Here is a 143,420-nt window from a genome sequence, read left to right as displayed (position 1 = left end):
AATGACACTGGGAGCACTGGGAGAACTGGGAGGGTCACGCCAGGAGGTGGCTCCCAGATTTCAGGAGTGGCTTTTTTGGGAATTGATTTTGGGATCAAATCCAGGAGCTGGGAATGACACTGGGAGCACTGGGAGCACTGGGAGGGTCACACCAGGAGGTGGCTCCCGGATTTCGGGAGTGGCTTTTTTGGGAATTGATTTTGGGATCAAATCCAGGAGCTGGGAATGACACTGGGAGAACTGGGAGCACTGGGAGGGTCACACCAGGAGGTGGCTCCTGGATTTTAGGAGTGGCTTTTTTGGGAATTGATTTTGGGATCAAATTCTGGAGCTGGGAATGACACTGGGAGCACTGGGAGGGTCACACCAGGAGGTGGCTCCCGGATTTCGGGAGTGGCTTTTTTGGGAATTGATTTTGGGATCAAATCCAGGAGCTGGGAATGACACTGGGAGAACTGGGAGGGCCACACCAGGAGGTGGCTCCTGGATTTCAGGAGTGGCTTTTTTGGGAATTGATTTTGGGATCAAATTCTGGAGCTGGGAATGACACTGGGAGCACTGGGAGAACTGGGAGGGTCACACCAGGAGGTGGCTCCCGGATTTCAGGAGTGGCTTTTTTGGGAATTGATTTTGGGATCAAATCCAGGAGCTGGGAATGACACTGGGAGCACTGGGAGCACTGGGAGGGTCACACCAGGAGGTGGCTCCTGGATTTCAGGAGTGGCTTTTTTGGGAATTGATTTTGGGATCAAATCCAGGAGCTGGGAATGACACTGGGAGCACTGGGAGCACTGGGAGAACTGGGAGGGTCACACCAGGAGGTGGCTCCCGGATTTCGGGAGTGGCTTTTTTGGGAATTGATTTTGGGATCAAATCCAGGAGCTGGGAATGACACTGGGAGCACTGGGAGAACTGGGAGGGTCACACCAGGAGGTGGCTCCTGGATTTCAGGAGTGGCTTTTTTGGGAATTGATTTTGGGATCAAATTCTGGAGCTGGGAATGACACTGGGAGCACTGGGAGAACTGGGAGGGTCACACCAGGAGGTGGCTCCCTGATTTCAGGAGTGGCTTTTTTGGGAATTGATTTTGGGATCAAATCCAGGAGCTGGAAATCATTGGAAAGGTCACACCTGGAGGTGGCTCACTGATTTTAGGAATGGCTTTTTTCAGGGATGGATTTTGGGATCAAATCCAGGAGCTGGGAATGACACTGGGAGCACTGGGAGGGTCAAACGTGGAGGTGGCTCCCTGATTTCAGGAGTGGCTTTTTTGGGAATTGATTTTGGGATCAAATCCTGGGTCTGGGAATGGGTGGGAAGGTCATACCTGGAGGTGACTCCCTCATTTCAGGAGGGGTTTTTTAGGGATGGGCTGGAATTCCCAGAGAATCCCTGGATCCCTGGAAGTGTCCAAGGGTGGGTTTGGATCACCCTGGGATCGTGGGAAGTGTCCCTGGGATGGGATTGGAGGTCCACGGATCCCATCCCAAACCATCCCGGGATTCTGGGATCAGGGACACTCAGGATCCATCCCGAGGGATTTTTATGGAATTCGGGGATGGAAAAGGGAAGGGAGACGCTTCCTGGAGTCCCGAATTCCCAGTGAAGTCCCTGGATCCCAAAATTCCTTCTCCAGGAGGAATCAGGATGGATCCAATGCCAGGCTGGGAGAGCCGGGAATGTTCCCCTGGATCAGGGAAGGATCCAGGGAATCCTTGGAGCCGCTTCCCGATCCCCAAGGGGCTCCGGGAGAGCTGGAATTTGGGGAAGGGCTGGAGGGGCAGGAGCCAGGGAATGGAATTCCCAGTGGGAAAGGGGAGCTTGGGATTGTGGGATCTTGGGCAGGAATTCCCGGCTGGGCTGGAATTCCCAGAGAATCCCAGGGAGTGTCCAAGGAAAGGTGGGATCACCCTGGGAGGGCGGGAGGTGCCGGGGTGGGATTTGAGCTCCTTCCCATCCCGAACCTTTCCCTTCCCACGATTCCTGTCCCTGGGAATGCCGGCAGCTCCCAGGATTCCCGGAGAAACCCCAAAAATCCCCTAAAATCCCCCAAAATCCCCCAAAATCCCCCCAAAACCCCCCAAATCCTTGGGATGCTCCGGGTACCGGGAGGGAGGGGAGGGGCGGGGCAAAGGCGCGGTGTCGGGCGCTGATTGGTCAGAAATGACATCATCGGTGAGAGGCAGCCAATGGGGAGGCGCCGTTTGTGGAGGCCCCGCCCCCAATCCTGGGAGGGGTCCAGGGGGATCCCGGGAATGGTGGGAAAAATGGGAAAAATGGGAAAAATGGGAAAAATATGGGGGAAATTAATGCAAAAAAAATAGGAAATAAATTTTAAAATAAATGGCAAAAAATTTGGAATAAATTTAAAATAAATGCAAAAAGAAATAGAGAATAAATTTAAAGTAAATGAAAAAATAAATATAAAATAAATGTTGAATAAATGCAAATATATATATCAAAGAAAATAAATGGAAAAGTAAATATGGAATAAATTTAAAGTAAATACAAAAATAGATGCAGAATAAAGTTAAATGAAAAAAATATATAAAATAAATTTAAAATAATTGCAAAAATGAATATAAAATAAATTTAAAACAAACGCAAAAATAAATATGGAATCAATTTAAAATAAAAACAAAACTGAATATTGAATAAATTTTAAATAAATGCGAAAATAAATAGAAAATAAATTTAAGTTGTATGGAATGAATATGAAATAATATAAATATAAACCCTTGAAAATATGACAGAAAAGAAATATAAAAATAAATACGACCCCCCCAAAAAATACGAAATAAATTCAAAATAATGCCAAAAGAAATGGAAAAATATATGTTAAATAAATAGCTATGATTGAATAGATATAAAATATATCTATGAAATATAAAATGCAAAATATTATATAGAAGGAATATAAAAAAAGAAGAAAATACTTAAGCACAAATTAATTCAGATTTTAAAATTAAGGTAAACATATAAAGAATAATGAATGTAAATGTAAAAATAGGAATAAACAAAAATTTTTTAAAAGTCTAAAAAACAAAAATAGAAAGGGAAAAAAAGCAGTTTTAAAATAAAAGTGAAAATGAAAGTCAATAAAAATAAAAGTTAATTTTAACATTTTAGAAATAGAACAATTTTAATGTTAAAGTTAAAAAAAAGACCAGAGAAGAAAAATAAAAATAAATTTAAAAAAAAATCTACTAAAAACCGAAGATAATTTGAAAATTAGAATTTAAGGCCTAATCTAAAAAATTAATCAAAACCGAAAAAATCAAAACATATTTAAAAAAATTTTTAAAATAAAAATTCTAGTAAAAATAAAAGTAAAAATAAAATAAAAACTCAGAAATAAAAATAAAAATTAAAAATAAAAGTGAAAATAATAATAAACTAAAACTAATACTAAAATGAATCTATACTAAAATAAAATAAAATAAAAATAAAATAAAATTTGAAATTAAAGTTAAAATAAGAAAATAAAATTAAAGATAATATTAAAAATAAAATGGGATGTGATGGAATTGGGATTGGGATTGGGATTGGGGATGGGGTTGGGATGGGATTGGGAATTGGATTGGGATTGGGGTTGGGATGGGATTGGGAATTGGATTGGGATTGGGATTGGGATTGGGAATTGGATTGGGATTGGGGTTGGGATTGGAATGGGAATGGGATTGGGATTGGGATTGGAATTGGGATTGGCATTAGGATTGGGAATGGGATTGGGAATGGGATTGGGATTGGGAATGGGGTGGGTATTCGGATTGGTCTGGGTTGGGATTGGGATTGGGATTGGGGTTGGGATTGGCATTATGATTGGGAATGGGATTGGAATTGGGATTTGCATTAGGATTGGGAATGGGATAGGAATTGGGATTGGCATTAGGATTGGGAATGGGATGGGTATTCGGATTGGTCTGGGTTGGGATTGGGATGGATATTGGGATTGGGATGGGGTTGGGATGGAATTTGGATTGGGATTTGGATTGGGATTGGGAATTGGGGATAAGGATTGGGACTGGGATTGGTTTTTGATTTTGGATGGGATTGGGATTGATACTGGGATTGGGGAGAAATGGGGATTGGGAATTGGGGATTGGGATTGGGATTGCAGTTGGGGTTGGGGATGGGATTGGGACAAAATGGGATGGGATGGGATGGGATAATGGGATGGGATGGGATGGGATGGGATGGGATAATGGGATGGGATAATGGGATGGGATAATGGGATGGGATAATGGGATGGGATAATTGGATGGGATAATGGGATGGGATGATGGGATGGAATGGGATAATGGGATGGGATGGGATGGGATAACGGGATGGGATGGAGGGAGGGCAGATGGGATGCAGGGATTTGGGATGCTGCAAATCCATTTTTTCCTCGGGATAGGCCGTGGGACGATCCCGGGGTCGCCCCCAGCTCCAGCTGTTTTCCCTCCTCCGGCTCTTCCCAAGCAAACGATGGGAAACCATGGAAACCACCCACTCCCGTCGGAATCCAGGCAGGAAAAAAACAGGAAAAAAGCAGGAAAAAGGCAGGAAAAAGGCAGGAAAAGGGCAGGAAAAGGGCGGGAAAAGGGCGGGAATGTCTCTTCCCTTTCCCCATGGAATCACCCGAAATCCCAAGGATTTACCTGGATTTGGGAAAAAACCATTCGGGTGGGATTAACTCCAGGTAAAAACTCCAAACTTCCTCCATTTCCCAACACCAACGAGGCATCTTCACCGGATTCCCAGAGCTGGGAATTCCGGGAAAAAACCCCTCGGAGGGATAAAGCCGTGGGGGAAAGGGTGGATGAGGTGGGATACTCCCAGGGATGTTCCCACCGATGGTTTTCCATGTGGAGGCACCCCTTGTGCTGACAAATCCCACGGGATTTTCCCATTTCCAGGAACCGGGAATAGGGATCGCTGTTCACAGCAGGAATTCCTGGATCCCGGAAAACAGCGGGAAAAGCCCCTCAACGGGTTAATTCCTTGTTTATCAGGGAAATCCCTGCTCCGAGAGGGGCAGGAAAATCCGGGATTCGGGAACAGAACCACAACAGGGGAGCCACGCGGATAATACCCCTAATATTTATTAATATTTCTTTATTAATATTTATTCACGATAAAAACCTGAGACATCGCCAACAAAGAATTATTTTTATCCCTGCTTATATTTCTTTTTTTTTTTTCTTTTTTGAATTTTTTTTCCCCCCCTGGAAAAGCTGGAGAAGCACCTGGGAGAACATCCCGTCAGGTGGGGACATCCTCGAGGACACGGACCCGGAGCGGGCAAATCCGGAGCATCTTGGCCTCGGCGCTCCCCTGGGAATTGCCGACGTAGAAATAGGGGAAGACGGTGCCGCCGAACTTCTCGTGGAAGGTGTAGACGTGCCTCTGGAGGTCGGCGTCGTAGAAGGACAATTCCCCCTCGGTGCAATCCAGCTCCACGCGGATCCGCTGGATGTTCCACCGCGCCGCCTCCGAGCGCAGCGCGTTGGACGCCCGGCACTCGTCCTTGCTGTGCAGGTGGTAGATGTACCAGAAGCCGGTGCGGGAATCGTGGTGGAAACTCCCGTGGGAGCTGGTGTAGGGCCTGGAGACGCCCACCCTCCAGCTGGTCAGCCCGCCCAAATCCACCTCCCAGGTGTGGAAGCCTTCGGAGAAGCCGCGGGATCCCAGGACGCAGGGGGCGGAGGTGAAGCGCTCCGGGTTTTCCACGGAGGTTTTGTAGCTGCAGACGGAGACGCTGGAGAGGTCCTCGGACACGGAGAGCCAGCCGGCGGCAGAGTTGGGATCCAGGCAGAAGGGGACTGGCCGGGAAGGGGAATGTTTTACGGGAAGTTGGAAGCTCGGGAGGGATGCGTCCGTCCCCCCGTGGAGCCCTCCATGGATCCGTCCATCCATCCATCCTTGGATTCATTCATGGATCTGTCCATCCCTCCACCCATGGATCCATCCCTCCATTCATCCTTAGATTCATTCATGGATCTGTCCATCCCTCCACCCATGGATCCATCCCTCCATTCATCCATGGATCCTTCCATGGATCTGTCCATCCCTCCACCCATGGATCCATCCCTCCATTCATCCTTGGATCCTTCCATGGATCTGTCCATCCCTCCACACACAGATCCATCCCTCCATTCATCCATGGATCCTTCCATGGATCTGTCCATCCATCCATGGAGCCCTCCATGGATCCATCCCTCCATTCATCCATGGATTCATTCATGGATCCATCCATCCCTCCACACATGGATCCATCCCTCCATTCATCCTTGGATCCTTCCATGGATCTGTCCATCCCTCCACCCATGGATCCATCCCTCCATTCATCCATGGATCCTTCCATGGATCTGTCCATCCCTCCATGGAGCCCTCCATGGATCCACACACGGATCCATCCCTCCATTCATCCTTGGATTCTTCCATGGATCTGTCCATCCCTCCATGGAGCCCTCCATGGACCCATCCCTCCATTCATCCTTGGATTCATTAATGGATCCATCCATCCCTCCACCCATGGATCCATCCCTCCATTCATCCATGGATCCTTCCATGGATTCATTAATCTCTCCATGGATCCATCCCTCCATTCATCCATGGATCCTTCCATGGATCTGTCCATCCCTCCACACACGGATCCATCCCTCCATCCATCCATGGAGCCCTCCATGGATCCATCCCTCCATTCACCCATGGATTCTTTTATGGATCCATCCATCCCTCCACCCATGGATCCATCCCTCCATTCATCCATGGATTAATTTATGGATCCATCCATCCCTCCAGCCCTCTATGGATCCTTTCATGGATTCATTCATCTCTCCATGGATCCATCCCTCCATCAATCCACACATCCTTCCATGGATCTGTCCATCTGTCCCTCCATCCATGGATCCATCCATCCATCCATCCTTGAATCCTTCCATGGATCCATCCATCCATGGATCCATCTATTCATCCATCCATCCATGGATCCATCCCTCCATCCATCCTTGGATCCTTCCATGGATCCATCCATGTGCCCCTCCATCCATGGGTCCATCCCACCATGGATCCTTCCATGGATTCATCCCTCCATGAATCCATCCATGGATCCATCCATCCATCATCCATCCATCCATCCCTCCATCCATCCATCATCCATCCATCCATCATCCATCCATCCATCATCCATCCATCCATCCATCATCCATCCATCATCCATCCATCCATCCCTATCCACGGATTTGTCTCTAACCCACACCACCCCTGGGAATTGCACATTCCCAAATTTCCCTTTTGGGACAAAAGCTCCTCCTTTGACTTCTCCAATCCCCCAATCCCATCTCCACCTTTCCCATCTTTCCAGACCCCAAACCCACAATTTTTAGGGAAGAATCCATCCCCACCTTTCCCATCTTTCCAGACCCCAAACCCACAATTTTTAGGGAAGAATCCATCCCCACATTTCCCATCTTTCCACCCCGCTCCGGACATTCCCGGCTCCTCACCGGCGGTGATGGTGTCCAGCATCTTCTTCCACACGTTGTACTGGAGCGATCCCAGATACTTGGCCACGTCCAGGAGCATTCCCGAGGGAACGGCGTCCGGCTCCTCGGCCGTGCAGGCGATCCTAGGGCAGACCATGGAGGAAGGATTGGGATAACGCTCCCGACATCCCGTGGTTCAGCATCTCCCAAGCTTGTTCTCCCTCGATTCCCGCAAAATCTGGGATTTAATGCTTCCCACAAACCCTGACGTTCCGCTTTGTGTCCCTTCCATCCAGCCTGGAGCACCCAGGTGACGTCCTGTATTCGGAGGGGACACCGGAATTTTCTCGGAGCAGGGACAGCAGGAAACGCCATCCGGCCAGCAGGAAGCCATTCCCAAATTCCCATGGATTGACGGAACCAGGACCTACCTCCGCTTGCGATTCTTGTGGGTCTGGAAAAGAGGGAGACACCGGGAATGAGATCCCGGCTGCCACCGGAATTCCGGCAGCCGACGGATCACGCAGGGGAGGCGGGATCTGGGCCGGGAGCGGGATCCCGGTGGGAATTACCATCAGGAACGTGACGTCGTCCTGCTTGAGATCCGCCTGGAGATGGGCGGCCTCGTTGAGCAGGGCCTGGCTGGCCTCCGCCAGCTGCCCCATTTTTCCGTGGATCAGGTCCTGCTTCTGCCCCGTCTCCTCCCGGATCTGCGCCAGCAACGCCTGCTCCTCGTCCCACAGGAACTTGTGCAGCTTCTCGAATTCCCACTTCACCTGCCGCTCCAGGCGCTCCGATTCCACCTGGGAATGCCGGCACCTTGCTCCAGGCGGGAATGCCGGCGGCACCCGAATTCCCCGGAGTCCCCGTCCAGGCAGCTCCAGGGCTCGGGGATTCAATGGGATCACGCTGCTCTTCCCAAATTCCCATCCCCAATTCCCAAATTCCCAATGCTCTTCTTTCCCGGGATAGGATCAGTGCTCCACCCCCAGCTGCATGTGCAGGATTGGGATTGGGATCAACCCCACCTCTGGAGCACCCAAATTCCCAGGGTTCCCCTTTCCCAGAGATCAGGAATTCAATGGGATCACGCTGCCCTTCCCAAATTCCCATCCCCACTTCCCAAAGAACCACAACCCTCCTTTTCCGTGATAGGATCAGGGTTTCCCTCCAGTTGCATTCCCAATCAGGATCAGGATTGATCCCACCTCTGGAGCACCCCAATTCCCTGGATTCCCCTTTCCCAGTGCTCAGGAATTCAATGGGATCACGCTGCACTTCCCAAATTCCCATCCCCACTTCCCAAATCCCCATTGCTCTCATTTCCCGGGATGGGATCAGGGCTGTGCTCCAGCTGCATGTGCAAGATTGGAAATTGGGATCAGGATCAATCCCACCTCTGGAGCGCCCAGATTCCCTGGATTCCCCTTTTCCAAACTTCAGGGACTCACTGGGATCACGCTGCCCTTCCCAAATTCCCATCCCCAATTCCCAAATACCCACAACCCTCCTTTTCCATGGTAGGATCAGGATTTCACTCCAGCTGAATTCCCAGTCAGGATCAGGATCAATCCCACCTCTGGAGTGCCCAAATTCCCTGGATTTCCCCTTCCCAGAGCTCAGGGATTTCCCTGGGATCACTGGGATCACGCTGCCCTTTCCAAATTCACATCCTCACTTCCCAAATTCCCATTGCTCTCCTTTCCTGGGATGGGATCAGTGCTCCACCCCTGGCTGCAAGTGTAGGATTGGAATTGGGATCAATCCCACCTCTGGAGCAGCCAAATTCCCTGGATTCCCCTTTCCCAGTCCTCAGGAATTCCCTGGGATCACGCTGCCCTTCCCAAATTCCCATCCCCTCTTCCCAAATCCCCACCGCTCTCCTTTTCCAGGATAGGATCAAGGCTTCACTCCAGCTGCATTCCCAATCAGGATCAGGATCAATCCCACCTCTGGAGCAGCCAAATTCCCTGGATTCCCCCTTCCCAGAGCTGAGGGATTCCCTAGGATCACTGGGATCATACTGCTCTTCCTAAATTCCCATCCCCAATTCCCAAATCCCCATCGCTCTTCTTTTCTGGGATGGGATCAGAGCTCCACCCCCGTGCACATGCATGATTGGGATCAGGATTGGGATCGGGATTGGGATCGGGATTGGGATCGGGATTGATCCCAGCTCTGGGCAGGAACACGCACCTCGTTGTGCCGGGAGATGGATTCGTAGGATCTGCGCATGGTCCCGAAATCCTTGGCCTTATCCCGCAGGGAAGATTCCATGTTCGCCAGCTTGGCCTGCGGGGAGGAGACACCCTCAGGATTCCCCCATTCCCGGGATTTTCCAGGATTTTTCCGGGATAAACGCTCCCGGAGCCGGATCCTTGCTCCATCCAACCCTTCCCCTCGGGCAGCCGGGAGGAAGAGGAGCTTTGCTCCACAGGGAATCCTCCTTCCTGCTTTTTAGGGATATCCCAAAAAATATCTGTCTGTCCTGGTGCTGTGAGCAGCCCCATTCCCATTCCCATCCCCATTCCCATTCCCATTCCCATTCCCATTCCCATTCCCATTCCCATTCCCATTCCCATCCCCATTCCCATTCCCATTCCCATTCCCATTCCCGTCCCCATTCCCATTCCCATTCCCATTCCCATTCCCATCCCCATCCCCATTCCCATCCCCATTCCCATTCCCATCCCATCCCCAATCCCATTCCCATTCCCATTCCCATTCCCATTCCCATTCCCATTCCCATCCCCATTCCCATTCCCATTCCCATTCCCATCCCCATTCCCATTCCCATTCCCATTCCCATTCCCATTCCCATTCCCATCCCCATTCCCATTCCCATTCCCATTCCCATCCCCATTCCCATTCCCATCCCATCCCCAATCCCATTCCCATTCCCATTCCCATTCCCATTCCCATTCCCATCCCATCCCCATCCCCATTCCCATTCCCATTCCCATTCCCATCCCCATCCCCATTCCCAGGAACGCCGGCCAAGCTTTTCCCGCCCCATTTGAAATCCAGCGGGATGAGTCAGGGCGGTGCCGGCTGTTTTCCGGCGTGTCCTGGCGGCATTCCCGGCTCCTGGCGGTATTCCCGGCTCCTGGCGGCATTCCCGGCTCCTGGCGGCATTCCCGGCTCCTGGCTGCGTCCCACCTCCTCCTCCTCCCCCTCGGGCACCCACAGCCCATCCCTCCTTTCTGCTGGAATTGCGCAACTCCCAAAAATCCCAGCCCCGCTCCCAAAGCCGGGAAGAACCAGCGTGGCCGGATCCAAGCTGGGATCAAGGGAATCACCAAACCGCTGGGATTATTATCCGGGATTCCGCCGGATAATTAAAAGGCAGGAGAGCATCCAGCAGCTGCCACATTCCCGCAGGGAAGCGTGGCTGCCTCATCCCAAATTCCTGGCAAATATGGGACACCTCCAGCTTTTAGGGATGTCTCTCCCTGCCATCCATTCATCCATCCATGGGTCCATCCCTCATCCATCTGTGGATCCATCCTTCCACATCCATCCATCATCCATGTCTCCATGCCTCCATCCATCCCTCTCCAAACATCATTGGATCCATCAATCCATCCATGAATCCATGGATCCATCCTTCCACATCCATGCATCTATCCATGGATCCATGCCTCCTTTCTTCCATCCATCCATTCATCCATCATCCATCATCCATCCATCATCCATCCACCCATCCATCCATCCATCATCCATCCATCATCCATCCATCATCCATCCACCCATCCATCCATCCATCATCCATCCATCATCCATCCATCCATCCATCCATCCATCCATCATCCATTCATCATCCATCCATCCACCCATCCATCCATCCATCATCCATCCATCATCCATCCATCCATCCATCCATCCATCATCCATCCATCATCCATCCATCATCCATCCATCATCCATCCACCCATCCATCCATCCATCATCCATCCATCATCCATCCATCCATCCATCCATCCATCCATCATCCATCCATCATCCATCCATCATCCATCCATCATCCATCCATCATCCATCCATCCATCCATCATCCATCCATCCATCCATCCATCCATCCATCCATCATCCATCCATCATCCATCCATCATCCATTCATCATCCATCCATCCACCCATCCATCCATCCATCATCCATCCATCATCCATCCATCCATCCATCCATCCATCATCCATCCATCATCCATCCATCATCCATCCATCCATCATCCATCCATCATCCATCCATCATCCATCATCCATCCATCCATCCATCCATCATCCATCATCCATCATCCATCCATCATCCATCCACCCATCCATCCATCCATCATCCATCCATCATCCATCCATCCATCCATCCATCCATCCATCATCCATCCATCATCCATCCATCATCCATCCATCCATCCATCCATCATCCATCCATCATCCATCCATCCATCCATCCATCCATCATCCATCCATCATCCATCCATCATCCATCCATCACCCATCATCCATCCATCCATCCATCCATCATCCATCCATCCATCATCCATCCATCATCCATCCATCATCCATCATCCATCATCCATCCATCATCCATCATCCATCATCCATCCATCCATCCATCCATCCATCCATCATCCATCATCCATCCATCATCCATCATCCATCATCCATCCATCCATCCATCCATCCATCATCCATCCATCATCCATCCATCACCCATCATCCATCCATCCATCCATCCATCATCCATCATCCATCATCCATCATCCATCCATCCATCCATCCATCCATCCATCATCCATCCATCATCCATCCATCATCCATCATCCATCATCCATCATCCATCATCCATCATCCATCCATCATCCATCCATCACCCATCATCCATCCATCCATCCATCCATCATCCATCCATCCATCATCCATCCATCATCCATCCATCCATCACCCATCATCCATCCATCCATCCATCCATCATCCATCCATCCATCATCCATCCATCATCCATCCATCCATCCATCCATCATCCATCCATCCATCCATCATCCATCCATCATCCATCCATCATCCATCCATCCATCCATCATCCATCCATCATCCATCCATCATCCATCCATCACCCATCATCCATCCGTCCATCCATCCATCATCCATCCATCCATCATCCATCCATCATCCATCCATCATCCATCATCCATCATCCATCCATCATCCATCCATCCATCCATCATCCATCCATCATCCATCTATCCATCATCCATCCATCATCCATCATCCATCCATCCATCATCCATCCATCATCCATCATCCATCCATCATCCATCATCCACCCATCCATCCATCCATCATCCATCATCCATCATCCATCATCCATCCATCCATCCATCCATCCATCCATCCATCCATCATCCATCCATCATCCATCCATCATCCATCCATCCATCATCCATCCATCATCCATCCATCATCCATCATCCATCCATCATCCATCCATCATCCATCCATCATCCATCATCCACCCATGGATCCATCCCCCCATCCCCACCCCTCCCACCTCTTCCCCTCACCCTAAAATCCACCGCCGCCTCCTGCACCGTCTTCATCTTGTGCCCCTCGTGCTGCTTGGAGTTCTGGCAGGAGAAGCACGCCAGCTCCTTCTCCTCCAGGCAGAAGAACTTGGGCTCCTCGCCGTGCAGCGGGCACAGCGCCGCGCCCCGGCCCTGCTGGCTTCCCTCCTCCTTCAGGATCAGCTCCACCAGGTTCTTCAGCGTGCGGTTGACGCGCAGGTCCTCCAGCGAGGAGCTCTCCTTGCAGAGCGGGCACGCCTGCCGCTGGTTCTCCCAGGAGCGGCTGATGCAGCCCTTGCAGAAGTTGTGGCCGCAGGGCAGCGTCACGGCCTCGCGGAAGGGCTCGTAGCAGATGGGGCACATCAGCTCCTCCTTGACGCCCGGCCGGCTGGGCGCGGCTGCCGCCGAGCTGCCGGGGCCGGGCTCGGCCTCCGCTTCCATGGCGCTGCGGGGACGGAGTTTGGAAATGACATCTTTGCCCTGGCAATGCCATTTTTGCCATTGGCAATGCCATTTTTACCCATGGGAATGCCATTTTCCTCTTGGGAATAGGATTTTGCCATTGGCAATGCCATTTTTCCCTTGGCAACGCCATTTTGCCCTTAGGAATGCCATTTTTGCCCATGGCAATGCCATTTTCCTCTTGGGAATAGGATTTTGCCATTGGCAATGCCATATTTCCCTTGGGAATAGGATTTTGCCATTGGCAATGCCATTTTTCCCTTGGCAATGCCATTTTTCCCTTGGCAATGTGATTTTGCCCATGGGAATGCCATATTTCCCTTGGGAATAGGATTTTGCCATTGGCAATGCCATTTTTCCCTTGGCAATGCCATTTTTCCCCATGGGAATGCCACTTTCCTCTTGGGAATAGGATTTTGCCATTGGCAATGCCATTTTTCCCTTGGCAACGCCATTTTGCCCTTAGGAATGCCATTTTTGCCCTTGGCAATGCCATTTTTGCCATTGGCAATGCGATATTTACCCTTGGGAATAGGATTTTGCCCTTGGCAATGCCATTTTTCCCTTGGGAATAAGATTTTGCCCTTGGCAATGCCATTTTTGCCCATGGGAATGCCACTTTCCTCTTGGGAATAGGATTTTTCCCTTGGCAATGCCATTTTTCCCTTGGCAATGCCATTTTCCCTTGGCAATGCCATTTTTGCCCCTGCCAATGCGATTTTTGCCCATGGGAATGTGATTTTTCCCTCGGGAATAGGATTTTGCCCTTGGCAGTGCCATTTTCCCCTTGGCAATGCCATTTTTACCCATGGGAATGCCATTTTCCTCTTGGGAATAGGATTTTGCCATTGGCAATGCCATTTTTGCCATTGGCAATGCCATTTTTCCCTTGGGAATAGGATTTTTCCCTTGGCAACGCCATTTTTCCCTTGGCAATGCCATTTTCCCTTGGCAATGCCATTTTCCCTTGGCAATGCCATTTTTTCCCTTGGCAATGCCATTTTCCCTTGGCAATGCCATTTTCCCTTGGCAATGCCATTTTTTCCCTTGGCAATGCCATTTTCCCCTTGGCAATGTGATTTTTGCCCTTGGCAATGCAATTTTTGACTTGGAATGCCATTTTCCCCTTGGCAATGCCGTTTTGCTCTTAAGAATGCCATTTTTGCCAATGGCAATGCCATTTTTGCCATTGGCAATGCCATTTTTGCCCATGGCAATGCCATTTTCCCCTTGGGAATAGGATTTTGCCATTGGCAATGCCATTTTCCCCTTGGCAATGCCATTTTTCCCTTGGGAATAGGATTCTTCCCTTGGCAATGCCATTTTTCCCTTGTCAATGCCATTTTTTCCCTTGGGAATAGGATTTTTCCCTTGGCAATGCCATTTTCCCTTGGCAATGCCATTTTCCCTTGGCAATGCCATTTTTTCCCTTGGCAATGCCATTTTCCCTTGGCAATGCCATTTTTCCCTGGCAATGCCATTTCTCCTTTGGGAACGCGATTTTCCCAGCTGTACCTCCCCCGCCCCGACCGGAGCGGCGGCTCCCGGTTTCTGACGCAAGCGCTCCGTTTCCTGCCGGTGACTCAGCCGGGCCCGCCCCGCTGCCGCCGCCCCGGGGCCGCTGCCGGGGCGGGCTCGGCCCGCGGGGACCGGCCGAAGAGCGGCCGGGATCGCCCCGGACCCGCGGCCGCACCGGGAGCCTCGCCCGGGGCTGCCCCGGTGCCCGGTCCTGGGTCCCCGGTCCCGGTTTCGGTCTCCCAAACTCAGACCAGCCCCCGGATCCCCAGATCCCGGTCCCCCAAACTCGGGGTAGCTCCGGTGCCCGGTTCTGGGTCCCCGGTCCCGGTCCCCATCTCCGGTTCTGGGTCCCCAGGTCCCGGTTTCGGTCCCCCAGACTCGGGGCAGCCCCGGTGCCCGGTTCTGGGTCCCCAGGTCCCGGTCCCCATCTCCGGTTCTGGGTTCCCAGGTCCCGGTTTCGGTCCCCCAAACCCAGACCAGCCCCGGTGCCCGGTTCTGGGTCCCCGGTCCCGGTCCCCATCTCCGGTTCTGGGTCCCCAGGTCCCGGTTTCGGCCCCCCAAACTCAGACCAGCCCCGGTGCCCGGTTCTGGGTCCCCGGTCCCGGTTTCGGTCCCCCAGACTCAGACCAGCCCCGGTGCCCGGTTCTGGGTCCCTGGTCCCGGTTTTGGTCCCCCAAACCCAGACCAAGCCCCGGTTCCCGGTTCTGGGTCCCCAGGTCTCGGTTTCCGTCCCCCAAACTCGGGGCTGCTTCAATGCCCGGTTCTGGATCCCCACGTCCCCCAGACTCAGACCAAGTCCCGGTGCCCGGTTCTGGGTCCCCAGGTCCCGGTTTCGGTCCCCCAGACTCAGACCAAGTCCCGGTGCCCGGTTCTGGGTCCCCAGGTCCCGGTTTCGGTCCCCCAAACTCAGACCAGCCCCCGGATCCCCAGATCCCGGTCCCCACCGGGGCTGCTCCGGTTCTCGACCTCCGCCCCGGGACCGCCTCGGTCTCCCCGGCTCGGAGCTCCCCCGGTGCCCGGATCCGGCTCCCCCGCCTCTCCCGGGGCAGCTCCGGCGCCCGGTTCCGGCCCACAAGACCCGGTCCCGGTCCCCACCTCCGCGGCTGCTCCGGTGACCGGATCCCCCCACTTTTCTCCCCCGAGACATCCCCGGTGACCGGAGCTGGACCCTGTGACCGGGACCTGCATTTGGACGCTCACCCCGGGGTTCTCCCCGGTGCCCAGGGCAGCCCCGGTTCCCCAAATTCGGGCCTGGACCGGTGTCCCCCAAACCCGGGCAGCCCCGGGTGTGCGGACCGCTCCTGGTCCCGCAGCCCCTATCCCCCATCCCGGGACCACTCCGGTTCCCGGTGTCCCACCCCCGGTGCCCGCTCCCGGTCCCCCACACCCGGCCCAGCTCGGTCCCGCACCCCGGGGCCATTCCGGTGCCCGGTCCCCCAAATCCGGGGCCACTCCGGTTCCCGGTTCCCCACTCCCGCTGCCCGCTCCCGGTTCCCCACGCCCGGCCCAGCTCGGTCCCCCCATCCCGGGGCCGCTCCGGTTCCCGGTCCCTCTCACCAATCCCCGGTCCCGAGTCCCGGGGCCGCTCCGGTTCCCGGTCCCCCACTCCCGGTGCCCGCTCCCGGTCCCCCACGCCCAGCCCAGCTCGGTCCCGCACCCCGGGACCGCTCCGTTTCCCGGTTCCTCACTCCCGGTGCCCGCTCCCGGTCCCCCACACCCGGCCTAGCTCCCTGCCCGCATCCCGGGACCGCTCCGTTTCCCGGTCCCTCTCCCCAATCACCGGTCCCCAGTCCCGGGGCCGCTCCGCTTCCCGGTCCCGCACCCCGGGACCGCTCCGGTTCCCGGTCCCCAGTCCCGGGGCCGCTCCGCTTCCCGGTCCCTCTCCCCTATCCCCGGTCCCCAGTCCCGGGGCCGCTCCGGTTCCTGGTTCCCCACTCCCGGCCCAGCTCGGTCCCGCATCCCTGGACCGCTCCGGTTGCCGGTTCCTCACTCCCGGTGCCCGCTGCCGGTCCCCCACACCCGGCCTAGCTCCCTCCCCGCATCCCGGGGCCGCTCCGCTTCCCGGTCCTGCACCCCAATCCCCGGTCCCGAGTCCCGGGGCCGCTCCGTTTCCCGGTTCCCCACTCCCGGTGCCGCTCCGGTTGCCGGTCCCTCTCCCCAGTCTCCGTTTCCCGGTTCCCCACTCCCGCTGCCGGTCCCCCACGCCCAGCCCAGCTCTGTCCCGGTCCCCGGCGCCGCTCCACGTGGCGCCGTCTCCCGCGGCCCTTCCCGGCGTTCCGGTGCCGGCGGCCCGGTGCCCGGTACCGGGAGCGGTGCCGAGGGCCGGGCTCGGTCTCACCTGGCCCCGGCTCGGAGCCGGCACCGCGGGCAGCGCTGCTCCCTCCGCTGCCGGCGGCGCGGGGCTCCGCGCTCCACGGCCCGCCACATCCCGCCGCTCCTGATATTCCCGGTGCTCCCGGAGGGCGGAGCGGGACGCGATCCGCTCCGGGCCGCGGCTCCGCCCGCCCCGGGACCCGCCCGCGGGAAATTCGGGATGTCGGGATCCCAAAAATCCCGGCTCCCAGCGCTCCCTCCTCCCCCGGTTTTTTCCCGAAAATTCGGTCCCACCGGGGGTTTCCCGGTTGGTCCTTTCCCTGTTTTTCACCCGCTCTGGAATTCCCGGTTTGTTGGTTTTTTTATTCACGTTGGTATTCCAGGAGTGGAGTGGTGGTGAACAAAATTCCACCGGTCGACCCCCCCCAAAAAAATGAAAATTCCTGGCGTGGGAAGAGGGAGAAATGGAAAAGTTATCCAAGGAAAGACAAAAAATAGGGGGGGAGGAAAAAAAACAAAAAAAACCCAAAAAACCAAAAACAAAACAAAACAAAACAAAACCAAACAAAAAACCCCAAAACAAGACAAAAAATTAAAAAAAAAAACCACAAAAAAAAAGAAAGCAAAGGAAAAAGGGATAAAGGAAGAAAAAAAGGGAAAAAAAAGAAAAAAAAAAGAAAGAGGAAAATAGGAAAAAAGAGAAAATAGACAAAAGAAAAAAGGGAAAAGTTATCCAAGGAAAGACAAAAAATAGGGGGGGAGGAAAAAAAACAAACAAAAAACACAACAAACAAAAAACCAAAACAAGACAGAAAATTAAAAAACAAAACCACAAAAAAAACCCACAAAAAAAAAAAAGCAAAGGAAAAAGGGATAAAGGGAAAAAAAAGGGGAAAAAGAAGAAAAAAAAAAAGAGGAAAATGGGAAAAAAGAGAAAAGAGACAAAAGAAAAAAGGGAAAAGTTATCCAAGGAAAGCCAAAAAATAGGGGGGGAGGAAAAAAAAAACAAAAAAAAAAAAACAAAACAAGACAAAAAATTAAAAAACAAAACCACAAAAAAACCCACAAAAAAAAAAAAGCAAAGGAAAAAGGGATAAAGGAAAAAAAAGGGAAAAAAAAAAGAAAGAGGAAAATAGGAAAAAAAGAGAAAAGAGACAAAAGAAAAAAGAAGAAAAAATGAAACAGAGAAAAAAGGAAAAAAGAGGGAAAAAGGGAACAAAATAAAAAGTAAAAAATCAAAGGAAAAAGGAAAAAAGGAAAAAGGGAAAAGAGGAAAAAGGGAAAAAAAGGGGGGGAAGGGAACAAAATTAAAAAATAAAAGAAAAATGGAAAAAAGAAAAAAGAATTAAGGAAAAAGAGTAAAAAAGGAAGAAAAGGGAGGAAAAGGGAACAAAATAAAAAATAAAAGAATAAAGAAAAAAGGAAAAAAGGAAAATAGGGAAAAAATGGACAAAGTAAAAAAGAAAGGAAAGAATAAAGGAAAAAAGCAAAAAGAAGAAAAAGAAAGGATAAATAAAAGAAAAAAAGAAAATAAAAGAAAGTTGTTTTCTTCCTGTGGAATGCGAAAGTTTGGAGCGTGTTTTCCAAAGTCTGGGAGTCCAAGGTTAAAGATAAAAATGTCTGGGAATTCACGCTGGGAATGAGATTGGGCTGCTGGGAACAGCGAGGGAGGAGGCTGCCAGGGATGGGAAAATCCCGGCTGGGAAAATCCCGGCTGGAAAAATCAAATCCCGGCTGGGAAAATCAAATCCCGGCTGGGAAAATCAAATCCCGGCTGGAAAAATCAAATCCCGGCTGGAAAAATCAAATCCCGGCTGGAAAAATCCCGGCTGGGAAAATCCCGGCTGGAAAAATCCCGGCTGGAAAAATCAAATCCCGGCTGGGAAAATCAAATCCCGGCTGGAAAAATCAAATCCCGGCTGGAAAAATCCCGGCTGGGAAAATCCCGGCTGGAAAAATCCCGGCTGGAAAAATAAAATCCCGGCTGGAAAAATCAAATCCCGGCGGGAAAAATCAAATCCCGGCTGGAAAAATCCCGGCTGGAAAAATCAAATCCCGGCTGGGAAAATCAAATCCCAGCTGGAAAAATCCCGGCTGGAAAAATCAAATCCCGGCTGGAAAAATCAAATCCCGGCTGGAAAAATAAAATCCTGGCGGGAAAAATCCCGGTTGGGAAAATCCCGGTTGGGAAAATCAAATCCCGGCTGGAAAAATCTAATCCCGGCTGGGAAAATCAAATCCCAGCTGGAAAAATCCCAGCTGGAAAAATCCCGGCTGGAAAAATCAAATCCCGGCTGGAAAAATCCTGGTTGGAAAAATCAAATCCCGGCTGGAAAAATCCCGGCTGGAAAAATCCTGGTTGGAAAAATCAAATCCCGGGTGGAAAAATCCCGGCTGGAAAAATCCCGGCTGGAAAAATCCCGGCCTCTGGAGCCATCCCGGCCCGGAATTGTTGGGAATTAGGGACAGGGAAAAGGGAATGGGATGGGATTTAAGCTTCCATCCCAGAATTCCAGGCCTCAAATCCCACGGTTTTGTGGCACTTCCCACAATTCCAGGGATTCCCTGGATTTTCAGAGTTGGAATGGGATGGGATTTAAGCTTCCATCCGGGAATTTGGTGATTCCCCCCTGCAAATCCCACGGTTTTGTGGCACTTCCCACAATTCCAGGAATTCCCTGGATCATGAAAGGTGTCAGGGTTGGAATGGGATGGGATTTAAGCTTCTATCCCGGAATTCCACCCTGAAGATCCCACGGTTTGGTGGCACTTCCCACAATTCCAGGAATTCCCTGGATCATGAAAGGTGTCGGGGTTGGAATGGGATGGGATTTAAGCTTCCATCCGGGAATTTGACGATTCCCCCCTGCAAATCCCACGGTTTGGTGGCACTTCCCACAATTCCAGGAATTCCCTGGATATTGGAAGGTGTCAGAGTTGGAATGGGATGGGATTTAAACTTCCATCCCGGAATTCCACCCTGGAAATCCCACGGTTTGGTGGCACTTCCCAGAATTCCAGGAATTCCCTGGATGGTGAGGACCCCTGGGTGCGCTCCCATTCCCGAGCTGCTCCGCACACGGATCCACCTTTGGGAATCTTTTATTAAACCCCCGCCAGGAATTCCCGGCTCAGATCCGGGGAACTCCACCGCCGGCACTGGCGATCGATCCCGGTGGGATCCGCCTCTGGAATATCTCCGGGAATGCTGAGCTCACCGGCCTTGCGCGGATCCCAAATATTCCTCCAGCAGCATTCCCAGCTCCGAGTTCTGCCGCTGCAGGGTGGTGGCCTCGGAAAAGAGCTCGGATCTCCGGCTCAGGACTTTACTGGGAAAGAGACACCGGGATAACGTGGAAAACCCTCGGGATAACGGGGAAAAATCCCCGGAATTTTCCCCGTCCTCCCCACCCCAGGCACTCACTGGTATTCCAAGAGTGCGGCTCCAAGCGCATCCCAAAGTTTGAGCGTCCGCTCGGGAATGACGCGGGTCAGGGCTTCCCAATATTCCCCGTCCTTGGAATTGTCCCGGATGTCCTGAATTTCCCTGGGGGGTCCTTCATCCCTGCGGATGGAAAAAAAAATTATTTGGGATGGGGATGGAAAGTTTGGGATGGGGAAGAAACCCTTGGGATGTTGAATGAATCCTTGGGATGGAGAACGAATCCCTGGGATGGAGAACGAATCCCTGGGATGGAGAACAAATCCCTGGGATGGAGAACAAATCCCTGGGATGGAGAAAAAACCTTGGGAATATAGAACAGATCTTTGGGATGGAGAACAAATCTTTGGGATCGAGAACAAATCCCTGGGATAGAGAAAAAAATCCTTTGGGATGGAGAACAAATCCTTTGGATAGAGAAAAAAACCTTGGGATGGAGAACAAATATTTGGGAAGAGAGAACAAAATCCTTGGGATGGAGAACAAATCCCTGGGGTGTTGAACGAATCCTTGGGATGGAGAAAAAAATCTTTGGGATGGAGAAAAAATATTTGGGAATAGAGAAGAGATCTCTGGGATGCAGAACAAATCCTTGGGATGTTGAACAAATCCTTGGGATAGAGAAAAAAATCTTTGGGATGGAGAACAAATCCCTGGGATGGAGAACAAATCTTTGGGATAGAGAAAAAATCCTTTGGGATGGAGAACAAATCCTTTGGATAGAGAAAAAAACCTTGGGATGGAGAAAAAATATTTGGGATGGAGAAAAAACCTTGGGAATAGAGAACAGATCTCTGGGATGCAGAACAAATCCTTGGGATGTTGAACGAATCCTTGGGATAGAGAAAAAAATCTTTGGGATGGAGAAAAAACCTTGGGAATACAGATCAGATCTTTGGGATGAAGAACAAATCTTTGGGATAGAAAAAAAATCCTTGGGATAGAGAACAGATCGTTGGGATAGAGAAAAAAAACTTGGGATAGATTAAAAAATCTTTGGGATGGAGAAAAACACTTTGGGAATAGAGAACGGATCTTTGGGATGGAGAACAAATCCTTGGGATGGAGGGCAAATATTTGGGAAGAGAGAACAAAACCCTGGGATGGAGAACAAATCTTTGGGATGTTGAACAAATCCTTGGGATGGAGAACAAATCTTTGGGATGTTGAACAAATCCTTGGGATGGAGAAGAAATCTTTGGGATGTTGAACAAATCCTTGGGATGGAGAACAAATCTTTGGGATGGAGAACAAATCCTTGGGATGGAGAAGAAATCTTTGGGATGTTGAACAAATCCTTGGGATGGAGAACAAATCTTTGGGATGGAGAACAAACCTTAGGGATAGTTGGGAATAGGGAACAAAACTTTGGGATGGAGAACAAATCCCTGGGATGTTGAACGAATCCTTGGGAATAGAGAACAGACCCTTGGGATGGAGAACAAATTTTTGGGATAGAGGAAAAAAAACCTCGGGATGAAATGGAGAGCAAATCCTTGGGATGGAGAACAAATCTTTGGGATGGAGAACAAAACCCTTGGGATGGAGAACAAATCCTTGAGATGTTGAGCGAATCCTTGGGATAGAGAAAAAAATCTGGGATGGAGAAGAAATCCTTTGGATAGAGAAAAAAACTTGGGGAATGGAGAACAGATCCCTGGGATGGAGAACAAATATTTGGGATGGAGAACAAATCCCTGGGATGTTGAACGAATCCTTGGGATGGAGAACAAGTCTTTGGGATGGAGAAGAAAACCCTTGGGATGGAGAACAAATCTTAGGGATAGAGGAAAAAACTTTGGGAATAGAGAACAGATCTTTGGGATGGAGAATTAATTTTTGGGATGGAGAGGAAAAAACTTTGGGAATAGAGAACAAATCCTTGGGATGGAGAACAAATTTTTGGGATGGAGAACAAACTTTTGGGATGGAGAACAAACTTTTGGGATGGAGAACAAATTTTTGGGATGGAGAACAAATCCTTGGGATGGAGAACAAATTTTTGGGATGGAGGGCAAATATTTGGGAATAGAGAACAAAACCCTGGGATGGAGAACAAATCCTTGGGATGGAGAACAAATTTTTGGGATGGAGAACAAACCCTTGGGACGGAGAACAAATTTTTGGGATGGAGAACAAATTTTTGGGATGGAGAACAAATCCTTGGGATGGAGAACAAATTTTTGGGGTGGAGAACAAATCCTTGGGACGGAGAACAAATCCTTGGGATGGAGAACAAATCCTTGGGATGGAGAACAAGTGTTTGGGATGGAAAACAAATTTTTGGGATGGAGAACAAATCCTTGGGATGGAGAACAAGTGTTTGGAATGGAGAACAAATTTTTGGGATGGAGAACAAATCCTTGGGATGGAGAACAAACCCTTGGGATGGAGAACAAATCCTTGGGATGGAGAACAAATGTTTGGGATGGAGAACAAATTTTTGGGATGGAGAACAAATTTTTGGGATGGAGAACAAGTGTTTGGGATGGAGAACAAATCCTTGGGATGGAGAACAAGTGTTTGGGATGGAAAACAAATGTTTGGGATGGAGAACAAATCCTTGGGACGGAGAACAAATCCTTGGGATGGAGAACAAATCCTTGGGATGGAGAACAAATGTTTGGGATGGAGAACAAATCCTTGGGATGGAGAACAAATTTTTGGGATGGAGAACAAATCCTTGGGATGGAGAACAAATTTTTGGGATGGAGAACAAATCCTTGGGACGGAGAACAAATCCTTGGGATGGAGAACAAATCCTTGGGATGGAGAACAAATTTTTGGGATGGAGAACAAATTTTTGGGAACAGAATAAAAACCCTTCGGATAGAGAACAAACCCTTGGGATGGAGAACCAAACTCCAGCTTTCCCTCCCTTCCAGGATCCCGGATCATCTCCTGCCGGTTTTATTCCCAAACTTGGGAATCTCCTGACCCCTCTGTCGTGGAGCAGGGAAGGTTGGGAAGCTCTTTCTCCAAGCAGGAGAACCCAGGAATTCCCAGGACGATCCCGGCTTGGCTCCGTCGCTTCTTCCCACCTGAGCTTGAGGAATTCCCGCAGGAATTCCCGCAGGATTGTCAGGACGTGATCCACTTGGATGGGCGGGAGGCGAGGGGAGCTCCCGGGGGCTTGGTGCCGATCCCTCTGGGAATGGGATCGGCCGATCCCTCGCTCCTCAGCCGGATCCGCGGGATCTTCCCCAGCCCAGGTGACCTGGAGGGAGAAAAGCTGGATTTGGAATTTTTTGGGGCGGGTTTTTTTTTTTTCGGATATGAACACAGCGGTCCTCATTCCCGGAATTCCTGGGATCTGCCGGGTGATCCCACCTGGATCTTGGGCGCGTTCTGGGATTCGTAGTCCAGGAAAAAATCCAGGAGCTCGCGCAGCTCGTCCTCATCCTCGATCCGCAGGGCCTGGAAAAGCGGGAATTGCGTGGGAAGGGAATTTTCCGGGAGCAGAGGAAATGCGGGATAAGGAAGGAATGGTGGGAAGCCAGGAATAGCCATGGATGGGAAAGTCTGGGAACGGGCTGGAGGAGTCCTGGAGGTGCTTAAATCACCGGGATGGGCTGGAGCTGGGAATCTGGGAATCATGGAATGTTCCGGGTGGGAAGGGACCTCAAAGCTCATCCCACTCCATGGGCAGGGACACCTTCCATGATCCCAAAACTTGGACATTCCCAGGGCTCCTGTGGCGGCCACAGATTCTCTGGGAATTCCAGCCCAGCCAGGAATTCCTTCCCAAATTCCTCCCCTTTCCATGGAATTCCCTCCATTCCCAGCTCTACCAGGCCGAAATTGGATCCATTCCCATCCCGATTCCTCTCTGGGAAGGAATTTTGGGATCCAGGGGTTTCACTGGGAATTCGGGACTCCAGGAAGGGTCTCCCTTCCCTTTTCCATCCCCGAATTCCATAAAAATCCCTCGGGATGGATCCTGAGTGTCCTCGATCCCAGAATCCTGGAATGGTTTGGGTGGGATCCATGGACCTCCAATCCCATCCCACGGACACTTCCCACGATCCCGGGGTGATCCAAATCCTCCCTTGGACACTCCCAGGGATTCTCTGGGAATTCCAGCCCAGCCGGGAATTCCTGCCCAAGATCCCAAAATCCCAAGCTCCCCTTTCCCACTGGGAATTCCATTCCCTGGCTCCTGCCCCTCCAGCCCTTCCCCAAATTCCAGCTCTCCTTTCCCTCTGGAAAAGGCTCCAAGGATTCCCTGGATCCTTCCCCGATCCAGGGGAACATTCCCGGCTCTCCCAGCCTGGGATTGGATCCATCCCCATCCCGATTCCTCCTGGAGAAGGAATTTCAGGATCCAGGGGCTTCACTGGAAATTCGGGACTCCAGGAAGGGTCTCCCTTCCCTTTTCCATCCCAGAATTCCATAAAAATCCCTCGGGATGGATCCTGAGTGTCCTCAATCCCAGAATTCCGGACTAGTTTGGGATGGGATCCATGGACCTTCAATCCCAGGGACACTTCCCACGATCCCGGGGTGATCCAAACCCACCCTTGGAAACTCCCAGAGATTCTCTGGGAATTCCAGCCCAGCCGGGAATTCCTGCCCAAGATCCCAAAATCCCAAGCTCCCCTTTCCCACTGGGAATTCCATTCCCTGGCTCCTGCCCCTCCAGCCCTTCCCCAAATTCCAGCTCTCCCGGAGCCCCTTGGGGATCGGGAAAAGGCTCCAAGGATTCCCTGGATCCTTCCCCGATCCAGGAGAACATTCCCGGCTCCACGTCCTCCCGGTGCTGAGCATTCCAAGCCCGATCCCGGGAGATCCAATCCCAGCTCACCTCGAAGATGGACCGGAGCTGCCGGACGTCGTTCCTGGCTCCCACCACCTCCCGCAGCGGCTTTAGGAGTTGGTTTTCCAGCAGGAATCCCTTGGGAAAAAGGCCGGGAAGAGGCGGCAGGGCCACGGTGAGCGTTCCCAGCCCTCATTCCAAAGGGATCCACAAAAAAATAAAAAACCTGGATCCGGGGCCGCTCCCGGATCCCGGGCTCCAGCGCCGCTCACCGACTCCTCGCTCAGGACCTCCAGGATTTTCCGGAGGGTTTTCCTGGGAATTCCTGGCCGGGATGTGGCCGTTTCCTCCACCCTTTCCTGGTTTTCCTTCCCTCCTGCTGCGCTCCGTGTTTTCTTCGGGCTCCTCCTCCCTTCCTGCTCCGCTTTTCCAGACTCGATCCCTGAAAATCAGAGAGGGAAGCTGGGAGCAAAATCCCAAACCTTGGGAGTTACCGGAGGGGGGGAAAAATCCCTGGAAAACAAAGCTCCTGGGATGAGAGCTGCTTGTTGGAACTGGGAAAACCGGGAAAAAAACGGGAAAAAACACAGCGGGAATATCCCTTGGAATGAGCCGGCTCAAGGCTGGAGGCTCCCGGATGATCCCACCTGGAAATCCCAAGGATCGGCGGGACACCGGAGCCTTTCCCCCGGTAAATTCCAAGGAATTTATGGATCCCACCTGGAAATCCCAAGGATCGGCGGGACACCGGAGCCTTTCCCCCGGTAAATTCCAAGGAATTTATGGATCCCACCTGGAAATCCCAAGGATCGGCGGGACACCGGAGCCTTTCCCCCGGTAAATTCCAAGGAATTTATGGATCCCACCTGGAAATCCCAAGGATCGGCGGGACACCGGAGCCTTTCCCCCGGTAAATTCCAAGGAATTTATGGATCCCACCTGGAAATCCCAAGGATCGGCGGGACACCGGAGCCTTTCCCCCCGTAAATTCCAAGGAATTTATGGATCCCACCTGGAAATCCCAAGGATCGGCTGGACACCGGAGCCTTTCCCCCGGTAAATTCCAAGGAATTTACAGATCCCACCTGGAAATCCCAAGGATCGGCGGGACACCGGAGCCTTTCCCCCCGTAAATTCCAAGGAATTGACGGATCCCACCTGGAAATCCCAAGGATCGGCGGGACACCGGAGCCTTTCCCCCCGGTAAATTCCAAGGAATTTATGGATCCCACCTGGAAATCCCAAAGATCGGCGGGACACCAGAGCCTTTCCCCGGTAAATTCCAAGGAATTTATGGATCCCACCTGGAAATCCCAAGGATCGGCGGGACACCGGAGCCTTTCCCCCCGTAAATTCCAAGGAATTTATGGATCCCACCTGGAAATCCCAAGGATCGGCGGGACACCGGAGCCTTTTCCCCGGTAAATTCCAAGGAATTTATGGATCCCACCTTCCAGAAGTTTGGTGGCCACCTGCATGGCATCCCTCTTCTCCTGGCGGCGTCCCAGGGGTCCCACGTTATCCATGAACCAGAGGTGAGGCTCTTCCCACGGCATTCCCAGCTGCTGGACGCGGATGATCCGATCGGCGTCCAGCGCTTCCCGGATCAACGCTTTGGCCTCTTCCTCGTTGACGATCCAAACCCGCCGGAATTTCTCGGCGCTGCTGCGCATCAGCTGCCTGCGGGAAAAAAAGGGATTCCGAAGGGATCGGATCCGCTGCTCCGGAAATTCCCCGCGGCGCTGGAATTCCGACCCCTGGAATTCCCAACCTCATCCGGCTCCGCATCTCCTGGAACTGCCCGGTGACCCGCTCCAGCTCGGATTCCAGGCTCTGCTTTTCCTCTTGGAATTTCATCTCCTGCTTGGTCATTTTGTCCCGCAGGAATTCCAGGGAGGTCCGGAATCTGGGAAGAGGAAAAAAGGGACAAAAATTCCTCTTGGAATTTCATCTCCTGCTTGGCCATTTTGTCCCGCAGGAATTCCAGGGACGTCCGGAATCTGGGAAGGGACAAAAAGGGACAAAAATTCCTCTTGGAATTTCATCTCCTGCTTGGCCATTTTGTCCCGCAGGAATTCCAGGGAGGTCCGGAATCTGGGAAGGGACAAAAAGGGACAAAAATTCCTCTTGGAATTTCATCTCCTGCTTGGCCATTTTGTCCCGCAGGAATTCCAGGGACGTCCGGAATCTGGGAAGGGACAAAAAGGGACAAAAATTCCTCTTGGAATTTCATCTCCTGCTTGGCCATTTTGTCCCGCAGGAATTCCAGGGAGGTCCGGAATCTGGGAAGGGACAAAAAGGGACAAAAATTCCTCTTGGAATTTCATCTCCTGCTTGGCCATTTTGTCCCACAGGAATTCCAGGGAGGTCCGGAATCTGGGAAGGGGCAAAGAGCTGGGATTTGGGAATTTTCCCCAGAGGTGGGGAAAAGCTTTGGAAGGGGAGGGGATTCCCGGGATGGGTTTTACCGGCTGATTTTCCTTTTCTGCTGGGATCGGAGCGTGGAATTTTCCACATCCAGCTGCCGGAGCACGTCCAGGTTGTATTCCAGCTTCACCTGGTTCAGGTGGTAAATTCCCTTCATCTGCTGGAGTTTCCTCTCCAGGTACTGGAATTCCATGGGGGGAAAAAAAAAAAAAAATCACAAAGAATTCCACAGGGGGAAAAAAAAAATATCGGAAAGATGAGCCCGGAATTTAGGGAAACCCCAGGGAAACTCCCGGAAGGGTTTGGATTTCCCAGGAAAAGAAAAGCTGGGATTAAATCCCAGCAGGGCCGAGAGTTTTTCCCTTTCCAGAGGATGGAGGAAAGCCGCGATCCCGGGGGTTAATTCCCAAAAATCCCACCCCAGCCAGAAATCCAAAGGCAAACCCTAAACAACAACCAGGGAAGTCCTTCCCAATCCCAGCCTCTCCAAGCTTGGAATTCCCACAATAAATCCCAGTCCCAGCTGCAATTTTTGCTTCCAGGAATTTTATTTTATTTTTTTTTTTTTCCACCTGCAGTGGGCACAGAGAATTCCCGCTCCTCCTCCTCCTTAGGGAATTCTGCGTTTGTGGGGATTCATATTGGGATATTTTACAGCTATTTGGGGAAGGAAATATTCCCAAAATCCAGTGAAAAACTTTCCCTGAGGAATTTCCCCGTTATTATCCCTGTTCCCAAGGCTGCTCCCAAACCGGGATAAGGCCGTGGAAAACAAAGAGGGAAAATTATCTCCGGAGCCTTCCCCAGACACAGCCCAAGGTTGTTTTTCCAATGTTTTCCCGTTTTCCCAACGGCCCCACATTCCCTGGGAATGCTGAGCTGCAGCACGGAGCTGCTTCCATCCCAAAACTCCTGGGAACATCCCGCGCTTCCAGGATATCGGGAATGGGGGGTGAGGAGCTGCTGGAGCGAGTCCAGGGAATGCCAGGGAGCTGCTCCAGGGCTGGGAGAGCCGGGAATGTTCCCCGGGATCGGGGAAGGATCCAGGGAATCCTTGGAGCCGCTTCCCGATCCCCAAGGGGCTCCGGGAGAGCTGGAATTTGGGGAAGGGCTGGAGGGGCAGGAGCCAGGGAATGGAATTCCCAGTGGGAAAGGGGAGCTTGGGATTTTGGGATCTTGGGCAGGAATTCCCGTCTGGGCTGGAATTCCCAGAGAATCCCTGGATCCCTGGAAGTGTCCCAGGGTGGATTTGGATCTCCCTGGGATCATGGAGGTGTCGGGGCTGGAATGGTTTGGGATTTGAGGTCCCTTCCCACCCAGACCATTCCAGGATTCCCAGAGGTGGTTCCGGGTACCTGCACGTCCCGTTCCAGCTGGAATTTCATGCTGTCGTACTTCTCCAGGCTCTCCTCCTGCAGCTCGCTCAGCTGGTGCTCGAAATCCAGCGCCTTGTCCATCTGCTTCCGCAGGAATTCCAGCTGTGGCAGCAAGGAGAACCTCATCCCACCTCATCCCACCTCCTCCAAAGTCCTCCAACCTCATCCCACCTCCTCCAACCTCATCCTACCTCATCCAACCTCATCCAAAGTCCTCCAACCTCATCCAATGTCCTCCAACCTCATCCAATGTCCTCCAACCTCATCCAAAGTCCTCCAACCCCATCCAATGTCCTCCAACCTCATCCAATGTCCTCCAACCTCATCCCACCTCCTCCAACCTCATCCAAAGTCCTCCAACCTCATCCCACCTCCTCCAATCTCATCCAGTCTCATCCCACCTCCTCCAGACTCATTCCATGTCCTCCAACCCCATCCAATGTCCTCCAACCTCATCCAATGTCCTCCAACCTCATCCAATGTCGTCCAACCTCATCCAATGTCCTCCAACCTCATCCAATGTCCTCCAACCTCATCCAAAGTTCTCCAACCTCATCCAATGTCCTCTAACCTCATCCAAAGTTCTCCAACCTCATCCCACCTCATCCAACCTCATCCAACCCCATCCAAAGTCCTCCAACCTCATCCCACCTCCTCCAACCTCATCCAACATCATCCCACCTCGTTCAACCTCATCCAATCTCATCCCACCTCCTCCAACTCCATCCCAACCTCATCCCACCTCATCCAACCTCATCCAAAGTCCTCCAACCTCATCCCACCTCCTCCAACCTCATCCAAAGTCCTCCAACCTCATCCAATGTCGTCCAACCTCATCCAAAGTCCTCCAACCTCATCCAATGTCCTCCAACCTCATCCAAAGTCCTCCAACCTCATCCAATGTCCTCCAACCCCATCCAAAGTCCTCCAACCTCATCCAATGTCCTCCAACCTCATCCAATGTCTTCCAACCTTATCCCACCTCATCCAGCCCCATCCAACCCCATCCAAAGTCCTCCAACCTCATCCCACCTCATCCATCCTCATCCAACATCATCCCACCTCGTTCAACCTCCTCCAATCTCATCCAATCTCATACAACTTCATCCAACGTCCTCCAACCTCATCCAACTCCATCCCAACCTCCTCCAACCTCATCCAATCTCATCCCACCTCCTCCAACTCCATCCCAACCTCATCCCACCTCATCCAACCTCATCCAACGTCCTCCAACCTCCTCCAACTCCATCCCAACCTCCTCCAACCTCCTCCAACCTCATCCAAAGTCATCCCACCTCCTCCAACTCCATCCCAACCTCCTCCAACCTCCTCCAACCTCATCCAAAGTCATCCCACCTCCTCCAACTCCATCCCAACCTCCTCCAACCTCATCCAAAGTCATCCCACCTCCTCCAACTCCATCCCAACCTCATCCAACCTCATCCAACCCCATTCCACCCCATCCCACCTCCTCCAACTCCATCCCAACCTCATCCCACCCCACCCCACCCCCTCTATCCCGATCCCAGCCTGTTCCCACCCCAATCCCAAAAAACTCCGGCTCCTCCACGGTGTCTTCCAGGGCAGAGCCCATCCCAGCATTCCAAGCGGGACCTGGAGCGTGTCCAGGGAAAAGGAACGGATTGGGAATGGGGCTGGAGCCCCGGGAGCAGCTGAGGGAGCCTGGAGAAAAGGCGGCTCCAGAGGGAACTTTCCAGAATTCCCGGAAAAGCTGAAGCCAGGTGGGATCGGCCTCTACTCCCGCAGGATAAGAGGGAAACTTCCAGGGGAAGGTTTGGTTGGATCTTGGGAACAATTCCCACCTGGAAGACTCCACCCAGAGCAGGGTGGAGTCCCCATTCCCGCTGGGATTGAAATCCATGTGGATTTGGCCCTGTTTGGGGGCGTGGATCCGCTCTGGGAATGGTTGGACTCGGTGATCCCGGAGGGTTTTTCCACCCTCAGCGATTCCCATGGGAAAATGGGAATTTTCTCCCCCCAAAAAAAAGGGAAAAAAGATCTCCCAGGGGATTCACCTGCTGCTCGTTGTGGGCCCGGATGGCCTCGTTCCATCTTTTCCGGTTGCTGGCCAACATTTCCCGACCCTCCTCCTCCAACGTTTTCTGCGGAAGAGACGGAAATTCCATGCCGGGATCTCCGGGAATGGGAAAAACCGAACGGCGACGATTCCGGGTCGTTCCCAAACCCATTCCCAACCCCTCAGAGCTCCGGATTCCGGCTTCACCCGCCCGGATTTCACCCCAGCACCGCCATTCCAAATGGGGTTTTTTTTCCCACAAAAGATTTGGAGGAGCAAAGTGGTTTTTCCCGCTTTTCCTTCCCGGTTTTCCCGGTTTTCCCGGGAATTGGGTACCTCGATGTGCCGGAGGTGGTGCCGGTAGGTTTTGAGCACGTTCCTGGTTTGTTCTTCCATCCTTTCCAGGAGAAGGCGGATGTCACCCGCCTGCTCCTGCAGGGCCTGCTCGTACTGCTCCTCCTTGGCCGCCAGCGCCTGGAAAAACGAGGGAAAGGGAGGCCGGGATCAGCGGGAATCCAGCGGGAATCCAGCGGGAATCCAGCGGGAATCCAGCGGGAATCCGCAGGGAAACGGCCGGACGCGGAATTATCGTTGATTGGGTGGGAAGGATCATCCGATTCCAACCCCACCATCCCCAGGGTGATCCCACCGTTCCTTGGACACTCCCAGGGATTCTCTGGGAATTCCAGCCCAGCCGGGAATTCCTGCCCCAGATCCCAAACTCCCAAGCTCCCCTTTCCCACCGGGAATTCCATTCCCTGGCTCCTGCCCCTCCAGCCCTTCTCCAAATTCCAGCTCTCCCGGAGCCCCTTGGGAATCGGGAAGCGGCTCCAAGGATTCCCGGGATCCTTCCCTGATCCAGGGGAACATTCCCGGCTCTCCCAACCTGGGATTGGATCCATCCCCATCCTGATTCCTCCTGGAGAAGGAATTTTGGGATCCAGGGGCTTCACTGGGAATTCAGGACTCCAAGAAAGGGCCTCCCTTCGTTTTCCATCCCCAAATTCCATAAAAACCCCTCAGGATGGATCCTGAGTGTCCTCGATCCCAGAATCCTGGGATGGTTTGGGATGGGATCCAGGGACCTCCAATCCCATCCCAGGGACACTTCCCACGATCCCGGGGTGATCCAAACCCACCCTTGGACACTCCCAGGGATTCTCTGGGAATTCCAGCCCAGCCGGGAATTCCTGCCCAAGATCCCAAAATCCCAAGCTCCCCTTTCCCACCGGGAATTCCATTCCCTGGCTCCTGCCCCTCCAGCCCCTCCCCAAATTCCAGCTCTCCCGGAGCCCCTTGGGGATCGGGAAGCGGCTCCAAGGATTCCCTGGATCCTCCCCCGATCCGGCTGCACATTCCCGGCTCTCCAGGCCTGGCTCCATGGCCTGGGAGCAGCTCCCGGAATTCCCGGGTACCTCCTGGAGCTCTCGGATGAGCCGGTTCTTCCCGGCCAGGAGCTGCTGGCATTCCTCCTGCTGCTGCTCCAGCAGCTCCCACAATTCCTGCGGGATCTTCACGTCCCCCGCCGAGGCCCACTTGGAGTTGATCTCCGCCAACTTCTCCGTCCCGTGCTTGGCTTCCTCCTCCAGCTTTTCCAACCTGCGGGAAGCCGGGGGATCAGGAGCTGGGAGAGGGCTGGGATGGCTCCAGACCTGGGGCGCTTCCCTTCCCTGAATCCCTTCCCTGAATCCATTCCCTGAATCCCTTCCCTGAATCCATTCCCTGAATCCATTCCCTGAATCCCTTCCCTGAATCCCTTCCCTGAATCCCTTCCCTGAATCCATTCCCTGAATCCATTCCCTGAATCCCTTCCCTGAATCCCTTCCCTGAATCCATTCCCTGAATCCCTTCCCTGAATCCCTTCCCTGAATCCATTCCCTGAATCCCTTCCCTGAATCCATTCCCTGAATCCATTCCCTGAATCCCTTCCCTGAATCCATTCCCTGAATCCCTTCCCTGAATCCCTTCCCTGAATCCATTCCCTGAATCCATTCCCTGAATCCCTTCCCTGAATCCCTTCCCTGAATCCATTCCCTGAATCCCTTCCCTGAATCCCTTCCCTGAATCCATTCCCTGAATCCCTTCCCTGAATCCATTCCCTGAATCCCTTCCCTGAATCCCTTCCCTGAATCCCTTCCCTGAATCCCTTCCCTGAATCCCTTCCCTGAATCCATTCCCTGAATTCCTTCCCTAAATCCCTTCCCTGAATCCCTTCCCTGAATCCCTTCCCTGAATCCCTTCCCTGAATCCATTCCCTGAATTCCTTCCCTAAATCCCTTCCCTGAATCCCTTCCCTGAATCCCTTCCCTGAATCCCTTCCCTGAATTCCTTCCCTGAATCCATTGCAGAAATCCCTTTCCTAAATCCCCGCCCTAAAATCCCTTTCCTTCCCTAAATCTCTTCCCTGAATTCCCTTTCCTTCCCTGAATCCATTTCCTGAATCCCTTCCCTGAATTCCTTCCCTGAATCCATTGCAGAAATCCCTTTCCTAAATCCCCGCCCTAAAATCCCTTTCCTTCCCTAAATCTCTTCCCTGAATTCCCTTTCCTTCCCTGAATCCATTCCCTGAATCCCTTCCCTGAATCCCTTCCCTGAATCCATTCCCTGAATCCCTTCCCTGAATCCATTCCCTGAATTCCTTCCCTAAATCCATTGCAGAAATCCCTTCCCTAAATCCCCGCCCTAAAATTCCTTTCCTTCCCTAAATCTCTTCCCTAAAATCCCTTTCCTTTCCCAAATCCCTTCCCCAAATCCCTATCCTTCCCTAAATCCCTTCCATGAATCCATTCCCTAAATCCCTTCCCTGAATCCCTTTCCTGAATACCTTCCGAAATCCCTTCCCTAAATCCCCACCCTAAAATCCCTTTCCTTCCCTAAATCTCTTCCCTAAAATCCCTTTCCTATCCCAAATACTTTCCCTAAATCCCTTCTATGAATCCATTCCCTAAATCCCTTTTCTGAATCCCTTCCCTAAATCCCTTCCCTAAATACCTAAAATCCCTTTTCTTCCTTAAAATCCCTTCCCTAAATCCCAGGAGCATGGATTTGGTGTTTCCTGGAATTTCCGGGAATGCGGCTGCTGGAAAAGCAGGAGAGGACCGGCCGGGAATGATCCTGGTGGGGATCAGGGAATGCCAGAGGTTGGGAAAGTTTTGGAAAATCCCGGTAGGAAAAATTCCACTGTCAGAGGAGGATGGACACAGCCATTCTGGGAATGTGCTGAGGAATTCCAAGGAGGAATTCCAGGATGCTTTGGATGGGATTCATGGACCTTCCATCCCAAACCGTTCCAACCCCACCATCCCAGGCTGCTCCAACCTTTCCTTGGGCATTCCCAGGGATTCTCTGGGAATTCCAGCCCAGCCGGGAATTCCTGCCCAAGATCCCACAATCCCAAGCTCCTCTTTCCCACTGGGAATTCCATTCCCTGGCTCCTGCCCCTCCAGCCCTTCCCCAAATTCCAGCTCTCCTTTCCCTCTGGAAAAGGCTCCAAGGATTCCCGGGATCCTTCCCCGATCCAGGGGAACATTCCCGGCTCTACCAGCCTGGCATTGGATCCATCCCCACCCCGATTCCTCCTGGAGAAGGAATTTTGGGATCCAGGAGTTCCACTGGGAATTCGGGACTCCAGGAAGGGTCTCCCTTCCCCTTTCCATCCCCGAATTCCATAAAAATCCCTTGGGATGGATCCTGAGTGTCCCTGATCCCAGAATCCCGGGATGGTTTGGGATAGGATCCATGGACCTCCAATCCAATCCCATCGCAGGGACACTTCCCGTGATCCCAGGGTGATCCAAACCCCATCCAAACTTTTCTGGGACACTGCCAGGGATCCAGGGATTCTTTGGGAATTCCAGCCCAGCCGGGAATTCCTTCCCCAGATCCCAAACTCCCAAGCTCCCCTTTCCCACTGGAAGCCATTCCCTGGCTCCCGCCCCTCCAGCCCATTCCCAAATTCCATCTCCAGCTCTCCCGGAAACCTCTGGAAAACTCCAGATTTGATCCAACTTCATTATGAGCCTCAATTTCCCATGGGAATCCGGCGGCATTCCCAAAATTCCCGGCTCCTCCCCGCTCACCTCCTCAGCTTCTCCGGCCTCTCCTTTTCCCGCCTCCGCGATTCCCGGAGATCGGATTCCACCTGGACGTCGGTCAGCAGCTGCGTCCCGTGGAAAAGCAGCTTGGCCAGGGCCTGCCAGGGAAGGGACATTCCCGGGAATTTGGGCTTGGAATGCACCAATCCCGGATCCTCCCCCTCCGTGGGTTCGTTGGGAATCCAATCCCATGGATCCTGGTCGAATTCCCGTGCCTAAAGGATCCCAAAATCCCTTTCCTTGCCTGAATCCCATCCCGGAATCCCATCCTGGAATCCCATCCCAGAATCCCATCCTGGAATCCCATCCCGGAATCCCATCCCAGAATCCCATCCTGGAATCCCACCCCATTCCATAATCCCATCCTGGAATCCCATCCCAGAATCCCATCCTGGAATCCCATCCCGGAATCCCATCCCGGAATCCCATCCTGGAATCCCATCCTGGAATCCCATCTCGAAATCCCACCCCATTCCATAGTCCCATCCTGGAATCCCATCCCAGAATCCCATCCCAGAATCCCACCCCATTCCATAATCCCATCCCGGAATCCCAGAATTCAATCCCGGAATCCCATCCTGGATTCCCATCTCAGAATCCCATCCCGAAATCCCATCCCAGAATCCCAACCCATCCCGGAATCCCATCCTGGAATCCCATCCCGGAATCCCATCCTGGATTCCCATCCCAGAATCCCATCCCAAAATCCCAGAATCCCCAAATCCCAGAATCCCAGAAATGCATCCTGGAATCCCATCCCATAATCCCATCCCATAATCCCATCCCAAAATCCCAGAATCCCATTCCATAATCCCACCCCAGTATCCCCTCCTGGATTTCTATCCTGGAATCCCATCCCAGAATCCCATCCTGGATTCCCATCCCAGAATCCCATCCCAAAATCCCAAAATCCCAAAATCCCATCTCATAATCCCATCCCATAATCCCATCCTGGATTCTCATTCCGCAATCCCATCCCAGAATCCCATCCCAAAATCCCAAAATCCCAAAATCCCACCATAATCCCATCCCAAAATCCCATCCCGGATTCCCATCCCGGAATCCCATCCCAGAATCCCCGTATGGAATTCAGGTTGGAAAAGCCCATGGAATCCAACCATTCCCATCAGATCCCAAGGATCCCACTCCAATCCCGGTCCTTGGGAATTTCTCTCCTGGTTTTTGGCCCAAAAAGGAGGAAAACCAGGGATAAGGATGGATCCAGGAGGAGATTCCCATCGGATCTCAGGGATCTGGCCCAAATTCCCAATCTGGCGTTTCTCTCCCGGTTTTTTGTCCCACCAAGGCGACACCAAGGAGGAAACCATGGAAAAAGGATGGATCCAAGAGGAAATTCCCATTGGATCCCAAATCCCAGTCCTGCGGAGTTTTTCTCCTGGATTTTTGTCCCACCAAGGATCAAAACATGGAACAAGGATGGATCCAAGAGGAAATTCCAATCAGATCCCAAGGATCCAGCCCCAGTCCCAGTCCTTGGGAATTTCTCTCTGGGTTTTGGCCCAAAAAGGTGGAAAACCAGGGATAAGGATGGATCCAAGAGGAAATTCCCATCGGATCCCAACAATCCTGCTCAAATCCCGGTGCTTGGGAATTTCTCTCCTGGTTTTTGGCCCAAAAAGGAGGAAAATGTGGGATAAGGATGGATCCAAGAGGAGATTCCCATTGGATCTGAAGGATCCCTCTCAAATCCCGGTCCTTGGGAATTTCTCTCCTGGTTTTTGGCCCGAAAGGGAGGAAAACGTGGGATAAGGATGGATCCAAGAGGAGATTCCCATCGGATCCGAAGGATCCCTCTCAAATCCCGGTGCTTGGGAATTTCTCTCCTGGTTTTTGGCCCAAAAAGGAGGAAAATGTGGGATAAGGATGGATCCAAGAGGAGATTCCCGATCCTTCCTCACCTTCTCGGTCTCCTCGATCAGCCTCAGGCTCTTCCTCTCCTCTTCCTCCTCCTCCTCCTCCTCCTCCTGCTCCACCTTCTCGCCGAGGGCTTCCCTGGGCGGAAAACAGGGAAAAGTTGGAATATCTCGTTAATATTCAATAATAATATTATTATTTATAACGATTTTATACGTAAAATTAATAAAGAATTAAGAAGCATAGAAATGGAAACATAAAATTTAATAGAAGCATAAAACTTAATAAAATTGATAAATATAAAAGTTGATAGGTTAATAAAAAAACTTAATAAAAAGTTAATTTTAAAAAGTTAATAAAAACCTTAATTGAAGCTGAATGAAAATGAAATTTTAAAATTAATAAAAAGGTGAATTATTAAATATAATCTTTATATAAAAAATCATATATATAATATATATAATATAGTATAGTATAGTATAGTATAGTATAGTATAGTATAATATAATATAATATAATATAATATAATATAATATAATAATATATAATAATATATAATAATATATAATAATATATAATAATATATAATAATATATAATAATATATAGCATAATATAATTCCATCCCACTTGGATATTCCAGTGGGATCAATCCCAGGTGGGATCGGGAAGGGATTTGGGATGATCCCGATGGGATCCTTACCGCTCGGGATATTCCCACAGCCTGGGATTGGGATTGGGATGGATCCTGAGCCTTTGGGATTGGGATGGATCCTGAGCCTTTGGGATTGGGATGGATCCTGAGCCTTTGGGATTGGGATGGATCCTGAGCCTTTGGGATTGGGATTGGGATTGGGATGGATCCCGAGCCCAGGATTGGGATTGGGATGGATCCTGAGCCTTTGGGATTGGGATGGATCCTGAGCCCAGGATTGGGATTGGGATGGGTTTGGAGCTTGGATTTGGGTTTGGAGTGGATCCTGAGCCTTTGGGATGGATCCTGAGCCTTTGGGATGGATCCTCAGCCTGGGATTGGGTTTGGGATTAGGATGGATCCTGAGCCCAGGATTTGGTTTGGGATGGGTTTGGAGCCTGGATTTGGGATTGGGATGGATCCTGAACCTTTGGGATGGATCCTGAGCTCTGGAAATGGATTTGGGATGGATCCTGAGCTCTGGGATTGGGATTGGGATGGATCCTGAGCCTTTGGGATGGATCCTGAGCTCTGGGATTGGGATTGGGATGGATCCTGAGCTTTTGGGTGGATCCTGAGCCTGGGATTGGGTTTGGGATTGGGATGGATCCCGAGCCCAGGATTGGGATTGGGATGGGTTTGGAGCTTGGATTTGGGTTTGGAGTGGATCCTGAGCCTTTGGGATGGATCCTCAGCCTGGGAATGGGTTTGGCATGGATCCTCAGACGGGGATTGGGTTTGGGATGGATCCGGAGCTCTGGGATTGGTTTTGGGATGGATCCTGAGACTTTGGGATGGATCCTGAGCCTTTGGGATTGAGATTGGCATGGATCCTGAACTTTGGGATTGGGTCTGGGATGGATCCTGAACCTTTGGGATGGATCCTGAGCCTGGGATTGGGTTTGGGATAGGTCCTGAACCTTTGGGATGGATCCTGAGCTCTGGGATTGGGATTGGGATGGATCCTGAGCTTTTGGGTGGATCCTGAGCCTGGGATTGGGTTTGGGATGGGTTTGGAGCCTGGATTTGGGTTTGGAGTGGATCCTGAGCCTTTGGGATAGATCCTGAGCCTTTGGGATTGGGTTTGGGATTGGGATGGATCCTGAGCCCAGGATTTGGTTTGGGATGGGTTTGGAGCCTGGATTTGGGATTGGGATGGATCCTGAGCGTTTGGGATGGATCCTGAGCTCTGGGATTGGGATTGGTGTGGATCCTGAGCCTTTGGGATTGGGATTGATGGATCCTGAGCCTGGGATTGGGATGGATCCCGAACCTTTGGGATTGGGATGGATCCTGAGCCTTTGGGATGGATCCTGAGCTCTGGGAATGGATTTGGGATGGATCCTGAGCTCCGGGATTGGGATTGGGGTGGATCCTGAGCTTTTGGGTGGATCCTGAGCCTGGGATTGGGTTTGGGATGGGTTTGGAGCCTGGATTTGGGTTTGGAGTGGATCCTGAGCCTTTGGGATAGATCCTGAACCTTTGGGATTGGGTTTGGGATTAGGATGGATCCTGAGCCCAGGATTTGGTTTGGGATGGGTTTGGAGCCTGGATTTGGGATTGGGATGGATCCTGAACCTTTGGGATGGATCCTGAGCTCTGGAAATGGATTTGGGATGGATCCTGAGCTCCGGGATTGGGATGGATCCCGAGCCTGGGATTGGGATGGATCCCGAGCCTTTGGGATTGGGATGGATCCCGAGCCTGGGATTGGGATGGATCCCGAGCCTTTGGGATTGGGATGGATACCAAGACTTTGGGATTGGGATTGGGATGGATCCCGAGCCTGGGATTGGGATGGATCCCGAGCCTTTGGGATGGATCCTGAGCTCTGGGAATGGATTTGGGATGGATCCTGAGCTCTGGGATTGGGATTGGGATGGATCCTGAGCCTTTGGGATTGGGATGGATCCTGAACCTTTGGGATGGATCCTGAGCTCTGGAAATGGATTTGGGATGGATCCTGAGCTCCGGGATTGGGATGGATCCTGAGCCTGGGATTGGGATGGATCCTGAGCCTTTGGGATTGGATGGATACCAAGACTTTGGGATTGGGATTGGGATGGATCCTGAGCCCTGGGACAGGTTTGGGACAGATCCCAAGCCCCGGTTCCGGTTGTGAGTCCCGGTTCCGGTAATCCCGAGTTTGGGGTCAGCCCCTGACCCCCGGCCCCGTCCCAGTTTGGGGCGGGCCCCCCCCAGCACCAGCCCCGCTGTGGGAAACCGGGAACATTCCTCTGGAAAACCGGGAACGGGGAATGGCCCCGCCGCTCCTCACCGGCGCCGAGCATCGATGCGGTGGCGGCGGGCGGCGATTCGCTGCTGGCGCTCCCAGTCCGCGCCGGGACCGGGATCGGAACCGGGATCGGTACCGGGAACAGCACCGGGATCGGCACCGGGGTCGGTACCGGGAACAGCACCGGGATCGGCACCGGGGTCGGTACTGGGAAAAGCTTTAGGATCGGCACCGGGATCGGCACCGGTACCTGGATGCGCACCGGGCTCAGCACCGGGACGGGGATCGGTACCGGGACCGGGCTCAGCACCGGGATCGGCACCGGGACCGGGCTCAGCACCGGGACCGGGATCGGTACCGGTATCGGGCTCAGCACCGGGATCGGTACCGGGATCGGCACCGGGACCGGGCTCAGCACCGGGACGGGGATCGGTACCGGGACCGGGCTCAGCACCGGGATCGGCACCGGGACCGGGCTCAGCACCGGGATCGGCACCGGGACCGGGGTCAGCAGCGGGATCCGGTTTGGGAGGGGCTTTCGGATCGAGCTGAGGCTCGGGCCCGAGCTCCGCCTGCTCCGGGCTCGGGCCCGGGCCCGCCCCGTCCTCCCCGGGCTCCATGAGCACACCTGAGCGCAGGTGCGCTCCCGCGTCTGCGCATGCGCGCCTCCCGTTGCCCCGGCAACGGACGATGCGCAGCGCTCACTGCGCATGCGCACAGTGCCGAGCGTCGCTCGTTGCTAAGCGACGCCGCGGCATCCCCTGAGCGCTGCTGCGCATGCGCGGTGGCGCTTCCCGTTGCTTGGCAACGGCGGGAGCATCATGGCCCCACCCCCCCCACCACCGCTCCCAAATTTCCCAAAATTTCCCGGCGTTTTCACGCGGGAAGCAGCGGGAAAAAAAGGACCGGGAGAGCTCCTGCCGCTGCTTCCCGCTGGGATCCGGGAGAGGGGTTGGAATGAGGGGAGGGGCCGGGCTGGAATTCCCAGAGAATCCCTGGGAGTGTCCCAGGAAACGTTGGAGCAGCCTGGGATTGGGATTGGAATGGGATGGGACTGAAGCTCCATGGATCCCATCCCAAACCGTTCCGGGGTTCTGGGATCGAGGATGCTCAGGATGCATCCCGAGGGATTTTTATGGAATTCTGGGATGGAAAAGGGAAGGGAGACCCTTCCTGGAGTCCCGAATTCCCAGTGAAACCCCTGGATGCTGAAATTCCTTCTTCAGGAGAAGTCGGGATGGGGATGGATCTAATGCCAGGCTGGGAGAGCCGGGAATTGAGGGAATTCCCTGGGAATTTCCTGGGAAAGAGGTGCTTGGGTGGGATCTTGGGCAGGAATTCCTGGCTGGGCTGGAATTCCCAGAGAATCCCCGGATCCCTGGCAGTGTCCCAGAAAAGGTTGGAGCATCCCAGGATCGTGGGATTGAAGGTCCTTGGATCCCATCCCAAACCATTCTAGGATCAAGGACTCTCAAGATCCATCCCGAGGGATTTTTATGGAATTTGGGGATGGAAAAGGGAAGTGAGATCCTTCCCGGAGTCCTGAATTCCCAGCGGAACCCCTGGATCCCGAAATTCCTTCTCCAGGAGGAATCGGGATGGGGATGGATCCAATGCCAGGCTGGGAGAGCCGGGAATGTTCCCCTGGATCGGGGAAGGATCCAGGGAATCCTTGGAGCCTTTTCCAGAGGGAAAGGAGAGCTGGAATTTGGGGAAGGGCTGGAGGGGCAGGAGCCAGGGAATGGAATTCCCAGTGGGAAAGGGCAGCTTGGGATTTTGGGATCTGGGGCAGGAATTCCCGGCTGGGCTGGAATTCCCAAAGAATCCCTGGCATCATCCCGTAACAGGGATCCCGCTCCCAATTCCCGGGATTTGCTTTCCCGGCCTCTCCCCATCCTTCTCCCTGCGGCCGAGCTGCAGAATCCCGGGAATTCCGTGGATTCCATGGAGAGCAGAGGCCCCGAACTCTCCAGGCTCAGCATTCCCGGGCCTCTCCCGCCTCCCCCGGGATGTGGGATCGCCTGTTGCCATGGGGTTGCCATGGAATTCGGATCCGCAGTTTCCATGGAAATCTCCGGAGGTTGGGAATGGGATGGGGGTGGGTGGGGGGGGGGGGGAGGGGGTGAGGCCCTGCCAGGATTCCCGGGATGGCTCCACATGGGAAAAAAATTCCCGGCCTTTCCGACCTCTGCTTCCCGCAAATCCTCCTCTTCTCCCCTTCCTGGAGATCCCAGGGAAAAGGGGAATTCTCTTTTCCAGGGAATTTCGCAGCCCCGGTGGGGCTGCTTTGGGGGTCAAGGAGCGGGAATATTCCATGGGATGGTTTGTGGAAAATCCTGCTGGATTTTGGGATATCCCGACCACTTTGGCATCCAAATGATTCCCTTCCAGGAATCCTGAGATGGGAAAAGCGTGGAAAATCCGGGAATTTTGGCCTGATCCATCCAACCAAATCCCTTTTCCCAACCCCGATCCCAAAGGATGAGGAAAACCGGGACGATCCCATGAGCTGACCCCATCCATCCCCCCCTCCTTCCCGCTGTTTTCCAGGATTTTCCCACCGCCTAAAACCCATCCCGGAATTCTCCGCGGGAATCATGGAATTGCGGAACCCGGGAAGCCCCGAATTCCTTGGAATGCTGCGGGAGGCCGGGATGGGGAGGTGGGCGAGGGAATTTTTTCCCAGCTCCAGCTTTTCCAGGCGGAAGATGGCAGGCAGATCCCGCGGCATTCCCGGCAGCGGGAGCAGCTCCCTCCGAGCCTCTGGAAGCGCCTCCAGCTTCTCCCGATCCCAAATCCCGGCCGGATCCTCGGGAGCTCCTTCCCCGCTCCGGCATTTCCTCGGGAACAAGTGAGTGGGTCCGCATTGATTTCATTACATTTTAATTTTAATTCTAATTTTAGTTTTAATTTTAATTTTATAATTTTAATTTTAATTTTAATTTTAATTTTAATTTTTTAATTTTGATTTTGATTTTTTAATTTTATTTTTTTTTAATTTTTTTTAATTTCTTGGTTTTATTTTTAATTTTTTAATTTTTTTAATGTTAATTTCGATTTTTAATTTTTTAATTGGAAATTTTAATTCTAATGTTAAATTTTACTTTTAATTTTAATTATGATTTTCGTTTTCATTTTAATTTTAATCTTAATTTTAATTTTTTAAATTTTAATTTTAATTTTAATTTTAATTTTAATTTTAATTTTAATTTCAAATTTAATTCTAATTTTTATTTTTATTTTTATTTTTATTTTTATTTTTATTTTTATTTTTATTTTTATTTTTATTTTTATTTTATTTTATTTTAATTAATTTTAATTTTTATTTTTTAAATTTAAATTTAAATTTAAATTTAAATTTAAATTTAAATTTAAATTTTAATCTTAATTTTAATCTTAATCTTAACCTTAATTTTAATTTTAATCTTAATTTTAATTTCAATTTAAATTTTATTTTAATTTATTTTAATCTTAATTTTTCAAACTTTAATTTTAATCGAAATAAAACTCCCGCGAGCCGCAATTCCAAGCGCCGCTCCCTGGCGACGACGGGAACAAATCCCGGCGGGTTTTCATTCCCAGCTCTCCGTGCCAATGGGAAAAAAAAAAAAAAATGGGAAAAATTGGGAAGTGGGAGAGGAGGAGGAGGGGGCAGCGCTGCGGATTCCCGGGAGCCGCTCCCGGAGCGGCGGGATCGCCTCTGGAAAAGCGGGAGCATGGGATGGCGCAGCCGCCTCCGGAGCCGCTTCTCCTGGGAGTGCTCGGGAAAAGTGGGAATGAGGCGGGGATTGGGATCGGGGCTGGAATTCCAGCAGGGATTGGGGATCGGGGCTGGAATTCCAGCAGGGATTGGGGGATCGGGGCTGGAATTCCAGCAGGGATTGGGATCGGGGCTGGAATTCCAGCAAGGATTGGGGATCGGGGCTGGAATTCCAGCAGGAATTGGGATCGGGGCTGGAATTCCAGCAGGGATTTGGGATCGGGGCTGGAATTCCAGCAGGGATTGGGGATCGGGGCTAGAATTCCAGCAGGGATTGGGGATCGGGGCTGGAATTCCAGCAGGGATTGGGGATCGGGGCTGGAATTCCAGCAGGGATTGGGGATCGGGGCTGGAATTCCAGCAGGGATTGGGGATCGGGGCTGGAATTCCAGCAGGGATTGGGGAGCGGGGCTGGAATTCCAGTGGCGTCCTCGGGATAAACGGGAATGAGGCAGGGATTTGGGATCGGGGCTGGAATTCCAGCAGGGATTTGGGATCGGGGCTGGAATTCCAGCAGGGATTGGGATCGGGGCTGGAATTCCAGCAGGGATTGGGATCGGGGCTGGAATTCCAGCGGCGTCCTCGGGATAAACGGGAATGAGGCAGGGATTTGGGATCGGGGCTGGAATTCCAGCAGGGATTGGGATCGGGGCTGGAATTCCAGCAGGGATTGGGATCGGGGCTGGAATTCCAGCAGGGATTTGGGATCGGGGCTGGAATTCCAGTGGCGTCCTCGGGATAAACGGGAATGAGGCAGGGATTTGGGATCGGGGCTGGAATTCCAGCAGGGATTGGGATTGGGGCTGGAATTCCAGCAGGGATTGGGATCGGGGCTGGAATTCCAGCAGGGATTGGGATCGGGGCTGGAATTCCAGCAGGGATTTGGGATCGGGGCTGGAATTCCAGCAGCGGGGATTTGGGATCGGGGCTGGAATTCCAGCAGGGATTTGGGGTCGGGGCTGGAATTCCAGCAGGGATTTGGGATCGGGGCTGGAATTCCAGTGGAGTCCTCGGGATAAGCGGGAACGTGGCAGGAATTTGGGATCGGGGCTGGAATTCCAGCAGGGATTTGGGATCGGGGCTGGAATTCCAGCAGGGATTTGGGATCGGGACTGGAATTCCAGCAGGGATTGGGGATCGGGGCTGGAATTCCAGCAGGGATTGGGGAGCGGGGCTGGAATTCCAGTGGCGTCCTCGGGATAAACGGGAATGAGGCAGGGATTTGGGATCGGGGCTGGAATTCCAGCAGGGATTTGGGATCGGGACTGGAATTCCAGCAGGGATTGGGATCGGGGCTGGAATTCCAGCAGGGATTTGGGATCGGGGCTGGAATTCCAGCAGGGATTGGGATCGGGGCTGGAATTCCAGCAGGGATTTGGGATCGGGGCTGGAATTCCAGTGGCGTCCTCGGGATAAACGGGAATGAGGCAGGGATTTGGGATCGGGGCTGGAATTCCAGCAGGGATTGGGATCGGGGCTGGAATTCCAGCAGGGATTGGGATTGGGGCTGGAATTCCAGCAGGGATTGGGATTGGGGCTGGAATTCCAGCAGGGATTGGGGATCGGGGCTGGAATTCCAGCGGCACCCTCGGGATAAGTGGGAATGAGGCGGGGATTGGGATCGGGGCTGGAATTCCAGCAGGGATTTGGGGTCGGGGCTGGAATTCCAGCAGGGATTGGGGGATCGGGGCTGGAATTCCAGCAGGGATTGGGGATCGGGGCTGGAATTCCAGCGGCACCCTCGGGATAAGCGGGAACGTGGCAGGAATTTGGGATCGGGGCTGGAATTCCAGCAGGGATTTGGGATCGGGGCTGGAATTCCAGCAGGGATTGGGGATCGGGGCTGGAATTCCAGCAGCAGGGATTGGGGATCGGGGCTGGAATTCCAGCAGGGATTTGGGATCGGGGCTGGAATTCCAGCAGCAGGGATTGGGGATCGGGGCTGGAATTCCAGCAGGAATTTGGGATCGGGGCTGGAATTCCAGCAGGGATTGGGAGCGGGGCTGGAATTCCAGCAGGGATTGGGGAGCGGGGCTGGAATTCCAGCAGGGATTTGGGATCGGGGCTGGAATTCCAGCGGCGTTTTCCTCCCCAAACTTGCGTGGGCAATCGGGATGAGGGGCTGGGAAAAGGATCCCGGGGGAGCGGGACGGGCGCAACTCGGCCGAGATTCCCGCAGGGAATTTTCGGGATCGGGGGGGGTGGATCCCCCTAAACACCGGGAGATTCCCGGCGGCCCTGAGGATCCAGGAGTCCCGCCTGGAGCGGGAGCGCGGGAATTGCGCGGGAGAGATCGGGAACGGCCGGGAATGGGGATCCAGGGATCCACTGGGGGGATCCTCTGAGGGATCCACGGGGGGATCCATGGGGAGGATCCAGTGATGGATCCATGGAGGGATCCATGAGAGGGATCAGTGGGAGGGATCCACGGAGGGATCCACAGGGGGATCCATGGAGGGATCCATGGGGAGGGAGGGATCCACAGAAGGATCCATGGGAGGGATCCACAGGGGGATCCGTGGAGGGATCCATGGGGAGGGAGGGATCCACAGAAGGATCCATGGGAGGGATCAACTGAGTGATCCACAGGGGGATCCATGGAGGGATCCATGGAGGGATCCACAGAAGGATCCACGAGAGGGATCCACAGGATGCATCCATTGAGAAATCCACGGGGAAGGGGGTGGGTCCATGGAGGGATCCACAGGAGGGATCCACGGGGGGAATCCATGGGTGGATCCATGGGACGGATCCACGGGAGGGATCCACGGGGGGATCCACGGGAGGAATCCATGGGACGGATCCACAGGGGGATCAGCGTGAGGGATCAACGGAGAGATCCACGGAGGGATCCGTGGGAGGGATCCACGAGGGGATCCATTGAGGGATCCACAGGGGGTCCACAGGAGGGATCCACAGAGGGATCCATGGAAGGATCCACGGGAGGATCCACAAGAGTGATCAATGAGGGGATCTGTGGGAGGGATCCGTGGGGGGGGGATCCACAGAGGGATCCGCCACCATCCCGGAGAAAGGGATCTCCTCAGGATCCCGGGATTCCTGCGCCTCATCCGCTTGGGAAAAAGGATTCGGCGTCCCTAAAAGCGAAATCTAGGCGGGTGATCCGGGATTGGGAATTCCAGAGGAGGGGATGACGGAATTCCCTGCGGGTTTCAGGGAATGGGGGAGCCCCGCATCCCTTGGGATTCCTTCCCGTCTCCAGCTGGGACAACCTGGAGCGGGGAAAATTTGGGAGCAGCGGGGAAGGAGAAGGAGCTGAGGGAAGGGGGAGGAGTGGGAATGGGAACGGGAATGGGAATGGGAATGGGAATGGGAATGGGAATGGGGATGGGAATGGGAATGGGAATGGGAATGGGAATGGGAATGGGAACGGGAATGGGAATGGGGATGGGAATGGGAATGGGAATGGGAATGGGAACGGGAATGGGAATGGGAACGGGAATGGGAATGGGGATGGGAATAGGGATTGGAATGGGAATGGGGAAAGGGGAATGGGAATGGGAATGGGAATGGGAATGGGAATGGGAATGGGAATGGGAATGGGAATGGGAATGGGGATGGGAAATGGGAATGGGAATGGGGATGGGAAATGGGAATGGGAAATGGGAGTGGGAATGGGAATGGGAACAGGGATGGGAATGGGGATGGGAATGGGAATGGGGATGGGAATGGGAATGGGAATGGGAACGGGAATGGGAATGGGGATGGGAATGGGAATGGGAACGGGAATGGGAATGGGAATGGGAATGGGAATGGGAATGGGGATGGGAATGGGAACAGGGATGGGAATGAGCCGGGTGTCCTTGGACACCACTGTGGCCTGCAGCTCCACGGGAATTCCCAGCTGGAATTTCATGCAGTGCTCACCCCCACTCATTTCCTCATTCCCATTTGGAATTCCCCATTCCCATTTGGAATTCTCCCATTCCCACTGGGAATTCCCAGCTCATCCCAGGATCGCAGCCGCCCCCAAACTGTGGGATCAGGGGCTGCCCACTGCTCCCCATCCTCCCCTTCCCGCTTTTCCTCCCGGCATTCCCAACGTTCCCTGAACCACTCTGGGATCAGGATGTGGATCCAGGATTTGGATCAGGATCGGGATCAGGATCGGGATTGGGATCGGGATTGGGATTGGGATTGGGATTGGGATTGGGATTGGGATTGGGATAGGGATTGGGATAGGGATTGGGATCGGGATTGGGATCGGGATCGGGATTGGGATTGGGATCAGGCTCAGGATTGGGATTGGAATTGGGATTGGGATCGGGATTGTGGTGAAGGATTCTTGGAGCAGAATTCCCAGGATCCAGGGATGCCAGGAGCGGGAAGGATCTTCTGGGGCAGGAAAGGGGCTGCAGCTCCACAGGAATTCCCACCTGGAATTTCGGGACGAGCTCACCCCCGTCATTTCCCCATTCCCCCTGGGAATTCCCAGCTCATCCCGGGATCGCAGCTCCCCATCCTCCCCTTCCCGCTTTTCCTCCCGGCATTCCCACAACTTGGAACCACTCCGGGATGGGGGGGGGGGGTCGGGACTCGTCCTGCGGGCAGAATTCCCAGGATCCCGGGGATGGATCCCGGGGATGGATCCCGGGATCGGGAAGGCGCCGCCGCTTCCCGGGGGAGTGGCGGCGCCCCGGGACCGCCTCCCGCTCCTTCCCCTTTCCCCCTTCCTGCCCCGGCTCCTTCCGCGCTCCGGGAGCGGCTCCGGCTTTTCCCGGGAATCCGGCCCGGGGGGATTCCCTGGGATCCGCGCCCCAATTCCCGGCTGATTCCCGGAGTTTTGCCGCTTCCCGCTTTTCCATCCCCGGCTTTCTGGAAGGGATTCCAGCGCTTCCCGCGGGATCCGATCCCACCGGGAGCCGGGAGCCGATCCCGCCGGGATCCGGGATCCGATCCCGCCGGGAGCCGGGAGCCGATCCCGCCGGGATCCGGGATCCGATCCCGCCGGGAGCCGGGATCCGATCCCACCGGGAGCCGGGAGCCGATCCCGCCGGGATCCGGGATCCGATCCCGCCGGGAGCCAGCAGGACACGGGGATCCTGCGGCAAGGTGAGAGCCGCTTCCCAAATTCGGGAAACACCGGGAAGAGCCGAGGGAATGGGAGCAGGATTTAGTTGGGAAGGGCGCTCGCCATCCCTGTCCCAACATTCCGGGAAAACCGGGATGAGCTCCCCGGGGGGAAGGTGAAGGTGGAAGTTCGGGAATTTGGGAATACCAGAGGCGAGGATGGGGAATTCCATGGGATTTTTGCTGGAATCAAGGTTTTCCCGGCGCTGGGGCGGTTCTGGAAGTGGGAATTGGGAACGGGGTGGGTTTGTTGGGATTTGGTGCATCCAGGGATTCCGTGATTCCCTCGGGATCCACGAGGATGATCCCGCTGTCGGATCACTGGGATCGGGATTGGGATCCCAACCGCGGAATCTCCTGGGGGTGTTGGAAGCGGCTGGGAATGTCCCAAGGAAAGGGAACATCCAGGGAATGTCTGACCAGGAATCGGGAAGGATTTGGGAATCTCGGAGGTGAGAAATCCCGACCTCCAGAAAATCCAGCCCCGAGCTTTTCCAAGGGTTGGGAATGCAGCGCCGGAATCCTTTGGCTTTTTTTTCCTGGCGGATGGAGCTGGAAATCTGGGAATTTTTCCATGGTTCCTCCACCGATGGAGGGGTAAAACCTGGGAAAAGCACCCGGAAAAATCCCACAGGGATAAAAGGAAGTTTTCCCGAGGAAAATCCCACAGATTTGGCTGCGTTTGCCCTCGGGAGGGACCCCGGGAAGGACCTTGGGAAGGATCCTGGAAAGGATCCGGGGAAGTTTCCTGGGAAGGATCCCAGGAAGGGCAGGGATGGATCCTGGGAAGGACGGGGATGGATCCCAGGAAATATCCCAGGAAAGATCCCGGAAATGATCCCAGGAAGGGCAGGGATGGATCCTGGGAAGGACGGGGATGGATCCCGGGAAATATCCCAGGAAAGATCCCGGAAATGATCCCAGGAAGGGCAGGGATGGATCCTGGGAAGGACGGGGATGGATCCCAGGAAATATCCCAGGAAAGATCCCGAAAATGATCCCAGGAAGGGCAGGGATGGATCCTGGGAAGGACGGGGATGGATCCTGGGAAATATCCCAGGAAAGATCCCGGAAATGATCCCAGGAAGGGCAGGGATGGATCCTGGGAAGGAGGGGGGTGGATCCCAGAGAGGACGGGGAGGAATCTTGGGAAGGATCTCGGGAAGGGCAGGGATGGATCCTGGGAAAGATCCTGGAAAGGACCAGGATGGATCCTGGGAAGGATCCCAGAAAAGATCCCAGAATGGACGGGGATGGATCCCAGGAAAGATCCCAGGGAGGATCCCAGAAAGGATCCCAGGAAGGGCAGGGATGGATCCTGGAAAGGATCCTGGGATGGATCCCGGGAAGGATGGGGAAGGATCCCGGGAAGGATCCCAGGAAGGATGGGGATGGATCCTGGAAAATATCCCAGAAAGGATGGGGAAGGATCCCGGGAAGGATCCCAGGAAGGATGGGGATGGATCCTGGAAAAGATCCCAGGAAGGATGGGGAAGGATCCTGGGAAGGATTCCAGGAAGGATCCCAAAAAAGATCCTGAAATGGATGGGGATGGATGCCGGGGAGGATCCCAGGGAGGATCCCAGAGAGGACAGGGATGGATCCCAGGAAAGATCCCAGGGAGGATCCCAGAAAGGATCCCAGGAAGGGCAGGGATGGATCCTGGGAAGGATCCTGGGAAGGATCCCAGGAAGGATCCCAAAAAAGATCCTGAAATGGATGGGGATGGATGCCGGGAAGGATCCCAGGGAGGATCCCGGGGAGGACAGGGATGGATCCCAGGGAGGATTCCGGGGAGGATCCCAGAAAGGATCCCAGGAAGGGCAGGGATGGATCCTGGAAAAGATCCTGAGAAGGATCCCGGGAAGGATGGGGAAGGATCCTGGGAAGGATCCCAGGAAGGATGGGGAAGGATCCTGGGAAGGATCCCAGGAAGGATGGGGAAGGATCCTGGGAAGGATCCCAGGAAGGATCCCAAAAAAGATCCTGAAATGGATGGGGATGGATGCCGGGAAGGATCCCAGGGAGGATCCCAGGGAGGACAGGGATGGATCCCAGGGAGGATCCCAGGGCGGATCCCAAAAAAGATCCTGAAATGGATGGGGATGGATCCAAGGAAAGATCCCAGGGAGGATCCCAGGGAGGACAGGGATGGATCCCAGGAAAGATCCCAGGGAGGATCCCAGGGAGGATCCCAGGGAGGATCCCGGCAAGGCTGGGCCCGCTGGGATCACGGAGAGGCCGCTGGAGGAAGCGTCAGGAAAAAGGGAACAGGAAGCGGCCGAGGCTCCCGCCAGCCCCCGGGAAACCGCGGAAAGCTCCGGAGCTGGGGCCCAAAGCGGCCCAAAAAATCCCGTCCGTCAAAATCCCGGGATCCGACGGGAAAATCCCGGGATCTGACAAGGAAATCCTGGGATCTGACGGGAAAATCCCGGGATTTGACAGGAAAATCCCAGGATCTGACAGGAAAATCCTGGGATCCAATGGGAAAATCCTGGGATCTGAAAGGAAAATCCCAGGATCTAATGGGAAAATCCTGGGATCCAATGGGAAAATCCCAGGATCTGACAGGGAAAATCCTGGGATCCAATGGGAAAATCCCAGGATCTGACAGGGAAAATCCTGGGATCCAATGAGAAAATCCCAGGATCTGACAGGAAAATCCTGGAATGTGAAAGGAAAATCCCAGGATCTGATGGGAAAATCCCAGGATCTGATGGGAAAATCCTGGGATCCAATGGGAAAATCCCAGGATCTGAAAGGAAAATCCCAGGATCTGACAGGGAAATCCTGGGATCCAATGGGAAAATCCCAGGATCTGACAGGAAAATCCCAGGATCTGATGGGAAAATCCTGGAATGTGAAAGGAAAATCCCAGGATCTGACAGGGAAAATCCCAGGATCTGACGGGAAAATCCTGGAATGTGAAAGGAAAATCCCAGGATCTGATGGGAAAATCCTGGGATATGAAGGGAAAACCCTGGGATGTCACAGGAATGGGATTTTAGGTAATAAAAAAAAAAAAGGGATTTCTTTGGTTAAGGGATTGATGTGGGAATGATGGGAAAATGGGAATGATGGATCCATGGGAATGATGGGAATAGGAAAATGAGGGATATGTGGGAATGAAGGGAAAATGGGAATGGTGGGAATATGGGAATGATGGGAATAGGGAATGATGGACAAGTGGGAATTATGGGAATGTGGGAATGATAGGAATATGGGAATGTGGGAATGATGGATATTTCTGAATGTGGGATATCTGGGAATGGTGGGAATACGGGAATGATGGGAATGTGGGAATGATAGGTGGGAGTGATGGACAGGTGGGAATTCATGGATCATCCATGATTTGGGAATTTGTCACCTCAGCAGAACCTTGGGAACTCAATCCCAGGTCAGCACAGGCTGGAAAATGAATTCCCAAATTTTTCCAGGATCATTTTTTGGGCAGGGAACAGGCGGAGTGGGGCCAGGTGGGAATTCCTTCTTTTCTGGCCTGAAAGATTTCGGGATTTGGGATTTTCCCAAGCCTGGGGATGCTTTGGGATGTCTTTTCCCGGGATCACTCCCAGCTGGAGCAGCCGGAATGGCCAAAATGTCCATGGGGATGGGGATAATAGGGAATAATTCGGAAAATTGGGAAAAATTCCCTGAAATTTGGGGATTTTCCCTGTGGGGAGGATCCGGCAGCCCTCCCCTCCCTCGATCCCATGGAATGCCTGGGATCCCATGGAATTCCTGGGATTGGCTGCAGGGCTGGGAATGACAAGGCTGGGATCAGAGAGCCGCAGCTCCAGAGGTTTTATGGATCGGGAATCACGATCCCAACAGCCACAAAAACCCAAAGTGGGATCGAGGATCATCCCGGAAGATTCCATCCCGGAATTCCAGGATGCCTGGAGAGCTTTTCCTTCCCGGGTGCTTGGGCCCGATCCCATCTCGGCTTGGGAACAGCGGGAATATCGGGAACGCAGAGTTCCTTCCCTGTTCTCCCTGATCCTGAGTCATTCCCGTGCGTGGGATCCCGGCAGCGCTCCCGGCCGGGGGCGGATTCCCGGGAAAAGGTCAGATTCCCGGGAAGCTGCTCCCGCTGGGGATGAGGGGGAAAGAAGGGAAAGAGGGAAAAACGGGATGGAGGGAAAAGTGGGGAGCTGGAGGAGATGGGATGCAGGGAAAATGGGATGCAGGGAAAATGGGAATATGGGAAAATGGGATAAAAGAGAGATGGGATGCAGGGAAAAATGGGATGCAGGGAAAATGGGATGAAAGAGAGATGGGATCCAGGGAAAAATGGGATCCAGGGAAAAATGGGATACAAGGGGAGGTGGGAAACTGGGAAAATGGGAAGCAGAGGAGATGGGATCCAGGGAAAAATGGGATGCAGGTGGTGGTGGGATTCAGGGAAAATGGGATGGAGGGAAAAGTGGGAAGCTGGAGGAGATGGGAAACAGGGAAAATGGGATACAGGGAAAATGGGAATATGGGAAAATGGGATAAAAGAGAGATGGGATGCAGGGAAAATGGGATACAAGGGGAGGTGGGAAATTGGGGAAATGGGAAGCAGAAAAGATGGGATCCAGGGAAAAATGGGATAAAAGGGGAGGTGGGATGCAGGAAAAATGGGATGCAGGTGGGAATGGGAAGCAGGGAAAATGGGATGGAGGGAAAAGTGGGAAGCTGGAGGAGATGGGATACAGGGAAAATGGGATGCAGGGAAAATGGGATAAAAGAGAGATGGGATGCAGGAAAAATGGGATACAAGGGGAGGTGGGAAATTGGGGAAATGGGAAGCAGAAAAGATGGGATCCAGGGAAAAATGGGATACAAGAGAGATGGGGTGCAGGAAAAATGGGATACAAGGGGAGGTGGGAAACTGGGAAAATGGGAAGCAGAGAAAATGGGATGCATGGAAAATCGGGGAGCTGGGATACACGGGAAGATGGGAAACTGGGAAAACGGGAGAGGTGGAAATGGGAAACTGGGAAAACTGGGATACAGGGGAAATGGGAAGCAGAGGAGATGGGATACAGGGAAAATGGGAAGCAGGTGTTGATGGAATGTGGGAAGGCGTGGGATACTGGGAAGCTGGGATGTGGGAAGCAATGGGATCCAGGGAAGTTGGGATTTGAGAATTTGGGAATTTGGGACCTGGGTCTCTGCCCAGCCTTGCTCCCAACCCCACCCACTCCGATGTTTTCCCACTCTGGAAAAGGTGGAATAACAGCCGGGAGTGGGGAATAACGCCACAGCACCATGGGCAGGAATCCAACGGGATCCGGGAAATCCTGGGAATGTTTTCGGCTGCCTTGGGGATTTCCTTGGAATGGGAAAGAAATTTGGGGATCCCTTAGGAGAAGCGGGGAAGGGGATGGATCCAGTGCCAGGCTGGGAGAGCCGGAAATGTTCCCCTGGATCGGGGAAGGATCCAGGGAATCCTTGGAGCCGCTTCCCGATCCCCAAGGGGCTCCAGGAGAGCTGGAATTTGGGGAAGGGCTGGAGGGGCAGGAGCCAGGGAATGGAATTCCCAGTGGGAAAGGGGAGCTTGGGATTTTGGGATCTTGGGCAGGAATTCCCGGCAGAGCTGGAATTCCCTGAGAATCCCTGGATCCCTGGCAGTTTCCAAGGGTGGATTTGGATTCCCCCGGGATCGTGGGAAGTGTCCCTGGGATGGTATTGAAGCTCCATGGATCCCATCCCAAACCATTCTGGAATTCTGGGATCGAGGACACTCAGGATCCATCCCGAGGGATTTTTATGGAATTTGGGGATGGAAAAGGGAAAAGAGACCCTTCCTGGAGTCCCGAATTCCCAGTGAAACCCCTGGATCCTGAAATTCCTTCTCCAGGAGGAGATGAGTGCTGAGTCCTGGTTCTGGTCCTGGTTTTGATTCCAGTACCGGTGTTGGGTCCTGGTTCTGGTCCTGATACCGGTGTTGGGTGCTGGGTCCTGGTTCTGGTCCTGGTTCTGGTCCTGATACCGGTGTTGGGTGCTGGGTCCTGGTTCTGGTCCCGATACCACTGTTGGGTGCTGGGTCCTGGTTCTGGTCCCGATACCGGTCTTGAGTGCTGGGTCCTGGTTCTGGTCCTGGTTCTGGTTCCAGTACTGGTGTTGGGTGCTGGGTCCTGGTTCTGATCCTGATACCGGTCTTGAGTGCTGGGTCCCAATTCTTGGTCCTGGTTCTGGTCCCGATACCAGTGTTGGGTGCTGGGTCCTGGTTCTGGTCCTGATACCGGTGTTGGGTGCTGGGTCCTGGTTCTGGTCCTGCTTCTGGTCCCGATACCGGTGTTGGGTGATGGGTCCCTGTTCTTGGTCCTGGTTCTGGTCCCGATACCACTGTTGGGTGCTGGGTCCCTGTTCTTGGTCCTGGTTCTGGTCCCGATAATGGTGTTGGGTGCTGGGTCCTGGTTCTGGTCCTGGTTCTGGTCCTAATACCGGTGTTGGGTGCTGGGTCCTGGTTCTGGTCCTGATACCGGTGTTGGGTGCTGGGTCCTGGTTCTGGTCCTGATACCGGTGTTGGGTGCTGGGTCCCAGTTCTGGTCCTGGTTCTGGTCCTGATACCAATGTTGGGTGCTGGGTCCTGGTTCTGGTCCTGATACCAATGTTGGGTGCTGGGTCCTGGTTCTGGTCCTGATACCGGTGTTGGGTGCTGGGTCCTGGTTCTGATCCTGATACCGGTCTTGAGTGCTGGGTCCCAGTTCTTGGTCCTGGTTCTGGTCCCGATACCAGTGTTGGGTGCTGGGTCCTGGTTCTGGTCCTGATACCGGTGTTGGGTGATGGGTCTCGGTTCTGGTCCTGATACCGGTGTTGGGTGGTGGGTTTTGGTTCTTGGTCCTGGTTCTGGTCCCGATACCAGTGTTGGGTGCTGGGTCCCAGTTCTTGGTCCCGGTTCTGGTCCCGATACCGGTGTTGGGTGATGGGTCCCAGTTCTGGTCCCGATACCGGTGTTGGGTGCTGGTCCTGGTTCTGGTCCCGATACCGGTGTTGGGTGCTGGGTCCTGGTTCTGGTCCTGGTTCTGGTCCCGATACCGGTGTTGGGTGCTGGATCCTGGTTCTGGTCCCGGTTCTGGTCCCAGCGCCATGTTTGGGTTCTGGGTGCCGGTGCCATCTTCAACGCGGGTGTTTGGGAGCCGGTGCCGGTTCCGGGTGCTGGGTGTCACTTCCGGTTCTGGGTCCTGGTGCCGGTCCCAGTGTCGTTGTTGGCTGCTGGTTCCGGTTCTGGTGCCATTGTTGGGTGCTGGGTCCTGATGCCGGTGCTGGTTCTGGTCCTGGTGCTGACTGTTGGGTGCTGGGTTCTGGTTCTGGTCCTGGTGCTGACTGTTGGGTGCTGGGTTCTGGTTCTGGTCCCGGTGCCCCTGTTGGGTGCTGGGTTCTGGTTCTGGTCCCGGTGCCCCTGTTGGGTGCTGGGTTCTGGTCCCGGTGCCCCTGTTGGGTTCTGGTTCTGGTCCCGGTGCCCCTGTTGGGTGCTGGGTTCTGGTTCTGGTCCCAGTGCCCCTGTTGGGTGCTGGGTTCTGGTCCCGGTGCCCCTGTTGGGTGCTGGGTTCTGGTCCCGGTGCCCCTGTTGGGTGCTGGGTTCTGGTTCTGGTCCCGGTGCCCCTGTTGGGTGCTGGGTTCTGGTCCCGGTGCCCCTGCTGGGTGCTGGGTTCTGGTTCTGGTCCTGGTGTCCCAGTTGGGTGCTGGGTTCTGGTTCCGGTGTCCCTGTTGGGTGCTGGGTTCTGGTGCCGGTGCTGGTTCTGGTGCTGGGTTCTAGATCCTGGTCCTGGTGCCAGGTCCTGGTGGCGGTTCCGGTTCTGGGTGCCGTGTTCTGTGTCTCAGTTCCAGTCCCGGTACCGGGTCCGGGTGCTGGGTACTGTGTTTTGGGTCCCGGTCCCGGTCCCGGTCCCGGTGCCGGTGCCGGTGCCGGGTGCCGGTCCCGGTGCCGGTGCCGGTGCCGGGTGCCGCCGCGGGTCCCTCTGCGCACCCGTGCCAGTCAGAGCAGGAAGCGCCGCCGGCGCGGCGACAGCGGCGACAGCGGCGACAGCGGGGCCACCCGGGACCAGCCGGGACCACCCGGGACCACACCGGGACCACAACCGGGACCACCCGGGACCACCCCGGGACCACACCGGGACCACACCGGGACCACCCGGGACCAGCCGGGACCGCACCGGGACCAGCCGGCACCACCCGGGACCACCCGGGACCAGCCGGGACCACCCGGGACCACACCGGGACCAGCCGGGACCACCCGGGACCACACCGGGACCACCCGGGACCAGCCGGGACCACCCGGGACCACACCGGGACCACACCGGGACCACCCGGGACCACCCGGGACCAGCCGGGACCACCCGGGACCACCCGGGACCAGCCGGGACCACCCGGGACCACCCGGGACCACCCGGGACCGCACCGGGACCGCACCGGGACCACACCGGGACCGCACCGGGACCACCGGCAGCAGCCGCGGACGGCGACCCCTCGGTAAGCGCCGCTCGCCTCCATCCCGGGAATCGGCATCCCGCCGGGAACCGGCATCCCGCCGGGAATCGGCATCCCACCGGGAACCCGCCCCGCTCACCTGGCGGGGCGCGGATCCCGGTAAAACTGATCCCGGAGAATTCCCGCCGGGAATTCCGAGCGGCGGCGGGGGGACGGGGTTGTCGGTGCCGCCACCTCGCTGCGGGGCCGGGCTCGGCGGCACCGGGCGGGTGCCGCGGGCCACCGGGGGCGACTCCCTGGTGCGGGAGGGGGCCCGGGGGCCGCCAGAACCCAGCACCGGGACCGGGACCGGGACGGGAACGGGAACTGAGACCCAAAACCCAGCACCCAGTACCGGAACCGGGACCAGGGACCGGGACTGGAACTGAGACCCAGAACCCAGCACCGCAACCGGGACCCGGTACCGGGACTGGAACTGAGACCCACAACCCAGCACCCGGCACCGGGACCCGGTACCAGGACTGGAACTGAGACCCAGAACCCAGAACCCAGTACCGGGACCGGGACCCGGTACCGGGACGGGAACTGAGACCCAGATCCCAGAACCCAGTACCGGACCCGGTACCGGGACTGGAACTGAGACCCAGATCCCAGAACCCAGTACAGGAACCGGGACCCGGTACCGGGACGGGAACTGAGACCCAGATCCCAGAACCCAGTACCGGACCCGGTACCGGGACTGGAACTGAGACCCTGAACCCAGTACCGGAACCGCGACCCGGTACCGGGACTGGAACTGAGACCCAGAACCCAGCACCAGAACCGGGACCCGGTACCGGGACTGGAATTGAGATCCAGAACCCAGAACCCAGTACCGGAACCGGGACCCGGTACCGGGACTGGAACTGAGACCCAGCACCCAGCTCCGGAACCGGCCCCGGGGCGGGGGGCAGGGTGCTGGCGGCGGTTTCGTTTCCTCAGTTTCCCCGCGGTTGCGTCACGCGGGGCCGTGTGGCCGCGGCGGAGCGGAGGTGACACCTGGGGGGGGTTGGGGACAAAAATGGGGGTGGGGATGTCGCCAGGGGCGGTTTGGGAATGGTGGGAGAGTTTGGGATGGGAAGGTGGGAAGGACGGGATTGTCCCTCGTGTCCCTTGCGGGGTCCGAGGGGACATTGAGGTCCCTGGGTGGGCCTGGGTGTCCCTGGGTGTTCCCGGGTGTCCCTGAGTGTCCCTGGGTGTCCTTGGGTGTCCCCTGGGTGTCCCCTGGGTGTCCCTGGGTGTCCCTGGGTGTTCCCGGGTGTCCCTGAGTGTCCCTGGGTGTCCCTCGGTGTCCCCTGGGTGTCCCCTGGGTGTCCCTGGGTGTCCCTGGATGTTCCTGGATGTTCCTGGGTGTCCCTCGGTGTCCCCTGGGTGTCCCTGGGTGTCCCTGGGTGTCCCTGGATGTTCCTGGATGTTCCTGGATGTCCCTGGATGTTCCTGGGTGTCCCTGGATGTCCCTGGCTGTCCCTGGCTGTCCCTGGGTGTCCCCTGGGTGTCCCTGGGTGTCCCTCGGTGTCCCCTGGCTGTCCCTGGCTGTCCCTGGGTGTCCCCTGGGTGTCCCTCGGTGTCCCTGGGTGGGCCTGGGTGTCCCTGGCTGTCCCCTGGATGTCCCTGGGTGTCCCTGGCTGTCCCTGGGTGTCCCTGGGTGTCCCCTGAGTGTCCCTGGATGTCCCTGGATGTCCCTGGGTGTCTCCTGGGTGTCCCTGGGTGTCCCTGGGTGTCCCTCGGTGTCCCCTGGATGTTCCTGGCTGTCCCTGGGTGTCCCTGGTTGTTCCTGGGTGTCCCTGGGTGTCCCTGGGTGTCCCCTGGGTGTCCCCTGGGTGTCCCTGGGTGTCCCTGGGTGTTCCTGGATGTCCCTGGCTGTCCCTGGAAGTCCCTGGCTGTCCCTGGGTGTCCCCGGGTGTCCCTGGGTGTCCCTGGGTGTCCCTGGCTGTCCCTGGGTGTCCCTGGCTGTCCCTGGGTGTCCCTGGATGTCCCCTGGGTGTCCCTGGGTGTCCCTGGATGTCCCCTGGGTGTCCCTGGGTGTCCCTGGATGTTCCTGGATGTTCCTGGCTGTCCCTCGGTGTCCCTGGGTGTCCCCTGGGTGTCCCCGGGTGTCCCTGGATGTTCCTGGGTGTCCCCGGGTGTCCCTGGGTGTCCCTGGGTGTCCCTGGCTGTCCCCTGGGTGTCCCTGGGTGTCCCTGGGTGTCCCTGGATGTCCCCGGGTGTCCCTGGGTGTCCTGGGTGTCCCTGGGTGTCCCTGGATGTCCCTGGGTGTCCCTGGATGTCCCTCAGTGTCCCTGGGTGTCCTGGGTGTCCCTGGGTGTCCCTGGATTTGGGGTCATTCCCACCTGGAATGGGGCTGGAAATGAGAGAAAAGTGGTGAGGGGAAAAAATCCCCACCCCATAAATGGAATATTTTCATCTCACAATCCCTAAAAATCATCCCCGGGCTGGATTTGGGGTCATTCCTACCTGGGAATGAGGAAAAAGTGAGGGAAGAAAAGAAAAACCAACCCATAAATGGAATATTTTTATCCCACATTCCCTAAAAATCATCCCCGGGCTGGATTTGGGGTCATGCCCACCTGGAATGGGGCTGGGAATGAGAGAAAAGTGGAGGAGAAAACGAAAAACCACCCCATAAATGGAATATTTTTGTCCCACAATCCCTAAAAATCATCCCCAGGGTTGGATCTGGGGTCGTTCCCGCCCGGAATTCCCTGGGAATTCCCGAAGCCAAGCCGGGGTTTCATCGGGACGGGGTGGAGGGGACGCGGCCCGAGTGTCACCCGCGGGTTGTGCAAAGGATGCGGCTTCCTGCAGAGGGGCCCCAGGGGTGGAGAGAACGAAAAACCCAAAAAAAACCCGAGAAAACTCCGAAGAAACCCAAAAAAAAAAAAAAACCCAAAAAAAACCCACCAAAACTTCCAAAAAATGCCCAAAAACCCCTAAAAAACAAAAACAAAAGAAGACAAAAACCCCCAAAAGAACCCCCCAAACCCCAAAGAACGCAAAAACCTCCAAAAATCCCCAAAACCAAAAGAAAAATCCCCCTAAGAACCCCCAAAAAACCCCAAAGAACACCAAAAAAACCACAAAGAACCCCCCAAAAATCCCAAAGAACCTCAAAAAAACCCAAAAAGAACCCAAAAAAACCCCAAAAACCCCCAAAAACCCCAAATAACCAAAACAAACCAACCAACCAAAACCAAAAATGCAAAAACCCCCAAAACCCCCCCAAAAAACCAAAAAAACTCCCAAAATCCCCACTGGGTTTTTCCTTCACTGGGAATTCAGGACTTTTCAAACCCCGAATTCCATAAAAATCCCTCGGGATGGATCCTGAGTGTCCTTGATCCCAGAATTCCGGAATGGTTCGGGATGGGATCCATGGAGCTCCAATCCCATCCCATTGCAATCCCGATCCCAGCGTGATCCAGCCTTTCCTTGGATGTTCCCAGGGATTCTCTGGGAATTCCAGCCCAGCCGGGAATTCCTGCCCCAGATCCCAAAATCCCAAGATTCCCTTTCCCACTGGGAATTCCATTCCCTGGCTCCTGCCCCTCCAGCCCTTCCCCAAATTCCAGCTCTCCCGGAGCCCCTTGGGGATCGGGAAGCAGCTCCAAGGATTCCCGGGATCCTTCCCTGATCCAGGGGAACATTCCCGGCTCTCCCAACCTGGGATTGGATCCATCCCCATCCCGATTCCTCCTGGAGAAGGAATTTTGGGATCCAGGGGCTTCACTGGGAATTCGGGACTCCAGGAAGCGTCTCCCTTCCCTTTTCCATCCCCAAATCCCATAAAAATCCCTCGGGATGGATCCTGAGTGTCCTTGATCCCAGAATTTCGGACTAGTTTGGGATGGGATCCATGGACCTTCAATCCCATTCCAACAGAATCCCAGGGTGATCCAAATCCACCCTTGGACACTCCCAGGGATTCTCTGGGAATTCCAGCCCAGCCGGGAATTCCTGCCCAAGGTCCCAAAATCCCAAGCTCCCCTTTCCCACTGGGAATTCCATTCCCTGGCTCCTGCCCCTCCAGCCCTTCCCCAAATTCCAGCTCTCCTTTCCCTCTGGAAAAGGCTCCAAGGATTCCCGGGATCCTTCCCTGATCCAGGGGAACATTTCCAGATATCCCAGCCTGGCATTGGATCCATCCCCATCCCGACTCCTCCTGGAGAAGGAATTTTGGGATCCAGGGGTTTCACTGGGAATTCGGGACTCCAGGAAGGGTCTCCCTTCCCTTTTCCATCCCTGAATTCCATAAAAATCCCTCGGGATGGATCCTGAGTGTCCTCGATCCCAGAATTTCGCACTAGTTTGGGATGGGATCCGTGGACCTTCAATCCCATTCCAACAGAATCCCAGGGTGATCCAAATCCACCCTTGGACATTCCCAGGGATTCTCTGGGAATTCCAGCCCAGCCGGGAATTCCTTCCCCAGATCCCACAATCCCAAGCTCCCCTTTCCCACTGGGAATTCCATTCCCTGGCTCCTGCCCCTCCAGCCCTTCCCCAAATTCCAGCTCTCCCGGAGCCCCTTGGGGATCGGGAAGCGGCTCCAAGGATTCCCTGGATCCTTCCCCGATCCAGGAGAACATTCCCGGCTCTCCCATTCCCGGATCGGCTCCGTGTCCCCTCCGGAGCGGCTCCGGTTCCTGGCCGTTCCCGGAGGTTTAATCGTTAACCTGAGCTCCTCCGGGCTGGGATCCAGGAGCCGCCGGATGCGGAATTCCACATTCCAGAGGCTCCGGGACCCGGATGCGGAATTCCAGACACAGAATTCCACATTCCAGAGGCTCCTCCACCCTTTGCTCCCTGTGAGCTGAGGCCTGCGAAATCCAACCCCAAATCGAACCCCAAATCCTCGGGAATAGCAGGATTTGGGATCCCTTTGGATCCCAAAATTTGGGATCCCTGTGGGCCTCATCCCAGGGTTTTTCTGGGACCAACTCGGGATTTTCAGGATTTGGATTACTTTGGGTCCCTTAGCAGGACTTGGGATCCCTTTGGATCTCTTAGCAGGATTTGGGATCCCTTTGGATCCCAAAATTTGGGATATTTTTGGGCCTCATCCCAGAGATTTTCAGGAATCAAATATACTCGGGAATAGCAGGATTTGGGATCCCTTTGGATCCCAAAATTTGGGAGATTTTTGGGCCTCATCCCAGGGTTTTTCTGGGACCAAAAATCCTTGGGAATAGCAGGATTTGGGATCCCTTTGGATCTCTTAGCAGGATTTGGGATCCCTTTGGATCCCAAAATTTGGGATATTTTTGGGCCTCATCCCAGGGTTTTTCTGGGACCAAAAGTTCTCAGGAATACCAGGATTTGGAATTCCTTTGGATCCTCTTAGCAGGATTTGGGATCCCTTTGGATCCCAAAATTTTGGATGTTTTTGGGCCTCATCCCAGGGTTTTTCTGGGACCAAAAATCCTCGGGAATAGCAGGATTTGGGATCCCAAAATTTGGGATCCCTTTGGGTGGTCCCAGGGCCTCATCCCAGAGTTTTTCTGGGACCAAAAATCCTCGGGATTAGCAGGATTTGGGATCCCTTTGGATCTCTTAGCAGGATTTGGGATCCCTTTAGATCCCAAAATTTGGGATATTTTTGGGCCTCATCCCAGGGTTTTTCAGGGGCCAAAAATCCTTGGGAATAGCAGGATTCAGGATCCCTTTGGATCTTCTTAGCAGGATTTGGGATCCCTTTGGATCCCAAAATTTGGGATATTTTTGGGCCTCATCCCAGAGATTTTCAGGAATCAAATATACTCGGGAATAGCAGGATTTGGGATTCCTTTGGATCCCAAAATTTGGGATATTTTTGGGCCTCATCACGGTGTTTTTCTGGGACCAAAAATTCTCAGGAATACCAGGATTTGGGATTCCTTTGGATCTCTTAGCAGGATTTGGGATCCCTTTGGATCCCAAAATTTTGGATGTTTTTGGGCCTCATCCCAGGGTTTTTCTGGGACCAAAAATCCTCGGGAATAGCAGGATTTGGGATCCCAAAATTTGGGATCCCTTTGGGTGGTCCCAGGGCCTCATCCCAGAGTTTTTCTGGGACCAAAAATCCTCGGGAATATCAGGGTTTGAGATCCCTTTGGATCTCCTTAGCAGGATTTGGGATCCCTTTGGATCCCAAAATTTGGGATATTTTTGGGCCTCATCCCAGAGTTTTTCTGGGACCAAAAAATCCTCAGGATTAGCAGGATTCAGGATCCCTTTGGATCCCCTTAGCAGGATTTGGGATCCCCTTGGATCCCAAAATTTGGGATGTTTTTGGGCCTCATCCCAGGGTTTTTTTGGGAAGGGGGATCGGAGCTGTGCCACCTTTGGCTCCAGGGAAATTTTTTGCCGGGTTTGGGATTTTTGGGGTTTTTTGTCCCCATGGAAAACGGGTCGGAGTTGAGGTGGGGGTGGGGACAGCCTGGAGGTGGCAGGGACACGGAGGTGTCACCGTGGAGGTGACAGGGACACGGAGGTGTCACCTTGGTGGTGACAAGGACGTGGAGGTGTCACCGTGGAGGTGACAGGGACACGGAGGTGTCACCATGGAGGTGACAGGGATGTGGAATTGTCACTGTGGTGGTGACAAGGACGTGGAGGTGTCACCGTGGAGGTGACAGGGACACGGAGGTGTCACCTTGGTGGTGACAAGGACACGGAGGTGTCACCGTGGAGGTGACAGGGATGTGGAATTGTCACTGTGGAGGTGACAGGGACATGGAGGTGTCACCGTGGAGGTGACAGGGATGTGGAAGTGTCACTGTGGAGGTGACAGGGATGTGGAAGTGTCCCTCAGGAGGTGTTGGGGACATTGAGATGTCCCTCAGGAGGTGACAGGGACACGGAGGTGTCACTGTGGAGGTGACAGGGACACAGAGGTGTCATTCAGGAGGTGCTGGGGACACAGAGATGTCACCATGGAGGTGACAAGGACACGGAGGTGTTGCTGTGGAGGTGTTTGGGACACTGGGATGTCACAGTGGAGGTGACAGGGACATGGAGGTGTCACCTTGGTGGTGACAAGGACGTGGAGGTGTCACCATGGAGGTGACAGGGACACGGAGGTGTCACCGTGGAGGTGACAGGGATGTGGAAGTGTCACTGTGGACGTGACAGGGACACGGAGGGATTGCTGTGGAGGTGACAGGGATGTGGAAGTGTCCCTCAGGAGGTGTTGGGGACATTGAGATGTCCCTCAGGAGGTGACAGGGACACGGAGGTGTCACTGTGGAGGTGACAGGGACACAGAGGTGTCACTCAGGAGGTGCTGGGGACACTGGGATGTCACTGTGGAGGTGACAGGGACACGGAGGTGTCACCATGTTGGGGACAGAGGCATGGAGGTGTCACTGTGGAGGTGACAGGGACACCGAGGTGTCCCTCAGGACGTGTTGGGGACACAGAGATGTCACTGTGGAGGTGATAAGGACAGGGAGGTGTCACTCTGGAGGTGTTTGGGACACTGGGATGTCGCTCTGGAGGTGACAGGGACACCGAGGTGTTGCTGTGGAGGTGACAGGGACATGGAAACGTCACTGTGGAGGTGACAGGGACACGGAGGTGTCACCTTGGAGGTGACAGGGACACCGAGGTGTCACTCTGGAGGTGCTGGGGACATGAAGGTGACACCCTGGAGGTGACAGGGACACCGAGGTGACCTTCAGGAGGTGTCGGGGACACTGGGATGTCACTGTGGAGGTGACAGGGACACGGAGGTGTCACCGTGGAGGTGACAGGGACACGGAGGGATTGCTGTGGAGGTGACAGGGATGGGGAAGTGTCCCTCAGGAGGTGTTGGGGACATTGAGATGTCCCTCAGGAGGTGACAAGGACATGGAGGTGTCACTGTGGAGGTGACAGGGACACCGAGGTGACCTTCAGGAGGTGTCGGGGACACTGGGATGTCACTGTGGAGGTGTTGGGGACACTGGGATGTCACCGTGGAGGTGACAGGGACACGGAGGTGTCACTCAGGAGGTGACAGGGATGTGGAATTGTCACTCGGACATGGAGGTGTCACTCTGGAGGTGTCGGGGACACTGGGCTGTCGCTCTGGAGGTGACAGGGACATGGTGCTGTCACCGTGGAGGTGTCAGGGATGTGGAATTGTCACTGGTGAGGTGACAGGGACACGGAGATGTCACTGTGAATGTGACAGGGACATAAAAGTGTCACTGTGGAGGTGACAGGGATGTGGAATTGTCACTCGGACATGGAGGTGTCACTCTGGAGGTGACAGGGACATGGTGGTGTCACCATGGTGGGGACAGAGGCATGGAGGTGTCACTGTGGAGGTGACAGGGACACCGAGGTGACCTTCAGAAGGTGCTGGGGACACTGGATGTCACTCTGGAGGTGACAGGGACACAGAGGTGTCCCTCAGGAGGTGTCGGGGACACTGGGATGTCACCATGGAGGTGACAGGGACACCGAGGTGACCTTCAGGAGGTGTTGGGGACACTGGGATGTCACTCTGAGGTGTTGGGGACACTGGGCTGTCACTCTGAAGGTGACAGGGACATGGAGGTGTCACTCTGGAGGTGACAAGGACACAGAGGTGACCTTCAGGAGGTGCTGGGGACACTGGGATGTCACTGTGGAGGTGACAGGGACACCGAGGTGTCACCGTGGAGGTGGCAGGGATGTGGAATTGTCACTCGGACATGGAGGTGTCCCTCAGGAGGTGTCGGGGACACTGGGATGTCACTGTGGAGGTGACAGGGACACCGAGGTGACCTTCAGGAGGTGCTGGGGACACTGGGCTGTCACCACGGAGGTGACAAGGACACCGAGGTGACCTTCAGGAGGTGCTGGGGACACTGGGATGTCACCATGGAGGTGACAAGGACACAGAGGTGTCACTGTGGAGGTGCTGGGGACATGAAGGTGACACCCTGGAGGTGACAGGGACACCGAGGTGTCCCTCAGGAGGTGTTGGGGACACTGGGCTGTCCCTCAGGAGGTGACAGGGAGGGACACGGGTGTTGCTCTGGGCCTGGTGGGGACATCGTTTGTCACATTCCCTTTTTCCCTTTTCCCTCCTTGTCCTCCTTTCCCCCATTTCCCCCTTTTCCCCCCTTTTTTCCCTTTTTCTCCCATTTCCCCCTTTCCCCCCATTTCCCCCTTTTCCCATCTTTCCCCCCCGTTTCCCCCCTTTTTCCCCTTTTCCGCCCATTTTCCCCCTTTTCTCCCTTTTCTCCCCTTTCCCCCCCCTTTTTTCCTCTTCCCCCCCTTTTCCACCATTTCCCCTGTTTTTTCCCCTTTGTTCCCCTTGTTTCCCCTTTTTCCCCCCTTTCCCCCCTTTCCCCCCTTTTCCCCCATTTCCCCCCTTTTTTCCCTTCCCCCCTTTTTTCCTTTTCTCCCCCTTTTCCCCCTTTTTTCCCGTTTCCCCCCTTTTTCCCCCTTTTCCCCTTTCCCCCCTTTTCCCCCTTTTCCCTTTTCCCTTTCCCCTTTTCCCCCTTTCCCCCCTTTCCCCTTTCCCCCGTTTCCCCCTTTTCCCCCTTTCCCCTTTTCCCCCTTTTCCCCCTTTTCCCCCTTTCCCCCCTTTTTCCCCCTTTCCCCCCTTTCCCCTTTTCCCCCTTTTCCCCCTTTTCCACCTTTTCCCCCTTTTCCCCTTTTCCCCCTTTCCCCCCCTTTTTCCCCCTTTTCCCCCTTTCCCCCTTTCCCCTTTTCCCCTTTCCCCTTTTTCCCCTTTTCCCCTTTCCCCTTCCCCCTTTTCCCCCTTTTCCCCCTTTTTTCCCCCTTTCCCCTTTTCCCCCTTTCCCCCTTTTCCCCCTTTCCCCCTTTTCCCCCTTTTCCCCCCTTTTCCCCCCTTTTTCCTCCTTTTCCCTTTCCCCTTTTCCCCCTTTCCCCTTTCCCCCTTTTCCCCCTTTTTTCCCCCTTTTCCCCCCTTTTTCCCCCTTTCCCCCCTTTCCCCCTTTTCCCTTTCCCCTTTCCCCCTTTCCCCTTTTCCCCCTTTCCCCTTTCCCCTTTCCCCTTTCCCCTTTTTGCCCTTTTCCCCTTTCCCCCTTTCCCCTTTCCCTCTTCCCCCTTTCCCCTTTCCCCTTTTCCCCCTTTCCCCTTTTCCCCCCTTTTTCCCCCTTTTCCCTTTCCCCTTTCCCCTTTTCCCCCCTTTTTCCCCCTTTTCCCCCTTTTCCCTTTCCCCTTTTCCCTTTCCCCTTTTCCCTTTCCCCTTTCCCATTTCCCCGGTCCGTAATTCCGCAGGGAAGGGATGCTCGGCTCCTGAGGGTGCCGCGGCTCTCCCGAGGATGAGCGCCATTCCCGAGCCCCCCGGACGCCCCCGGAGCTGCTCCTCCCGCAGCCTTCCCGGCACCCTGGAGCCCGCGGGAACGCCGGATCCTCGGGATCCTCGGGATCCTCGGGATCCGGATCGGGATCAGGATCACCGGGATCAGGAGGAGACGCGGATCCTCAAGGTTTGCTTCTACAGCAACAGCTTCAACCTGGGCAAGAACTTCAAGCTGGTCAAGTGCTCCGTGGCCACGGAGATCCGGGTAGGTGGGAAAGGGCGGGATCGGGGCTGGGATTGGGAATTCCGGGGCTGGGATTGGGAATTCGGAGCTGGGGTTGGGAATTCCGGGCTGGGATTGGGAATTCCAGGATGGGATTGGGAATTTCGGGCTGGGATTGGGAATTCCAGGCTGGGATTGGGAATTCCGGGACTGGGATTGGGAATTCGGAGCTGGGGTTGGGAATTCCGGGCTGGGATTGGGAATTCGGGGCTGGGATTGAGAATTTGGGGCTGGGATTGGGAATTCCGGGACTGGGATTGGGAATTTGGGGCTGGGATTGGGAATTCGGGGCTGGGACTGGGAATTTGGGGCTGGGATTGGGAATTCGGGGCTGGGATTGGGAATTTGGGGCTGGGATTGGGAATTCGGGGCTGGGACTAGGAATTCCGGGCTGGGATTGGGAATTCAGGGCTGGGATTGGGAATTCGGGGCTGGGATTGGGAATTCCGGGCTGGGATTGGGAATTCTGGGCTGGGATTGGGAATTTCAGGCTGGGATTGTGAATTTCAGGCTGGGATTGGGAATTCGGGGCTGGGATTGTGAATTCCGGGCTGGGATTGGGAATTCGGAGCTGGGGTTGGAAATTACAGGACTGGGATTGGGAATTCAGGGCTGGATGAGTTTTGAGGTCCATTCCCACCCAAAACCATTCTGGGAATTCTGGGATCAAGGACACTCAGGATCCATCCCGAGGTATTTTTATGGAATTCAGGGATGGAAAAGGGAAGGGAGACCCTTCCTGGAGTCCCGAATTCCCAATGAAGCCCCTGGATCCCAAAATTCCTTCTCCAGGAAGAATCAGGATGGATCCAATGCCAGGCTGGGAGAGCCGGGAATGTTCTCCTGGATCGGGGGAGGATCCAGGGAATCCTTGGAGCCGCTTCCCGATCCCCAAGGGGCTCCGGGAGAGCTGGAATTTGGGGAAGGGCTGGAGGGGCAGGAGCCAGGGAATGGAATTCCCAGTGGGAAAGGGGAGCTTGGGAGTTTGGGATCTTGGGCAGGAATTCCCGGCTGGGCTGGAATTCCCAGAGAATCCCAAGGAAACTCTGTCTCACCATTCGGCAGTGGGGCAGGACGGGATCAGGTCCCGGTTCCCACCCCGAACGTCCCACATTCCCATTTTCCCAGAGAATCCCAAGGAAATACTGTCTCCCGTTGGGCGGTGGGACGGGATGGGATCAGATCCCGTTTCCCATCCCAAGCGTTCCGTATTCCCGTTTTCCCAGAGAATCCCAGGAAACGCTGTCTCACCATTGTGCCATGGGATGGGATCAGATCCCGGTTCCCATCCCGAGCATTCCACATTCCCGTTTTCCAAGAGAATCCCAAGAAACTCTGTCTCCCGTTGGGCGGTGGGATGGGACGGGATCAGATCCTGTTTCCCACCCCGAGCGTTCTGTGTTCCCGTTTATCCAAGAGAATCCTGGGAAATACTGTCTCACGTTGGGTGGTGGGAAGGGACGGATCAGATCCCGTTTCCCACCCCGAGCATTCCGCATTCCCATTTTCCCAGCGAATCCCAGGAAACCCTGTCTCACCATTGTGCCGTGGGATGGGACGGGATCAGATCCTGTTTCCCACCCCGAGCGTCCCACATTCCCGTTTTCCAAGAGAATCCCAGGAAACGCTGTCTCACGTTGGGCGGTGGGGCAGGATGGGATCAGATCCCATTTCCCACCCCGAGCATTCCACATTCCCGTTTTCCCAGAGAATCCCAGGAAACGCTGTCTCCCGTTGGGCGGTGGCACGGGACCCGATCCCGGTTCCCACCCCGAGCGTCCCACATTCCCGTTTTCCAAGAGAATCCCAGGACACGCTGTCTCCCGTTGGGCGGTGGGACGGGATCCGATCCCAGTTCCCACCCCGAGCGTCCCACATTCCCGTTTTCCCAGAGAATCCCAGGACACGCTGTCTCCCGTTGGGCGGTGGGTGAGACGGGATCCGATCCCGTTTCCCTCCCCGAGCGTCCCACATTCCCATTTTCCCAGAGAATCCCAGGACACGCTCTCTCCCGTTGGGCAGTGGGACGGGATCCGATCCCGGTTCCCACCCCGAGCGTCCCACATTCCCGTTTTCCCAGAGAATCCCAGGACACGCTGTCTCCCGTTGGGCAGTGGGACGGGACCCGATCCCGGTTCCCTCCCCGAGCGTCCCACATTCCCGTTTTCCCAGGAGGTGATCGGCTCCATCCTGCAGAGCGGCCGCCTGGGGCCGGACGTGCGGCTGGCCGCGTGCTTCGGGCTGCGCCTCAAGCACGTCAAGTCGGACGAGACGCACTGGCTCCACCCCGCGCTGACCGTGGGCGAGGTCCACGACAAGTACGAGTGCCTCCACCTGGAAGCCGAGTGGAGGTGGGGTCACCGCCGCGGTGACGGCGACGGTGGCGGTGGCGGTGGTGGACAAGGTGGCGGTGACGGTGGCGGTGACGGTGGTGGTGACGGTCAAGGTGGTGGTGACGGTGACGGTCAAGGTGGCGGTGGCAGTGGCATGGTCGCTCTCCATGCCACCTACATGGAATCCCAGTTGATGGTGGTGGTGGCCATGGTGGAGATGGTGGCGGTGATGGTGGCAGTGGTGGTGGAGGTGGCATGGTCGCTCTCCATGCCACCTACATGGAATCCTGTTTGACGGTGACGGTGGTGGTGACGGTCAAGGTGGTGGTGACGGTGACGGTCAAGGTGGCAGTGGAGGTGGCATGGTCGCTCTCCACGCCACCTACATGGAATCCCAGTTGATGGTGGTGGTGGCCATGGTGGAGATGGTGATGGTGATGGTGGCAGTGGTGGTGGAGGTGGCATGGTCGCTCTCCGTGCCACCTACATGGAATCCTGTTTGACGGTGACGGTGGTGGTGACGGTCAAGGTGGTGGTGACGGTGACGGTCAAGGTGGCAGTGGAGGTGGCATGGTCGCTCTCCCTGCCACCTACATGGAATCCCAGTTGATGGTGGTGGTGGTGGTGGCGAAGATGGTGGCGGTGATGGTGGCAGTGGTGGTGGAGGTGGCATGGTCGCTCTCCGTGCCACCTACATGGAATCCCGGTTGATGGTGACGGTGGCGGTAGAGGTGGCGGTGGAGGTGGCAGTAATGGTGGTGGTGGCGGTGGTGGTGGCAGTGGTGATGGCGGTGGAGGTGGCATGGTCACTCTCCATGCCACCTACATGGAATCCCAGTTGATGGTGGTGGCCATGGTGGAGATGGTGGCGGTGATGGTGGCAGTGGCGGTGGAGGTAGCACAGTCGCTCTCTGTGCCACCTACATGGAATCCTGTTTGACGGTGACGGTGGTGGTGACGGTCAAGGTGGTGGTGACGGTGATGGTCAAGGTGGTGGTGGAGGTGGCATGGTCGCTCTCCGTGTCACCTACATGGAATCCCGGTTGACGGTGACGGTGGCAGTGGAGGTGGCGGTGACAGTGGTGGTGACGGTCACGGTGGCGGTGGCAGTGGCATGGTCACTCTCCATGCCACCTACATGGAATCCCGGTTGATGGTGGTGGTGGCAGTGGTGGAGATGGTGGTGGTGATGGTGGCAGTGGTGGTGGAGGTGGCATGGTCGCTCTCCGTGCCACCTACATGGAATCCCGGTTGATGGTGGTGGTGGTGGTGGCGGTGACGGAGATGGTGACAGTGGCGGTGGTGGTGGCGGTGGCAGTGGCACGGTCACTCTCCGTGCCACCTACATGGAATCCCGGTTGATGGTGTTGGTGGCCATGGTGGAGATGGTGACGGTGATGGTGGCGGTGGCAGTGGCATGGTCGCTCTCCGTGTCACCTACATGGAATCCTGGTTGATGGTGACGGTGGCAGTAGAGGTGTCGGTGACAGTGGTGGTGGTGGTGGTGGCGGTGGAGGCAGCTGTGGCGGTGGCAGTGGCATGGTCGCTCTCCGTGCCACCTACATGGAATCCCGGTTGACGGTGGTGGTGGCGGTGGTGGAGATGGTGACGGTGGTGGTCGTGGTGGCAGTGATGGTGACGGTGGCGGTGACAGTGGTGGTGATGGTGGCAGTGGTGGTGGTGGTGGAGGTGGCATGGTCGCTCTCCGTGCCACCTACATGGAATCCCGGTTGATGGTGGTGGTGGCAGTGGTGGAGATGGTGACGGTGATGGTGGCAGTGGTGGTGGAGGTGGCATGGTCGCTCTCCATGCCACCTACATGGAATCCCGGTTGATGGTGTTGGTGGCCATGGTGGAGATGGTGACGGTGATGGTGGCGGTGGCAGTGGCATGGTCGCTCTCCGTGTCACCTACATGGAATCCTGGTTGACGGTGACGGTGGCAGTAGAGGTGTCGGTGACAGTGGTGGTGGTGGTGGTGGCGGTGGAGGCAGCTGTGGCGGTGGCAGTGGCATGGTCGCTCTCCGTGCCACCTACATGGAATCCCGGTTGACGGTGGTGGTGGTGGTGGCGGAGATGGTGGCGGTGGTGGTCGTGGTGGCAGTGATGGTGACGGTGGCGGTGACAGTGGTGGTGATGGTGGCAGTGGTGGTGGAGGTGGCATGGTCGCTCTCCGTGCCACCTACATGAAATCCCGGTTGATGGTGGTGGTGGCGGTGGTGGAGATGGTGACAGTGGCGGTGGTGGTGATGGTGGCAGTGGCATGGTCGCTCTCCGTGTCACCCACACGGAGTCCTGGTGGTGGGTGGGGACATGGGGGTGTCGCTGTGGAGGTGACAGGGACAGGGAGGTGTCACTGTGGTGGTGACAACTACATGGAGGTGTCACCACGGTGGTGACAGTGACATGGAGATGTCACACTGGAGGTGTTGGGGACACGGAGATGTCACTCTGGAGGTGACAGGGACAGGGAGATGTCACCATGGTGGTGACAGGGACATGGAGGTGACATTGTGGAGGTGACAAGGACATGGAGGTGTCCCTCAGGAGGTGTTGTGGACACTGGGCTGTCACTCTGGACGTGACAAGGACACGGAGGTGTCACGCTGGAGGTGACAGGGATGTGGAATTGTCACTGTGGAGATGACAAGCACAGGGAGGTGTCACCATGGTGGTGACAGGCACAGGGAGGTGTCACCCTGGAGGTGACAGGGACACGGAGGTGTCCCTCAGGAGGTGACAGGGACACTGGATGTCCCTCAGGAGGTGACAGGGACACTGGATGTCACCCTGGAGGTGACAAGGACATGGAGATGTCCCTCAGGAGGTGACAGGGACACTGGATGTCACCCTGGAGGTGACAGGGACATGGGGATGTCCCTCAGGAGGTGACAGTAACAGTGGGTGACACCCTGGAGGTGACAGGGACAGTGGGTGACACCCTGGAGGTGACAGGGACACAGTGTCACCCTGGAGGTGACAGGGACATGGAGGTGTCACCCTGGAGGTGACAGGGACATGGAGATGTCCCTCAGGAGGTGACAGGGACATGGAGGTGTCACCCTGGAGGTGACAGGGACACGGGTGTCACCCTGGAGGTGACAAGGACATGGAGATGTCCCTCAGGAGGTGACAGGGACACTGGATGTCACCCTGGAGGTGACAGGGACACGGGTGACACCCTGGAGGTGACAGGGACACGGGGTGACACCCTGGAGGTGACAGGGACATGGAGGTGTCACCCTGGAGGTGACAGGGACACGAAGATGTCCCTCAGGAGGTGACAGGGACACGGGGTGACACCCTGGAGGTGACAGGGACATGCAGGTGTCACCCTGGAGGTGACAGGGACAGTGGGTGTCACCCTGGAGGTGACAGGGACACGGAGACGTTCCTCAGGAGGTGACAGGGACACTGGATGTCCCTCAGGAGGTGACATTGACAGTGGGTGTCACCCTGGAGGTGACAGGGACACAGTGTCACCCTGGAGGTGACAGGGACATGGAGGTGTCACCCTGGAGGTGACAGGGACACGGGGTGACACCCTGGAGGTGACAGGGACACTGGATGTCACCCTGGAGGTGACAGGGACACAGTGTCACCCTGGAGGTGACAGGGACACGGAGATGTCCCTCAGGAGGTGACAGGGACACGGGTGACACCTGGAGGTGACAGGGACATGGGGATGTCCCTCAGGAGGTGACAGGGACACAGTGACGTTCCTCAGGAGGTGACAGGGACACGGAGATGTCCCTCAGGAGGTGACAGGGACAGTGGGTGTCACCCTGGAGGTGACAGGGACATGGAGATGTCCCTCAGGAGGTGGCAGGGACATGCAGGTGTCACCCTGGAGGTGACAGGGACATGGGGATGTCCCTCAGGAGGTGACAGGGACACGGGTGACACCCTGGAGGTGACAGGGACACAGTGTCACCCTGGAGGTGACAGGGACACGGAGATGTCCCTCAGGAGGTGACAGGGACACTGGATGTCCCTCAGGAGGTGACAAGGACACGGGGTGACACCCTGGAGGTGACAGGGACACTGTGTGTCACCCTGGAGGTGACAGGGACACAGTGTCACCCTGGAGGTGACAGGGACACGGAGATGTCCCTCAGGAGGTGACAGGGACACGGGTGACACCCTGGAGGTGACAGGGACACAGTGTCACCCTGGAGGTGACAGGGACATGGAGATGTCCCTCAGGAGGTGACAGTGACACTGTGTGACACCCTGGAGGTGACAGGGACACGGAGATGTCCCTCAGGAGGTGACAGGGACATGGGGATGTCCCTCAGGAGGTGACAGGGACACGGGTGACACCCTGGAGGTGACAGGGACACAGTGTCACCCTGGAGGTGACGGGCCCCGCCGGTGTCCCAGGTACGACCTCCAGATCCGGTACCTGCCCGAGGATTTCCTGGAGAGCTTCAAGGAGGACAGGACCACGCTGCTCTACTTCTACCAGCAGGTCAGGGCTGCTCCAACCCCAAATTCCCCAAATTCCCCAAATTCCCAAAACCCCAAAATTCCCAAAATTCCCACAATCCTCAAAATCCCCCAAATTCCAAAAGGTCTCAAAATCCCCAAAACCCCAAAAATCCCCAAGTTCCCTTAATCCCTGAAACTCCCCAAATCCCCAAAAATCCCCAAATCCCCCAAGTTCCCCAAATCCCCAAAATTCCCAAAACTCCCCAAATCCCCAAACTCCCCAAATCCTCAAAACCCCGAAAATCCCCAAATTCCCTTAATCCCCAAAACCCCCCAAACCCCCAAATTCCCCAAATTACCAAATTTCCCAAAATTCCCAAAATCTTCAAAATCCCCTAAATTCTAAAAATTCTTAAAATCCCCCAAATCCCCAAAATTCCCAAAACTCCCCAAATCCCCAAAACCCTGAAAATCCCCAAATTCCCTTAATCCCCAAAACCCCCCAAACCCCCAAATCCCCCAAATTACCAAATTTCCCAAAATTCCCAAAATCTTCAAAATCCCCCAAATTCTAAAAATTCTTAAAATCCCCCAAATCCCCAAAAATCCCAAAAATCCCCCAAATCCCCCAAACCCCCAAAATTCCCCAAATCCCCAAATCCTCCAAATTCTAAAAATTCTCAAAATCCCCAAAATTCCCAAACTCCCCAAAAGTCCCAGAATTCCTGAAATTCCAAAAATCCCCAAAGTTCCCAAAGTTCCCAAAATTCCCCAAACCCTCAAAATCCCCTAAATTCTAAAAATTCTCAAACTCCCCAAAATTCCCCAAATCCCCAAATTCCCCAAATCCCCAAAACCCTCAAAAATTCCCACAATCCTCAAAACCCCCCAAATACTAAAAAATTTCAAAGTTCCCAAAATTCCCTAAATCCCCCAAATTCTAAAAATTCCCCAAATCCCCAAACCCCCCAAAATCTGCAAAATTGCCAAAACTCCCCCAATTCCCAAAATCCCCAGAATTCCAAAAATTCCCAAAATTCCCAAATTCCCCAAAAAATCCCCAAATTCTTGAAATTCCAAAAATCCCCAATATTCCCAAAACTCTCACAATTTCCAAAATTCCCCAAATCCCCAAAATTCCCCAAACCCCCAAAATCCTCAAAATTCCCCAAGTCCCCAAAATGCTCAAAATCTCCAAAATCCCCCAAATTCTCCAAAATCCCCAAAATTCCCCAAACCCCCAAAATCCCCCAATCCCACGGTTTTGTCACCCTGGAGTGGCAGCGGTGGCCACATCTCTGGGAGTGGCCAGCGGGGACATCCGGGGATGTCATTGTCTCCTGTCACCGTCCCTGTCACCGTCCCTGTCACCATCTCCTGCTGTCCCTGGCTGTCCCTGGGTGACACACTGTCCTGGGTGTCCCTGGGTGTCCCCTGGGTGTCCCCGAGTGTCTCTGGATGTCCCTGGGTGTCCCCTGGGTGTCCCTGGGTGGGCCTGGCTGTCCCTGGATGTCCCTGGATGTCCCTGGATGTCCCTTGGTGTCCCTGGATGTCCCCTGGGTGTCCCTTGGTGTCCCCGGGTGTCCCTCGGGGTCCCCTGGGTGTCCCTGGGTGTCCCTGGGCGTCCCTGGGTGTCCCCGGATGTCCCTTGGTGTCCCTGGGTGTCCCTGGGTGTCCCTGGGTGTCTCCTGGGTGTCCCCGGGTGTCCCTTGGTGTCCCCTGGGTGTTCCCTGGGTGTCCCTGGATGTCCCTGGGTGTCCCTGGGTGTCCCTGGATGTCCCTGGGTGTCCCCTGGGTGTCTCCTGGGTGTCCCCGGGTGTCCCTTGGTGTCCCCTGGGTGTTCCCCGGGTGTCCCTGGGTGTCCCCTGGGTGTCCCTGGGTGTCCCTGGGTGTCCTGGCTGTCCCTGGGTGTCCCCGCTGTCCCCACTGTCCCTGGCTGTCCCCATGTCCCTGCGGTGTCCCCCCGGTGACGCGCTGTCCCTGGCTGTCCCTGGCTGTCCCCACTGTCCCCGGTGTCCCCATGTCCCCATGTCCCCACGGTGTCCCCGCGGTGTCCCCGCTGTCCCCATGTCCCCGCGGTGACGCGCTGTCCCTGGCTGTCCCCGGTGTCCCCATGTCCCCATGTCCCCTCGGTGTCCCTGGTTGTCCCTGGCTGTCCCTTGGTGGTCCCTGGGTGTCCCCACTGTCCCCGCTGTCCCCGCTGTCCCCATGTCCCCGCGTTGTCCCCGCGTTGTCCCCGCGGTGTCCCCTCTGTCCCCATGTCCCCGCGGTGACGCGCTGTCCCTGGGTGTCCCCTCTGTCCCCGGTGTCCCCATGTCCCCGCGGTGACGCGCTGTCCCCGGTGTCCCCGCGGTGACGCGCTGTCCCCGGTGTCCCTGCGGTGTCCCCGGTGTCCCCATGTCCCCGCGGTGACGCGCTGTCCCTGGGTGTCCCCGCGGTGTCCCCGGTGTCCCCATGTCCCCGCGGTGACGCGCTGTCCCTGGGTGTCCCCGCGGTGTCCCCGCTGTCCCCATGTCCCCGCGGTGGCGCACTGTCCCTGGGTGTCCCCGCGGTGTCCCCGGTGTCCCCATGTCCCCGCGGTGACGCGCTGTCCCTGGGTGTCCCCATGTCCCCATGTCCCCATGTCCCCGCGGTGTCCCCGCGGTGTCCCCTCTGTCCCCATGTCCCCATGTCCCCGTGGTGACGCACTGGCCCTGGCTGTCCCCGGTGTCCCCATGTCCCCGCGGTGACGCGCTGTCCCCCAGCTGCGCAGCGAGTACATGCAGAGCTACGCCAGCAAGGTCAGCGAGGGGATGGCGCTGCAGCTGGGCTGCCTCGAGCTGCGGTACGGCCTGGCCCTGTCACCTGTCACCTGTGTCACCTGTGTCACCTGTGTCACCATGTCACCTGTGTCACATGTGTCACCTGTGTCCCCTGTGTCACCGTGTCACCTGTGTCACCGTGTCCCTGTGTCCTTCTGTCCCTGTGTCCTTCTGTCCTTGTGTCTTTCTGGGCTGCCTCGAGCTGCGGTACGGCCTGGCCCTGTCACCTGTGTCACCTGTGTCCCTGTGTCACCTGTGTCCCTGTGTCCCCGTGTCACCTGTGTCCCCTGTGTCACCTGTGTCCCCATGTCACCTGTGTCCCCGTGTCCCTGTGTCACCTGTGTCACCATGTCACCTGTGTCCCCGTGTCCCTGTGTCACCTGTGTCCCTGTGTCCCTGTGTCCTGCTGTCCCTGTGTCCTTCTGTCCTTGTGTCTTTCTGGGCTGCCTCGAGCTGCGGTACGGCCTGGCCCTGTCACCTGTCACCTGTGTCACCTGTGTCACCGTGTCACCATGTCACCTGTGTCACCTGTGTTACTGTGTCACCGTGTCACCTGTGTCACCTGTGTCACCTGTGTCCCTGTGTCCCTGTGTCCTGCTGTCCCTGTGTCCTTCTGTCCTTGTGTCTTTCTGTCCCTGTGTCATTTTGTCCCTGTGTCACCTTGTCCCCTGGTGTCCCTTTGTGTCCCTTCGTGTCCCCTTGTGTCCCCTGGTGTCACCTGGTGTCACCTTGTCCCCTTGTGTCCCACTGTGTCCCACTGTCCCTGTGTCCTCTCCTTGTGTCTTTGTGTCTCTGTGTCACTTTGTCCCTGTGTCCCCTGCTGTCCCTGTGTCCTTCTGTCCTTCTGTCTCTGTGTGACTTTGTCCCTGTGTCCCCTGGTGTCCCCATGTGTCCCTTGTCCACTGGTGTCCCTCTGTGTGTCCCTGTGACATGGAGGGACATGGGGACATGGGGACATGGGGACATGGGAACATGGGGACATGGAGGGACATGGAGGGACATGGGGACATGGGGACATGGGGACATGGAGGGACATGGGAACATGGGGACATGGGGACATGGGGACATGGGGACATGGGTACATGGGGACATAGAGGGACATGGGGACATGGAGGGACATGGGTACATGAAGACATGGGGGGACATGGGGACATGGAGGGACATGGAGGGACATGGGGGGACATGGAGGGACATGGAGGGACATGGGGACATGGGGACATGGAGGGACATGGGGACATGGGGGGACATGGGGACATGGGTACATGGGGACATGGGGGGACATGGAGACATGGAGGGACATGGGGACATGGGTACATGGGAACATGGGGGGACATGGAGACATGGAGGGACATGGGTACATGGGGACATGGGGGGACATGGAGACATGGAGGGACATGGGGACATGGAGGGACATGGGGACATGGAGGGACATGGGGACATGGAGACATGGAGGGACATGGAGGGACATGGGGACATGGGGACATGGGGACATGGAGGGACATGGGAACATGGAGGGACATGGGGACATGGAGGGACATGGAGGGACATGGGGACATGGGGACATGGGGACATGGGGGGACATGGAGACATGGAGGGACATGGGGACATGGAGGGACATGGGGACATGGGGACATGGAGACATGGAGACATGGAGGGACATGGGGACATGGAGGGACATGGGGACATGGGGGGACATGGGAACATGGAGGGACATGGGGACATGGGGACATGGGTACATGGGGACATGGAGGGACATGGGGACATGGGGACATGGGGGGACATGGGGACATGGAGGGACATGGGGACATGGGGACATGGAGGATGTGGAGGGACATGGGGACATGGAGGGACATGGGGACATGGAGGGACATGGAGGGACATGGAGGGACATGGGGACATGGAGGGACATGGGGACATGGGGACATGGAGGGACATGGGGACATGGGGGGACATGGGGACATGGAGGGACATGGGGACATGGGGACATGGGGGGACATGGGGACATGGGGGGACATGGGGACATGGAGGGACATGGGGACATGGGGGGACATGGAGGGACATGGGGACATGGGGACATGGGGACATGGAGGATGTGGAGGGACATGGGAACATGGGGACATGGAGGGACATGGGGACATGGGGACATGGGGGGACATGGGGACATGGGGGGACATGGGGACATGGAGGGACATGGAGGGACATGGAGGGACATGGGGACATGGGGACATGGGGACATGGGGACATGGGGACATGGGGACACGGGGCCGTGGTGGCGTGTGTCACCGCTGGTGTCCCCGTGTCCCACAGGAGGTTCTACAAGGACATGCCCCAGAACGCGCTGGACAAGAAATCCAACTTTGAGTTCCTGGAGTGAGTCTGGCCCCGGAGACGCTGCCCTGTCCCCGCGGGGAGCGGCTGAGGGCCTTCCTCACCCTCCTCATCCTCCTCATCTTCATCATCCTCCTCATCCTCCCCATCCTCCTCATCCTCCCCATCCTCCTCATCCTCCTCATCTTCATCATCCTCCTCATCTTCCTCACCCTCCTCATCCTCCTCATCTTCATCATCCTCCTCATCCTCCCCATCCTCCTCATCCTCCTCATCTTCATCATCCTCCTCATCCTCCCCATCCTCCTCATCCTCCTCTTCTTCATCCTCCTGCTACTCCTCACCCTCCTCATCCTCGTCATCTTCATCATTCTCCCCATCCTCCTCAGCCTCCTCCTCCTCCTTCTGCTACTTGTCATCCTCCTCATCCTCCTCATTTTCATCATTGTCCTCATCTTCATCATGAGTCTCATCATCCTCATTCTCCTCTTCCTCCTCCTCCTCGTCCTCCTCATCCTCATCATCATCCTTATACTCCTCATTCTCATCTTCATCATCCTCCTCATTCTCCTCATCCTCATCCTCATCATCCTGTTCATCCTCCTCATTCTCCTCATCCTTGTCATCCTCCTCATCCTTCTCATCCTCCTCATCGTCCTCTTCTTCATCGTCCTCATCATCCTCATCCTTCCTCATCCCCTCATCCTCCTCATCCTCCCTCAGCTCCTTATCCTTCTCATTCTCCTGTGGCTCCTCATCTTCCTCATCCTCAGCTCCTCATCCTCCTCATCTTCCCACATCTCCAAATTCTCCCACATCTTCTCATCCTCCCGTACCTCCTCATCCTCCCACGTTCTCATCTTCCTCATCCTCCTGCTGCTCCTCATCCTCCTCATCCTCCTGCTGCCCCTCATCTTCCTCACCCTCCCTCACCTCCTCCTCCTCCCCATCCTTGGAGATGGAGACGGGAACCCTCCACCGCCTTTGCCCCAGCCTGGATTCCCCGTCACCCTCACCCCTCCCGTCGGAATTCCCGCTGACATTCCCGGGAATTCCCGCTGACATTCCTGGGAATTCCCGCTGACGTTCCCGGGATTTCTGCCCCGCAGGAAGGAGGTGGGGCTGGACCTGTTCTTCCCCAGCCAGATGCAGGAGAACCTGAAGGTGAGGGACACGTGGGCGTGTGTCCATCCTGGTGTTCCTCTATCCAATGCCCCATTCCCGTATCCACTGCCGTTTCCATCCCGGCGTTCCCGTATCCAATGCCCCATTCCCGTATCCAATGTCACGTCCATCCCGAAATTCCATCCCTCGCACCGCCCCCATCCCGGTGTTCCTGAACCCAACACCATGTCCATTCCTCTGTTCCCAAATCCAATGCCCCATTTCCGTATCCAATGTCACATCCATCCCGGCGTTCCATCCCTCACACCGCCCCCATCCCGGTGCTCCCAAACCCAACACCATGTCCATCCCGGTGTTCCTCTATCCAATGCCCCATTCCCGTATCCAACGCCGTGTCCATCCCGGTGTTCCTCTATCCAATGCCCCATTCCCGTATCCAACGCCGTGTCCATCCCGGTATTCCTAAATCCAATGCCCCATTCCCGTATCCAACGCCGTGTCCATCCCGGTATTCCTAAATCCAATGCCCCATTCCCGTATCCAACGCCGTGTCCATCCCGGTATTCCTAAATCCAATGCCCCATTCCCGTATCCAGCGCCGTGTCCATCTCGGCGTTCCCGTATCCAATGCCCCATTTCCGTATCCAACGCCGTTTCCATCCTGGTGTTCCTCTATCCAATGCCCCATTCCCGTATCCAACGCCGTTTCCATCCCGGCGTTCCCATGTGCCGCCCCGGCAGCCGCGGCAGCTGCGGAAGATGATCCAGCAGACGTTCCAGCAGTACGCGCTGCTGCGGGAGGAGGAGTGCATCCTGAAATTCCTGCACACCCTGGCCACCTTCGCCCCCATCGACCAGGAGAGCTTCCGCTGCCAGCTCGTCGTGCGTGCCCGGGAATGCGGGATAAGGGAATGCGGGATACGGGATACGGGATATGGGATACGGGATATGGGATATGGGATATGGGACATGAGATACGGGATACAGGATATTGGATATGAGATAAAGGGATATGGGATATGGGATATGGGATATGGAATATGGGATATGGGATATGGGATGTGGGATATGGGATATGGGATATGGGATAGGGAATATGGGATATGGGATATGGGATAGGGGATATGGGATAGGGGATATGGGATATGGGATATGGGATATGGGATATGGGATATGGGATGTGGGATATGGGATATGGGATATGGGATATGGGATATGGGATATGGGATATGGGATATGGGATATGGGATATGGGATGTGGGATATGGGATATGGGATATAGGATATGGGATATAGGATATGGGATATGGGATAGGGGATATGGGATAGGGGATATGGGATATGGGACATGAGATACGGGATACAGGATATTGGATATGAGATAAAGGGATTTGGGATATGGGATATGGGATATGGGATATGGAATATGGGATATGGGATATGGGATGTGGGATATGGGATATGGGATATGGGATAGGGAATATGGGATATGGGATAGGGAATATGGGATATGGGATTTGGGATGTGGGATATGGGATATGGGGTATGGGATATGGGATGTGGGATAGGGGATATGGGATACGGGATATGGGATAGGGGATATGGGATATGGGATATGGGATATGGGATGTGGGATATGGGATATGGGATATTGGATGTGGGATATGGGATGTGGGATATTGGATATGAGATAAAGGGATTTGGGATATGGGATATGGGATATGGAATATGGGATATGGGATATGGGATGTGGGATATGGGATATGGGATATGGGATAGGGAATATGGGATATGGGATAGGGAATATGGGATATGGGATATGGGATATGGGATATGGGATATGGGGTATGGGATATAGGATGTGGGATAGGGGATATGGGATACGGGATATGGGATGTGGGATATGGGATATGGGATATGGGATATGGGATATGGGATATGGGATGTGGGATATGGGATATGGGATATGGGATGTGGGATATGGGATGTGGGATATGGGATATGGGATGTGGGATATGGGATATGGGATATGGGATAGGGGATATGGGATGTGGGATATGGGATATGGGGTATGGGACATGGGATGTGGGATATGGGATATGGGGTATGGGATATGGGATGTGGGATGTGGGATATGGGATATGGGATATGGGGTATGGGGTATGGGATGTGGGATATGGAATATGAGATTGGGGATATGGGATAAGGAATATAGGACATGGGATGTGGGATATGGGATATGGGATATGGCATATGGGACATGGGACATGGGACATGGGACATGGGATACGGGATACAGGATACAGTATACGGGATATGGGATATGGGATATGGGATAGGGGATATGGGATATTGGATATGGGATATGGGATAGGGGATATGGGATATGGAATAGGGGATAGGGGATATGGGATATGGGATATGGGATATGGGATAGGGGATATGGGATATGGGATATGGAATATGGGACATGAGATACGGGATACAGGATATTGGATATGGGATATGGGATATGGGATGTGGGATATGGGATGTGGGATATGGGATATGGGATATGGAATATGGGATATGGGATAGGGGATATGGGATATGGGATATGAGATTGGGGATATGGGATATGGAATATAGGATGTGGGATGTGGGATGTGGGATATGGGATATGGGATATGGAAGATGGGATGTGGGGATTTGGGATATGGGATACGGGATACGGGATATGGGATGTGGGATATGGGATATGAAATATTGGACGTGGAATACGGGTTAGGGGATGCAGGATATGGAATATGGGAAATGAGATATGGGATACGGGATATGGGATTCGGGATTCAGGATATGGGATATAGGATACAGGATATGGGATCTGGGATTTGGGAACTGGGATATGGGATGTGGGGTGTGGGATGTGGGATGTGGAATACGGGATATGGGATACTGTATATGGGATGAGGTGGGCTGGAGTTAGGTGGGGATGGGATATGGGATAATGGGATGGAATAGTGGGATGGGATAATGGGATAATGGGATGGGATCATGGGATGGGATGGGATATGGGATGGGATAACGGGATGATAGGATGGAATAGTGGGATGGGATAATGGGATAATGGGATGGGATGGGATGGGATGGGATGGGATGGGATGGGATGGGATGGGATGGGATAATAATGGGATGGGATGGGATGGGATGGGATGGGATGGGATGGGATGGGATGGGATGGGATGGGATGGGATGGGATGGGATGGGATGGGATGGGATGGGATGGGATAATAATGGGATGGGATAGTAATGGGATGGGATAATGGGATAAGATAAGGGATTGGATGGGATGGGATAATGGGATGAGATAATGGAATGGGATATGGGATGGAATAATGGATGGGATGGGATACGGGATGGGATGGGATGGGATGGGATGGGATGGGATGGGATGGGATGGGATGGGATGGGATGGGATGGGATGGGATGGGATGGGATGGGATGAGATGGGATGGGATGGGATGGGATGGGATGGGATGTACTTGGAACAGCCAGGGGGGATGGCGACGGAACGGGGTGGAGCGAGGTGGATCTGGGATGAGGAGGGGCTTGGGATTTCACGGAGATGGGATTGGGATGGGAGCGGCCCCTCGGGATGCTCCTCATCCCAAACCCCCTCCCGCTCCTGCTGCCCCCAGCAAGGGTGGAACATCACCGTGGACCTGGTCATCGGCCCCAAGGGCATCCGCCAGGTGACCACCAAGGACGCCAAGGTGGGAATTCCGGGATGGGAACCCGGAGCGCTCCTGCTTCGGTTAAACTCACCGCCGACCGAATTCCCGGTGAATTCCCCCTTCCCAGCCCACCTGCCTGGCGGAATTCCGGGATATCAAATCCATCCGGTGCTCCGGAGCGGAGGACGGCCAGGCTCTGCTGCAGCTGGGGCTCAGCGGGAACCCCCAGGTGAGGAGTTGGGAATTTCGAGAATTCCCGGGAATTCACCACAGCATCCCAGGAATGCCGAGCGGGATCCCTGCGGGTCGGGCAGGAAGCTCCATCCCAAAAAAAATCCCTGAAAATGGGGAATGTCCCTGTTGCCGCCTCTTCCCGGGAACGCTTCCGTGTTGTCCGGGGTGTCTCGGAATTCTGGGAAGGGAGGTTGTGGAAAACTGGGATCGCCGGCGGAGCGGGGAGAAGGGGGAAGCCCAATCCCGTCCCCCCATCCCGGCATTCCCAAGTCGCTGGACATCAAGACGTCGTCGCTGGCCGAGGCGGAGAACATGGCCGACCTCATCGACGGCTACTGCCGGCTCCAGGGCGGCACGGAGACCTCGCTCATCGTCTTCCCGAGGAAAGGTGGGAATCCGGGCAGGATGGGATGGGATCGGGGGATGGGATCCGTGGGATGGGATCCGTGGGATAGTGGGATCCATGGGATAATGGGATGGGATGGGATGGGATGGGATCCATGTGATTATGGGATGGAATAATGGGATGAGATCAGTGCGATGGGATTGGGATGGGATCCATGGGATGGAATCCATGGGATGGGATCCATGGGATGGGATGGGATCAATGGGATAATGGGATGGGATCCATGGGATGGGATCCATGGGACGGGATAATAGGATGGGATGGGATCCATGTGATTATGGGATGGAATAATGGGATGAGATCAGTGCGATGGGATTGGGATGGGATCCATGGGATGGAATCCATGGGATGAGATCCATGGGATGGGATGGGATCCTTGAGATGGTATCCATGGGATGGGATCATGGGATGGGATCCATGGGATAATGGGACGAGATAATGGGATGGGACTGGGACAAGATGGGATGGGATGTGATCAATGGGATGGGATAGGATCTATGGGATGGGATGGGATGGGATCAATGGGATCCATGGGATGGGATCCATGGGATGGGATCCATGGGATGGGATAGGATAGGATCCATGGGATCCATGGGATCCATAGGATGGGATGGGATAATGGGATGGGATGGGATTGGGATGGGATGGGATCCATGGGATGGGATGGAATCAATGGGATGGGATGGGATTGGAATGGGATGGGATCCATGGGATGGGATGGGATGGGATGGGATGGGGACGGGAATGGGAATGGGAATGGGAATGGGAATGGGAATGGGGATGGGATGGGATGGGATGGGATGGGATGGGATGGGATGGGATGGGATGGGATCCTTGGGATGGGATGGGATGGGATGGGATGGGATGGGATGGGATGGGATGGGATGGGATCAATGGGATGGGATGGGATGGGATGGGATGGGATGGGATGGGATGGGATGGGATGGGATGGGATGGGATGGGATGGGATGGGATGGGATGGGATGGAATCAATGGGATGGAATGGGATTGGGATGGGATCCTTGGGATGGGATCCTTGGGATGGGATTCATGGGATGGGATCATGGGATGGGACTGGGATGGGATGGGATAATGGGATAATGGGATGAGATCATGGGATGGGACGGGACTGGGACAAGATGTCATGGGATGGGATGGGATCAATGGGATGAAAATGGGATTGGGATCGGGATTGGGATTGGGATTAGGATTGGACCTCACCCCTTCCTCCCCGCAGATCGCGAGAAGAGGCTCAGCCTCCCGCAGATCCCGGCGCTGTGAGTGATCCCGCCCCTTTTCCCGGGATTCCCGGCGAGGGGCCGGGATCCCGCTCCGTGCCCCCGGCGCCGCTCCCTGACCCTCTTCCATCCCATGGATCCCTCAGGAATGTCGGCGAGAAGCTCTCCGCGCTTTCCCGCAGCCTCAGCGGCGGTGAGTGCCGCCCCCTCCCTCTTCCCACCATTCCCATTCGGGAATTCGGGACCCATTCCTGGGATTCGGGAATTCTGGACACCCCCAGCTCATCTCCAGAGGGTTGGGATGCATCCAAGCATCCTGGAGGAGCAGCAGAGCCTCTGGAGGTGCTGGAAGAGCTCCCACAGCCCCGAGATTCCTGATCCCGTTGCCGCATCCCGTTTTCCCGCAGATTCGGAAATTTACGCGGAAATCCTGGACGAATCCTCGAGGCCGAGATCCGGAAGTAGGTGCTTCCCTTGGGAATTCTCCTGCCCATCCCAAATTCCTGTCCCAGCCTCACCAAACCTCCGGGAAGGTCCTGGGAGAGCTGGGAGGAGGCATGGGGTGGGATCCATGGAAAATCGGGATGATGGAGAGGGCAGGATCCATGGATCCATGAGTGGAGAACAGGATCCATGGATGGAGATGCAGGATCCTCATGGATCCTCATGGATGGAGATGTAAGATCCATGGATGGAGATGCAGGATCCATGGATGGAGAACAGGATCCATGGATCTTCATGGATGGAGATGCAGGATCCATGGATGGAGATGCAGGATCCATGGATCTTCATGGATGGAGATGCAGGATCCATGGATCCATGGATGGAGAACAGAATCCATGGATCTTCATGAATGGAGATGCAGGATCCATGGATGGAGATGCAGGATCCATGGACTGTTGGGCTGATGGAGATACAGGGACCATGGATCCTTGTGGGAATGTTGGAGAGATCAGGATCCATGGATCCATGGATGGAGATGCAGGATCCATGGATGGAGAACAGGATCCATGGATCTTCATGGATGGAGATGCAGGATCCATGGATCCATGGATGGAGAACAGAATCCATGGATCTTCATGAATGGAGATGCAGGATCCATGGATGGAGATGCAGGATCCATGGACTGTTGGGCTGATGGAGATACAGGGACCATGGATCCTTGTGGGAATGTTGGAGAGATCAGGATCCATGGATCCATGGATGGAGATGCAGGATCCATGGATGGAGAACAGGATCCATGGATCTTCATGGATGGAGATGCAGGATCCATGGATGGAGATGCAGGATCCGTGGATCCATGGATGGAGATGCAGGATCCATGGATGGAGATGCAGGATCCATGGATCCATGGATGGAGATGCAGGATCCATGGATGGAGATGCAGGATCCATGGATCCATGGATGGAGATGCAGGATCCATGGATGGAGATGCAGGATCCATGGATCCATGGATGGAGATCAGGATCCATGGATCTAGAACAGGATCCATGGACCCTCATGGGTGGAGATCATGATCCATGGATCCATGGATGGAGATGCAGGACCCATGGATCCATGGATGGAGATGCAGGATCCATGGATGGAGATGCAGGACCCATGGATCCATGGATGGAGATGCAGGATCCATGGATGGAGATGCAGGATCCATGGATCTTCATGGATGGAGATGCAGGATCCATGGATGGAGATGCAGGATCCATGGATCTTCATGGATGGAGATGCAGGATCCATGGATCTTCATGGATGGAGATGCAGGATCCATGGATGGAGATGCAGGATCCATGGATGGAGATCAGGATCCATGGATCTTTGGGATGATGGGGAGATCAGGATCCATGGATCTTCATGGATGGAGATGCAGGATCCATGGATCCTCATGGATGGAGAACAGGATCCATGGATCTTCATGGATGGAGATGCAGGATCCATGGATGGAGATGCAGGATCCATGGATCCATGGATGGAGATGCAGGATCCATGGATCTTTGGGATGATGGGGCAATCAGGATCCATGGATCCATGGATGGAGATGCAGGATCCATGGATCTTCATGGATGGAGATGCAGGATCCATGGATGGTGATTAGGATCCATGGATGGAGATCAGGATCCATGGATCCATGGATGGAGAACAGGATCCATGGATCTTCATGGATGGAGATGCAGGATCCATGGATGGAGATGCAGGATCCATGGATCCATGAATGGAGATGCAGGATCCATGGATCCATGGATGGAGATGCAGGATCCATGGATGGAGATGAAGGATCCATGGATCTAGAACAGGATCCATGGACCCTCATGGGTGGAGATCAGGATCCATGGATCTTTGGGATGATGGGGCAATCAGGATCCATGGATCCATGGATGGAGATGCAGAATCCATGGATGGAGATCAGGATCCATGGATCCATGGATGGAGAACAGGATCCATGGATCTTCATGGATGGAGATGCAGGATCCATGGATGGAGATGCAGGATCCATGGATCCATGGATGGAGATGCAGGATCCATGGATGGAGATCAGGATCCATGGATCTTTGGGATGATGGGGCAATCAGGATCCATGGATCCATGGATGGAGATGCAGGATCCATGGATCTTCATGGATGGAGATGCAGGATCCATGGATGGAGATGCAGGATCCATGGATCTTCATGGATGGAGATGCAGGATCCATGGATGGAGATCAGGATCCATGGATCCATGGATGGAGAACAGGATCCATGGATCTTCATGGATGGAGATGCAGGATCCATGGATGGAGATCCAGGATCCATGGATGGAGATGCAGGATCCATGGATCCATGGATGGAGATGCAGGATCCATGGATGGAGATCAGGATCCATGGATCTTTGGGATGATGGGGAGATCAGGATCCATGGATCTTCATGGATGGAGATGCAGGATCCATGGATGGAGATGCAGGATCCATGGATGGAGATGCAGGATCCATGGATCCATGGATGGAGATGCAGGATCCATGGATGGAGATCAGGATCCATGGATCTTTGGGATGATGGGGAGATCAGGATCCATGGATCTTCATGGATGGAGATGCAGGATCCATGGATCCATGGATGGAGATGCAGGATCCATGGATGGAGATGAAGGATCCATGGATCTAGAACAGGATCCATGGACCCTCATGGGTGGAGATCAGGATCCATGGATCTTTGGGATGATGGGGCAATCAGGATCCATGGATCCATGGATGGAGATGCAGGATCCATGGATCTTCATGGATGGAGATGCAGGATCCATGGATGGAGATCAGGATCCATGGATCTTTGGGATGATGGGGAGATCAGGATCCATGGATCTTCATGGATGGAGATGCAGGATCCATGGATCCATGGATGGAGAACAGGATCCATGGATCTTCATGGATGGAGATGCAGGATCCATGGATGGAGATACAGGGACCATGGATCCATGGATGGAGATGCAGGATCCATGGATGGAGATGCAGGATCCATGGACTGTTGGGCTGATGGAGATACAGGGACCATGGATCCTTGTGGGAATGTTGGAGAGATCAGGATCCATGGATCCATGGATGGAGATGCAGGATCCATGGATCCATGGATGGAGATCAGGATCCATGGATCTAGAACAGGATCCATGGACCCTCATGGGTGGAGATCAGGATCCATGGATCTTTGGGATGACGGGGCAATCCGGCTCCATGGATCCATGGCTGGATCCTCAGGGATCCTGGTGGGAAGAGCGTGTCGGTATCCATGGACCTCCCCCGCTTAATTCCGGGTGGACCTCCCACGGAACCATCCGGAATCACGGCTTCTCCTCCCCGTTCCCACCTCCATCCAGTCCAGAACTTCGGGATCTGCCGTGACGCCGTCGCGCTGGGCCGGATCCTGGGGGAAGGATTCTTCGGAGAGGTCTACCAGGGGATCTACACCACGCCCGTGAGACCACCCCCCCACCGTGTCCCCCTCGCCCCAAATCCCGGCATTCCCCACCTTGGGAATGTCCCATTCCCGCTTTTCCGTCTCGGAGCAGAACGGGGAGCGGGTGGACGTGGCGGTGAAGACCTGCAAGAAGGACTGCAGCCCCGAGAACCGGGAGAAGTTCCTCAGCGAAGCCGGTAGCCCGCGGCTCCTCCGGGGGGTTTTGGGATCCTGAGGGTCCTTCTGGGGGTTTTTTGGGATTCTGAAGGTTCTTCTGGGGTTTTTTGGGTTCTTGAAGGTCCTTTTGGGGTTTTTTGGGGGGATTTTTGAAGGCCCTGCTGAAGTTTTTTGGGATCCTGAGGCTCCTTCTTGGGGTTTTTTTGGGATTCTGAAGGTTCTTCTGGGGTTTTTAGGGGATTCTGAGAGTTCTTCTGGGGTTTTTTGGGTTCTTGAAGGTCCTTTTGGGGTTTTTGGGGGGATTTTTGAGGGTCCTGCTGAGGATTTTTGGGATCTTGAAGGTCCTTTTGGGTTTTTTGGGATTCTGAGAGTCCTGGGGTTTTTTGGGTTCTTGAAGGTCTTTTTGGGGTTTTTTGGGGGGATTTTTGAAGGCCCTGCTGAAGTTTTTTGGGATCCTGAGGGTCCTTCTGGGGTTTTTTTGGGATTCTGAAGGTTCTTCTGGGGTTTTTTGGGTTCTTGAAGGTCCTTTTGGGGTTTTTTGGGGGATTTTTGAAGGCCCTGCTGAAGTTTTTTGGGATCCTGAGGCTCCTTCTTGGGGTTTTTTTGGGGTTCTGAAGGTCATTCTGGAGTTTCTTGGGATCTTGAAGGTCGTGGTGGGGTTTTTTGGGATTCTGAAGGTCCTTCTGGGGTTTTTGGGTTCCTAAAGGTCCTGCCATGGGGGTTTTTTTGGGATTCTGAGGGTCCTTTTGGGATTTTTTGTGATCCTGAGGGTCTTTTGGGCTTTTCTTGGGATCTTGTAGGTTCTTCTGGGTTTTTTGGGATCTTGAAGGTCCTTTGGGGGGTTTTTTTGGGGATTCTGAGGGTCCTGCTGAAGTTTTTTGGGATCTTGAAGATCCTTCTGGGGTTTTTTGGGATCATGAGTGTCCTTTTGCGTGTTTTTGTGGGATCCTGAGGTTCCTGATGAAGATTTTTTGGGATCCTGAGGGTCTTTTGGGTTTTTTTTTGAGGATCTTGAAAGTCATTCTGGGTTTTTTTGGGATCCTGAGGTTCCTGCCGTGGTTTTTTGGGGATCCCAAAGTTTCTTCTGTTTTGTTTTTTTTTTTTTGGATTCCAAAGGTTCTTTTGGGTTTTTTTGTGATCTTGAAGGTCCTGCCATGGGTTTTTTTTTTGGGATCTGAAAGGTCTTTCTGGAGTTTTTTGGGATCCTGAGGGTCATTGTGGGTTTTTTATGGGATCTTTCAGGTCCTTTGGGGTTTTTTTTTTGGGATTCTGAAGGTCCTGGTGAAGGTTTTTGGGATCCTGAGGATCCTGCCATGGTTTTTTTTGGGATCCAAAAGATCCTGCTGGAGTTTTTTTGGGATTCTGAGGGTCCTGGCATGGTTTTTCTGAGGATCATAAAGGTAATTCTGGGTTTTTGGGGGATTCTGAGCATCCTTTTGGGGCTTTTTGGGATCTTGAAGGTCCTGCCATGGGGTTTTTTTGGATCTTGAAGGTCCTTCTGGGGGTTTTTTTGGGATTTTGAAGGTCCTTCTGGGTTTTTTTTGGGATTTTGAAGGTCCTCCTGGGTTATTTTAGGATCCTGGGGGTCATTCTGAGAATTTTTGTTATCTTGAAGGTCCTTTTGAGGTTTTTTGTGATTCCGAAGGTCCTTTTGGGGTTTTCTTTTGGGATCTTGAAGGTCCTGCCATGGTTTCTTGGGGATTCCAAAGGACCTTCTGGGTTTTTTTTTGGGATCCTGAGGGTTCTGATGAGGTTTTTGTGGTCTTGAAGATCTTCTTGGGTTTTTTGGGAGGATCCTGAGGGTCCTGCCAGGATTTTTTGGGGATCCTGAGAGTCTTTCTGGTTTTTTTGGGGGGGGATCCTTAAGGTCCTTCTGTGATTTTTAGGGATCCTGAGGGTCCTTTTGGGTTTTATTGGATCTTGAGGGTCTTCCTTAGGTTTTTTGGGATCTCTAGGGTCCTTTTGGGGTTCTTTGGGATCTTGAAGGTCTTTTTGGGGTCTTTTTTTGGGATTCTGAGGGTCCTTCTGGGGATTTTTGGGATCTTGAAGGTCCTGCCATGGTCTTTTTTGGGATCTTGAAGGTCCTTCTGGGGTTTTTTTTGGGATTCTGAAGGTCATTCTGGAGTTTGTTGGGATCCTGAAGGTCCTGGTGTGTTTTTTTGGGATCTTGAGGGTCCTTTTGGGATTTTTGGGATTCTGAGAGTTCTGATGGGGTTTTTTTTGGATCCTGCTGAGGTTTTTTGGGATCCCAAAGGTCCTGTTGGTTTTTTTGGGGGGGATCTCAAAGCTCCTGCTGGGGTTTTCTTTGGGATCCCAAAGGTCCTTTGGGGCTTTTATTTGGAGATCTTGAAGGTCCTGCTGGGTTTTTTGGGATTCTGAGGTTCCTGATGAGGATTTTTGAGATCTTGAAGATTCTTTTGGGTTTTTTTGGGATCTCGAAGGTCCTTTTGGGGTCTTTTTTTGGGATTTCAAAGGTCCTTCTGGGTCTTTTTGTGATCTTGAAGGTCCTGCCATGGTTTTTTTGGGACCCCAAAGGTCCTTCTAGGGTTTTTTGGGATCCTGAGGGTTCTGATGGGTTTTTTGGGATCATGAGGGTCCTCCCGAGGTTTTTTTTGGGATGAGATCCTGCTCAGGTCTCCCACGGGGTGGGGAATGCCACGACCTTCCCCTGTCATCTCCCGGTGGCTTTTTGGGAACGAGGCGCCTTTGGAATTCAGGATGGAGGAAGAGGGAGTCGATCCATGCCCGGAAACCTGGGATGGGATCCCAAAAATCCCTGGGATTATGGGCAGGGATTCCTGGAGGAGGGTGGGGAATCCGCTGGGATCCGTGACCGAGGATCCCGATCCCAAAAAAACCAAAACCCAACCGGGAGCTCCGATCCCTTTGGGAAATTCCTCCTCCACCACGGCGGCGCCGGGGGATTTCCCGGGATGGAGCCGAGGCGGGAATTTGGGAATCCCGCCGTTCCCGCAGTGCTGATGAAGAAGCTGGACCACCCCCACATCGTCAAGCTGGTCGGCATCGCCGAGGACGAGCCCACCTGGATCATCATGGAGCTCTGCCCCTACGGAGAGGTGCGGCCGTCCCCTTCCCGAGGATGTCCCCCATCGCGTTCCCGGAATTCCCGGGCGCTGATCCGGCCGGGAATTCGGCGTTGCAGCTGGGCCAGTACCTGGAGCAGAACCGGCGCGTCCTGGCCGTGCCCAGCCTGGTGCTCTACGCGCTGCAGCTCGGCAAGGCCCTGGCCTACCTGGAGGCCGCCAACTGCGTCCACAGGTCCGGCCGCGGGATTCGGGATGGGCCCTTGGGATTTGGGATGGGCCCTGGGATTTGGGATGGGCCCCTGGGATTCGGGATGGGCCCTGGGATTCGGGATGGGACCCTGGGATTCGGGATGGAATCCTCGGGATTTGGGATGGGGTCCGGGATTCGGGACGGGATCTGGGATTCGGGATGGGACCTGGGATTTGGGATGGGCCCTGGGATTTGGGATGGGCCCCTGGGATTCGGGATGGGATCTGGGATTCGGGATGGGACCCTGGGATTCGGGATGGGCTCCTGGGATTCGGGATGGGCCCCTGGGATTCGGGATGGGATTCGGGATTCGGGATGGGCCCCTGGGATTCGGGATGGGCTCCTTGGGATTCGGGATGGGCTCCTTGGGATTCGGGATGGGTCCCTGGGATTCGGGATGGGATCTGGGATTCGGGATGGGACCCTGGGATTTGGGATGGGGTCCGGGATTCGGGATGGGCCCTGGGATTTGGGATGGGCCCTGGGATTTGGGATGGGCCCCTGGGATTCGGGATGGGCCCCTGGGATTTGGGATGGGCCCTGGGATTTGGGATGGGCTCCTTGGGATTCGGGATGGGGTCCGGGATTCGGGATGGGCCCCTGGGATTCGGGATGGGACCCTGGGATTCGGGATGGGATCTGGGATTCGGGATGGGACCCTGGGATTTGGGATGGGGTCCGGGATTCGGGATGGGCCCTGGGATTCGGGATGGGCCCTTGGGATTTGGGATGGACCCTGGGATTCGGGATGGGCCCTTGGGATTTGGGATGGGGTCCGGGATTCGGGATGGGCCCCTGGGATTCGGAATGGATCCCTCGGGATTCGGGATGGGCCCCTCGGGGTTTGGGATGGGCCCCTGGGATTTGGGATGGAATCCTCGGGATTCGGGATGGGGTCCAGGATTCGGGATGGGACCCTTGGGATTCGGGATGGGACCCTGGGATTTGGGATGGATCCCTGGGATTCGGGATGGGACCCTGGGATTTGGGATGGGCCCCTGGGATTCGGGATGGGACCCTGGGATTCGGGATGGGATCTGGGATTCGGGATGAGTCCCCTGGGATTTGGGATGGGCTCCTTGGGATTTGGGATGGGGTCCGGGATTCGGGATGGGCCCCTGGGATTCGGGATGGGGTCTGGGATTTGGGATGGGACCCTGGGATTTGGGATGGGATCTGGGATTTGGGATGGGGTCTGGGGTTTGGGATGGGATCTGGGATTTGGGATGGGCCCCTTGGGATTTGGGATGGGATCTGGGATTTGGGATGGGCCCCTTGGGATTTGGGATGGGATCTGGGATTTGGGATGGGCCCCTTGGGATTTGGGATGGGATCTGGGATTTGGGATGGATCCCTCGGGATTCGGGATGGGACCCTTGGGATTCGGGATGGGACCCTGGGATTCGGGATGGGATCTGGGATTTGGGATGAGTCCCCTGGGATTTGGGATGGGCTCCTTGGGATTTGGGATGGGGTCCGGGATTCGGGATGGGATCTGGGATTTGGGATGAGTCCCCTGGGATTCGGGATGGGCCCCTGGGATTCGGGATGGGACCTGGGATTCGGGATGGGACCCTGGGATTTGGGATGGGGTCCGGGATTCGGGATGGGACCCTTGGGATTCGGGATGGGACCCTTGGGATTCGGGATGGGCCCTGGGGTTCGGGATGGGATCTGGGATTCGGGATGGGCCCTGGGATTTGGGATGGGACCCTTGGGATTCGGGATGGGACCATGGGATTCGGGATGGGACCATGGGATTCGGGATGGACCCTGGGATTTGGGATGGGACCCTGGGATTTGGGATGGGGTCCAGGATTTGGGATGGGGTCCGGGATTCGGGATGGGACCCTGGGATACGGGATGGAATCCTCGGGATTCGGGATGGGACCCTTGGGATTCGGGATGGAATCTGGGATTCGGGATGGAATCCTCGGGATTCGGGATGGGCCCCTGGGGTTCGGGATGGGATCTGGGATTTGTGATGGGCCCCTGGGATTCGGGATGGGACCCTGGGATTTGTGATGGGCCCCTGGGATTCGGGATGGGACCCTGGGATTCGGGATGGGCTCCTTGGGATTCGGGATGGGCGGGGGAACGCGGGATCGCGGAGGGAGGTGGGAGAGGGGGGTGGGGTTTGTGCGGAGCGGCGTTGGGTGGGTGAGGGTCCTTCTTCTCCATCCCATTATCCCATCCCATCCCATCCCATCCCATCCCATTATCCCATTATCTCATTATCCCATATCCCAAATCTCAAATCACATTATCCCATCATCCCATCACCCATAATCCCAAATCCCAATATCTCATTATCCCAAATCCCAAATCCCAAATCCCAAATCCCAAATCCCAAATCCCAACTCCCATTACCCCAAATCCCAACTCCCAAATCCCAACTTCGATATCCCAACTCCCATTACCCCAAATCCCATTATCCCAACTCCCATCTCCCAACTCCCAACTCCCAAATCCCAAATCCCATATCCCATATCCCAAATCCCAAATCCCAACTCCCATTACCCAAATCCCAAATCCCAACTCCCATTACCCCAAATCCCAAATCCCAAATCCCAACTCCCATTACCCCAACTCCCAACTCCCAACTCCCGTTATCCCATATCCCAATTCCCGCCTCCGGCAGGGACATCGCTGCCCGGAACGTCCTGGTGGCCTCCCCGGCGTGCGTCAAGCTGGGCGACTTCGGCCTCTCCCGCTACATCGAGGACGAGGAGTACTACAAAGGTACGATCCCGCGGATCCCCGGGAGATCGGGATCGGCCCGGATCCCGGATCCTTCCCGATCCCGATGGCTCCCGGCTCCTCGCAGCCTCCGTCAGCCGCCTTCCCATCAAGTGGATGGCGCCGGAATCCATCAACTTCCGGCGCTTCACCGCCGCCAGCGACGTCTGGATGTTCGGTGCGTGCCGGGATGGGGTCCGGGATTCGGGATGGGATCGTGGGATTCAAAATGGGATCCTGGGATTCAAAATGGGATCCTGGAATGCGGAATGGGATACCGGGATTCGGGATGGGACCCGGGATTCGGGATGGGGTCCGGGATTCGGGATGGGATCCTGGAATGCGGAATGGGATCCTGGGATTCGGGATGGGGTCCGGGATTCGGGATGGGATCCTGGGATTCGGGATGGGATCCTGGGATTCGGGATGGGACCCGGGATTCGGGATGGGAGCCGGGATTCGGGATGGGATCCTGGGATTCGGGATGGGAGCCGGGATTCGGGATGGGAGCCGGGATTCGGGATGGGAGCCGGGATTCGGGATGGGGTCCGGGGTTTGGGATGGGGTCCCAGGATTTGGGATGGGGTCCGGGATTCGGGACGGGATCCTGGGATTCAAAATGGGATCCTGGAATGCGGAATGGGATACCAGGATTCGGAATGGGGTCCTGGGATTCGGGATGGGAGCCGGGATTCGAGATGGGGTCCGGGATTCGGGATGGGGTCCGGGATTCGGGATGGGGTCCAGGATTCGGGATGGGATCTGGGATTCGGGACGGGATCCCTGGGGTTTGGGACAGGGTCCGGGGATTTGGGATGGGGTCCTGGGATTCGGGATGGGGTCCAGGATTCGGGATGGGGTCCCGGGATTCGGGATGGGTCCGGGATTCGGGATGGGGTCCGGGATTCGGGATGGGTCCGGGATTCGGGATGGGGTCCCAGGATTCAGGATGGGGTCCCGGGATTCGGGATGGGATCTGGGATTCGGGACGGGATCCCTGGGGTTTGGGACAGGGTCCGGGGATTCGGGATGGGGTCCTGGGATTCGGAATGGGGTCCGGGATTCGGGATGGGGTCCTGGGATTCGGAATGGGATCCCGGGATTCGGGATGGGGTCCAGGATTCGGGATGGGGTCTGGGATTCATGATGGGGTCTGGGATTTGGGATGGGGTCCGGGATTCGGGATGGGGTCTGGGATTCGGGATGGGGTCTGGGATTCATGATGGGGTCTGGGATTCGGGATGGGGTCCGGGATTCGGGATGGGATCCTGGGGTTTGGGATGGGATCCGGGATTCGGGATGGGGTCTGGGATACGGGACGGGATCCTGGGATTAAAAATGGGATTCTGGAATTCGGGTTGGGATCCCGGGATTCGGGATGGGGTCCAGGATTCGGATGGGATCCTGGGGTTTGGGATGGGGTCCAGGATTCGGTATGGGGTCTGGGATTTGGAATTGGATCCTGGGATTTGGAATGGGATCCCAGGATTCAGAATGGGATCCCGGGATTCGGGATGGGATCCCGGGATTCGTCATCATGGGGTGGGATTCTGGGATTGATCCAATTCCTGTGGTGTGGGATGGGATCCCGGGATTCGGAATGGGATCCCAGGATTCAGAATGGGATCCCAGAATTCATTGTCATGGGATGGGATCCTGGGATTGAGCCACTTCCCATGGCATGGATTGGAATTCTGGGATCAATCCGCTTCCCATGGTGTGGGTTGGGATCCTGGAATTCATAATCCTGGGGTGGGATCCTGGGATCGATCCACTTCCCGTGGTGTGGGATGGGATCCTGGGATTCAGAATGGGATCCTGGAATTCATCATCATGGGATGGGATTCCGGGATTGATCCGCTTCCCATGGCATGGATTGGAATTCTGGGATCGATCTGTTTCCCGTGGTGTGGGATCCTGGGATTCTGGGATCGATCCTCTTCCCGTGGTGTGGAGCAGGATCCTGGGATTTTCCCCCTTCCCAAGGGATGGAGCAGAATTCCAGGGCTGATCCTTTTCCCTCGGCACGACGGACAAATCCCGCTCTGCGGCTTCCCCACTCCAGCTCATCCCAAGTTTTTTCCATCCCTTGGAAGGGCTTCCATCCACCCACCGCTGCTTCCTCCTCATCCAAGGATTTTAGGGAAAATTCGGGATGAGCTCAACTCTCCCCATTCCAAAAAAAAAAAACCACCCTCATCTCCAGCCCTTCCGGAATCAGGAATTCCGCGTGTCCAACCCCAAAAAAAAACCCCCAAACAAGCAACAAAAAAACCCTTTAAAAACGCCTTGGGAAGCGCGGGATTCCCGGGAATTCCGTCGCCTGGAGTTTTTCCCGGTTTCCCCCGCAGCCGTGTGCGTCTGGGAGATCCTGAGCCACGGGAAGCAGCCGTTCTTCTGGCTGGAAAACAAGGACGTGATCGGAGTTGTGGAGAAGGGCGAGCGGCTGCCCAAGCCCGAGCGCTGCCCGCCGCTGCTCTACGCGCTGCTGGCGCGCTGCTGGAGCTACGACCCCGCCGAGAGGCCCAGATTCCAGGAGCTGGTCTGCAGCCTCAGGTGCGCCGGGAATTCCGCGGGATCCCCGCGGGGATGGGGGGGAAGGAGCTGGGAAAAGTTTGGGATTGAAAGTTTTTAGGGAAAAGTTTAGGATCGGGAATTTTTTATGGAAAAGTTTGGGGTTTAGAGACTTTCCTGGACAGCAAAACTCTCCAATTCCAAAGGGGCTCCAAGCCCAAATTCCAATTCTGCAGCCTCAGGTGCGCCGGGAATTCCGCGGGATCCCCGCGGGGATGGGGGGAAGGAGCTGGGAAAAGGTTGGGACTGGGAGTTTTTATGGAAAAGCTTTTTGTCAGGAGATTTCAAGGAAAAGTTTGGGTTTAGAGACTTTCCTGAAGAGCAAAACGCTCCAATTCCAAAGGGGCTCCAAGCCCAAATTCCAAATTCTGCAGCCTCAGGTGCGCCGGGAATTCCACGGGATCCCCACGGGGATTGGGGGGAAGGAGCTGGGAAAAGGTTGGGATTGGGAGTTTTTAGGGAAAAGTTTGGGTTTAGAGACTTTCCTGAAGAGCAAAACGCTCCAATTCCAAAGGGCTCCAAGCCCAAATTCCAGGAGCTGGTCTGCAGCCTCAGGTGGGGCCGGGAATTCCGCGGGATCCCCGCGGGGATGGGGGGGAAGGAGCTGGGAAAATGTTGGGATCGGGAGTTTTCATGGGAAAGATTTGTGTCAGGAGTTTTCATGGAAAAGTTTGGGTTCTGAGACTTTCCTGAAGAGCGAAACGCTCCAATTCCAAAGGGGCTCCAAGCCCAAATTCCAATTCTGCAGCCTCAGGTGGGCCGGGAATTCCGTGGGATCCCCACGGGGATGGGGGGGAAGGAGCTGGGAAAAATTTGGGATTGAAAGTTTTTAGGGAAAAATTTGGGGTTAGAGACTTTCCTGGACAGCGAAACGCTCCAATTCCAAAGCGCTCCAAGCCCAAATTCCAAACTCTGCAGCCTCAGGTGGGCCGGGAATTCCGCAGGATCCCCGCGGGGATGGGGGGGAAGGAGCTGGGAAAAGGTTGGGATCGGGAGTTTTCATGGGAAAGATTTGGGTTTGGAGCCTTTCCTGAAGAGCGAAACGCTCCAATTCCAAAGGGGCTCCAAGCCCAAATTCCAAACTCTGCAGCCTCAGGTGTGCCGGGAATTCCGCGGGATCACCGTGGGGATGGGGGGGAAGGAGCTGGGAAAAGGTTGGGATCGGGAATTCTTATGGAAAAGTTTAGGATCGGGAATTTTTTATGGAAAAGTTTGGGTTTAGAGACTTTCCTGGACAGCGAAACGCTCCAATTCCAAAGGGTCTCCAAGGCTGGGAATTCTGGAGTGGCATGGAGAGTTAGGAATGTGGTGGAAAAAATCTGGGAAAAACTTGGGATCGGGAGTTTTTATGGAAAATTTTGGGCTTGGAGGAGCATTGGAGACCCTTTGGAAGGGGATGGGCTGGAAGGGAAAGGGAATTCCCGGGAATTCTGCTGGGATCAGCCGCGGGAATTCCGCTCTCGTGCCGCTGCCGTCCCTCCCTGCTCCGCCGCGTTTCCCGCCGGGAATTCCCGGCAATTCCCGGGATCGTCACCTCCGTGTCCCTTTTTTCCTCCCGGCAGCGACATTTACCTGATGGAGAAGGAGCTGGCCGAGGAGCAGGAGCGGAGCAGCCGGCACCGCGCTCCCAAAATCCTGGAGCCGACGGAATTCCAGGAGCCGCCGCCCAAGGTTGGCACGGGCGGGAAGCGGGTCCGGGATTCCCGAATTCTGGATCCGCGGGAATTCTCGAAACCTGGATCTGCGGGAATTCCCGAATTCTGGGTCCGCCGAATTCTGGATCCGCGGGAATTCCTGAATTCCGGATCCGCGGGAATTCCTGAATTCTGGATCCGCGGGAATTCCCGAATTCTGGATCAGCGGGAATTCCTGAATTCTGCATCCGCGTGAATTCCCGAATTCTGGATCTGTGGGAATTCCCGAATTCTGGATCCGCTGGAATTTCCAAATTCTGGATCCGTGGGAATTCCCGAACTCTGGGTCTGCTGGAATTCCCAAATTCTGGATCTGCCGAATTCTGGATCAGCGGGAATTCCTGAATTCCGGATCCGCGGGAATTCCCAAATTCTGGATCCGCGGGAATTCCCGAATTCTGGATCTGCCAAATTCCGGATCCGCAGGAATTCCCGAATTCTGGGTCCGTGGGAATTCCCAAATTCTTGATCTGCGGGAATTCCTGAATTCCGGATCCGCGGGAATTCCCAAATTCTGGATCAGTGGGAATTCTCGAATTCTGGATCCGTGGGAATTCCCAAATTCCGGATCTGCGGGAATTCCCGAATTCCGGATCCACGGGAATTCCCGAAATCTGGATCCGCGGGAATTCCCGAAATCTGGATCCACGGGAATTCCCGAATTCCGGATCCGCGGGAATTCCCGAATTCTGGATCCGCGGGAATTCTTGAATTCTGGATCCACGGGAATTCCCAAATTCTGGGTCCGCGGGAATTCCCGAATTCTGGATCTGCCAAATTCCGGATCCACGGGAATTCCCGAATTCTGGGTCCGTGGGAATTCCCAAATTCTTGATCTGCGGGAATTCTCGAATTCTGGGTCGACGGGAATTCCCGAATTCTGGATCAGCGGGAATTACCGAATTCCGGATCTGTGGGAATTCCCGAATCCTGGGTCCGCCGAATTCTGGATCAGCGGGAATTCTCGAATTCTGGATCAGCGGGAATTCCCGAATTCCGGATCCGCGGGAATTCCCGAATTCCGGATCCGCGGGAATTCTCTCTCCCGTCTTCCCGCAGCCCAGCCGGCCCGCGTACAAGCCGCCATCCCAGAATAACCTCCTGGCTCCCAAGCTGCAATTCCAGGTGAGGCTTCGGGAATTTGGGATGGGCGATCCCGGGAATCCGGCGAGTTTTTGGGATCGGGGGCGATCGCGCCGGGTTGCGTCGGGCGCGGAATCCCGGGATCGTTGAGGTTGGGAAAAGCTCTCGGAGACCTCGGAATCCAAAGATTCCCACCCCGGATCCGCCCGAAATATCCCAAAAAAACCCCAAAATATCCCAAAATATCCCCAAAAAATCAAAAATGTCACAAAATATCCCAAAAAAACCCCCCCAAATCCTAAAATATCCCAAAATATCCCAAAATATTCCAAAATATCCCAAGATATCCTGAAATATTCCAAAATATCCCAAAATATCCCAAAATATTTTAAAAAACCCCTAACATATGCCAAAATATCCCAAAATATCCCAAAATATTTAAAAAATAACCCAAAACATTTTTTAAAAATCCCTAAATGTTCCAAAATAACCCTAAATATCCCAAAATATCTCAAAATATCACCAAAAAAATCCCAAATTATCCCAAAATATTCCAAAATATCCCAAAATATCCCAAAATATTCAAAAGAATCCTAAAATATTCCAAAATATCCACCAATATCCCGAAATATTCCAAAATATTCAAAATATCCCGAAATATCCCAAAATATTCCAAAATAACCCAAAATATTCCAAAAAATCCTAAAATATTCCAAAATATCCCAAAATATCACCAAAAAAAATCACAAGACATCCCAAAATATTGCAAAATATTCCAAATATTAAAAATATCCCAAAATATCCCAAAAAAATCCTAAAATATCCCAAAAAATCCCAATCCCGTTTTGTGCCGATCCCCATCCCGATCCGCGCCGGCTCCCGGTGCAATTCCCACTGTGCGGAGACCAGAATGTCCCAAAATATCCCAAAAAAATCCCAAAAAATCCCAAAAAAATCCCCCAAAATATCCCAAAAATCCTCCAAAAATCCCAAAAAAATCCCCAAAAAAATCCCCCAAAAATCCTAAAAAATCCCAAAATATCCCAAAAATCCCCCAAAAAAATCCCACTCCCTTTTTTTGCCAATCCCCATCCCGATCCGTGCTGCCTCCCGGCACAATTCCCGCTGTGCGGAGACCAGAATATCCCAAAATATCCCCAAAAAATCCCAAAAAGTCCCAAAATATCCCAAAAAGTCCCCAAAAATCTCAAAAAATCCCAAGTCCACTTTGAGGCCGATCCCCATCCCGATCCGCGCCGGCTCCCGGCGCAATTCCCACTCTGCGGAGACCAGAATATCCCAAAATATCCCAAAAAAATCCCAAAAAATCCCAAAGAATCCCCAAAAAATCCCAAAAAAAATCCCAAAAAAAATCCCAAAAAAATTCCAAAAAATATCCCAAAAATATCCCAAAATATCCCAAAAATCCCCAAAAATCCCACTCCCGTTTTGTGCCGATCCCCATCCCGATCCGCGCCGGCTCCCGGCGCAATTCCTGATGTGCAGAGACCAGAATATCCCAAAAAAATCCCAAAAAGTCCCAAAAAATCCCAAAAAAAAATCCCCAAAAAAAATCCCAAAAATATCCCAAAAAATCCAAAAAATATCCCAAAATATCCCAAAATATCCCAAAAAATTCCAAAATATCCCAAAAATCCCAATCCCGTTTTGTGCCGATCCCCATCCCGATCCGCACCGGCTCCCGGCGCATTTCCCAGTGTGCGGAGACCAGAATATCCCAAAAAATCCAAAAAAAATCCCAAAAAATCCCAAAAAATCCCAAAAAATCCCATAAAAAATCCCAAAAATCTCCCAAAAAATCCCAAAAATATCCCAAAATATCCCAAAAAAATCCCAAAAACTCCCAAAGAATCCCCAAAAAATCCCCAAAAAAATCCCAAAAATATCCCAAAAATATCCCAAAATATCCCAAAATATCCCAAAAAATCCCCAAGAAAGATCCCACTCCCGTTTTGTGCCGATCCCCATCCCGATCCGCGCCGGCTCCCGGCGCAATTCCCACTCTGCGGAGACCAGAATATCCCAAAATATCCCAAAAAAATCCCAAAAAATCCCAAAGAATCCCCCAAAAATCCCAAAAAATATCCCAAAAATATCCCAAAAAATCCCAATATATCCCAAAAAATCCCCAAAAATCCCAAATAATCCACAAAAACCTGCAAAAATATCCCAAAATACCTCAAAATATCCCAAAATATCTCAAAAAATTCCAAGTCCATTTTGTGTCGATCCCCATCCCGATCCGCGCCGGTTCCCAGCGCAATTCCTGATGTGCGGAGACCAGGATATCCCAATATATCCCAAAAAAATCCCAAAAAATCCCCAGAAATCTCCAAAAAATCCGCAAAAATATCCTCAAAAATCCCAAAAAATCCCCAAAAATCCCAAAAAAATCCCAAGCCCGTTTTGTGCCGATCCCCATCCCGATCCGCGCTGGCTCCCGGTGCAATTCCCACTCTGCGGAGACCAGGATATCCCCATATATCCCCCCAAAAAATCAAAAAAAATCCCCAAAAAGTCCCAAAAAATCCGAAAAAAAAAAATCCCAAAAATACCCCAAAAAATCCAAAAAATATCCCAAAATATCCCAAAATATCCCAAAATATCCCAAAAAAATCCCAAAGAAGATCCCAAGGCCACTTTGAGGCCGATCCCCATCCCGATCCGCGCCGGCTCCCGGCGCAATTCCCGCTCTCGCCGCGCTGCCGCTCCGTCCGTGCGCCCGCGCCGGCCCCGTCCCGTCGGCTTCTCCCGCGCCGCCGCCGCGCAATTCCCGGATTTGGGAAGAGTTTGGGAATTCCCAGGTTCCGGAGGGGCTCTGTGCCAGCTCGCCCAGCCTCGCCAGCCCCGCCGAGGGCCGGAGCGCGGCGCATTCCCGGCGCACTCCGCCTCCCAGCCGGCACGGCGCCTGCAGGCGCCACAGCGGGACGGTAAGGCCGGAATTCCCGCCGGGATGCCGCGTCCCGAGCAATTCCCCAATCCTTAAAAATTGTCCCGTTAGAGAAATTCCCAATCCTCAAAAATGAGCCCATTAGAGGAATTCCGGATCCTCCAAAATTGTCCCGTTAGAGGAATTCCCCATCCTCAAAATGGATCCCGGTGGTGGGAGCCTCTTCCCGGTGGGATTCGGCGTCCCGAGGAATTCCCGATACTCCAAAATTGTCCCATTAGAGGAATTCCCGATCCTCCAAAATTGTCCCGTTAGAGGAATTCCGAATCCTCCAAAATTGTCCCGTTAGAGGAATTCCGAATCCTCCAAAATTGTCCCATTAGAGGAATTTCCGATCCTCCAAAATTGTCCCGTTAGAGGAATTCCCCATCCTCCAAAATGAGCCCATTAGAGGAATTCCCGATCCTCGAAATGGATCCCGGTGCTGGGAGCCTCTTCCCGGTGGGATTCAGCGTCCAGAGGAATTCCCGATACTCCAAAATTGTCCCGTTAGAGGAAATCCCAATTCTCCAAAATGAGCCCAGTGTTGGGAGACTCTTCCCAGTGGGATTCGGCATCAGGAGGAATTCCCCATCCTCAAAAATTGTCCCGTTAGAGGAAATCCCAAAAATGCAGCATCCGGAGGAATTCCCAATTCTTAAAAATTGTCCCGTTAGAGGAAATCCCAAAAATTTGGCATCTGGAGGAAATCCCGATGCTCAAAATGGATCCCAGTGGTGGGAGCCTCTTCCCGGTGGGATTCGGTGTCCGGAGGAATTCCTGATCCACAAAAATTGTCCCGTTAGAGGAAATCCCAAAAATTTGGCATCCGGAGGAATTCCCGATCCTCCAAAATGGATCCCGGTGGTGGGAGCCTCTTCCCGGTGGGATTCAGTGTCCCGAGGAATTCCCAATCCACAAAAAATTGTCCCGTTAGAGGAATTCCCGATCCTCAAAATGGATCCCGGTGGTGGGAGCCTCTTCCTGGTGGGATTCGATGTCCCAAGGAATTCCTAATCCACAAAAATTGTCCCGTTAGAGGAATTCCCAATCCTCCAAAATGGATCCCGGTGGTGGGAACCTCTTCCCGGTGGGATTCGGCATCCAGAGGAATTCCTGATCCTCCAAAATTGTCCCATTGGTGGAATTCCCAATCCTCAAAAATTGTCCCATTAGAGGAATTCCCGATCCTCCAAAATTGTCCCGTTAGAGGAATTCCGAATCCTCCAAAATTGTCCCGTTAGAGGAATTCCGAATCCTCCAAAATTGTCCCATTAGAGGAATTTCCGATCCTCCAAAATTGTCCCGTTAGAGGAATTCCCCATCCTCCAAAATGAGCCCATTAGAGGAATTCCCGATCCTCGAAATGGATCCCGGTGCTGGGAGCCTCTTCCCGGTGGGATTCAGCGTCCAGAGGAATTCCCGATACTCCAAAATTGTCCCGTTAGAGGAAATCCCAATTCTCCAAAATGAGCCCAGTGTTGGGAGACTCTTCCCAGTGGGATTCGGCATCAGGAGGAATTCCCCATCCTCAAAAATTGTCCCGTTAGAGGAAATCCCAAAAATGCAGCATCCGGAGGAATTCCCAATTCTTAAAAATTGTCCCGTTAGAGGAAATCCCAAAAATTTGGCATCTGGAGGAAATCCCGATGCTCAAAATGGATCCCAGTGGTGGGAGCCTCTTCCCGGTGGGATTCGGTGTCCGGAGGAATTCCTGATCCACAAAAATTGTCCCGTTAGAGGAAATCCCAAAAATTTGGCATCCGGAGGAATTCCCGATCCTCCAAAATGGATCCCGGTGGTGGGAGCCTCTTCCCGGTGGGATTCAGTGTCCCGAGGAATTCCCAATCCACAAAAAATTGTCCCGTTAGAGGAATTCCCGATCCTCAAAATGGATCCCGGTGGTGGGAGCCTCTTCCTGGTGGGATTCGATGTCCCAAGGAATTCCTAATCCACAAAAATTGTCCCGTTAGAGGAATTCCCAATCCTCCAAAATGGATCCCGGTGGTGGGAACCTCTTCCCGGTGGGATTCGGCATCCAGAGGAATTCCTGATCCTCCAAAATTGTCCCATTGGTGGAATTCCCAATCCTCAAAAATTGTCCCATTAGAGGAATTCCCGATCCTCCAAAATTGTCCCGTTAGAGGAATTCCGAATCCTCCAAAATTGTCCCGTTAGAGGAATTCCGAATCCTCCAAAATTGTCCCATTAGAGGAATTTCCGATCCTCCAAAATTGTCCCGTTAGAGGAATTCCCCATCCTCCAAAATGAGCCCATTAGAGGAATTCCCGATCCTCGAAATGGATCCCGGTGCTGGGAGCCTCTTCCCGGTGGGATTCAGCGTCCAGAGGAATTCCCGATACTCCAAAATTGTCCCGTTAGAGGAAATCCCAATTCTCCAAAATGAGCCCAGTGTTGGGAGACTCTTCCCAGTGGGATTCGGCATCAGGAGGAATTCCCCATCCTCAAAAATTGTCCCGTTAGAGGAAATCCCAAAAATTTGGCATCTGGAGGAAATCCCGATGCTCAAAATGGATCCCAGTGGTGGGAGCCTCTTCCCGGTGGGATTCGGCGTCCGGAGGAATTCCCGATCCACAAAAATTGTCCCGTTAGAGGAAATCCCAAAAATTTGGCATCCGGAGGAATTCCCGATGCTCAAAATGGATCCCGGTGGTGGGAGCCTCTTCCCAGTGGGATTCGGCGTCCCGAGGAATTCCCAATCCTCCAAAATGGATCCCGGTGGTGGGAGCCTCTTCCCGGTGGGATTCAGTGTCCCGAGGAATTCCCAATCCACAAAAAATTGTCCCGTTAGAGGAATTCCCGATCCTCCAAATGGATCCCGGTGGTGGGAGCCTCTTCCCGGTGGGATTCGGCATCCAGAGGAATTCCTGATCCTCCAAAATTGTCCCATTGGTGGAATTCCCAATCCTCAAAAATCCTCCCATTTTTGGGATCCACTTCCCACTGGGATTTGGGATCCAGTGGAATTGCCAATCCTCACAAATCTCATTTTTGGGATCCAGTTCCCACTGGGATTCAGCATCCGGAGGAATTCCCAATCCTCAAAAATTGTCCCATTGGCCGAATTCCCAATCCTCAAAAATGCCATTTTTGGGATCCGGTTCTAACTGGGATTCGGCATCCAGAGGAATTCCCAATCCTCAAAATCCTCCCATTTTTGGGATCCAGTTCCCACTGGGATTCGGCGTCCAGAGGAATTCCCAATCCTTAAAAATTGTCCCATTGGAGGAATTCCCAATAATCAAAAATCCTCCCATTTTTGGGATCCGCTTCCCAGTGGGATTTGGCATCCAGAGGAATTCCCAATCCCCAAAAATCCTCCCATTTTTGGGATCCGCTTCCCAGTGGGATTTGGCATCCGGAGGAATTCCCAATCCCCAAAAATCCTCCCATTTTTGGGATCCGCTTCCCGCTGCTGCTTCCCGCTGCTTCCCGCTGCTCCCGGCTCGATGTTGGATCCGTGGGAATGTCGAATCCCATTCCCGACGGACGCCTCCGGCTTTGGGACGTCTCCATCTCCCCCCTCCCCGTATCCCGAATTTCCTGGCGTGGCATTCCCAAAAAAAACGAGCCTGGAATGGATTTTCGGGTTCCTCCTCGTGCTCCTGCCTTGGGATCCCGCCCGGAATTCCAGAGGGGGATTTTTCCAGCTGGTTGTGATCCCAAAATTCCTCTGGGAGTTGGGACGCTCCGGCTGTGGCTGCCTCTCCTTGCTGGAAACCGAATTTCCTCATTTTTTCCCTATTTTCCCCTCCTTTTCCCCGTTTCCCCCATTTTCCCCTTGTTTTCCCTCCTTTGCCCCAGTTTTTCCTCTTTTCCCTACTTTTCCCACATTTTCTCCCATTTTCCCCCATTTTCCCCCATTTCCCCCCGTTTTATCCCATTTTCTCCCATTTTCTCCCATTTTCTCCCAGTTTCCACCATTTTCCCCCATTTTTTCCCATTTTTTCCCATTTCCCCCCATTTCCCCCCATTTCCCCCCATTTTCCCCCTGTTTTATCCCATTTTCCCCCATTTTCCCCCATTTTCCCCCTGTTTTATCCCAGTTTCCCCCATTTTCCCCCATTTTCCCCCATTTTCCCCCATTTTCCCCCATTTTCTCACATTTTCCCCCATTTTTCCCCATTTTCTCACATTTTCTGACATTTTCCCCCACTTTCTCCCATTTCCCCCCATTTTCCCCCATTTTCCCCCGTTTTATCCCATTTTCTCCCATTTTCTCCCATTTTCTCCCATTTTCTCCCAGTTTCTCCCAGTTTCCTCCAATTTTTCCCATTTTTTCCCATTTTTTCCCATTTTTTCCCATTTCCCCCCATTTCCCCCCATTTTCCCCCTGTTTTATCCCATTTTCCCCCATTTTTCCCCATTTTCTTTTATTTTCCCCCATTTTCCCCCATTTTCTCATATTTTCTGACATTTTCTCCCATTTTCTCCCATTTTTTCCCATTTTTTCCCATTTTCTCCCATTTTCCCCCATTTTCTCCCATTTTCTCCCATTTTCCCCCATTTTCTCCCATTTTCCCCCATTTTCTCCCATTTTCTCCTCTTTTCCTCTTTGTCTCCCATTTTCTCTCATTTTCTCCCATTTTCTCCCATTTTCCCCCATTTTCTACTTTTTTCCTCTTTTCCTCCTTTTCCCCTTTTCTCCATCCATTATTTCCCTCTTTTCCCATTTCCCCCCATTTTTTTCCCTTTTCTGCCCTTTTTTCTTTTTCATCCCAAATTTCCCCATTTTCCCCCATTTTCACCTCCTTTTCCCCATTTTCTTCTTTTCCTTCTTTTTTCTCCTTTTGCTCCTTTTACCCCTCATCCCTTTTTTCCCTTTTTTCCCCACTTTATCCCCATTTTCCCCTTTCCCCCCCTTTTCCCAATTTTCCCAATTTCCCCCATTTCCCCCCATTTTCCCCCATTTCCCCCAATTTTTCTCAAATTTTCCCAATTTTTCCCCATTTTCCCCATTTTTCCCCATTTTTCCCCTCCCACCTCTCCCCGTCCTCCCTCACCTCCCCCCTCCCAAACTTCCCCTCCCTCTCCCGGGACCGCGGCGATTCCTCGGTGGAAATTCCTCCCGATCCCGCCCCGGATCCAGGGATTCTCTGGGAATTCCAGCCCAGCCGGGAATTCCTGCCCAAGATCCCAAACTCCCAAGCTCCCCTTTCCCACTGGGAATTCCATTCCCTGGCTCCTGCCCCTCCAGCCCTTCCCCAAATTCCAGCTCTCCTTTCCCCCCTGGAAAAGGCTCCAAGGATTCCCTGGATCCTTCCCTGATCCAGGGGAACATTCCCGGCTCTCCCAGCCTGGGATTGGATCCGTGCCCGATTCCTGATCCCTGATCCCTGATCCCTGATCCCCAGTTCTCGATCCCTGATCCCCAATCCCTGATCCCTGATTCCAACTCCCTGATCCCCGATCCCCAATCCCCAATCCCCGCTCCCACTCCTGATCCCGTTTTCCCGGGCCAGGTTCCAGGAGGAGGATTCCCAATCCCCGATCCCCGATTCCCAATCCCTGATCCCATTTTCTGGGCTGGGTTCCCAGAGGAGGATTCCCACTCCCCGATCCCTGATCCCATTTTCCGGGCCGGTTCCAGGAGGAGGATCCCCACTCCCTGATCCCATTCCTGATCCCGTTTTCCCAGGCTGGGTTCCCAGAGGAGGATTCCCAGTCCCCGATCCCCAATCCCCGATCCCTGATCCCCGATCCCCGATTCCCAATCCCCGATCTCTGATCCCGTTTTCCGGGCTGGGTTCCAGGAGGAGGATTCCCACTCCCCGATTCCCGATCCCCACTCCCTGATTCCCAATCCCTGATCCCTGATTCCCACTCCCCAGTCCCTGATCCCGTTTTCCGGGTGGTTCCAGGAGGAGGATTCCTACTCCCTGATTCCCGATTTCCAATCCCTGATCCCGTTTCCCGGGCCGGGTTCCAGGAGGAGGATCCCCACTCCCCGATTCCCAATCCCCAATCCCCGATCCCCGATTCCCAATCCCCGATCCCTGATCCCGTTTCCCGGGCCAGGTTCCAGGAGGAGGATCCCCACTCCCCACTCCCCGATTCCCAATTCCCAATCCCCAATCCCCGATTCCCAATCCCTGATCCCGTTTCCCAGGCTGGGTTCCAGGAGGAGGATCCCCACTCCCCGATCCCTGATCCCCAATCCCCAATCCCTGATCCCGTTTCCCGGGCGGTTCCAGGAGGAGGATCCCCACTCCCCGATTCCCAATCCCCAATCCCCGATCCCCGATTCCCAATCCCTGATCCCCGATCCCCGATCCCTGATCCTGTTTTCTGGGCCGGGTTCCCAGAGGAGGATTCCCACTCCCCGATCCCTGATCCCGTTTTCCCGGGTCAGGTTCCAGGAGGAGGATCCCCACTCCCTGATCCCCAATCCCCAATCCCCGATTCCCATCCCTGATCCCATTCTCCGGGCCGGGTTCCCAGAGGAGGATTCCCACTCCCCGATCCCTGATCCCGTTTCCCGGGCCGGGTTCCAGGAGGAGGATTCCCAATCCCCGATCCCCACTCCCTGATCCCCGATCCCCGATTCCCAATCCCCAATCCCTGATCCCGTTTTCTGGGCGGTTACAGGAGGAGGATCCCCACTCCCTGATCCCCGATTCCCGATCCCTGATCCCGTTTTCTGGGCCGGGTTCCCGGAGGAGGATTCCCAATCCCCGATCCCTGATCCCCACTCCCCGATCCCTGATCCCGTTTCCCGGGCGGTTCCAGGAGGATTCCCACTCCCTGATCCCCAATTCCCAGTCCCTGATCCCGTTTCCCGGGCCGGGTTCCCAGAGGAGGATTCCCACTCCCCGATCCCTGATCCCGTTTCCCGGGCCGGGTTCCAGGAGGAGGATTCCCAATCCCCGATCCCCACTCCCCGATCCCCGATCCCCGATTCCCAATCCCCAATCCCTGATCCCGTTTTCTGGGCGGTTACAGGAGGAGGATCCCCACTCCCTGATCCCCGATTCCCGATCCCTGATCCCGTTTTCTGGGCCGGGTTCCCGGAGGAGGATCCCCACTCCCCGATCCCCGATCCCCGATCCCCGATCCCTGATCCCGTTTCCCGGGCGGTTCCAGGAGGATTCCCACTCCCTGATCCCGTTTCCCGGGCCAGGTTCCCAGAGGAGGATTCCCACTCCCCGATTCCCAATCCCCGATTCCCAATCCCCAATCCCTGATCCCATTTTCTGGGCCGGGTTCCCAGAGGAGGATTCCCACTCCCCGATCCCTGATCCCGTTTCCCGGGCGGTTCCAGGAGGAGGATCCCCACTCCCCGATCCCCACTCCCCGATCCCCACTCCCCGATCCCTGATCCCGTTTCCCGGGCGGTCCCAGGAGGAGGATCCCCAATCCCCACTCCCCGATCCCCACTCCCTGATCCCTGATCCCGTTTCCCGGGCGGTTCCAGGAGGAGGATTCCCGATCCCCGATCCCCACTCCCCGATTCCCACTCCCCGATCCCTGATCCCGTTTTCCGGGCGGTTCCAGGAGGAGGAATTCCAGCGGCCGGGCAGCCGGGAGGAGGCGCAGGCGCTGCTGCAGCGGGAGCGGCGGCGCCTGGCGGCGGCGCTGGAGCGGCAGCAGCGCGAGATGCTGCAGGATCACCGCTGGCTCCGGCAGGAGGTCCAGAGCCTGGTCAGCACATTCCCCAAAATTCCCAAACCCTCGGGAACGCGGCGGGCGGGCAACGAGAGGGAATCCCGGCATCTCATCCCGGTTCCAAGCCGGGGGTCCCACCTGGCATTGGATCCATCCCCATCCCGATTCCTCCTGGAGAAGGAATTTCGGGATCCAGGGGTTTCACTGGGAATTCGGGACTCCAGGAAGGGTGGGTGGGATCCATGGAGCTCCAATCCCATCCCATTCCAATCCCACCATTCCAGATTGCTCCAACATTTCCTTGGAAACTCCCACGGATCCAGAGACTCTCTGGATCCAGGAATTCCTTCCCAAAATCCCAAGCTGCCCTTTCCCACTGGGAATTCCATTCCCTGGCTCCTGCCCCTCCAGCCCTTCCCCAAATTCCAGCTCTCCTTTCCCTCTGGAAAAGGCTCCAAGGATTCCCTGGATCCTTCCCCGATCCAGGGGAACATTCCCGGCTCTCCCAGCCTGGCATTGGATCCATCCCCATCCCGATTCCTCCTGGAGAAGGAATTTTGGGATCCAGGGGTTCCACTGGGAATTCGGGACTCCAGGAAGGGTCTCCCTTCCCTTTTCCATCCCCAAATTCCATAAAAATCCCTCGGGATGGATCCTGAGTGTCCTTGATCCCAGAATTCCGGAATGGTTTGGGATGGGATCCTTTTTCCTTCCCCCCATTTCTCTCTCCTTGTCATCCCTTTTTCTCATTTTCCCTTTTCCATAATTTTTCCCTTTTCCATAATTTTTCCCTCTTTTCCCTTTTCCCCTTCTTTCCCTCCTTTTCCTCCCTCTTTTCCTCCTTTTTTCCTCATTTTTTCCTCCTTTTTCCCTTTTTCCCCTCCCATTTTCCCCCTTTTCCCCAATTTTCCCCCCTTTTTTCCCCACCACCCCTTTTTTCCTCTTTTTCCTCCCCTTTTTCCCCATTTTCCGCCCATTTTCCTCCCTTTTTTCCCTTTTTTCCTTTCCCATTTCCCCCCTGCCTTGTCCTTCCTTTTTCTCATTTTTCCCTGATTTTCCCCCCTTTTTTCCTCCTTTTTTCCTCATTTTCCCTCCTTTTCCCCCCTTCCATTCCCCCCCTTTTCCTCCAATTGTTTCCTTTTTCCCTTTCCCCACTTTTTTCCTCTTTTTCCTCCATTAATTCCTCCCTCCCCCCATTTTCCCCTTTTTCCTCCCTTTTCCCCCATTTTCCTCCCTTTTCCCCTTTTTTTCCTTTCCCACTTTTTCCTCCACCTTTTCCCCCCTTTTTCTCATTTCCCCCTCTTTTCCCCTCTTTTTTCCTCATTTCCCCCTTTTCCCCAATTTTTCCCCATTTTTCCCCCTTCCCCTTTTCCCTCCCTTTATTCTTCCCTTTTCCCTCCTTTTCCAATTTTCCTCCCATTTTCCCTTTTTCCTTTCCCCTTTTCCTCCTTTTTCCTCATTTTCCCCCATTTTCCCTTTTCCCCCTTCCCCAAACTTTCCCCAATTTTTCCCCCTTTTCCCCTCCCATTTTCCCCTTTTTTCCCCAATTTTTCCCCTTCCCCCTTTTTTCCTCCCTTCCCCCCATTTTCCCCCATTTTCTTCCCTTTTTTTCCCATTTTCCTTCCTTTTATTTCCCTTTTTTTTTTCCTTTCCCCCCTTTTCCCACCTTATCCTTCTTTTTTTTTCTCATTTTTCCCTGATTTTTCCCTCTTTTCCTCCTTTTTTCCTCCTTTTCCCCCTTTCCCCTCCCATTTCCCCCCTTTTCCCCAATTTTCCCCTTTTCTCCCCTTCCCTCCTTTTCCCTCTTTTCCCTCCCTTTTTTCCTCCATTTTCCTCCTATTTTTCCCTTTTTTCCTCTTCATCCCTTTCCCCCCTCTTTTTTCCTCATTTTTTCCTCCTTTTCCCCTTTCCCCTCCCATTTTCTCCCCTTTTCCTGCTTTTTCCATCTTTTCTCCTTTTCCATCTTTTCCCCCCTTTTCCCCCTTTCCTTCCTTTTTCCCTGTTTTTTCTCCTTTTTTCCTCCTTTTTTCTCCTTTTTTTTCTCAATTTTCTCTTTTTTCCTCCCTTTTCCCCCTTTCCTCCCTTGTTTCCCCTTTCCCCCCTTTTTTTTCCCTTTTTTCCCCGTTTCCCCTTTTTTTTCTCCTTTCCCCCTTTCCTCCCTCATTTCCCCTTTTTCATCCTTTTTCCTCCTTTTTCCTCCTTTTTTCATCCTTTTTTCTCCATTTTCCCTTTTTTCCCCTTCACCCCTTCCCCCCCTTTTTCCCTCATTTTTCCCTCCTTTTTCCCCAATTTTCCCCCTCCCATTTTCCCCCTTTTTCCCCAATTTTCCCCCATTTTTTCCCGATTTTCCCCCCTATTTTCCTCCCTTTCCCCCATTTTTTCCCAATTTTCCCCCTTTTTTCCCCATTTTCCCACACCTCACACCTTTTCCCCCCTTTTTTCCAGGATCCCAAAGTATTCCTGCACAGCAGCATCCCTCCGGTGAGCGCTCCCGCACATTCCCGGAAAACCCGACCCCATTTTTTGGGAATATTCGGGACTTCCTCCTCCTTCCCTTTCCGAGAAATATTCAATTATTTACAAATTTATTTATTGACTTCTTTATTTATTGGGGAAAATTATCCGGAAAATGGGAAATCCCGAGGGGGGGGGCGGAATCCCGGAATCCTTCCCGACATTCCAGCAGGAATGGCGACGCCTCCTCCCTCCAGCCCAAATTTTGGGATTTCCCTCCCTCCATCCCAAATTTTGGAGTTCTCCCATAATCCCAAATTTTGGGATTTCCCTCCCTCCATCCCAAATTTTGGAGTTCTCCCATAATCCCAAATTTTTGGGTCACTCCCTCCATCCCAAATTTTGGAGTTCTTCCTCCCTCCATCCCAAATTTTGGAGTTCTTCCTCCCTCCATCCCAAATTTTTGGGTCACTCCCTCCATCCCAAATTTTGGAGTTCTCCCTCCATCCCAAATTTTGGGATTTCCCTCCCTCCATCCCAAATTTTGGAGTTCTCCCATAATCCCAAATTTTTGGGTCACTCCCTCCATCCCAAATTTTGGAGTTCTTCCTCCCTCCATCCCAAATTTTGGGGCTCTTCCTCCCCTCATCCTGAATTTTGGGAACTCCTCCCTCCCTCCATCCCAAATTTTGGGGCTTTTCCTCCCTCCATCCCAAATTTTGGTGCCCCAAATTCCCGATTTTCCTTCCCTCCTCAGCTTCTCCCGGAGAAGGAGACGGATTACAGTGAGTGCCCGCGATTCCCGCCCGGAATTCCCCGGAATTCCCCTGGAACCTTTCCCTGGGATGCTCCACCCGTGAAATCCCAAATTTCCCCGGGGAATTTTGGGATCCGGGAAATTTTGGGGTCTGGGAAAATTTGGGGTCTGGATAATTTTGAGGTCTGGATAATTTTGGGATCCGGGAAATTTTGGGAAGCTGGGAAATTTTGGGGTCTGGGAAATTTTGGGAAGCTGGGAAATTTTAGGAACCAGGAAATTTTGGAAGCTGGGAAATTTTGGGATCTGGGAAATGTTGGGATCTGGGAAATTTTGGGAAGCTGGCAAATTCTGGGATCTGGGAATTTTGGGATCTGGGAAATTTTGGGATCCGGGAAATTTTGGGGTCTGGGAAATTTTGGGGTCTGGATAATTTTGGGAAGCTGGGAAATTTTAGGAACCAGGAAATTTTGGAAGCTGGGAAATTTTGGGATCCGGGAAATTTTGGGAAGCTGGGAAATTTTGGAAAGCTGGGAAATTTTGGGATCTGGGAAATTTTGGGAAGCTGGGAAATCTTGGGATCTGGGAAATTTTGGGAAGATGGAAAATTTTGGGATCTGGGAAATTTTGGAAGCTGGGCTGGGGCAGGGCAGCTCGGGGATCCCGTGGATCCCGGGTTTCCGCGGCGTTCCCGCCTTTCCCAGGAAATTTTGGGAATCTTTTCCCTCTTTTCCCGCAGCCCAGTTCACGGGGCCGCCCCAGAAGCCGCCGAGATTCGGGGCCCAGGTGAGAGCCGGGATCGGATCCGCGTCCTCCTTCCCCGCCTCCGGAATCCTCCGGAATTTTCCGGCCGTTCACGGCTCCGAAGGGGTCGGACGGGATCGGGATCGTGGAATTCCCAAAGAATTCCAGCGTGGTTTGAGGGGAAAGGATTTTCAAGGAAAAATCCCGGGATGCTCCAAACTTTCCTTGGGCACTCGCGAGGATCCAGGGATTCTCTGGATCCGGGAATTCCTTCCCAAGATCCCAAAATCCCAAGCTCCCCTTTCCCACTGGGAATTCCATTCCCTGGCTCCTGCCCCTCCAGCCCTTCCCCAAATTCCAGCTCTCCTTTCCCTCTGGAAAAGGCTCCAAGGATTCCCTGGATCCTTCCCCGATCCAGGGGAACATTCCCGGCTCTCCCAGCCTGGCATTGGATCCATCCCCATCCCGATTCCTCCTGGAGAAGGAATTTTGGGATCCAGGGGCTTCACTGGGAATTCGGGACTCCAGGAAGGGTCTCCCTTCCCTTTTCCATCCCAGAATTCCATAAAAATCCCTCAGGATGGATCCTGAGTGTCCTCGATCCCAGAATCCCGGGATGGTTTGGGATGGGATCCATGGACCTCCAATCCAATCCCATTCCCACCCCAATCCCAGGGTGCTCCAACTTTTCCTGGGACACTTCCAGGGATTCTCTGGGAATTCCAGCCCAGCCAGGAATTCCTTCCCAAATTCCTCTCCTTTTCCCAGGGAATTCCCTCCATTCCCAGGTCTCCCAGCCTGGGATTGGATCCATCCCCATCCCGATTCCTCCTGGAGAAGGAATTTTGGGATCCAGGGGTTCCACTGGGAATTCGGGACTCCAGGAAGGGTCTCCCTTCCCTTTTCCATCCCCAAATTCCATAAAAATCCCTCGGGATGGATCCTGAGCGTCCTCGATCCCAGAATCCCGGGATGGTTTGGGATGGGATCCGTGGATCTCCAATCCCATCCCAGGGACACCTCCACGATCCCGAGGTGATCCAAATCTACCCTTGGACACTTCCAGGGATTCTCTGGGAATTCCATCCTCAGGCAGCCACCTCCAATCCCACCCCGTTCCAGGGAATTCCCGACTCCTCCCATCCCCATCCCGACTTTTCCCCGGCCGTTTCCCGGGACGGGAGCGCCGCCCCCTCGGCGTGCCCATCTCGCCCTTGGCCCCGTTTTTCCCGGGATCCGGCCGATCCCGGATGTTATCCCGGATTTTCCCTCGGCCCCCGCAGCCGGCGCCCACGGCCAAGCTGGACCGCACGGACGATCCGGTCTACGGGAATGTCACGGATCTGGTCCGGGCCGTGCTGGAGCTGAAGAACGAGGTCGGCCTGGTGCCTCCCGACGGATACATCCTGGTGGTCAAGGTGGGCCGGAATTCCCTGGAATTCCGCCGGGGCAGCGGGAGAGGGAGGTGGGAATCCACGGCCCGAGCGGCTGCTGGGATCTTGGGAAGGGGCTGTGTCCGTGGGAGGGAGAAATTCCCGCATTTCCGGCTGCTCCGTGGGATCCTTGGATCCATGGAGGGAGAAATTCCAACATTTCCAGTTGTTCCTTGGATCCATGGTGGGAGAAATTCCCGCATTTCCAGTTGTTCCTTGGATCCATGGAGGGAGAAATTCCCGCATTTCCGGCTGCTCCGTGGGATCCTTGGATCCATGGAGGGAGAAATTCCCGCATTTCCAGTTGTTCCTTGGATCCATGGTGGGAGAAATTCCCGCATTTCCGGCTGTTCCGTGGGATCCATGGATCCATGGAGGGAGAAATTCCCGCATTTCAGGCTGCTCTGTGGGATCCGTGGATCCATGGTGGTCCCGATTCCCACATTTCCGGCTGTTCCGTGGGATCCTTGGATCCATGGTGGGACCAATTCCCACATTCCCAGCTCCACCTTGGAATCCTTGAAGCAATTCCCAGCTCCTCCCTTGGATCCTTGGATCCATGGTGGGAAAGTCTTCAACACTTCCAGTTCCCCCCTTGGATTTTGGGATCCATGGTGGGAGCAATTCCCACATTCCCAGCTCCTCCTTGGGATCCTTGAACCAATTCCCAGCTCCTCCCTTGGATCCACGGTGGGAGAGTCTCCGACATTCCAAATTTCTCCATGGGATCCTTGGATCCATGGTGGGAGCAATTCCCGCATTCCTGACTCCTCCTTGGGATCCTTGGATCTATGGTGGGACCAATTCCACCCCCAGATCCATCCCCGGATCCACCCCTGGATCCAGCCCCGAATCCACCTCCGGATCCATCCTGGATCCACCCCCGGATCCATCCACGGATCCATTCCTGAATCCATCTCCAGATCCATCCTGGATCCATCCCTGAATCCATCCCTGAATCCACCTCCGGATCCATCCCCGGATCCATCCCCAGATCCATCCCTGGATCCATCCCTGGATCCGTCCTGGATCCCTCCCCAGATCCATCCCCAGATCCATCCCAGGATCCCGCCCTGGATCAATCCCTGGATCCATCCATGGATCCGTCCTGAATCCATCCCTGAATCCACCTCTGGATCCACCCTCGGATCCATCCCGGGATCCCACCCCGGATCCATCCCGGGATCTATCCCCGGATCCATCCCCAGATCCATCCCGGGATCCACCCCCAGATCCATCCCTGGATCAGTCCTGGATCCATCCCCGGATTCATCCCTGAATCCATCCCTGGATCCATCCCCAGATCCATCCCCAGATCCATCCTAGATCCATCCCTGGATCCATCCCCGGATCCACCTCCAGATCCATCCCCGGATCCATCCCTGGATCCGTCCTGGATCCATCCCCAGATCCATACCCGGATCCACCCATGGATCCATCCCCGGATCCATCCCGGGATCCCGCCCTGGATCCATCCCTGAATCCATCCCCAGATCCACCCCCAGATCCCGCCCTGGATCCGCCCCTGGATCCATCCCGGGATCCACCCCCGGATCCATCCCCGGATCCATCCCGGGATCCACGCCCGGACCCATCCCAAACTCCTTCCCGCAGAACATCGGCCTTTCCCTCCGGAAGCTGATCGGGAGCGTGGACGAGCTCCTCCCCAGCCTTCCTTCCTCTTCCCACACCGAGGTAGGAACGCCGGCAACGCCGCACCTGCTCGGGCGCCATTCCCGCAAATCCCTCCCCGGAATTCCCAACAAAAAAAAAACCAATTCCCCCTTTTCCCAGATCGAGGGCACGCAGAAGCTCCTCAACAAAGACCTGGCCAACCTCATCGGCAAGATGCGCCTGGCGCAGCAGAATTCCGGCACCTCGCTGGGCGCGGAATTCCGGCGGCAGATGCTGGCGGCGGCGCACGCGCTGGCCGTGGACGCCAAGAACCTCCTGGACGCCGTGGACCAGGCCAAGCTCCGCGCCCGGCCCTGCCCGGAATGAGGAAGAGGAGCGCGGAAAAACCGCCCGCATTCCGGCCGGGAATCGCCGTTTCCCGCGCCTCGCTTTTCCCGCTCTCGGGCGTCCATCCCCTGGCGTTTTCCAAGGAAAAATTGAGCTCCGGGGGGATCGGGGAGGAGGCGCCGGGATCCGTCTTGGCGCATTCCCGGCGGTCGTGGATGTGTCCTCCGAGCGCGGAGCAGGATCCCGAGGATTTGGGGATTTTGGGATTTTGGGACGAGCCGGAATTCCCCGGCGTTTCCCTCGGACGTCGCGTGGAAGATTTTATTTATGGAAGAGGCGCTGCTTCTTCCGGAGCCTGCGGAATTATTTCGGCGAGGGAACGCGTTATTCCCGAGTTTTGTGCCAGCGCCGCTCCGGCAGAACCGCGGTTCCGGCTGGGAACCGGGCGGTTCCGCCTTTTCCCTCCGCGTTTTTCCCGCAGTTTTCCCAGATTTATTTTGGTTTGTTTCTTTTTTTCCCCGGCTGAGATAAACCGTGTGCCAAAATCCTGCCGTGCCCTGTCCTTCCTGGAATTCCTGGAATTCCTGGAATTGCCCCGGAATTCCCGTGGGAAGGGGAACGGATTCCTCGGGAAGAGGAAGGGTTGGGATTGTCGAATCCTGCCGTGCCCTGTCCTTCCTGGAATTCCTGGAATTCCCGTGGGAAGGGGAACGGATTCCTCGGGAAGAGGAAGGGTTGGGATTGTCGAATCCTGCCGTGCCCTGTTCTTCCTGGAATTCCTGGAATTCCCGTGGGAAGGGGAACGGATTCCTCGGGAACAGGAAGGGTTGGGATTGTCGAATCCTGCCGTGCCCTGGAATTCCTGGAATTCCTGGAATTCCCGTGGGAAGGGGAACGGATTCCTCGGGAAGAGGAAGGGTTGGGATTGTCGAATCCTGCCGTGCCCTGGAATTACTGGAATTCCTGTGGGAAGGGGAACGGATTCCTCGGGAAGAGGAAGGGTTGGGATGGCCAAGGAGATTTCTCGGGATGGTGGGAACGGAATTTCCCATGGAATGGGAAGAGCGTTCCATGCCCAAAGCGCAGATTCCCCGAAAATACGGGTGGAGGGTCCAGGACACATTTGGGGTCAGCCCCGGAATTTGGGGATATTGGGAATTATCAATGGGATATTGGGAATTATCGATGGGATGTTGGGAATTATCGATGGGATGTTGGGAGTTATCAATGGGATATTGGGAATTATCAGTGGGATACTGGGAATTTTCGATGGGGTATTGGGAATTATCAATGGGGTATTGGGAATTATCGATGGATATTGGGAATTTTTGATGGGGTATTGGGAATTATTGATGGGGTATTGGGAATTATCGATGGGGTATTGGGAATTTTTGATGGGGTATTGGGAATTATCGATGGGGTATTGGGAATTATCGATGGGGTATTGGGAATTTTTGATGGGGTATTGGGAATTATCGATGGGGTATTGGGAATTATCGATGGGATACTGGGAATTTTCGATGGGATATTGGGAATTATCGATGGGATGTTGGGAATTATCGATGGGATATTGGGAATTTTCGATGGGGTATTGGGAATTATCGATGGGGTATTGGGAATTATCGATGGGGTATTGGGAATTATCGATGGGGTATTGGGAATTATCAATGGGATATTGGGAATTATCGATGGGATATTGGGAATTATCTATGGGATATTGGGAATTATCAATGGGATACTGGGAATTATTGATGGGGTATTGGGAATTATCGATGGGATGTTGGGAGTTATCAATGGGATATTGGGAATTATCGATGGGATGTTGGGAGTTATCAGTGGGATATTGGGAATTATTGATGGGGTATTGGGAATTATCAATGGGATACTGGGAATTATCGATCGGGTATTGGGAATTATCGATGGGGTATTGGGAATTATCGATGGGGTATTGGGAATTATCAATGGGGTATTGGGAATTATCAATGGGGTATTGGGAATTATCGATGGGATACTGGGAATTATCGATGGGATATTGGGAATTTTTGATGGGGTATTGGGAATTATTGATGGGGTATTGGGAATTATCGATGGGGTATTGGGAATTTTCGATGGGGTATTGGGAATTATCAATGGGATATTGGGAATTATCGATGGGATATTGGGAATTTTAGATGGGGTATTGGGAATTATCGATGGGGTATTGGGAATTATCGGTGGATATTGGGAATTTTTGATGGGGTATTGGGAATTATCAATGGGATACTGGGAATTATCGACGGGATATTGGGATTTATCAATGGCATACTGGGAATTATCGATGGGATATTGGGAATTATCGGTGGGATATTGGGAATTATTGATGGATATTGGGATAATTCCTGCCCGGAGAGGTTTTCCCAGCCCTGGGCAGTGCCGGAGCCCCGTTCCCGGATGGATTTTAAATCCTGGTGGATTTGGTAGGACACGGGTCAGGGGCGGCTTCGGCAGCGCCGGAACGCTTGGATCCCATCTCCGAGAGCTTTCCCAACCCAACCAATTCCAGAATTCCCAGATTTTCCCAGCGTCCCGGTCAAACCCATCCCCCCGGAGGATTTATGGAAGCCGGGAATGAAAAGCGGGATCGGAGCAGGCGCCGGAGCCGGGAGGTTTGGGATCTGGGGAGGATCGGGATGGAGCCGGGAGTTCAGGTTATGGGATCCTGGGATTTTGGGATCGTGGGATCACGGGATGTAGGATCACAGGATTATGGGATCATGGGATGATGGGATCAGGTCCAAATCCCTTCTCCATGGACCATCCACAGCGTTATCCCTGTCCCTCAACTTCCTGGGATCATGGGATGGTGGGATCACGGGATTATGGGATCATGTCCGTGATCCTTCTTCATGGACCATCCACAGAATCCCGGTCACACAATTTCATGGGATTTTAGGATGGTGGGATCCCAGGATTATGGCACCACGGGTTTATGGGATTTTGGGATCATGGGATTATGGGATCATCTCTGTGTCCCTTCTGCGTGGACTGTCCACAGCGTTATCCCTGTCCCACAAACTCCTGGGATCATGGGACAGTGGGATTGTGGGATTATGGGATCACGGGGTTATGGGATCGGGAGATTAGGACAGGATCAGATCCAAATTCCTTTTCCACGGACCATCCACAGCATTTTCCATGTCCCACACCTTCCTGGGATCACGGGGTGGTGGGATCACGGGATCATGGGATCACAGGATTATGGGATCATGGGATTATGGGATCACAGGATTATGGGATCACGGGATCATGGGATCATGGGATCATGGGATCACGGGATTATGGGATCATGGGATTATGGGATCATGGGATTATGGGATCATGTCCGTGATCCTTCTGCATGGACCATCCACAGAATCCCTGTCTCACAATTTCATGGGATTATGGGATCTTGGGATCACAGGATTATGGGATTATGTGATCATCTCCATGTTCCTTCAGCACGGACCATCCACATAATCCCTGTCCCAGAACTTCCTGGGATCTTGGGATGGTGGGATCACAGGATTATGGGATCATGGGATCATCTCCATGTTCCTTCAGCACGGACCATCCACATAATCCCTGTCCCAGAACTTCCTGGGATCTTGGGATGGTGGGATCATGACACACCCAGCCGGTCACCACCACATCACCCCATCCCTTTCCCCACCCTCCATTCCCGCTGGAGCTTCTCCCACATCTCCACCTTCCCACCGGCGTCCGGCAGGACGTGGTCACCACCATTCCCACCGTTCCCACCGTTCCCACCGTTCCCACCATTCCCACCATTCCCACCATTCCCACTGTTCCCACCATTCCCACCGTTCCCACCGTTCCCACCACTCCCACCGTTCCCACCGTTCCCACCACTCCCATCATTCCCACCACTCCCACCACTCCAACCACTCCCACCACTCCCACCATTCCCACCATTCCCACCATTCCCACTGTTCCCACCACTCCCACCACTCCCACCATTCCCACCATTCCCACCACTCCCACCATTCCCACCATTCCCACCATTCCCACCATTCCCACCATTCCCACCGTTCCCACCATTCCCACCATTCCCACCGTTCCCACCGTTCCCACCACTCCAACCATTCCCACCATTCCCATCATTCCCACCATTCCCACTATTCCCACCGTTCCCACCATTCCCACCATTCCCACCACTCCCACCACTCCCACCACTCCCACCATTCCCACCACTCCCAGCGCCCGGTCCCGGCCGGGTCCTAGATCATCCCGGCCAGGTAGGGCGGCAGGAAGAGCCCCGCGGTGCCCAGGAGGCAGACGATGATGAAGATCCAGAGGAAGATCCGGTCGATCACCATGGCCACGTACTTCCAGTCTTCCTTCACCTGCCGGCGGGAAAATCCCATGGGAATCCCTTCCCGGGAATCTCCCGGGATTAGGAGACCACCCAGAGCTTCCCGGGAATCTCCCGGGATTAGGAGACCACCCAGAGCTTCCCGGGAATCTCCTCGGGGTGAGGAGACGCGGCGTTCCTCGGAAAAGTCCAAACTTTTCCGAGGAATCCTGAGGTGGGATGGAGATCTCCAGGGAAGAGCTGATCCCACCCGGGGTTTTCCAAACCCGCTTTGGGAAAAGCGGGAATGAGCCAAAGGTGGGAGGGGGATCTCCAACATTCCCAAAGGCAACGGGAGCTGGAGGAACCCTCGAGTGATGCTGCAGACCGGGAATGTCCACGGAGGTGGGAGATGGATCACGGATCTCCTCCCTGGGTTTGGGGCCTCAGGAACCAACCACGGATGCCGGAACAGCCCTTCCCAATTTTTGGGATCTCCAGCCCCATCCATGGATCCCAGAACTTCCCTTCCCATTTTTTGGGATCTCCACCCCCATTTGTGGATCCCAGATCTTCCCTTCCCAATTTTTGGGATCTCCAGCACCATTTCTGGATCCCAGATCTTCCCTTCCCAATTTTTGGGATCCCCACCGCCATTTGTGGATCCCAGAACTTCCCTTCCCAAGTTTGGGATCTCCAGCCCCATACACAGGTCCCAGAACTTCCCAATTTTGGTCCTCAAAAAGAAAACCTGGATCCCAGAACTGCTCTTCCCAATTTTGGGATCTCCAGCCCCATCCATGGATCCCAGAACTTCCCTTCCCATTTTTGGGATCTCAGGAATTAAAACCTAATCCCAGACCTTCCCTTCCCAATTTTGGGATCTCCAGCTCCATTTGTAGATCCCAGAACTTCCCTTCCCAATTTTGGGATCTCGGGAATATCAAACCCTAATCCCAGAATTTCCCTTCCCAATTTTGGGATCTCAGACTCTGTCCATGACTCTCAGGACTTCCCTTCCAAATTTTGGGATCTCCAGCCCCATCCACATATCCCAGAACTGCTCTTCCCAATTTTGGGATCTCAGGAACCAAACCCGAATCCCAGAACTTCCCAATTTGGGATCTCCAGCCCCATCCGTGACTCCCAGAACTTTCCTTCCCAATTTTGGCATCTCAGAGGTCAAACCTTTATCCCAAATCTGCCTTTCCTAATTTTGGGATCTCCAGCCCCATCTGTGAGTCCCAGATCTGCCCTTCCCAATTTTGGGATCTCAGGAACCCTCCATGTATCCCAGAACTTCCCTTCCCAATTTTGGGTCCTCAAAAATCAAAACTGGATCCCAGAACTTCCCAATTTTGGGATCTCCAGCCCCATCCGCAGATCCCAGAACTTCCCTTCCCATTTTTGGGATCTCAGACTCCATCCATGACTCCCAGAATTTCCATTCCCAATTTTGGGATCTCCAGCCCAATTTGTGATGCCAGCACCTTCCCAATTTTGGGATCTTAGGAACCGTCCATGGATCCCAGAACTTCACTTCCCATTTTTGGGATCTCAGGAATCAAACCCTAATCCCAGAATTTCCCTTCCCAATTTTGGTCCTCAAAAATCAAAACTGGATTCCAGAACTTCCATTCCCAATTTTGGGTCCTCAAACATCAAAACTGGATCCCAGAACTTCCCTTCCCAATTTTGGGATCTCAGGAGTCAAACCCAAATCCAAGAACTTCCCTTCCCAATTTTGGGTCCTCAAAAATCAAAACTCGATCCCAGAACTTCCCAATTTTGGGATCTCCATCTCCATCCATGACTCCCAGAACTTTCCTTCCCAAATTTGGGATTTCAGGAACCATCTGTGGATCCCAGAACTGCCCTTCGCCATTTTTGGGATCTCCAGCCCCATCCACAGCTCCTGGAAAAGCCCTCCCCAATTTTGGGTCCTCAAAAAGAAAAACTGGATCCCAGAACTTCCCTTCCCAATTTTGGGATCTCCAGCCCCACTTGTAGATCCCAGATCTGCCTTTCCCAATTTTGGGATCTCCAGCTCCACCCACAGTTCCTGGAACTTCTCTTCTCAATTTTGGGATCTCAGGAACCCTCCATAGATCCCAGATCTTCCCTTCCCAAGTTTGGGATCTCCAGCCCCACTTGTGGATCCCAGATCTTCCCAAGTTTGGGATCTCCAGCCCCACCCGTGGATCCCAGATCTTCCCTTCCCAAGTTTGGGATCTCCAGCCCCACTTGTGGATCCCAGATCTTCCCAAGTTTGGGATCTCCAGCCCCACTTGTGGATCCCAGATCTTCCCAAGTTTGGGATCTCCAGCCCCTCTTGTGGATCCCAGATCTTCCCTTCCCAAGTTTGGGATCTCCAGCCCCACCTGCAGATCCCAGATCTTCCATTTTCAATTTTGGGATTTCCAGCCCCACTTGTGGATCCCAGATCTTCCATTTTCAATTTTGGGATCTCCAGCCCCACTTGTGGATCCCAGATCTTCCCAAGTTTGGGATCTCCAGCCCCACTTGTGGATCCCAGATCTTCCCTTCCCAATTTTGGGATCTCCAGCCCCACTTGTGGATCCCAGATCTTCCCAAGTTTGGGATCTCCAGCCCCACTTGTGGATCCCAGATCTTCCCAACTTTGGGATCTCCAGCCCCACCCGTGGATCCCAGATCTTCCCAAGTTTGGGATCTCCAGCCCCACTTGTGGATCCCAGATCTTCCCAAGTTTGGGATCTCCAGCTCCACCCGTGGATCCCAGATCTTCCCAAGTTTGGGATCTCCAGCCCCGCGGATCGCAGGACTCACGGAGGAGTCGGCGTCCTCGGCCCGCAGGTGGTCGGCGATGTACTGCACCCCCTCCAGGGCCTTCAGGACCCTGGGGGACAGCGCCAAGCCCCGCTCCGAGCCTTCCTCCTCCTCCTCCTCCTCCTCCTCCTCCTCCTTGGCCATCCCGCCGGATCCCGACCCTTTCCGGCCGCGGCGGAGCCGCTTTTCCTCGGATCCCACGGGGTGGCTGGGACAGGTCTTCTCCTCGTCCTCCTCCTCCTCGTCCTCGTCCCACCTGTTGTCCACGTCGGTCTCCAGCCAGCAGCGGGAGGCGCCGAGGCGCGCGCCGGCGCCGCGTCCCCCCGTGCCCGCGGGCGGCGCCGGCGGTCTCCTCATGGCCAGCCAGCGCGGCACGGCGCCCAGGAAGAAGCGGCGCACCCAGCGCGGCATGGCGTGGGCGCCGGCCGAGCGGTGGTGGACGTTGAGCACGAAGACGGTGATGACGATGGAGAGGGTGACGAAGATCATGGTGAAGAGCAGGTACTCGCCGATCAGCGGGATGACCAGCGAGGTGGAGGGGATGATCTCGGTGATGAGCAGCAGGAAGACGGTGAGGGACAGCAGCACGGAGATGCAGAGCGTGATCTTCTCGCCGCAGTCCGAGGGCAGGTAGAAGACCAGGACGGTGAGGCAGGAGATGAGGAGGCAGGGGATGATCAGGTTGATGGTGTAGAAGAGCGGCAGACGCCGGATGACGAAGTAGAAGGTGATGTCGGGGTAGATCTCCGTGCAGCAGTCGTACTTCTTGGAGTTGTAGGTGCCCACGGCGTTGATGATGGCCCACTCGCCGCTCTCCCAGTAGTTCTTGAGGTCCACCTGGTGGTCCATGGTCTCCAGGTCGATATTGGCCTTGTCGTAGGTCCAGGAGCCGAACTTCATCTTGCAGCTCTGCTGGTCGAAGGGGAAGAAGGTGACGTCGATGCTGCAGGAGCTCTTGTAGATGGCCGGCGGCGTCCACTTGACCGTCCCGTCCCAGGACAGGTGGGCCTTGGTCATGTGGGTCACGGCGAACTCGCCGTCGGCGCTGGAAAACAGGGAATGGCCAGGGATGGTCAGGGATGGTCAGGGATGGTCAGGGATGGTCAGGGATGGATGGTCAGGGATGGTCAGGGATGGTCAGGGATGGTCAGAGATGGTCAGGGATGGTCAGGGATGGTCAGAGATGGTCAGGGATGGTCAGGAATGGCCAGGGATGGTCAGGATGGTCAGGGATGGATGGTCAGGGATGGTCAGAGATGGTCAGGGATGGTCAGGGATGGTCAGAGATGGTCAGGGATGGTCAGGAATGGCCAGGGATGGTCAGGAATGGTCAGGGATGGTCAGGGATGGATGGTCAGGGATGGTCAGGGATGGTCAGGGATGGTCAGGGATGGTCAGGGATGGTCAGGGATGGTCAGGATGGTCAGGGATGGTCAGAGATGGCCAGGGATGGTCAGGGATGGATGGTCAGGGTTGGATGGTCAGGGATGGTCAGGGATGGTCAGGGATGGTCAGGGATGGTCAGGGATGGTCAGGGATGGTCAGGATGGTCAGGGATGGTCAGAGATGGCCAGGGATGGTGAGGGATGGATGGTCAGGGTTGGATGGTCAGGGATGGTCAGGGATGGTCAGGGATGGATGGTCAGGGATGGTCAGGAATGGTCAGGAATGTTCAGGGATGGTCAGGGATGGTCAGGGATGGTCGGGGATGGTCAGGGATGGTCAGGGATGGTCAAGGATGGATGGTCAGGGTTGGATGGTCAGGGATGGTCAGGGATGGTCGGGGATGGTCAGGGATGGTCAGGATGGTCAGGGATGGATGGTCAGGGTTGGATGGTCAGGGATGGTCAGGGATGGTCAGGGATGGTCAGGGATGGTCAGGGATGGTCAGGGATGGATGGTCAGGGATGGTCAGGGATGGCCAGGGATGGTCAGGGATGGTCAGGGATGGTCAGGGATGGTCAGGGATGGTCAGGAATGGTGAGGGATGGTCAGGAATGGCCAGGGATGGTCAGGGATGGTCAGGGATGGCCAGGGATGGTCAGGGATGGTGAGGGATGGTCAGGGATGGCCAGGGATGGTCAGGAATGGTCAGGGATGGTCAGGGATGGTCAGGGATGGATGGTCAGGAATGGTCAGGAATAGCCAGGGATGGTCAGGGATGGTCAGGGATGGTCAGGGATGGTCAGGGATGGTCAGGGATGGTCAGGGATGGTCAGGGATGGTCAGGGATGGATGGTCAGGGATGGTCAGGGATGGTCAGGAATGGTCAGGAATGGTCAGGAATGGTGAGGGATGGTCAGGGATGGTCAGGGATGGTCAGAGATGGTCAGGGATGGTCAGGAATGGTCAGGGATGGTCAGGGATGGTCAGGAATGGTCGGGGATGGTCAGGAATGGTCAGGGATGGTCAGGGATGGTCAGGAATAGCCAGGGATGGTCAGGGATGGTCAGGGATGGTCAGGAATAGCCAGGGATGGTCAGCGATGGTCAGAGATGGTCAGAGATGGTCAGGAATGGTCAGGGATGGTCAGGGATGGTCAGGAATGGTCAGGGATCAGTCTTGGGATGAGCCTTGGGATGAGACTTGGTTGGAGAAGGGATGAAGGTGGAATGGGATAATGAAATGGAATCAATGGGATGGATGGGATGGAATCAATGGGATCAATGGGATCAATGGGATCAATGGGAACAATGGGAACAATGGTATCAATGGGAACAATGGGAACAATGGGAACCATGGGATCAATGGGAACAATGGGAACCATGGGATCAATGGGATCAATGGGAACAATGGGAACCATGGGATCAATGGGATCAATGGGAACAATGGGAACAATGGGATCAATGGGATCAATGGGATCAATGGGATCAATGGGAACAATGGGAACCATGGGAACAATGGGATCAATGGGAACAATGGGAACAATGGGAACCATGGGAACCATGGGATCAATGGGATCAATGGGATCAATGGGATCAATGGGATCAATGGGATCAATGGGATCAATGAGATCAATGGGATCAATGGGAACCATGGGATCAATGGGATGGGTTGGGATGGGATGGGATGGGATGGGATGGGATGGGATGGGATGGGATGGGATGGGATGGGATGGGATGGGATGGGATTCCCGGCCATCCCAGGAATTCCCAGCCGTCCCAGGAATTCCGGGTGCCGGCAGCGGCACTGACTTGTTGTAGAGGACGAGATCCGGGATCCAGATCATCTCGGAGGGGACGTGGATGGAGGTGACGTTGTCGAACTCGGCCGGATCCCAGCGCAGCTTGTAGTCGCTCCACTCCTGCGGACACGCCCAGCCCGTCCATGGAGCAGATCCATGGAAAACATCCGGGAAACTCATCCATGGAAAACATCCATGGAAAACATCTGGGAAGCTCATCCATGGAAAACATCCATGGAACCAACCCATGGAGCTCATCCATGGAAAACATCCATGGAAAACATCCATGGAAAACATCCATGGAACCAATCCATGGAGCTCATCCATGGAAAACATCCATGGAAAACATCCGGGAAGCTCATCCATGGAAAACATCCATGGTACCAATCCATGGAGCTCATCCATGGAAAACATCCATGGAAAACATCCGGGAAACTCATCCATGGAAAACATCCATGGTACCAATCCATGGAGCTCATCCATGGAAAACATCCATGGAAAACATCCGGGAAACTCATCCATGGAAAACATCCATGGAAAACATCTGGGAAGCTCATCCATGGAAAACATCCATGGAACCAATCCATGGAGCTCATCCATGGAAAACATCCATGGAAAACATCCGGGAAGCTCATCCATGGAAAACATCCATGGAAAACATCCGGGAAACTCATCCATGGAAAACATCCATGGAACCAATCCATGGAGCTCATCCATGGAAAACATCCATGGAAAACATCCGGGAAGCTCATCCATGGAAAACATCCATGGTACCAATTCACGGAGCTCATCCATGGAAAACATCCATGGAAAACATCCGGGAAACTCATCCATGGAAAACATCCATGGAACCAATCCATGGAGCTCATCCATGGAAAACATCCATGGAAAACATCCGGGAAGCTCATCCATGGAAATTATCCATGGAAAACATCCGGGAAGCTCATCCATGGAAAACATCCATGGAGCAGATCCACAGGGCAGATCCATGGAGAAGATCCATGGAAAACATCCATGGAGCAGATCCACGGGGCAGATCCATGGAGCCGATCCATGGAGCTCATCCATGGAAACAATCCATGGAGCAGATCCACAGAGCAGATCCATGGAGCTCATCCGCGGAGCAGATCCATGGAGCCGATCCATGGAAACAATCCATGGAGCTCATCCGCGGAGCAGATCCATGGAACCAATCCATGGAGCTCATCCATGGAAACAATCCATGGAGCAGATCCACAGAGCAGATCCATGGAGCTCATCCGCGGAGCAGATCCATGGAACCAATCCATGGAGCCGATCCATGGAAACAATCCATGGAGCAGATCCACAGAGCAGATCCATGGAGCTCATCCGCGGAGCACATCCATGGAGCCGATCCATGGAAACAATCCATGGAGCAGATCCACAGAGCAGATCCATGGAGCTCATCCACGGAGCAGATCCATGGAACCAATCCATGGAGCTCATCCATGGAGTGGATCCAATGAGCAGAGCCATGAAGCAGATCCAAGGAGCAGATCCATAGAGCTCATACAAGGAGCAGATCCATGGGGCAGATCCATGGAGGAGATCCATGGGGCAGATCCATGGGGCAGATTCCCAAATCCCAAACCCCAAATCCCAAATCCCAAATCCCAAATCCCAAATCCCAAATCCCAATCCCAATTCCAATCCCGATCCCCACCTGCTTCAGCCAGACGTTCGTGGTCATCATCTGGTTCTTCTCATCCTGCGGTGGGGAGGAGGGATGAGCCGGAGGGAGATCCCGAGGGATTGTCCCAAAATTCCCGGGATCCCAAAATTTCCCAAATCCCAAAATTCCCGAGATCCCAAAATTTCCCAGATCCCAAAATTCCCTGGTTACCAAAATTTTGGCGGCAGAATCCTGGGAATTTGGGCAGAATCCCAGGAATTTGGGTGGAGTCCCAGGAATTTCAGCAGAATCCTGGGAATTTGGGTCACAGAATCCCGGGAATTTCAGTCAGAGAATCTGGGAATTCGGGCAGCAGAACCCTGGGAATTTCGGTGGCAGAATCCCAGGAATTTGGGTGGCAGCATCCCGGGAATGTGGGTAGCAGAATCTCGGGAATTTCATGCACAGAATACCAGGAATTTGGGTCTCGGAATCCCGGGAATTTGGGCCTCAGAATCCCGGGAATGTGGGCATCAGAATCCCAGGAATTTCAAGCACAGAATCCCGGGACTTTCAATCCCAGAATCCCGGGAATTTGGGTGGCAGAATCCCGGGAAATTTGGTCTCAGAATCCTGGGAATTTGGGTGGCAGAATCCCGGGACTTTCATGCACAGAATCCCGGGAATTTCGGTCTCAGAATCCCGGGAATTTGGGTGGCAGAATGCCGGGAATGTGCGTGGCAGAATCTCGGGAATGTGGGTCTCAGAATCCCGGGAATTTGGGTGGCAGAATGCCGGGAATGTGGGTGGCAGAATCCTGGGAATTTTGATCTCAGAATCCCGGGAATGTGGGTGGCAGAATGCCGGGAATGTGGGTGGCAGAATCCTGGGAATTTCATGCACAGAATCCCGGGACTTTCAAGCCCAGAATGCCGGGAATGTGGGTGGCGGAATCCCGGGACTTTCAAGCCCAGAATCCCGGGAATGTGGGTCTCGGAATCCCGGGACTTTCAAGCCCAGAACCCCGCGACTTTCATGCACAGAATCCCGGGAATTCGGGAGGCAGACTCCCGGGAATTTCAAGCCCAGAATCCCGGGAATGTGGGTGGCGGAATCCCGGGAATGTGGGTGGCAGAACCGCGGGAAATTTGGTCCCAGAACCCCGGAACTTTCATGCACAGAATCCCGGGAATGTGGGTCTTGTAATCCCGGGACTTTCATGGACAGAATCCCGGGAATTCGGGAGGCAGATTCCCGGGACTTTCAAGCCCAGAATCCCGGGACTTTCATGCACAGAATCCCGGGAATGTGGGTCTTGGAATCCCGGGACTTTCATGCACAGAATCCCGGGACTTTCGAGCCCAGAATCCCGGGACTTTCAAGCCCAGAATCCCGGGAATTTCAAGCCCAGAACCCCGGGACTTTCATGCACAGAATCCCGGGACTTTCGAGCCCAGAATGCCGGGAATGGCGGGAATCCCGGGAATGGCGCGGCGGTGGCTCACCACGTCGATGAGCTGCGCCACGGCGAGCCCGAAGCGCACGGTGACCACGGCGGAGCCGTTGGGCACCGGCCGCGCCCAGCGCGAGTAGCGCCCGAAGAGGCGCCGGAAGAGGCGCTCCGAGCCCGGAGCCGCCCGGCCTGGAATGGGAGCGGGAATTACGGACGGGGAACCACCGGGGATCCACTGGGAAACACCGGGAATCCACTGGGAACCACCGGGGATCCACTGGGAATCGTTGGGGGATCCATTGGGAATCGTTGGGGAATTCATTGGGAATCACACAGGAATCCATTGGGAATCATTGGGGAATTCATTTGGAATAGTTGGGGGATTCATTGGGAATCATTGGGGGATTCATTGGGAATAATGCGGGGATTCATTGGGAATCGTTGGGGAATTCATTGGGAATCACTGGGAATCCATTGGGAATCGTTGGGGGATCCATTGGGAATTGTTGGGGGATCCATTGGGAATCGTTGGGGGATTCATTGGGAATAATGCGGGGATTCATTGGGAATCGTTGTGAAATCCATTGGGAATCGTTGGGGGATTCATTGGGAATAATGAGGGGATTCATTGGGAATCGTTGGGGGATCCATTGGGAATAATGCGGGGATTCATTGGGAATAGTTGCGGAATCCATTGGGAATCATTGGGGGATTCATTGGGAATAATGTGGGGATTCATTGGGAATCGTTGGGGGATTCATTGGGAATCATTGGGGGATCCATTGGGAATCGTTGGGGGATCCATTGGGAATCGTTGGGGGATTCATTGGGAATCGTTGGGGGATTCATTGGGAATCGTTGGGGAATCCATTGGGAATAATGCGGGGATTCATTGGGAATCGTTGGGGGATCCATTGGGAATCGGGGGATTCATTGGGAATCACTGGGAATCCATTGGGAATAATGCAGGGATTCATTTGGAATCGTTGGGGGATTAGTGAGGAATTAATTGGGAATTGTTGGGGATTTAGTGGGGAATTAATTGGGAATCGTTGGGGAATCCACTGGGAGTCACTGGGAATCCATTGGGAATCGTTGGGGGATTCATTGAGAATCACCGGGAATCCATTGGGCATTGTTGGGGGATTCATTGGGAATCGTTGGGGAATTCATGGGGAATTAATTGGGAATCGTTGGGGAATCCACTGGGAGTCACCAGGAATCCATTGGGAATCGTTGGGGAATCCATTGGGAATCGTTGGGGAATTCATGGGGAATTAATTGGGAATCGTTGGGGAATCCACTGGGAGTCACCAGGAATCCATTGGGAATCATTGGGGGATTCATTGGGAACCACCGGGAATCCATTGGGAATAATGCAGGGATTCATTGGGAATTGTTCGGGAATCCTTTGGGAATCGTTGGGGAATCCATTGGGCATCGTTGGGGGATTCATTGGGAATCATGTGGGGATTCATTGGGAATCGTTGGGAATCACCGGGAATCCATTGGGAATCATGCGGGGATTCATTGGGAATCGTTGGGAATCGTTGGGGGATTTGGGAATTATTTGGGAATTTTTTTAGGGAGTTCAGGAATTATTTCAGAATTATTTGGGAATTGTTTGGGAATTTTTTGAGAATTTGGGAATTACTTGGGAACTGTTTGGGAATTATTTGGGAATTGTTTGGGAATTGTTTGGGAATATTTTAGGGAATTTGGGAGTTGTTTGGGAATTGTTTGGGAATTGTTTCAGGATTATTTTGGAAATTGTTGGGGAATTGTTTGGGAATTATTTCGGAATTATTTTGGGAATTATTTGGGAATTATTTCAGAATTATCTGGGAATTATTTCAGAATTGTTTGGGAATTGTTTGGGAATTATTTGGGAATTGTTTTCAGAAATTCGGAATTTGGGAATCTGGGAATTTTAGGGAATTTTGGGGATCATTTTGGGAGTATTTTTGGCAATTGTGGGGATTTTGGGAATATTTTTGGGGAATATTTTGGAATTTTGGGATATTTTGGAGAATTTGGGGAATATTTTGGGAATATTTTGGGAATTTTGGGGAGTTTTGGGGAAGATTTTGGGAATTTGGGGATTTTTTGGGAATTTTGGGAATATTTGGGGAATATTTTGGGGATTTTGGGGAATATTTGGGGAATATTTTGGGGTAGATTTTGGGGTAGATTTGGGGATTTTTGGGGTAGATTTTTGGGAATATTTTTGGGGATATTTTGGGAATTTTGGGTCTATTTTGGTGTAGGTTTGGGGATTTTTGGGGCTATTTTGGGGATTTTTGGGGTAGATTTGGGGATTTTTGGGGCTATTTTGGGAATATTTTGGGGCTATTTTGGGGTAGATTTGTGGATTTTTGGGAATATTTTGGGGTAGATTTGTGGATTTTTGGGGCTATTTCGGGGTAGATTTGGGGAATATTTTGGGGCTATTTTGGGTATTTTTGGGAATATTTTGGGGCTATTTTGGGGATTTTTGGGGATATTTTGGGGATATTTTTGGGAATATTTTGGGGAATATTCTGGGGTAGATTTGTGGATTTTTGGGGCTATTTCAGGGTATTTTTGGGGAATATTTTGGGGCTATTTTGGGTATTTTCGGGGTAGATTTGGGGAATATTTTGGGGCAATTTTGTGTATTTTTGGGTATTTTTGGGGCTATTTTGGGGCAATTTTGTGTATTTTTGGGGATTTTTGGGAATATTTTGGGGCTATTTTGGGTATTTTTGGGGATTTTTGGGAATATTTTGGGGCTATTTTGTGTATTTTGGGGATTTTTGGGGCTATTTTGGGGTAGATTTGTGTATTTTTGGGGATTTTTGGGGAATATTTTGGGGCAATTTTGTGTATATTTGGGGATTTTTGGGAATATTTTGGGGCTATTTTGGGTATTTTTGGGGATTTTTGGGGCTATTTTGGGGCTATTTTGGGGTTATTTTGTGTATTTTTGGGTATTTTTGGGAATATTTTGGGGCAATTTTGGGGCTATTTTGGGTATTTTTGGGTATTTTTGGGGCAATTTTGTGTATTTTTGGGAATATTTTGGGGAATATTTTGGGGCAATTTTGGGGCTATTTTGGGTATTTTTGGGTATTTTTGGGGCTATTTTGGGTATTTTTGTGTAATTTTGTGTATTTTGGGGCAATTTTGGGTCTATTTTGGGGATTTTCGGGTCTCACCCCCGGCCAGGCTCAGCAGGGCCCAGCAGAGGCCGAAGGTCCCGGGGCCCATCCGGCTGCAATTAACACAGACAGTTAATTAGCTAATCAGGTAATCAATGAACCAGCGCCAATCAGGGGTGGTCAGCGAGCAGGGGGTTACAGGTTCATTAATGAGGGTAATTAATTAATGAGCGTTAATTAGGAGTTCATGACCGAGCAGGGATGGATGAGCGGGGGGGTTACAGGTTCATTAATGAGGGTAATTAATTAATGAGCGTTAATTAGGGGTTAATCAGCGAGCCGGGATGGATGGGGGGGTTACAGGTTCATTAATGAGGGTAATTAATTAATGAGCGTTAATTAGGGGTTAATCAGCGAGCCGGGATGGATGGGGGGGTTACAGGTTCATTAATGAGGGTAATTAATTAATGAGCGTTAATTAGGGGTTCATGACCGAGCGGGGATGGATGAGCGGGGGTTACAGGTTCATTAATGAGTCTAATTACTTAATTAAACAGCGCTAATTTGGGGTTAATCAGCAAGCAGGGATGGATGAGGGTGATTATGGAGTTCATTAATGAGGAGTAATTAATTAATGAGCACTAATTAGGGGTTAATTAGTGAGCAGGGATTGATGAGGGTGATTACAGAGATAATTAATGAAGGGGTAATTAATGAATGTAATTAGAGATGGTTAATGAGGGCGATTCATTAATGAGGGGTGATTAGAGAGTTCATTAACGATCTGGATTAATTAATGGGGTAATTAGCAGGTGATCACCAAGGGGTTAATTAAAGACAGGGCAATTAGGGAGTTCATTAATGAGGGCGTAATTAATGAGGGGAATTACAGCTAATTAATGAGGGATATTCATTAATGAGAGGGATTAAGGGAATTCATTACTGAGGGGGTAATTAATTAATGAGGGTAATTAGGGGTTAATGAGCGAGCGGGGATTGATGAGGGTGATTAGGGAGTTCATTAATGAGGGGTTAATTAATGACTGTAATTAGAGACGCTTAATGACAGAAATTCATTAATGAGGGGTGATTAGACAGACAATTAACAGCAGTAATTAATGAATTAACGGCTAATTAGCGGTAATCAGTGAGCGGGGATTGATGAAGGGCAATTAGAGGTTAATTAATGAGGGTAATTAATTAATTAATGGGTAATTAGTGGGTAATTAGTGAGCAAGGATTGATGAGGGGAGAGTTGATGAGAGGGATTAAGGGAGTTCATTAATGAGGGGTTAATTAATGAGGGGGGTTAATGAGGGGTGATTAGAGAGATAATTAATGAGGGGTTAATTAATGAGGAGATATTAGAGACAGTTGATGACGGTGACTAATTAATGAGGGATAATTAGAGACGGTTAATGAAAATAATTAATTAATGAGGGGTAATTAGAGAGTTCATGAATGGGGTTAATTAATTAATGAGCGGTAATTAGGGGTTAATTAGTGCCAGGGAGTTAATGAACGAGGGGTAATTAATGAGGAGCAATTAGAGACAGTTAATGAGAGTGATTCATTAATGAGGGGTAATTAGAGACAGTTAATGAGAGGTTAATTAATGGCGGTAATAAGGGATTAACTAAGGAGGGGTTCATTAATGAGGGGTAATTAGGGAGTTCATTAATGAGCGCTAATTAGAGAGTTCATTAATGAGGGGGTAATTAATGAGGGGAATTACAGCTAATTAATGAGGGAGATTGATTAATGAGGGGGAATTAGGCAGTTCATTAATGAGGTGGTAATTAATTATGAGCGCTAATTAGGGGTTAATGAGCAAGCGAGAATGGATGGGGGATTGCAGGTTAATTAATGAGGGGCAATTAATTAATTAGTGGGTAATTAGCAGGCAATTAGTGAGCGGGGATTGATTAATGAGGGGGGATTAGAGAATTCATTAATGAGGGGCAATTAATGAGCGGTAATTAATGAGGGGTATTTAGAGATAGTTAATGAGGGGTAATTATTAGGTAATTAGTGATTAATTAATAAGGGGGAATGACAGTTAATTAATGAGGGTAGAGACGGTTAATGGGAATGATTCCTTAATGGGGTAATTAGGGGGTTAATTAGTGAGGAGGTAATTAATTAATGGCGGAAATTAGGGGCTAATAGTGAGGGGTTAATTAATGAGGGCTTAATTACTGAGGGGTGATTAGGGAGTTAATGAATGAGGGGGTAATTAATGAATGTAATTAGAGACGCTTAATGAGGGAGATTCATTAATGAGGGGTAATTAGGGAATTCATTAATGAGGGATTAATTAATGAGGGAGTAATTAATGAGGACTGATTAGAGAATTCATTAATGAGGGGCTAATTAATAAATGCAATTAGAGACGCTTAATGAGCATAATTAATTAAGGAGGGGTGATTAGGGATTAATTACCAAAGAGATAATTAATTGGGTAATTAGGGGTTAAGTAATGAGGGGTTAATTAATGAGGGGTAATGCCAGACAATTAATGTGCACAATTAATTAGTGAGAGGTAATTAGATAGCGTTAATGAGCTTAAATTAATGAGGGGTTAATTAATGAATGCCATTAGAGACAGGTAATGAACCTAATTAATTAATGAGGGGTGATTAATGAGGGGGAAATTAATGAGCGCTAATTAGGGAGTTCATTAATGAGGGGTTAATTAATGGCGGGAAATAAAGAGAGTTAATGAGTGAGTAATTAAAGAGTTAATTAATGAGGGCTAATTAGAGCCAGTGAGGGTAATTAGGGATTAATTAATGAGGTGTTAATTAATGAATGCCATTAGAGATGGGTAATGAGGAGAATTCATTAACGAGGGGTTCATTAATGGGGTAATTAAAAAGTTAATTAATGTGGGGTAATTAGAACCAATGAGGGTAATTAGGGGTTAATTAATGACGGGTAATTAGAGTCAGTGAGGGTAATTAGGGGTTAATTAATGAGGGGGTGATTAATGGGGGTAATTAGGGAATTCATTAATGCGGCGTTAATTAATGAGGGTAATTAGGGACAATGAATGAGGGGTAACTAATTATTGAAGGTAATTAGAGCCAGTTAATGAGGGGGTAATGAATTAATGAGGGTTAATTACAGATTCAATAATGAGGGGTTAATTAATGAGGGGGAGTTAATGAGAGGCAATTCGGGAGTTAATTAGTGAAGGGTTAATTACTGAGGGGTGATTATGGGGTTAATTAATGAGTGTTAATTAGAGAGTTCATTAATGAGGGGTAATTAATGACGGTAATTAGAGACAATTAATGAGGGGTAATTAATTAGTGAGGGGTGATGAACGAGTTCATTAATGGGGTAATTAGGGAGGTAATTAGTGAGGGGTGATTAATGAGGGGTAATTAGGGAGTTAATTAATGTGAGGTAATTAATGAGGGGTTAATTAATGAGGGGTAATTAGCGAGTTAATTAACGAGGTGTAATTAGAGGCTTAATTGCTGAGGGATTTAACTAATGAGAGGTTAATTAGAGACTAAATTAATGATCGGGTAATTAGGGAATTAATTAATGATGGGTAATGAGAGAGTTAATTAATGAGGGGCTTAATTAATGAGAGGGTAATTAGAGAGTGAATTAATTATGGGTAATTAGAGAGTGAATTAATGAGGAACTTAATGAGAGGGTAATTAAAGCGTTAATTAATGAAGGGGTAATTACAGAGTTAATTAATGAGGGGGTAATTAGGGAATTAATTAGTGACTCTGTAAGTAGAGACTTAATTAATGGGAGAATAATTAGGGAGTTAATTAATGAGGGGTAATTAGGGAATTAATTAATGATGGTAAATTCGGGAGTTAATTAATGAGAGGATAATTAGGGGGTAAATTAAAGATGGGTGATTAGGGGGTTAATTAATGAGGGGTAATTAGCGAAGGGAGAATTCGGGAATTAATGAGGGGGCAATTAGGATGACGTCATTAATGAGGGCTAATTAGGCCATAAGAAATTACGTCATTAGAGAATTAATTAGAGCGTTAATTAGCGCCTCGTTAATTAGGATTAATGACGTCATTAGAGCTTCACTAATTGGGGTGTGCACTTAGAGACTTAATTACGATGAAGTAATTAGGGGGTGATTAATGAAGGAATTAATTAAGAGCTGCAATTAGGGAATGAATAATTAGGACATTAATTAATTAATTAATTAACAGCTGCAATTAGGGGATAAATAACTGCGTCATTAATTAGCAATTGTTATTAGGAAGCAATTAATTGAATGAGGAATTAATTAATGAATGAAGAGCTGCAATTAGGGAATGACTCATTAATTAATTCAGATCTGTAATTAGGGAATGAATGATTACGTCATTAATTAGAACTTGGAATTAGGGAGCGATTAATTAATTAGTTAATTCATTAATTCAGACTTATAATTAGAGAATGAATAATCGGGTCTTTAATTAATAGTGATAATTAGGGAGTGAATGATGAATTAATTAATTAAGAGTTGCAATTAGGGAATGATTAATTAATTAATTATATAACAGTTATAATTAGGGAATGAGTAATTGCATCATTAATTAAGAGTTGCAATTAGGAATGAGTGATTACGTCATTAATTAGAAATTGCAATTAATTAATTAATTAGAATTCATAATTAGGGAATTAATAATTGCGTCATTAATTAGGAATTGTAATTAGGGAATTATTACATAATGAATTAATTAATTAATGCATGGTAATTAGGGAATGAATAATTGCGTCATTAATTAAGAGTTGCAATTAGGGAATTATTATTTAATTAAGAATTTTAATTAAGGAATGTATAATTAGGTTATTGATTAGGAGCTGAAATCAGGGAATGATTAATTAATGAATTCATTAATTAAGAGTCGTAATTAGGGAATGAGTGATTGCATCATTAATTGGGGAATGACTGATTGATTAATTAATCACCGGGAGTAATTAGGGAATGAGTGATTGCATCATTAATGAGGAATTGTAATTAGGGAATGACTCATTAATTAATTAATTAATGGGGTAATTAGAGAATGAGTGATTGCATCATTAATTAGGGAATGACATTGATTAATTAATTAATGGGGGTAATTAGGGAATGAGCGACTGTGTCATTAATGAGGAACTGTAATTAGGGAAGGATTAATGAAGGCAGGAATTAATGAGGGCTAATTAGGGGATGAATTAATTGATTTTTTCCCGCAATTTTTTTAGGATTTTCCCGGAATTTTTTTTAGGATTTTTTTAAGGGATTTTGAAATTTTTTTTTTTTTAGGATTTTCCCCAAAATTTTGGGGGATTTTTCCGGATTTTTCCCGGAATTTTTTTGGGATTTTTTTTCGGATTTTTCCCGGATTTTTGGGGGGGATTTTTTATAGGATTTTTCCCGGATTTTTTTTAGGATTTATTTTTTTTTTTTTTAGGATTTTCCCGGATTTTTATGGGATTTTTCCAGATTTTTTTTTCAGGATTTTTATAGAATGTTTTAAAGGATTATCCCGATTTTTTTTTAGGATTTCTCCCAGACTTTTTTTTCTCGGGTTTGTTTTAGGATTTTCCCGGATTTTTTGGGATTTTTTCCGGATTTTTTAGATTTTTTTCTTTTTTTTTGGGATTTTCCCGGATTTTTTTTAGGATTTTTTAAAGGATTTTTAAATGGTTTTTTTTTAGGATTTTCCCCCAAATTTTGGGGGATTTTTCCGGATTTTTCCCGGAATTTTGGGGGGATTTTTTATAGGATTTTTCCCGGATTTTTTTAAGGATTTTTTTTTTTTTTTTTTTTTTTTAGGATTTTCCCGGATTTTTATGGGATTTTTCCAGATTTTTTTTTCAGGATTTTTATAGGATTTTTTAAAGGATTTTCCTAGAATTTTTTTTAGGATTTTTTAAAGGATTATCCCGATTTTTTTTTAGGATTTCTCCCAGATTTTATTTTTTTTAGGATTTCTCCCAGATTTTTTTTTTTTTTTCTCGGGTTTGTTTTAGGATTTTCCCGGATTTTTTGGGATTTTTTTCCGGATTTTTTAGATTTTTTTTTTTGGGGGGGGATTTTCCCGGATTTTTTTAGGAATTTTCCCGGATTTTTTTTTAGGAATTTTCCCGGATTTTTTTTAGGAATTTTCCAGAATTTTTAAAGGTTTTTTTAGGATTTTCCCGGATTTTTTTAGGATTTTTCCGGATTTTTTTAGGATTTTTCCATTATTTTTTTAGGATTTTCCCGGGTTTTTTTTAGGATTTTCTCTGGGGTTTTCCCGGTTTTTTTCCTTTTTACTCCTTTTTCTTTACATTTTTTTCCCCCCGGATTTTTCCATATTTTTTTTAGGAATTTTTCGGGATTTTTCCAGGTTTATTCCTAGATTTTTTTCATTTATTTATTTATTTATTTATTTATTTATTTATATTTTTTTTGTTTGTTTGTTTGTTTGTTTGTTTTCCAGCATTTTTTGAGCTTTTTCACTGAGTTTTTCCCGGATATTTTTTTATTTTTCCCGGATTTCTTTTTTTTTTTTTTTTTTTTCGGGGTTTTGGGGAAATTTTTTTTCTGGATTTTTTGGAGATTTTTCCTGAATTTTTTTAAAGTTTTTTTTTTCCCCCAGTTTTTTTTCATGATTTTTTTTTTATTATTATTTTTAAAAAATCTTTTAATTTTTTTTTCCCCGGGATTTTTCCCAATTTTTTTTTTTTTTTAAATTTCATTTTATTTTGGGGATTTTCCCCAGATTTTTTTTTTTAAATTTTATTTTATTTTGTGGGATTTCCCCCGGATTTTTTTATT

At 53.1% G+C, this 143,420-nt stretch overlaps 3 protein-coding genes across 3 annotated transcripts; 1 reads left to right on the top strand and 2 right to left on the bottom strand.

Annotated features, from left to right (window-relative positions):
- Positions 1 to 5,077: 5,077 nt before the first annotated feature.
- TRIM35 (tripartite motif containing 35) lies at positions 5,078 to 17,439 on the bottom strand. The gene is made up of 8 exons (XM_077781779.1): positions 17,351 to 17,439; positions 15,979 to 16,194; positions 13,033 to 13,477; positions 9,669 to 9,764; positions 8,045 to 8,275; positions 7,904 to 7,926; positions 7,494 to 7,615; positions 5,078 to 5,807 (listed from the first exon to the last, which is right to left on the bottom strand). Exons 1-8 carry the CDS (start codon positions 17,437 to 17,439, stop codon positions 5,248 to 5,250), a joined length of 1,782 nt encoding a protein of 593 aa, XP_077637905.1. The 3' UTR covers positions 5,078 to 5,247.
- A 50,337-nt stretch (positions 17,440 to 67,776) lies between these two features.
- Positions 67,777 to 120,246, top strand: PTK2B (protein tyrosine kinase 2 beta). Its single transcript, XM_021543166.2, has 30 exons — positions 67,777 to 68,060; positions 70,251 to 70,429; positions 74,794 to 74,881; positions 77,586 to 77,665; positions 79,950 to 80,012; positions 81,080 to 81,134; positions 81,837 to 81,977; positions 84,773 to 84,847; positions 84,936 to 85,037; positions 85,313 to 85,430; positions 86,686 to 86,725; positions 86,833 to 86,879; positions 87,094 to 87,147; positions 90,522 to 90,619; positions 90,714 to 90,798; positions 93,755 to 93,855; positions 93,942 to 94,057; positions 96,717 to 96,817; positions 96,903 to 96,992; positions 99,166 to 99,370; positions 100,951 to 101,059; positions 102,142 to 102,207; positions 104,991 to 105,116; positions 112,631 to 112,777; positions 115,187 to 115,222; positions 115,953 to 115,980; positions 116,692 to 116,738; positions 117,980 to 118,114; positions 119,744 to 119,824; positions 119,924 to 120,246. The coding sequence occupies exons 1-30, from the start codon at positions 67,815 to 67,817 to the stop codon at positions 120,128 to 120,130; spliced, it is 3,066 nt and encodes a 1,021-aa protein (XP_021398841.1). The 5' UTR covers positions 67,777 to 67,814; the 3' UTR covers positions 120,131 to 120,246.
- A 4,101-nt stretch (positions 120,247 to 124,347) lies between these two features.
- CHRNA2 (cholinergic receptor nicotinic alpha 2 subunit) lies at positions 124,348 to 132,127 on the bottom strand. Its single transcript, XM_077782487.1, has 4 exons — positions 132,098 to 132,127; positions 130,424 to 130,533; positions 127,230 to 128,274; positions 124,348 to 124,473 (listed from the first exon to the last, which is right to left on the bottom strand). The coding sequence occupies exons 1-4, from the start codon at positions 132,125 to 132,127 to the stop codon at positions 124,348 to 124,350; spliced, it is 1,311 nt and encodes a 436-aa protein (XP_077638613.1).
- Between the last annotated feature and the right edge of the window lie 11,293 nt (positions 132,128 to 143,420).

The sequence above is a fragment of the Lonchura striata genome, chromosome 3 (assembly GCF_046129695.1).
Source record: "Lonchura striata isolate bLonStr1 chromosome 3, bLonStr1.mat, whole genome shotgun sequence".
NCBI lineage: Eukaryota > Metazoa > Chordata > Aves > Passeriformes > Estrildidae > Lonchura > Lonchura striata.
Note: the sequence above shows the minus strand (reverse complement) of the source record. Positions and strands in the feature narration are given on the sequence as shown.

Bases quoted from the DNA above. Each gene is read 5' to 3' on its own strand.
- PTK2B (XM_021543166.2), top strand. From the start codon at position 67,815: ATGAGCGCCATTCCCGAGCCCCCCGGACGCCCCCGGAGCTGCTCCTCC. The intron at 81,135-81,836 runs GTGAGGGACACG...CCGCCCCGGCAG, and splicing joins AGATGCAGGAGAACCTGAAG to CCGCGGCAGCTGCGGAAGAT. The intron at 105,117-112,630 runs GTAAGGCCGGAA...GGGCGGTTCCAG, and splicing joins GCAGGCGCCACAGCGGGACG to GAGGAGGAATTCCAGCGGCC.
- CHRNA2 (XM_077782487.1), bottom strand. From the start codon at position 132,127: ATGATGACCACGAACGTCTGGCTGAAGCAG. The intron at 128,275-130,423 runs GTCAGTGCCGCT...CCTGTTTTCCAG, and splicing joins GATCTCGTCCTCTACAACAA to CGCCGACGGCGAGTTCGCCG. The intron at 124,474-127,229 runs GTGAGTCCTGCG...TCCCGCCGGCAG, and splicing joins CCGAGGACGCCGACTCCTCC to GTGAAGGAAGACTGGAAGTA.
- TRIM35 (XM_077781779.1), bottom strand. From the start codon at position 17,439: ATGTGGCGGGCCGTGGAGCGCGGAGCCCCGCGCCGCCGGCAGCGGAGG. The intron at 13,478-15,978 runs GTCGAGAACCGG...CCGTCCCCGCAG, and splicing joins GAGGCGGTCCCGGGGCGGAG to CGCCATGGAAGCGGAGGCCG. The intron at 7,616-7,903 runs GTAGGTCCTGGT...GGTCTGCCCTAG, and splicing joins CACAAGAATCGCAAGCGGAG to GATCGCCTGCACGGCCGAGG.